The following is a 144,179-nucleotide window of genomic DNA, read 5'->3' on the forward strand; positions in this document are numbered from 1 at the left end:
TTTTGGCCTAAATGTGTACATTTACACGCCACACCGGAAGACACTTTCATTGCTTCGCAAGGACTTTTCTCCCCTATCATCGTCGTAAGGACGCATGGCGCAGCGGTCCTCCCGTAGCGAGGATTTTTCTCCCCGAAAGACAGCCGTCTGAAGTACGCGTGGAGTGGTGGTCCTCCCATTTCTGAACCTGGCGCGTTCTCACATCGAAATGGGGAGTGTTTCCCAGTAGGGCATTGGTTCCCAGGGAGGATTGTTTCCTCAGTGTGGACATTTTTCACATTCACAAGTCTTAGAAATTTCAGATTTACAATCCCCTTTGAGGATCATTGGGAGACCAGTCTCCCCACTGGTCATTTCACATGATCAATTTGTAATCCTCAATGCCCTTCTAACTCGAGAGAGACACGCTCTTCAACTTTCGAAGGGAAATGAGAACCGTGAGGGAGGAAATCGGCCAGAAAAGAAAGCCAAACCAATGTTTTGCTGGGCGCGACGCGAGAAAGCCAAATTAGCGACAGTCCCTTTTTGGCCTAAATGTGTACATTTACACTCCACACCGGAAGACGCTTTCATTGCTTCGCAAGGAGTTTTCTCCCCTATCATCGTCGTAAGGACGCGTGGCGCAGCGGTCCTCCCGTAGCGAGGATTTTTCTCCCCGAAAGACAGCCGTCTGAAGTACGCGTGGAGTGGAGGTCCTCCCATTTCTGATCCTGGCGCGTTCTCACATCGAAATGGGGAGTGTTTCCCAGTAGGGCATTGGTTCCCAGGGAGGATTGATTCCTCAGTGTGGACATTTTTCACATTCACAAGTCTGAGAAATTTCAGATTTACAATCCCCCTTGAGGATCATTGGGAGACCAGTCTCCCCACTGGTCATTTCACATGATCAATTTGTAATCCTCAATGCCCTTCTAACTCGAGAGAGACACGCTCTTCAACTTTCGAAGGGGAATGAGAACCGTGAGGGAGGAAATCGGCCAGAAAAGAAAGCCAAAGCAATGTTTTGCTCGGCGCGTCGCGAGAAAGCCAAATTAGCGACAGTTCCTTTTTGGCCTAAATGTGTACATTTACACTCCACACCGGAAGACGCTTACATTGCTTCGCAAGGAGTTTTCTCCCCTATCATCGTCGTAAGGATGCGTGGCGCAGCGGTCCTCCCGTAGCGAGGATTTTTCTCCCCGAAAGCCAGCCGTCTGAAGTACGCGTGGAGTGGAGGTCCTCCCATTTCTGATCCTGGCGCGTTCTCACATCGAAATGGGGAGTGTTTCCCAGTAGGGCATTGGTTCCCAGGGAGGATTGATTCCTCTGTGTGGACATTTTTCACATTCACAAGTCTGAGAAATTTCAGATTTACCATCCCCCTTGAGGATCATTGGGAGACCAGTCTCCCCACTGGTCATTTCACATGATCAATTTGTAATCCTCAATGCCCTTCTAACTCGAGTGAGACACGCTCTTCAACTTTCGAAGGGGAATGAGAACCGTGAGGGAGGAAATCGGCCAGAAAAGAAAGCCAAACCAATGTTTTGCTGGGCGCGTCGCGAGAAAGCCAAATTAGCGACAGTCCCTTTTTGGCCTAAATGTGTACATTTACACTCCACACCGGAAGACGCTTTCATTGCTTCGCAAGGAGCTTTCTCCCCTATCATGGTCGTAAGGACGCGTGGCGCAGAGGTCCTCCCGTAGCGAGGATTTTTCTCCCCGAAAGACAGCCGTCTGAAGTACGCGTGGAGTGGAGGTCCTCCCATTTCTGAACCTGGCGCGTTCTCACATCGAAATGGGGAGTGTTTCCCAGTAGGGCATTGGTTCCCAGGGAGGATTGATTCCTCTGTGTGGACATTTTTCACATTCACAAGTCTGAGAAATTTCAGATTTACAATCCCCCTTGCGGATCATTGGGAGACCAGTCTCCCCACTGGTCATTTCACATGATCAATTTGTAATCCTCACTGCCCTTCTAACTCGAGAGAGACACGCTCTTCAACTTTCGAAGGGGAATGAGAACCGAGAGGGAGGAAATCGGCCATAAAAGAAAGCCAAACCAATGTTTTGCTGGGCGCGTCGCGAGAAAGCCAAATTAGCGACAGTCGCTTTTTGGCCTAAATGTGTACATTTACACTCCACACCGGAAGACGCTTTCATTGCTTCGCAAGGAGTTTTCTCCCCTATAATCGTCGTAAGGACGCGTGGCCCAGCGGTCCTCCCGTAGCGAGGATTTTTCTCCCCGAAAGACAGCCGTCTGAAGTACGCTTGGAGTGGAGGTCCTCCCATTTCTGATCCTGGCGCGTTCTCACATCGAAATGGGGAGTGTTTCCCAGTAGGGCATTGGTTCCCAGGGAGGATTGATTCCTCTGTGTGGACATTTTTCACATTCACAAGTCTGAGAAATTTCAGATTTACAATCCCCCTTGAGGATCATTGGGAGAGCAGTCTCCCCACTGGTCATTTCACATGATCAATTTGTAATCCTCAATGCCCTTCTAACTCGAGAGAGACACGCTCTTCAACTTTCGAAGGGGAATGAGAACCGTGAGGGAGGAAATTGGCCAGAAAAGAAAGCCAAACCAATGTTTTGCTGGGCGCGTCGCGAGAAAGCCAAATTAGCGACAGTCCCTTTTTGGCCTAAATGTGTACATTTACACTCCACACCGGAAGACGCTTTCATTGCTTCGCAAGGAGTTTTCTCCCCTATCATCGTCGTAAGGACGCGTGGCGTAGCGGTCCTCCCGTAGCGAGGATTTTTCTCCCCGAAAGACGGCCGTCTGAAGTACGCGTGGAGTGGAGGTCCTCCCATTTCTGATCCTGGCGTGTTCTCACATCGAAATGGGGAGTGTTTCCCATTAGGGCATTGGTTCCCAGGGAGGATTGATTCCTCGGTGTGGACATTTTTCACATTCACAAGTCTGAGAAATTTCAGATTTACAATCCCCCTTGAGGATCATTGGGAGACCAGTCTCCCCACTGGTCATTTCACATGATCAATTTGTAATCCTCAATGCCCTTCTAACTCGAGAGAGACACGCTCTTCAACTTTCGAAGGGGAATGAGAACCGTGAGGGAGGAAATCGGCGAGAAAAGAAGGCCAAACCAATGTTTTGCTGGGCGCGTCGCGAGAAAGCCAAATTAGCGACAGTCCCTTTTTGGCCTAAATGTGTACATTTACACTCCACACCGGAAGACGCTTTCATTGCTTCGCAAGGAGTTTTCTCCCCTAACATCGTCGTAAGGACGCGTGGCGCAGCGGTCCTCCCGTAGCGAGGATTTTTCTCCCCGAAAGACAGCCGTCTGAAGTACGTGTGGAGTGGAGGTCCTCCCATTTCTGATACTGGCGCGTTCTCACATCGAAATGGGGAGTGTTTCCCAGTAGGGCATTGGTTCCCAGGGAGGATTGATTCCTCTGTGTGGACATTTTTCACATTCACAAGTCTGAGAAATTTCAGATTTACAATCCCCCTTGAGGATCATTGGGAGACCAGTCTCCCCACTGGTCATTTCACATGATCAATTTGTAATCCTCAATGCCCTTCTAACTCGAGAGAGACACGCTCTTCAACTTTCGAAGGGGAATGAGAACCGTGAGGGAGGAAATCGGCCAGAAAAGAAAGCCAAACCAATGTTTTGCTGGGCGCGTCGCGAGAAAGCCAAATTAGCGACAGTCCCTTTTTGGCCTAAATGTGTACATTTACACTCCACACCGGAAGACGCTTTCATTGCTTCGCAAGGAGTTTTCTCCCCTATCATCGTCGTAAGGACGCGTGGCGCAGCGGTCCTCCCGTAGCGAGGATTTTTCTCCCCGAAAGACAGCCGTCTGAAGTACGCGTGGAGTGGAGGTCCTCCCATTTCTGATCCTGGCGCGTTCTCACATCGAAATGGGGAGTGTTTCCCATTAGGGCATTGGTTCCCAGGGAGGATTGATTCCTCGGTATGGACATTTTTCACATTCACAAGTCTGAGAAATTTCAGATTTACAATCCCCCTTGAGGATCATTGGGAGACCAGTCTCCCCACTGGTCATTTCACATGATCAATTTGTAATCCTCAATGCCCTTCTAACTCGAGAGAGACACGCTCTTCAAATTTCGAAGGGGAATGAGAACCGTGAGGGAGGAAATCGGCCAGAAAAGGAAGCCAAACCAATGTTTCGCTGGGCGCGTCGCGAGAAAGCCAAATTAGCGACAGTCCCTTTTTGGCCTAAATGTGTACATTTACACTCCACACCGGAAGACGCTTTCATTGCTTCGCAAGGAGTTTTCTCCCCTATCATCATCGTAAGGACGCGTGGCGTAGCGGTCCTCCCGTAGCGAGGATTTTTCTCCCCGAAAGACAGCCGTCTGAAGTACGCGTGGAGTGGAGGTCCTCCCATTTCTGATCCTGGCGCGTTCTCACATCGAAATGGGGAGTGTTTCCCAGTAGGGCATTGGTTCCCAGGGAGGATTGATTCCTCAGTGTGGACATTTTTCACATTCACAAGTCTGAGAGATTTCAGATTTACAATCCCCCTTGAGGATCATTGGGAGACCAGTCTCCCCACTGGTCATTTCACATGATCAATTTGTAATCCTCAATGCCCTTCTAACTCGAGAGAGACACGCTCTTCAACTTTCGAAGGGGAATGAGAACCGTGAGGGAGGAAATCGGCCAGAAAAGAAAGCCAAACCAATGTTTTGCTGGGCGCGTCGCGAGAAAGCCAAATTAGCAACAGTCCCTTTTTGGCCTAAATGTGTACATTTACACTCCACACCGGAAGACGCTTTCATTGCTTCGCAAGGACTTTTCTCCCCTATCATCGTCGTAAGGACGCGTGGCGCAGCGGTCCTCCCGTAGCGAGGATTTTTCTCCCCGAAAGCCAGCCGTCTGAAGTACGCGTGGAGTGGAGGTCCTCCCATTTCTGATCCTGGCGCGTTCTCACATCGAAATGGGGAGTGTTTCCCAGTAGGGCATTGGTTCCCAGGGAGGATTGATTCCTCTGTGTGGACATTTTTCACATTCACAAGTCTGAGAAATTTCAGATTTACAATCCCCCTTGAGGATCATTGGGAGACCAGTCTCCCCTCTGGTCATTTCACATGATCAATTTGTAATCCTCAATGCCCTTCTAACTCGAGAGAGACACGCTCTTCAACTTTCGAAGGGGAATGAGAACCGTGAGGGAGGAAATCGGCCAGAAAAGAAAACCAAACCAATGTTTTGTTGGGCGCGTCGCGAGAAAGCCAAATTAGCGACAGTCCCTTTTTGGCCTAAATGTGTACATTTACACTCCACACCGGAAGACGCTTTCATTGCTTCGCAAGGAGTTTTCTCCCCTATCATCATGGTAAGGACGCGTGGCGTAACGGTCCTCCCGTAGCGAGGATTTTTCTCCCCGAAAGACAGCCGTCTGAAGTACGCGTGGAGTGGAGGTCCTCCCATTTCTGATCCTGGCGCGTTCTCACATCGAAATGGGGAGTGTTTCCCAGTAGGGCATTGGTTCCCAGGGAGGATTGATTCCTCTGTGTGGACATTTTTCACATTCACAAGTCTGAGAAATTTCAGATTTACAATCCCCCTTGAGGATCATTGGGAGACCAGTCTCCCCACTGGTCATTTCACATGATCAATTTGTAATCCTCTATGCCCTTCTAACTCGAGAGAGACACGCTCTTCAAATTTCGAAGGGGAATGAGAACCGTGAGGGAGGAAATCGGCCAGAAAAGGAAGCCAAACCAATGTTTCGCTGGGCGCGTCGCGAGAAAGCCAAATTAGCGACAGTCCCTTTTTGGCCTAAATGTGTACATTTACACTCCACACCGGAAGACGCTTTCATTGCTTCGCAAGGAGTTTTCTCCCCTATCATCGTCGTAAGGACGCGTGGCGCAGCGGTCCTCCCGTAGCGAGGATTTTTCTCCCCGAAAGACAGCCGTCTGAAGTACGCTTGGAGTGGAGGTCCTCCCATTTCTGATCCTGGCGCGTTCTCACATCGAAATGGGGAGTGTTTCCCAGTAGGGCATTGGTTCCCAGGGAGGATTGATTCCTCTGTGTGGACATTTTTCACATTCACAAGTCTGAGAAATTTCAGATTTACAATCCCCCTTGAGGATCATTGGGAGACCAGTCTCCCCACTGGTCATTTCACATGATCAATTTGTAATCCTCAATGCCCTTCTAACTCGAGATAGACACGCTCTTCAACTTTCGAAGGGGAATGAGAACCGTGAGGGAGGAAATCGGCCAGAAAAGAAAGCCAAACCAATGTTTTGCTGGGCGCGTCGCGAGAAAGCCAAATTAGCGACAGTCCCTTTTTGGCCTAAATGTGTACATTTACACTCCTCACCGGAAGACGCTTTCATTGCTTCGCAAGGAGTTTTCTCCCCTATCATCGTCGTAAGGACGCGTGGCGCAGCGGTCCTCCCGTAGCGAGGATTTTTCTCCCCGAAAGACAGCCGTCTGAAGTACGCGTGGAGTGGAGGTCCTCCCATTTCTGATCCTGGCGCGTTCTCACATCGAAAAGGGGAGTGTTTCCCAGTAGGGCATTGGTTCCCAGGGAGGATTGATTCCTCTGTGTGGACATTTTTCACATTCACAAGTCTGAGAAATTTCAGATTTACAATCCCCCTTGAGGATCATTGGGAGACCAGTCTCCCCACTGGTCATTTCACATGATCAATTTGTAATCCTCAATGCCCTTCTAACTCGAGAGAGACACGCTCTTCAACTTTCGAAGGGGAATGAAAACCGTGAGGGAGGAAATCGGCCAGAAAAGAAAGCCAAACCAATGTTTTGCTGGGCGCGTCGCGAGAAAGCCTAATTAGCGACAGTCCCTTTTTGGCCTAAATGTGTACATTTACACTCCACACCGGAAGACGCTTTCATTGCTTCGCAAGGAGTTTTCTCCCCTATCATCGTCGTAAGGACGCGTGGCGTAGCGGTCCTCCCGTAGCGAGGATTTTTCTCCCCGAAAGACAGCCGTCTGAAATACGCGTGGAGTGGAGGTCCTCCCATTTCTGATCCTGGCGCGTTCTCACATCGAAATGGGGAGTGTTTCCCATTAGGGCATTGGTTCCCAGGGAGGATTGATTCCTCGGTATGGACATTTTTCACATTCACAAGTCTGAGAAATTTCAGATTTACAATCCCCCTTGAGGATCATTGGGAGACCAGTCTCCCCACTGGTCATTTCACATGATCAATTTGTAATCCTCAATGCCCTTCTAACTCGAGAGAGACACGCTCTTCGACTTTCGAAGGGGAATGAGAACCGTGAGGGAGGAAATCGGCCAGAAAAGAAAGCCAAACCAATGTTTTGCTGGGCGCGTCGTGAGAAAGCCAAATTAGCGACAGTCCCTTTTTGGCCTCAATTTGTACATTTACACTCCACACCGGAAGACGCTTTCATTGCTTCGCAAGGTGTTTTCTCCCCTATCATCATGGTAAGGACGCGTGGCGTAGCGGTCCTCCCGTAGCGAGGATTTTTCTCCCCGAAAGACAGCCGTCTGAAGTACGCGTGGAGTGGAGGTCCTCCCATTTCTGATCCTGGCGCGTTCTCACATCGAAAAGGGGAGTGTTTCCCAGTAGGGCATTGGTTCCCAGGGAGGATTGATTCCTCTGTGTGGACATTTTTCACATTCACAAGTCTGAGAAATTTCAGATTTACAATCCCCCTTGAGGATCATTGGGAGACCAGTCTCCCCACTGGTCATTTCACATGATCAATTTGTAATCCTCAATGCCCTTCTAACTCGAGAGAGACACGCTCTTCAACTTTCGAAGGGGAATGAAAACCGTGAGGGAGGAAATCGGCCAGAAAAGAAAGCCAAACCAATGTTTTGCTGGGCGCGTCGCGAGAAAGCCAAATTAGCGACAGTCCCTTTTTGGCCTAAATGTGTACATTTACACTCCACACCGGAAGACGCTTTCATTGCTTCGCAAGGAGTTTTCTCCCCTATCATCGTCGTAAGAACGCGTGGCGTAGCGGTCCTCCCGTAGCGAGGATTTTTCTCCCCGAAAGACAGCCGTCTGAAGTACGCGTGGAGTGGAGGTCCTCCCATTTCTGATCCTGGCGCGTTCTCACATCGAAATGGGGAGTGTTTCCCATTAGGGCATTGGTTCCCAGGGAGGATTGATTCCTCGGTATGGACATTTTTCACATTCACAAGTCTGAGAAATTTCAGACTTACAATCCCCCTTGAGGATCATTGGGAGACCAGTCTCCCCACTGGTCATTTCACATGATCAATTTGTAATCCTCAATGCCCTTCTAACTCGAGAGAGACACGCTTTTCAACTTTCGAAGGGGAATGAGAACCGTGAGGGAGGAAATCGGCCAGAAAAGAAAGCCAAACCAATGTTTTGCTGGGCGCGTCGCGAGAAAGCCAAATTAGCGACAGTCCCTTTTTGGCCTAAATGTGTACATTTACAATCCACACCGGAAGACGCTTTCATTGCTTCGCAAGGGGTTTTCTCCCCTATCATCGTCGTAAGGACGCGTGGCGCAGCGGTCCTCCCGTAGCGAGGATTTTTCTCCCCGAAAGCCAGCCGTCTGAAGTACGCGTGGAGTGGAGGTCCTCCCATTTCTGAAACTGGCGCGTTCTCACATCGAAATGGGGAGTGTTTCCCAGTAGGGCATTGGTTCCCAGGGAGGATTGATTCCTCTGTGTGGACATTTTTCACATTCACAAGTCTGAGAAATTTCAGATTTACAATCCCCCTTGAGGATCATTGGGAGAGCAGTCTCCCCACTGGTCATTTCACATGATCAATTTGTAATCCTTAATGCCCTTATAACTCGAGAGAGACACGCTCTTCAACTTTCAAAGGGGAATGAGAACCGTGAGGGAGGAAATTTTCCAGAAAAGAAAGCCAAACCAATGTTTTGCTGGGCGCGTCGCGAGAAAGCCAAATTAGCGACAGTCCCTTTTTGGCCTAAATGTGTACATTTACACTCCACACCGGAAGACGCTTTCATTGCTTCGCAAGGAGTTTTCTCCCCTATCATCCTCGTAAGGACGCGTGGCGCAGGGGTCCTCCCGTAGCGAGGATTTTTCTCCCCGAAAGACAGCCGTCTGAAGTATGCGTGGAGTGGAGGTCCTCCCATTTCTGATCCTGGCGCGTTCTCACATCGAAATGGGGAGTGTTTCCCAGTAGGGCATTGGTTCCCAGGGAGGATTGATTCCTCAGTGTGGACATTTTTCACATTCACAAGTCTGAGAAATTTCAGATTTACAATCCCCCTTGAGGATCATTGGGAGACCAGTCTCCCCACTGGTCATTTCACATGATCAATTTGTAATCCTCAATGCCCTTCTAACTCGAGAGAGACACGCTCTTCAACTTTCGAAGGGGAATGAGAACCGTGAGGGAGGAAATCGGCCAGAAAAGAAAGCCAAACCAATGTTTTGCTGGGCGCGTCGCGAGAAAGCCAAATTAGCGACAGTCCCTTTTTGGCCTAAATGTGTACATTTACACTCCACACCGGAAGACGCTTTCATTGCTTCGCAAGGAGTTTTCTCCCCTATCATGGTCGTAAGGACGCGTGGCGCAGCGGTCCTCCCGTAGCGAGGATTTTTCTCCCCAAAAGACAGCCATCTGAAGTACGCTTGGAGTGGAGGTCCTCCCATTTCTGAACCTGGCGCGTTCTCACATCGAAATGTGGAGTGTTTCCCAGTAGGGCATTGGTTCCCAGGGAGGATTGATTCCTCGGTGTGGACATTTTTCACATTCACAAGTCTGAGAAATTTCAGATTTACAATCCCCCTTGAGGATCATTGGGAGACCAATCTCCCCACTGGTCATTTCACATGATCAATTTGTAATCCTCAATGCCCTTCTAACTCGAGAGAGACACGCTCTTCAACTTTCGAAGGGGAATGAGAACCGTGAGGGAGGAAATCGGCCAGAAAAGAAAGCCAAACCAATGTTTTGCTGGGCGCGTCGCGAGAAAGCCAAATTAGCGACAGTCCCTTTTTGGCCTAAATGTGTACATTTACACTCCACACCGGAAGACGCTTTCATTGCTTCGCAAGGAGTTTTCTCCCCTATCATCGTCGTAAGGACGCGTGGCGCAGCGGTCCTCCCGTAGCGAGGATTTTTCTCCCCGAAAGACAGCCGTCTGAAGTACGCGTGGAGTGGAGGTCCTCCCATTTCTGATCCTGGCGCGTTCTCACATCGAAATGGGGAGTGTTTCCCAGTAGGGCATTGGTTCCCAGGGAGGATTGATTCTTCTGTGTGGACATTTTTCACATTCACAAGCCTGAGAAATTTCAGATTTACAATCCCCCTTGAGGATCATTGGGAGACCAGTCTCCCCACTGGTCATTTCACATGATCAATTTGTAATCCTCAATGCCCTTCTAACTCGAGAGAGACACGCTCTTCAACTTTCGAAGGGGAATGAGAACCGTGAGGGAGGAAATCGGCCAGAAAAGAAAGCCAAACCAATGTTTTGCTGGGCGTGTCGCGAGAAAGCCAAATTAGCGACAGTCCCTTTTTGGCCTAAATGTGTACATTTACACGCCACACCGGAAGACACTTTCATTGCTTCGCAAGGACTTTTCTCCCCTATCATCGTCGTAAGGACGCATGGCGCAGCGGTCCTCCCGTAGCGAGGATTTTTCTCCCCGAAAGACAGCCGTCTGAAGTACGCGTGGAGTGGTGGTCCTCCCATTTCTGAACCTGGCGCGTTCTCACATCGAAATGGGGAGTGTTTCCCAGTAGGGCATTGGTTCCCAGGGAGGATTGTTTCCTCAGTGTGGACATTTTTCACATTCACAAGTCTTAGAAATTTCAGATTTACAATCCCCTTTGAGGATCATTGGGAGACCAGTCTCCCCACTGGTCATTTCACATGATCAATTTGTAATCCTCAATGCCCTTCTAACTCGAGAGAGACACGCTCTTCAACTTTCGAAGGGAAATGAGAACCGTGAGGGAGGAAATCGGCCAGAAAAGAAAGCCAAACCAATGTTTTGCTGGGCGCGACGCGAGAAAGCCAAATTAGCGACAGTCCCTTTTTGGCCTAAATGTGTACATTTACACTCCACACCGGAAGACGCTTTCATTGCTTCGCAAGGAGTTTTCTCCCCTATCATCGTCGTAAGGACGCGTGGCGCAGCGGTCCTCCCGTAGCGAGGATTTTTCTCCCCGAAAGACAGCCGTCTGAAGTACGCGTGGAGTGGAGGTCCTCCCATTTCTGATCCTGGCGCGTTCTCACATCGAAATGGGGAGTGTTTCCCAGTAGGGCATTGGTTCCCAGGGAGGATTGATTCCTCAGTGTGGACATTTTTCACATTCACAAGTCTGAGAAATTTCAGATTTACAATCCCCCTTGAGGATCATTGGGAGACCAGTCTCCCCACTGGTCATTTCACATGATCAATTTGTAATCCTCAATGCCCTTCTAACTCGAGAGAGACACGCTCTTCAACTTTCGAAGGGGAATGAGAACCGTGAGGGAGGAAATCGGCCAGAAAAGAAAGCCAAAGCAATGTTTTGCTCGGCGCGTCGCGAGAAAGCCAAATTAGCGACAGTTCCTTTTTGGCCTAAATGTGTACATTTACACTCCACACCGGAAGACGCTTACATTGCTTCGCAAGGAGTTTTCTCCCCTATCATCGTCGTAAGGATGCGTGGCGCAGCGGTCCTCCCGTAGCGAGGATTTTTCTCCCCGAAAGCCAGCCGTCTGAAGTACGCGTGGAGTGGAGGTCCTCCCATTTCTGATCCTGGCGCGTTCTCACATCGAAATGGGGAGTGTTTCCCAGTAGGGCATTGGTTCCCAGGGAGGATTGATTCCTCTGTGTGGACATTTTTCACATTCACAAGTCTGAGAAATTTCAGATTTACCATCCCCCTTGAGGATCATTGGGAGACCAGTCTCCCCACTGGTCATTTCACATGATCAATTTGTAATCCTCAATGCCCTTCTAACTCGAGTGAGACACGCTCTTCAACTTTCGAAGGGGAATGAGAACCGTGAGGGAGGAAATCGGCCAGAAAAGAAAGCCAAACCAATGTTTTGCTGGGCGCGTCGCGAGAAAGCCAAATTAGCGACAGTCCCTTTTTGGCCTAAATGTGTACATTTACACTCCACACCGGAAGACGCTTTCATTGCTTCGCAAGGAGCTTTCTCCCCTATCATGGTCGTAAGGACGCGTGGCGCAGAGGTCCTCCCGTAGCGAGGATTTTTCTCCCCGAAAGACAGCCGTCTGAAGTACGCGTGGAGTGGAGGTCCTCCCATTTCTGAACCTGGCGCGTTCTCACATCGAAATGGGGAGTGTTTCCCAGTAGGGCATTGGTTCCCAGGGAGGATTGATTCCTCTGTGTGGACATTTTTCACATTCACAAGTCTGAGAAATTTCAGATTTACAATCCCCCTTGCGGATCATTGGGAGACCAGTCTCCCCACTGGTCATTTCACATGATCAATTTGTAATCCTCACTGCCCTTCTAACTCGAGAGAGACACGCTCTTCAACTTTCGAAGGGGAATGAGAACCGAGAGGGAGGAAATCGGCCATAAAAGAAAGCCAAACCAATGTTTTGCTGGGCGCGTCGCGAGAAAGCCAAATTAGCGACAGTCGCTTTTTGGCCTAAATGTGTACATTTACACTCCACACCGGAAGACGCTTTCATTGCTTCGCAAGGAGTTTTCTCCCCTATAATCGTCGTAAGGACGCGTGGCCCAGCGGTCCTCCCGTAGCGAGGATTTTTCTCCCCGAAAGACAGCCGTCTGAAGTACGCTTGGAGTGGAGGTCCTCCCATTTCTGATCCTGGCGCGTTCTCACATCGAAATGGGGAGTGTTTCCCAGTAGGGCATTGGTTCCCAGGGAGGATTGATTCCTCTGTGTGGACATTTTTCACATTCACAAGTCTGAGAAATTTCAGATTTACAATCCCCCTTGAGGATCATTGGGAGAGCAGTCTCCCCACTGGTCATTTCACATGATCAATTTGTAATCCTCAATGCCCTTCTAACTCGAGAGAGACACGCTCTTCAACTTTCGAAGGGGAATGAGAACCGTGAGGGAGGAAATTGGCCAGAAAAGAAAGCCAAACCAATGTTTTGCTGGGCGCGTCGCGAGAAAGCCAAATTAGCGACAGTCCCTTTTTGGCCTAAATGTGTACATTTACACTCCACACCGGAAGACGCTTTCATTGCTTCGCAAGGAGTTTTCTCCCCTATCATCGTCGTAAGGACGCGTGGCGTAGCGGTCCTCCCGTAGCGAGGATTTTTCTCCCCGAAAGACGGCCGTCTGAAGTACGCGTGGAGTGGAGGTCCTCCCATTTCTGATCCTGGCGTGTTCTCACATCGAAATGGGGAGTGTTTCCCATTAGGGCATTGGTTCCCAGGGAGGATTGATTCCTCGGTGTGGACATTTTTCACATTCACAAGTCTGAGAAATTTCAGATTTACAATCCCCCTTGAGGATCATTGGGAGACCAGTCTCCCCACTGGTCATTTCACATGATCAATTTGTAATCCTCAATGCCCTTCTAACTCGAGAGAGACACGCTCTTCAACTTTCGAAGGGGAATGAGAACCGTGAGGGAGGAAATCGGCGAGAAAAGAAGGCCAAACCAATGTTTTGCTGGGCGCGTCGCGAGAAAGCCAAATTAGCGACAGTCCCTTTTTGGCCTAAATGTGTACATTTACACTCCACACCGGAAGACGCTTTCATTGCTTCGCAAGGAGTTTTCTCCCCTAACATCGTCGTAAGGACGCGTGGCGCAGCGGTCCTCCCGTAGCGAGGATTTTTCTCCCCGAAAGACAGCCGTCTGAAGTACGTGTGGAGTGGAGGTCCTCCCATTTCTGATACTGGCGCGTTCTCACATCGAAATGGGGAGTGTTTCCCAGTAGGGCATTGGTTCCCAGGGAGGATTGATTCCTCTGTGTGGACATTTTTCACATTCACAAGTCTGAGAAATTTCAGATTTACAATCCCCCTTGAGGATCATTGGGAGACCAGTCTCCCCACTGGTCATTTCACATGATCAATTTGTAATCCTCAATGCCCTTCTAACTCGAGAGAGACACGCTCTTCAACTTTCGAAGGGGAATGAGAACCGTGAGGGAGGAAATCGGCCAGAAAAGAAAGCCAAACCAATGTTTTGCTGGGCGCGTCGCGAGAAAGCCAAATTAGCGACAGTCCCTTTTTGGCCTAAATGTGTACATTTACACTCCACACCGGAAGACGCTTTCATTGCTTCGCAAGGAGTTTTCTCCCCTATCATCGTCGTAAGGACGCGTGGCGCAGCGGTCCTCCCGTAGCGAGGATTTTTCTCCCCGAAAGACAGCCGTCTGAAGTACGCGTGGAGTGGAGGTCCTCCCATTTCTGATCCTGGCGCGTTCTCACATCGAAATGGGGAGTGTTTCCCATTAGGGCATTGGTTCCCAGGGAGGATTGATTCCTCGGTATGGACATTTTTCACATTCACAAGTCTGAGAAATTTCAGATTTACAATCCCCCTTGAGGATCATTGGGAGACCAGTCTCCCCACTGGTCATTTCACATGATCAATTTGTAATCCTCAATGCCCTTCTAACTCGAGAGAGACACGCTCTTCAAATTTCGAAGGGGAATGAGAACCGTGAGGGAGGAAATCGGCCAGAAAAGGAAGCCAAACCAATGTTTCGCTGGGCGCGTCGCGAGAAAGCCAAATTAGCGACAGTCCCTTTTTGGCCTAAATGTGTACATTTACACTCCACACCGGAAGACGCTTTCATTGCTTCGCAAGGAGTTTTCTCCCCTATCATCATCGTAAGGACGCGTGGCGTAGCGGTCCTCCCGTAGCGAGGATTTTTCTCCCCGAAAGACAGCCGTCTGAAGTACGCGTGGAGTGGAGGTCCTCCCATTTCTGATCCTGGCACGTTCTCACATCGAAATGGGGAGTGTTTCCCAGTAGGGCATTGGTTCCCAGGGAGGATTGATTCCTCAGTGTGGACATTTTTCACATTCACAAGTCTGAGAGATTTCAGATTTACAATCCCCCTTGAGGATCATTGGGAGACCAGTCTCCCCACTGGTCATTTCACATGATCAATTTGTAATCCTCAATGCCCTTCTAACTCGAGAGAGACACGCTCTTCAACTTTCGAAGGGGAATGAGAACCGTGAGGGAGGAAATCGGCCAGAAAAGAAAGCCAAACCAATGTTTTGCTGGGCGCGTCGCGAGAAAGCCAAATTAGCAACAGTCCCTTTTTGGCCTAAATGTGTACATTTACACTCCACACCGGAAGACGCTTTCATTGCTTCGCAAGGACTTTTCTCCCCTATCATCGTCGTAAGGACGCGTGGCGCAGCGGTCCTCCCGTAGCGAGGATTTTTCTCCCCGAAAGCCAGCCGTCTGAAGTACGCGTGGAGTGGAGGTCCTCCCATTTCTGATCCTGGCGCGTTCTCACATCGAAATGGGGAGTGTTTCCCAGTAGGGCATTGGTTCCCAGGGAGGATTGATTCCTCTGTGTGGACATTTTTCACATTCACAAGTCTGAGAAATTTCAGATTTACAATCCCCCTTGAGGATCATTGGGAGACCAGTCTCCCCTCTGGTCATTTCACATGATCAATTTGTAATCCTCAATGCCCTTCTAACTCGAGAGAGACACGCTCTTCAACTTTCGAAGGGGAATGAGAACCGTGAGGGAGGAAATCGGCCAGAAAAGAAAACCAAACCAATGTTTTGTTGGGCGCGTCGCGAGAAAGCCAAATTAGCGACAGTCCCTTTTTGGCCTAAATGTGTACATTTACACTCCACACCGGAAGACGCTTTCATTGCTTCGCAAGGAGTTTTCTCCCCTATCATCATGGTAAGGACGCGTGGCGTAACGGTCCTCCCGTAGCGAGGATTTTTCTCCCCGAAAGACAGCCGTCTGAAGTACGCGTGGAGTGGAGGTCCTCCCATTTCTGATCCTGGCGCGTTCTCACATCGAAATGGGGAGTGTTTCCCAGTAGGGCATTGGTTCCCAGGGAGGATTGATTCCTCTGTGTGGACATTTTTCACATTCACAAGTCTGAGAAATTTCAGATTTACAATCCCCCTTGAGGATCATTGGGAGACCAGTCTCCCCACTGGTCATTTCACATGATCAATTTGTAATCCTCTATGCCCTTCTAACTCGAGAGAGACACGCTCTTCAAATTTCGAAGGGGAATGAGAACCGTGAGGGAGGAAATCGGCCAGAAAAGGAAGCCAAACCAATGTTTCGCTGGGCGCGTCGCGAGAAAGCCAAATTAGCGACAGTCCCTTTTTGGCCTAAATGTGTACATTTACACTCCACACCGGAAGACGCTTTCATTGCTTCGCAAGGAGTTTTCTCCCCTATCATCGTCGTAAGGACGCGTGGCGCAGCGGTCCTCCCGTAGCGAGGATTTTTCTCCCCGAAAGACAGCCGTCTGAAGTACGCTTGGAGTGGAGGTCCTCCCATTTCTGATCCTGGCGCGTTCTCACATCGAAATGGGGAGTGTTTCCCAGTAGGGCATTGGTTCCCAGGGAGGATTGATTCCTCTGTGTGGACATTTTTCACATTCACAAGTCTGAGAAATTTCAGATTTACAATCCCCCTTGAGGATCATTGGGAGACCAGTCTCCCCACTGGTCATTTCACATGATCAATTTGTAATCCTCAATGCCCTTCTAACTCGAGATAGACACGCTCTTCAACTTTCGAAGGGGAATGAGAACCGTGAGGGAGGAAATCGGCCAGAAAAGAAAGCCAAACCAATGTTTTGCTGGGCGCGTCGCGAGAAAGCCAAATTAGCGACAGTCCCTTTTTGGCCTAAATGTGTACATTTACACTCCTCACCGGAAGACGCTTTCATTGCTTCGCAAGGAGTTTTCTCCCCTATCATCGTCGTAAGGACGCGTGGCGCAGCGGTCCTCCCGTAGCGAGGATTTTTCTCCCCGAAAGACAGCCGTCTGAAGTACGCGTGGAGTGGAGGTCCTCCCATTTCTGATCCTGGCGCGTTCTCACATCGAAAAGGGGAGTGTTTCCCAGTAGGGCATTGGTTCCCAGGGAGGATTGATTCCTCTGTGTGGACATTTTTCACATTCACAAGTCTGAGAAATTTCAGATTTACAATCCCCCTTGAGGATCATTGGGAGACCAGTCTCCCCACTGGTCATTTCACATGATCAATTTGTAATCCTCAATGCCCTTCTAACTCGAGAGAGACACGCTCTTCAACTTTCGAAGGGGAATGAAAACCGTGAGGGAGGAAATCGGCCAGAAAAGAAAGCCAAACCAATGTTTTGCTGGGCGCGTCGCGAGAAAGCCTAATTAGCGACAGTCCCTTTTTGGCCTAAATGTGTACATTTACACTCCACACCGGAAGACGCTTTCATTGCTTCGCAAGGAGTTTTCTCCCCTATCATCGTCGTAAGGACGCGTGGCGTAGCGGTCCTCCCGTAGCGAGGATTTTTCTCCCCGAAAGACAGCCGTCTGAAATACGCGTGGAGTGGAGGTCCTCCCATTTCTGATCCTGGCGCGTTCTCACATCGAAATGGGGAGTGTTTCCCATTAGGGCATTGGTTCCCAGGGAGGATTGATTCCTCGGTATGGACATTTTTCACATTCACAAGTCTGAGAAATTTCAGATTTACAATCCCCCTTGAGGATCATTGGGAGACCAGTCTCCCCACTGGTCATTTCACATGATCAATTTGTAATCCTCAATGCCCTTCTAACTCGAGAGAGACACGCTCTTCGACTTTCGAAGGGGAATGAGAACCGTGAGGGAGGAAATCGGCCAGAAAAGAAAGCCAAACCAATGTTTTGCTGGGCGCGTCGTGAGAAAGCCAAATTAGCGACAGTCCCTTTTTGGCCTCAATTTGTACATTTACACTCCACACCGGAAGACGCTTTCATTGCTTCGCAAGGTGTTTTCTCCCCTATCATCATGGTAAGGACGCGTGGCGTAGCGGTCCTCCCGTAGCGAGGATTTTTCTCCCCGAAAGACAGCCGTCTGAAGTACGCGTGGAGTGGAGGTCCTCCCATTTCTGATCCTGGCGCGTTCTCACATCGAAATGGGGAGTGTTTCCCAGTAGGGCATTGGTTCCCAGGGAGGATTGATTCCTCTGTGTGGACATTTTTCACATTCACAAGTCTGAGAAATTTCAGATTTACAATCCCCCTTGAGGATCATTGGGAGACCAGTCTCCCCACTGGTCATTTCACATGATCAATTTGTAATCCTCAATGCCCTTCTAACTCGAGAGAGACACGCTCTTCAAATTTCGAAGGGGAATGAGAACCGTGAGGGAGGAAATCGGCCAGAAAAGGAAGCCAAACCAATGTTTCGCTGGGCGCGTCGCGAGAAAGCCAAATTAGCGACAGTCCCTTTTTGGCCTAAATGTGTACATTTACACTACACACCGGAAGACGCTTTCATTGCTTCGCAAGGAGTTTTCTCCCCTATCATCATCGTAAGGACGCGTGGCGTAGCGGTCCTCCCGTAGCGAGGATTTTTCTCCCCGAAAGACAGCCGTCTGAAGTACGCGTGGAGTGGAGGTCCTCCCATTTCTGATCCTGGCGCGTTCTCACATCGAAATGGGGAGTGTTTCCCAGTAGGGCATTGGTTCCCAGGGAGGATTGATTCCTCAGTGTGGACATTTTTCACATTCACAAGTCTGAGAGATTTCAGATTTACAATCCCCCTTGAGGATCATTGGGAGACCAGTCTCCCCACTGGTCATTTCACATGATCAATTTGTAATCCTCAATGCCCTTCTAACTCGAGAGAGACACGCTCTTCAACTTTCGAAGGGGAATGAGAACCGTGAGGGAGGAAATCGGCCAGAAAAGAAAGCCAAACCAATGTTTTGCTGGGCGCGTCGCGAGAAAGCCAAATTAGCAACAGTCCCTTTTTGGCCTAAATGTGTACATTTACACTCCACACCGGAAGACGCTTTCATTGCTTCGCAAGGACTTTTCTCCCCTATCATCGTCGTAAGGACGTGTGGCGCAGCGGTCCTCCCGTAGCGAGGATTTTTCTCCCCGAAAGCCAGCCGTCTGAAGTACGCGTGGAGTGGAGGTCCTCCCATTTCTGATCCTGGCGCGTTCTCACATCGAAATGGGGAGTGTTTCCCAGTAGGGCATTGGTTCCCAGGGAGGATTGATTCCTCTGTGTGGACATTTTTCACATTCACAAGTCTGAGAAATTTCAGATTTACAATCCCCCTTGAGGATCATTGGGAGACCAGTCTCCCCTCTGGTCATTTCACATGATCAATTTGTAATCCTCAATGCCCTTCTAACTCGAGAGAGACACGCTCTTCAACTTTCGAAGGGGAATGAGAACCGTGAGGGAGGAAATCGGCCAGAAAAGAAAACCAAACCAATGTTTTGTTGGGCGCGTCGCGAGAAAGCCAAATTAGCGACAGTCCCTTTTTGGCCTAAATGTGTACATTTACACTCCACACCGGAAGACGCTTTCATTGCTTCGCAAGGAGTTTTCTCCCCTATCATCATGGTAAGGACGCGTGGCGTAACGGTCCTCCCGTAGCGAGGATTTTTCTCCCCGAAAGACAGCCGTCTGAAGTACGCGTGGAGTGGAGGTCCTCCCATTTCTGATCCTGGCGCGTTCTCACATCGAAATGGGGAGTGTTTCCCAGTAGGGCATTGGTTCCCAGGGAGGATTGATTCCTCTGTGTGGACATTTTTCACATTCACAAGTCTGAGAAATTTCAGATTTACAATCCCCCTTGAGGATCATTGGGAGAGCAGTCTCCCCACTGGTCATTTCACATGATCAATTTGTAATCCTTAATGCCCTTATAACTCGAGAGAGACACGCTCTTCAACTTTCAAAGGGGAATGAGAACCGTGAGGGAGGAAATTTTCCAGAAAAGAAAGCCAAACCAATGTTTTGCTGGGCGCGTCGCGAGAAAGCCAAATTAGCGACAGTCCCTTTTTGGCCTAAATGTGTACATTTACACTCCACACCGGAAGACGCTTTCATTGCTTCGCAAGGAGTTTTCTCCCCTATCATCCTCGTAAGGACGCGTGGCGCAGGGGTCCTCCCGTAGCGAGGATTTTTCTCCCCGAAAGACAGCCGTCTGAAGTATGCGTGGAGTGGAGGTCCTCCCATTTCTGATCCTGGCGCGTTCTCACATCGAAATGGGGAGTGTTTCCCAGTAGGGCATTGGTTCCCAGGGAGGATTGATTCCTCAGTGTGGACATTTTTCACATTCACAAGTCTGAGAAATTTCAGATTTACAATCCCCCTTGAGGATCATTGGGAGACCAGTCTCCCCACTGGTCATTTCACATGATCAATTTGTAATCCTCAATGCCCTTCTAACTCGAGAGAGACACGCTCTTCAACTTTCGAAGGGGAATGAGAACCGTGAGGGAGGAAATCGGCCAGAAAAGAAAGCCAAACCAATGTTTTGCTGGGCGCGTCGCGAGAAAGCCAAATTAGCGACAGTCCCTTTTTGGCCTAAATGTGTACATTTACACTCCACACCGGAAGACGCTTTCATTGCTTCGCAAGGAGTTTTCTCCCCTATCATCGTCGTAAGGACGCGTGGCGCAGCGGTCCTCCCGTAGCGAGGATTTTTCTCCCCAAAAGACAGCCATCTGAAGTACGCTTGGAGTGGAGGTCCTCCCATTTCTGAACCTGGCGCGTTCTCACATCGAAATGTGGAGTGTTTCCCAGTAGGGCATTGGTTCCCAGGGAGGATTGATTCCTCGGTGTGGACATTTTTCACATTCACAAGTCTGAGAAATTTCAGATTTACAATCCCCCTTGAGGATCATTGGGAGACCAATCTCCCCACTGGTCATTTCACATGATCAATTTGTAATCCTCAATGCCCTTCTAACTCGAGAGAGACACGCTCTTCAACTTTCGAAGGGGAATGAGAACCGTGAGGGAGGAAATCGGCCAGAAAAGAAAGCCAAACCAATGTTTTGCTGGGCGCGTCGCGAGAAAGCCAAATTAGCGACAGTCCCTTTTTGGCCTAAATGTGTACATTTACACTCCACACCGGAAGACGCTTTCATTGCTTCGCAAGGAGTTTTCTCCCCTATCATCGTCGTAAGGACGCGTGGCGCAGCGGTCCTCCCGTAGCGAGGATTTTTCTCCCCGAAAGACAGCCGTCTGAAGTACGCGTGGAGTGGAGGTCCTCCCATTTCTGATCCTGGCGCGTTCTCACATCGAAATGGGGAGTGTTTCCCAGTAGGGCATTGGTTCCCAGGGAGGATTGATTCTTCTGTGTGGACATTTTTCACATTCACAAGCCTGAGAAATTTCAGATTTACAATCCCCCTTGAGGATCATTGGGAGACCAGTCTCCCCACTGGTCATTTCACATGATCAATTTGTAATCCTCAATGCCCTTCTAACTCGAGAGAGACACGCTCTTCAACTTTCGAAGGGGAATGAGAACCGTGAGGGAGGAAATCGGCCAGAAAAGAAAGCCAAACCAATGTTTTGCTGGGCGTGTCGCGAGAAAGCCAAATTAGCGACAGTCCCTTTTTGGCCTAAATGTGTACATTTACACGCCACACCGGAAGACACTTTCATTGCTTCGCAAGGACTTTTCTCCCCTATCATCGTCGTAAGGACGCATGGCGCAGCGGTCCTCCCGTAGCGAGGATTTTTCTCCCCGAAAGACAGCCGTCTGAAGTACGCGTGGAGTGGTGGTCCTCCCATTTCTGAACCTGGCGCGTTCTCACATCGAAATGGGGAGTGTTTCCCAAGAGGGCATTGGTTCCCAGGGAGGATTGTTTCCTCAGTGTGGACATTTTTCACATTCACAAGTCTTAGAAATTTCAGATTTACAATCCCCTTTGAGGATCATTGGGAGACCAGTCTCCCCACTGGTCATTTCACATGATCAATTTGTAATCCTCAATGCCCTTCTAACTCGAGAGAGACACGCTCTTCAACTTTCGAAGGGAAATGAGAACCGTGAGGGAGGAAATCGGCCAGAAAAGAAAGCCAAACCAATGTTTTGCTGGGCGCGACGCGAGAAAGCCAAATTAGCGACAGTCCCTTTTTGGCCTAAATGTGTACATTTACACTCCACACCGGAAGACGCTTTCATTGCTTCGCAAGGAGTTTTCTCCCCTATCATCGTCGTAAGGACGCGTGGCGCAGCGGTCCTCCCGTAGCGAGGATTTTTCTCCCCGAAAGACAGCCGTCTGAAGTACGCGTGGAGTGGAGGTCCTCCCATTTCTGATCCTGGCGCGTTCTCACATCGAAAAGGGGAGTGTTTCCTAGTAGGGCATTGGTTCCCAGGGAGGATTGATTCCTCTGTGTGGACATTTTTCACATTCACAAGTCTGAGAAATTTCAGATTTACAATCCCCCTTGAGGATCATTGGGAGACCAGTCTCCCCACTGGTCATTTCACATGATCAATTTGTAATCCTCACTGCCCTTCTAACTCGAGAGAGACACGCTCTTCAACTTTCGAAGGGGAATGAGAACAGTGAGGGAGGAAATCGGCCAGAAAAGAAAGCCAAACCAATGTTTTGCTGGGCGCGTCGCGAGAAAGCCAAATTAGCGACAGTCCCTTTTTGGCCTAAATGTGTACATTTACACTCCACACCGGAAGACGCTTTCATTGCTTCGCAAGGAGTTTTCTCCCCTATCATCGTTGTAAGGACGCGTGGCGCAGCGGTCCTCCCGTAGCGAGGATTTTTCTCCCTGAAAGACAGCCGTCTGAAGTACGCTTGGAGTGGAGGTCCTCCCATTTCTGATCCTGGCGCGTTCTCACATCGAAATGGGGAGTGTTTCCCAGTCGGGCATTGGTTCCCAGGGAGGATTGATTCCTCTGTGTGGACATTTTTCACATTCACAAGTCTGAGAAATTTCAGATTTACAATCCCCCTTGAGGATCATTGGGAGACCAGTCTCCCCACTGGTCATTTCACATGATCAATTTGTAATCCTCAATGCCCTTCTAACTCGAGAGAGACACGCTCTTCAACTTTCGAAGGGGAATGAGAACCGTGAGGGAGGAAATCGGCCAGAAAAGAAAGCCAAACCAATGTTTTGCTGGGCGCGTCGCGAGAAAGCCAAATTAGCGACAGTCGCTTTTTGGCCTAAATGTGTACATTTACACTCCACACCGGAAGACGCTTTCATTGCTTCGCAAGGAGTTTTCTCCCCTATCATCGTCGTAAGGACGCGTGGCGCAGCGGTCCTCCCGTAGCGAGGATTTTTCTCCCCGAAAGACAGCCGTCTGAAGTACGCTTGGAGTGGAGGTCCTCCCATTTCTGATCCTGGCGCGTTCTCACATCGAAATGGGGAGTGTTTCCCAGTAGGGCATTGGTTCCCAGGGAGGATTGATTCCTCTGTGTGGACATTTTTCACATTCACAAGTCTGAGAAATTTCAGATTTACAATCCCCCTTGAGGATCATTGGGAGACCAGTCTCCCCACTGGTCATTTCACATGATCAATTTGTAATCCTCAATGCCCTTCTAACTCGAGAGAGACACGCTCTTCAACTTTCGCAGGGGAATGAGAACCGTGAGGGAGGAAATCGGCCAGAAAAGAAAGCCAAACCAATGTTTTGCTGGGCGCGTCGCGAGAAAGCCAAATTAGCGACAGTCCCTTTTTGGCCTAAATGTGTACATTTACACTCCACACCGGAAGACGCTTTCATTGCTTCGCAAGGAGTTTTCTCCCCTATCATCGTCGTAAGGACGCGTGGCGCAGCGGTCCTCCCGTAGCGAGGATTTTTCTCCCCGAAAGACAGCCGTCTGAAGTACGCGTGGAGTGGAGGTCCTCCCATTTCTGATCCTGGCGCGTTCTCACATCGAAAAGGGGAGTGTTTCCCAGTAGGGCATTGGTTCCCAGGGAGGATTGATTCCTCTGTGTGGACATTTTTCACATTCACAAGTCTGAGAAATTTCAGATTTACAATCCCCCTTGAGGATCATTGGGAGACCAGTCTCCCCACTGGTCATTTCACATGATCAATTTGTAATCCTCAATGCCCTTCTAACTCGAGAGAGACACGCTCTTCAACTTTCGAAGGGGAATGAAAACCGTGATGGAGGAAATCGGCCAGAAAAGAAAGCCAAACCAATGTTTTGCTGGGCGCGTCGCGAGAAAGCCAAATTAGCGACAGTCCCTTTTTGGCCTAAATGTGTACATTTACACTCCACACCGGAAGACGCTTTCATTGCTTCGCAAGGAGTTTTCTCCCCTATCATCGTCGTAAGAACGCGTGGCGTAGCGGTCCTCCCGTAGCGAGGATTTTTCTCCCCGAAAGACAGCCGTCTGAAGTACGCGTGGAGTGGAGGTCCTCCCATTTCTGATCCTGGCGCGTTCTCACATCGAAATGGGGAGTGTTTCCCATTAGGGCATTGGTTCCCAGGGAGGATTGATTCCTCGGTATGGACATTTTTCACATTCACAAGTCTGAGAAATTTCAGACTTACAATCCCCCTTGAGGATCATTGGGAGACCAGTCTCCCCACTGGTCATTTCACATGATCAATTTGTAATCCTCAATGCCCTTCTAACTCGAGAGAGACACGCTTTTCAACTTTCGAAGGGGAATGAGAACCGTGAGGGAGGAAATCGGCCAGAAAAGAAAGCCAAACCAATGTTTTGCTGGGCGCGTCGCGAGAAAGCCAAATTAGCGACAGTCCCTTTTTGGCCTAAATGTGTACATTTACAATCCACACCGGAAGACGCTTTCATTGCTTCGCAAGGGGTTTTCTCCCCTATCATCGTCGTAAGGACGCGTGGCGCAGCGGTCCTCCCGTAGCGAGGATTTTTCTCCCCGAAAGCCAGCCGTCTGAAGTACGCGTGGAGTGGAGGTCCTCCCATTTCTGAAACTGGCGCGTTCTCACATCGAAATGGGGAGTGTTTCCCAGTAGGGCATTGGTTCCCAGGGAGGATTGATTCCTCTGTGTGGACATTTTTCACATTCACAAGTCTGAGAAATTTCAGATTTACAATCCCCCTTGAGGATCATTGGGAGAGCAGTCTCCCCACTGGTCATTTCACATGATCAATTTGTAATCCTTAATGCCCTTATAACTCGAGAGAGACACGCTCTTCAACTTTCAAAGGGGAATGAGAACCGTGAGGGAGGAAATTTTCCAGAAAAGAAAGCCAAACCAATGTTTTGCTGGGCGCGTCGCGAGAAAGCCAAATTAGCGACAGTCCCTTTTTGGCCTAAATGTGTACATTTACACTCCACACCGGAAGACGCTTTCATTGCTTCGCAAGGAGTTTTCTCCCCTATCATCCTCGTAAGGACGCGTGGCGCAGGGGTCCTCCCGTAGCGAGGATTTTTCTCCCCGAAAGACAGCCGTCTGAAGTATGCGTGGAGTGGAGGTCCTCCCATTTCTGATCCTGGCGCGTTCTCACATCGAAATGGGGAGTGTTTCCCAGTAGGGCATTGGTTCCCAGGGAGGATTGATTCCTCAGTGTGGACATTTTTCACATTCACAAGTCTGAGAAATTTTAGATTTACAATCCCCCTTGAGGATCATTGGGAGACCAGTCTCCCCACTGGTCATTTCACATGATCAATTTGTAATCCTCAATGCCCTTCTAACTCGAGAGAGACACGCTCTTCAACTTTCGAAGGGGAATGAGAACCGTGAGGGAGGAAATCGGCCAGAAAAGAAAGCCAAACCAATGTTTTGCTGGGCGCGTCGCGAGAAAGCCAAATTAGCGACAGTCCCTTTTTGGCCTAAATGTGTACATTTACACTCCACACCGGAAGACGCTTTCATTGCTTCGCAAGGAGTTTTCTCCCCTATCATGGTCGTAAGGACGCGTGGCGCAGCGGTCCTCCCGTAGCGAGGATTTTTCTCCCCAAAAGACAGCCATCTGAAGTACGCTTGGAGTGGAGGTCCTCCCATTTCTGAACCTGGCGCGTTCTCACATCGAAATGTGGAGTGTTTCCCAGTAGGGCATTGGTTCCCAGGGAGGATTGATTCCTCGGTGTGGACATTTTTCACATTCACAAGTCTGAGAAATTTCAGATTTACAATCCCCCTTGAGGATCATTGGGAGACCAATCTCCCCACTGGTCATTTCACATGATCAATTTGTAATCCTCAATGCCCTTCTAACTCGAGAGAGACACGCTCTTCAACTTTCGAAGGGGAATGAGAACCGTGAGGGAGGAAATCGGCCAGAAAAGAAAGCCAAACCAATGTTTTGCTGGGCGCGTCGCGAGAAAGCCAAATTAGCGACAGTCCCTTTTTGGCCTAAATGTGTACATTTACACTCCACACCGGAAGACGCTTTCATTGCTTCGCAAGGAGTTTTCTCCCCTATCATCGTCGTAAGGACGCGTGGCGCAGCGGTCCAACCGTAGCGAGGATTTTTCTCCCCGAAAGACAGCCGTCTGAAGTACGCGTGGAGTGGAGGTCCTCCCATTTCTGATCCTGGCGCGTTCTCACATCGAAATGGGGAGTGTTTCCCAGTAGGGCATTGGTTCCCAGGGAGGATTGATTCTTCTGTGTGGACATTTTTCACATTCACAAGCCTGAGAAATTTCAGATTTACAATCCCCCTTGAGGATCATTGGGAGACCAGTCTCCCCACTGGTCATTTCACATGATCAATTTGTAATCCTCAATGCCCTTCTAACTCGAGAGAGACACGCTCTTCAACTTTCGAAGGGGAATGAGAACCGTGAGGGAGGAAATCGGCCAGAAAAGAAAGCCAAACCAATGTTTTGCTGGGCGTGTCGCGAGAAAGCCAAATTAGCGACAGTCCCTTTTTGGCCTAAATGTGTACATTTACACGCCACACCGGAAGACACTTTCATTGCTTCGCAAGGACTTTTCTCCCCTATCATCGTCGTAAGGACGCATGGCGCAGCGGTCCTCCCGTAGCGAGGATTTTTCTCCCCGAAAGACAGCCGTCTGAAGTACGCGTGGAGTGGTGGTCCTCCCATTTCTGAACCTGGCGCGTTCTCACATCGAAATGGGGAGTGTTTCCCAGTAGGGCATTGGTTCCCAGGGAGGATTGTTTCCTCAGTGTGGACATTTTTCACATTCACAAGTCTTAGAAATTTCAGATTTACAATCCCCTTTGAGGATCATTGGGAGACCAGTCTCCCCACTGGTCATTTCACATGATCAATTTGTAATCCTCAATGCCCTTCTAACTCGAGAGAGACACGCTCTTCAACTTTCGAAGGGAAATGAGAACCGTGAGGGAGGAAATCGGCCAGAAAAGAAAGCCAAACCAATGTTTTGCTGGGCGCGACGCGAGAAAGCCAAATTAGCGACAGTCCCTTTTTGGCCTAAATGTGTACATTTACACTCCACACCGGAAGACGCTTTCATTGCTTCGCAAGGAGTTTTCTCCCCTATCATCGTCGTAAGGACGCGTGGCGCAGCGGTCCTCCCGTAGCGAGGATTTTTCTCCCCGAAAGACAGCCGTCTGAAGTACGCGTGGAGTGGAGGTCCTCCCATTTCTGATCCTGGCGCGTTCTCACATCGAAATGGGGAGTGTTTCCCGGTAGGGCATTGGTTCCCAGGGAGGATTGATTCCTCAGTGTGGACATTTTTCACATTCACAAGTCTGAGAAATTTCAGATTTACAATCCCCCTTGAGGATCATTGGGAGACCAGTCTCCCCACTGGTCATTTCACATGATCAATTTGTAATCCTCAATGCCCTTCTAACTCGAGAGAGACACGCTCTTCAACTTTCGAAGGGGAATGAGAACCGTGAGGGAGGAAATCGGCCAGAAAAGAAAGCCAAAGCAATGTTTTGCTCGGCGCGTCGCGAGAAAGCCAAATTAGCGACAGTTCCTTTTTGGCCTAAATGTGTACATTTACACTCCACACCGGAAGACGCTTACATTGCTTCGCAAGGAGTTTTCTCCCCTATCATCGTCGTAAGGATGCGTGGCGCAGCGGTCCTCCCGTAGCGAGGATTTTTCTCCCCGAAAGCCAGCCGTCTGAAGTACGCGTGGAGTGGAGGTCCTCCCATTTCTGATCCTGGCGCGTTCTCACATCGAAATGGGGAGTGTTTCCCAGTAGGGCATTGGTTCCCAGGGAGGATTGATTCCTCTGTGTGGACATTTTTCACATTCACAAGTCTGAGAAATTTCAGATTTACCATCCCCCTTGAGGATCATTGGGAGACCAGTCTCCCCACTGGTCATTTCACATGATCAATTTGTAATCCTCAATGCCCTTCTAACTCGAGTGAGACACGCTCTTCAACTTTCGAAGGGGAATGAGAACCGTGAGGGAGGAAATCGGCCAGAAAAGAAAGCCAAACCAATGTTTTGCTGGGCGCGTCGCGAGAAAGCCAAATTAGCGACAGTCCCTTTTTGGCCTAAATGTGTACATTTACACTCCACACCGGAAGACGCTTTCATTGCTTCGCAAGGAGCTTTCTCCCCTATCATGGTCGTAAGGACGCGTGGCGCAGAGGTCCTCCCGTAGCGAGGATTTTTCTCCCCGAAAGACAGCCGTCTGAAGTACGCGTGGAGTGGAGGTCCTCCCATTTCTGAACCTGGCGCGTTCTCACATCGAAATGGGGAGTGTTTCCCAGTAGGGCATTGGTTCCCAGGGAGGATTGATTCCTCTGTGTGGACATTTTTCACATTCACAAGTCTGAGAAATTTCAGATTTACAATCCCCCTTGCGGATCATTGGGAGACCAGTCTCCCCACTGGTCATTTCACATGATCAATTTGTAATCCTCACTGCCCTTCTAACTCGAGAGAGACACGCTCTTCAACTTTCGAAGGGGAATGAGAACCGAGAGGGAGGAAATCGGCCATAAAAGAAAGCCAAACCAATGTTTTGCTGGGCGCGTCGCGAGAAAGCCAAATTAGCGACAGTCGCTTTTTGGCCTAAATGTGTACATTTACACTCCACACCGGAAGACGCTTTCATTGCTTCGCAAGGAGTTTTCTCCCCTATAATCGTCGTAAGGACGCGTGGCCCAGCGGTCCTCCCGTAGCGAGGATTTTTCTCCCCGAAAGACAGCCGTCTGAAGTACGCTTGGAGTGGAGGTCCTCCCATTTCTGATCCTGGCGCGTTCTCACATCGAAATGGGGAGTGTTTCCCAGTAGGGCATTGGTTCCCAGGGAGGATTGATTCCTCTGTGTGGACATTTTTCACATTCACAAGTCTGAGAAATTTCAGATTTACAATCCCCCTTGAGGATCATTGGGAGAGCAGTCTCCCCACTGGTCATTTCACATGATCAATTTGTAATCCTCAATGCCCTTCTAACTCGAGAGAGACACGCTCTTCAACTTTCGAAGGGGAATGAGAACCGTGAGGGAGGAAATTGGCCAGAAAAGAAAGCCAAACCAATGTTTTGCTGGGCGCGTCGCGAGAAAGCCAAATTAGCGACAGTCGCTTTTTGGCCTAAATGTGTACATTTACACTCCACACCGGAAGACGCTTTCATTGCTTCGCAAGGAGTTTTCTCCCCTATCATCGTCGTAAGGACGCGTGGCGTAGCGGTCCTCCCGTAGCGAGGATTTTTCTCCCCGAAAGACGGCCGTCTGAAGTACGCGTGGAGTGGAGGTCCTCCCATTTCTGATCCTGGCGTGTTCTCACATCGAAATGGGGAGTGTTTCCCATTAGGGCATTGGTTCCCAGGGAGGATTGATTCCTCGGTGTGGACATTTTTCACATTCACAAGTCTGAGAAATTTCAGATTTACAATCCCCCTTGAGGATCATTGGGAGACCAGTCTCCCCACTGGTCATTTCACATGATCAATTTGTAATCCTCAATGCCCTTCTAACTCGAGAGAGACACGCTCTTCAACTTTCGAAGGGGAATGAGAACCGTGAGGGAGGAAATCGGCGAGAAAAGAAGGCCAAACCAATGTTTTGCTGGGCGCGTCGCGAGAAAGCCAAATTAGCGACAGTCCCTTTTTGGCCTAAATGTGTATATTTACACTCCACACCGGAAGACGCTTTCATTGCTTCGCAAGGAGTTTTCTCCCGTATCATGGTCGTAAGGACGCGTGGCGCAGCGGTCCTCCCGTAGCGAGGATTTTTCTCCCCGAAAGACAGCCGTCTGAAGTACGCGTGGAGTGGAGGTCCTCCCATTTCTGAACCTGGCGCGTTCTCACATCGAAATGGGGAGTGTTTCCCAGTAGGGCATTGGTTCCCAGGGAGGATTCATTCCTCTGTGTGGACATTTTTCACATTCACAAGTCTGAGAAATTTCAGATTTACAATCCCCCTTGCGGATCATTGGGAGACCAGTCTCCCCACTGGTCATTTCACATGATCAATTTGTAATCCTCACTGCCCTTCTAACTCGAGAGAGACACGCTCTTCAACTTTCGAAGGGGAATGAGAACCGTGAGGGAGGAAATCGGCCAGAAAAGAAAGCCAAACCAATGTTTTGCTGGGCGCGTCGCGAGAAAGCCAAATTAGCGACAGTCGCTTTTTGGCCTAAATGTGTACATTTACACTCCACACCGGAAGACGCTTTCATTGCTTCGCAAGGAGTTTTCTCCCCTATCATCGTCGTAAGGACGCGTGGCCCAGCGGTCCTCCCGTAGCGAGGATTTTTCTCCCCGAAAGACAGCCGTCTGAAGTACGCTTGGAGTGGAGGTCCTCCCATTTCTGATCCTGGCGCGTTCTCACATCGAAATGGGGAGTGTTTCCCAGTAGGGCATTGGTTCCCAGGGAGGATTGATTCCTCTGTGTGGACATTTTTCACATTCACAAGTCTGAGAAATTTCAGATTTACAATCCCCCTTGAGGATCATTGGGAGACCAGTCTCCCCACTGGTCATTTCACATGATCAATTTGGAATCCTCAATGCCCTTCTAACTCGAGAGAGACACGCTCTTCAACTTTCGAAGGGGAATGAGAACCGTGAGGGAGGAAATTGTCCAGAAAAGAAAGCCAAACCAATGTTTTGCTGGGCGCATCGCGAGAAAGCCAAATTAGCGACAGTCCCTTTTTGGCCTAAATGTGTACATTTACACTCCACACCGGAAGACGCTTTCATTGCGTCGCAAGGAGTTTTCTCCCCTATCATCGTCGTAAGGACGCGTGGCGTAGCGGTCCTCCCGTAGCGAGGATTTTTCTCCCCGAAAGACGGCCGTCTGAAGTACGCGTGGAGTGGAGGTCCTCCCATTTCTGATCCTGGCGTGTTCTCACATCGAAATGGGGAGTGTTTCCCATTAGGGCATTGGTTCCCAGGGAGGATTGATTCCTCGGTGTGGACATTTTTCACATTCACAAGTCTGAGAAATTTCAGATTTACAATCCCCCTTGAGGATCATTGGGAGACCAGTCTCCCCACTGGTCATTTCACATGATCAATTTGTAATCCTCAATGCCCTTCTAACTCGAGAGAGACACGCTCTTCAACTTTCGAAGGGGAATGAGAACCGTGAGGGAGGAAATCGGCCAGAAAAGAAAGCCAAACCAATGTTTTGCTGGGCGCGTCGCGAGAAAGCCAAATTAGCGACAGTCCCTTTTTGGCCTAAATGTGTACATTTACACTCCACACCGGAAGACGCTTTCATTGCTTCGCAAGGAGTTTTCTCCCCTAACATCGTCGTAAGGACGCGTGGCGCAGCGGTCCTCCCGTAGCGAGGATTTTTCTCCCCGAAAGACAGCCGTCTGAAGTACGTGTGGAGTGGAGGTCCTCCCATTTCTGATACTGGCGTGTTCTCACATCGAAATGGGGAGTGTTTCCCATTAGGGCATTGGTTCCCAGGGAGGATTGATTCCTCGGTGTGGACATTTTTCACATTCACAAGTCTGAGAAATTTCAGATTTACAATCCCCCTTGAGGATCATTGGGAGACCAGTCTCCCCACTGGTCATTTCACATGATCAATTTGTAATCCTCAATGCCCTTCTAACTCGAGAGAGACACGCTCTTCAACTTTCGAAGGGGAATGAGAACCGTGAGGGAGGAAATCGGCGAGAAAAGAAGGCCAAACCAATGTTTTGCTGGGCGCGTCGCGAGAAAGCCAAATTAGCGACAGTCCCTTTTTGGCCTAAATGTGTATATTTACACTCCACACCGGAAGACGCTTTCATTGCTTCGCAAGGAGTTTTCTCCCGTATCATGGTCGTAAGGACGCGTGGCGCAGCGGTCCTCCCGTAGCGAGGATTTTTCTCCCCGAAAGACAGCCGTCTGAAGTACGCGTGGAGTGGAGGTCCTCCCATTTCTGAACCTGGCGCGTTCTCACATCGAAATGGGGAGTGTTTCCCAGTAGGGCATTGGTTCCCAGGGAGGATTCATTCCTCTGTGTGGACATTTTTCACATTCACAAGTCTGAGAAATTTCAGATTTACAATCCCCCTTGCGGATCATTGGGAGACCAGTCTCCCCACTGGTCATTTCACATGATCAATTTGTAATCCTCACTGCCCTTCTAACTCGAGAGAGACACGCTCTTCAACTTTCGAAGGGGAATGAGAACCGTGAGGGAGGAAATCGGCCAGAAAAGAAAGCCAAACCAATGTTTTGCTGGGCGCGTCGCGAGAAAGCCAAATTAGCGACAGTCGCTTTTTGGCCTAAATGTGTACATTTACACTCCACACCGGAAGACGCTTTCATTGCTTCGCAAGGAGTTTTCTCCCCTATCATCGTCGTAAGGACGCGTGGCCCAGCGGTCCTCCCGTAGCGAGGATTTTTCTCCCCGAAAGACAGCCGTCTGAAGTACGCTTGGAGTGGAGGTCCTCCCATTTCTGATCCTGGCGCGTTCTCACATCGAAATGGGGAGTGTTTCCCAGTAGGGCATTGGTTCCCAGGGAGGATTGATTCCTCTGTGTGGACATTTTTCACATTCACAAGTCTGAGAAATTTCAGATTTACAATCCCCCTTGAGGATCATTGGGAGACCAGTCTCCCCACTGGTCATTTCACATGATCAATTTGGAATCCTCAATGCCCTTCTAACTCGAGAGAGACACGCTCTTCAACTTTCGAAGGGGAATGAGAACCGTGAGGGAGGAAATTGTCCAGAAAAGAAAGCCAAACCAATGTTTTGCTGGGCGCATCGCGAGAAAGCCAAATTAGCGACAGTCCCTTTTTGGCCTAAATGTGTACATTTACACTCCACACCGGAAGACGCTTTCATTGCGTCGCAAGGAGTTTTCTCCCCTATCATCGTCGTAAGGACGCGTGGCGTAGCGGTCCTCCCGTAGCGAGGATTTTTCTCCCCGAAAGACGGCCGTCTGAAGTACGCGTGGAGTGGAGGTCCTCCCATTTCTGATCCTGGCGTGTTCTCACATCGAAATGGGGAGTGTTTCCCATTAGGGCATTGGTTCCCAGGGAGGATTGATTCCTCGGTGTGGACATTTTTCACATTCACAAGTCTGAGAAATTTCAGATTTACAATCCCCCTTGAGGATCATTGGGAGACCAGTCTCCCCACTGGTCATTTCACATGATCAATTTGTAATCCTCAATGCCCTTCTAACTCGAGAGAGACACGCTCTTCAACTTTCGAAGGGGAATGAGAACCGTGAGGGAGGAAATCGGCCAGAAAAGAAAGCCAAACCAATGTTTTGCTGGGCGCGTCGCGAGAAAGCCAAATTAGCGACAGTCCCTTTTTGGCCTAAATGTGTACATTTACACTCCACACCGGAAGACGCTTTCATTGCTTCGCAAGGAGTTTTCTCCCCTAACATCGTCGTAAGGACGCGTGGCGCAGCGGTCCTCCCGTAGCGAGGATTTTTCTCCCCGAAAGACAGCCGTCTGAAGTACGTGTGGAGTGGAGGTCCTCCCATTTCTGATACTGGCGCGTTCTCACATCGAAATGGGGAGTGTTTCCCAGTAGGGCATTGGTTCCCAGGGAGGATTGATTCCTCTGTGTGGACATTTTTCACATTCACAAGTCTGAGAAATTTCAGATTTACAATCCCCCTTGAGGATCATTGGGAGACCAGTCTCCCCACTGGTCATTTCACATGATCAATTTGTAATCCTCAATGCCCTTCTAACTCGAGAGAGACACGCTCTTCAACTTTCGAAGGGGAATGAGAACCGTGAGGGAGGAAATCGGCCAGAAAAGGAAGCCAAACCAATGTTTTGCTGGGCGCGTCGCGAGAAAGCCAAATTAGTCAAGTCCCTTTTTGGCCTAAATGTGTACATTTACACTCCACACCGGAAGACGCTTTCATTGCTTCGCAAGGAGTTTTCTCCCCTATCATCGTCGTAAGGACGCGTGGCGCAGCGGTCCTCCCGTAGCGAGGATTTTTCTCCCCGAAAGACAGCCGTCTGAAGTACGCGTGGAGTGGAGGTCCTCCCATTTCTGATCCTGGCGCGTTCTCACATCGAAAAGGGGAGTGTTTCCTAGTAGGGCATTGGTTCCCAGGGAGGATTGATTCCTCTGTGTGGACATTTTTCACATTCACAAGTCTGAGAAATTTCAGATTTACAATCCCCCTTGAGGATCATTGGGAGACCAGTCTCCCCACTGGTCATTTCACATGATCAATTTGTAATCCTCAATGCCCTTCTAACTCGAGAGAGACACGCTCTTCAACTTTCGAAGGGGAATGAAAACCGTGAGGGAGGAAATCGGCCAGAAAAGAAAGCCAAACCAATGTTTTGCTGGGCGCGTCGCGAGAAAGCCAAATTAGCGACAGTCCCTTTTTGGCCTAAATGTGTACATTTACACTCCACACCGGAAGACGCTTTCATTGCTTCGCAAGGAGTTTTCTCCCCTATCATCGTCGTAAGGACGCGTGGCGCAGCGGTCCTCCCGTAGCGAGGATTTTTCTCCCCGAAAGACAGCCGTCTGAAGTACGCTTGGAGTGGAGGTCCTCCCATTTCTGATCCTGGCGCGTCCTCACATCGAAATGGGGAGTGTTTCCCAGTAGGGCATTGGTTCCCAGGGAGGATTGATTCCTCTGTGTGGACATTTTTCATATTCACAAGTCTGCGAAATTTCAGATTTACAATCCCCCTTGAGGATCATTGGGAGACCAGTCTCCCCACTGGTCATTTCACATGATCAATTTGTAATCCTCACTGCCCTTCTAACTCGAGAGAGACACGCTCTTCAACTTTCGAAGGGGAATGAGAACCGTGAGGGAGGAAATCGGCCAGAAAAGAAAGCCAAACCAATGTTTTGCTGGGCGCGTCGCGAGAAAGCCAAATTAGCGACAGTCCCTTTTTGGCCTAAATGTGTACATTTACACTCCACACCGGAAGACGCTTTCATTGCTTCGCAAGGAGTTTTCTCCCCTATCATCGTCGTAAGGACGCGTGGCGCAGCGGTCCTCCCGTAGCGAGGATTTTTCTCCCTGAAAGACAGCCGTCTGAAGTACGCTTGGAGTGGAGGTCCTCCCATTTCTGATCCTGGCGCGTTCTCACATCGAAATGGGGAGTGTTTCCCAGTAGGGCATTGGTTCCCAGGGAGGATTGATTCCTCTGTGTGGACATTTTTCACATTCACAAGTCTGAGAAATTTCAGATTTACAATCCCCCTTGAGGATCATTGGGAGACCAGTTTCCCCACTGGTCATTTCACATGATCAATTTGTAATCCTCAATGCCCTTCTAACTCGAGAGAGACACGCTCTTCAACTTTCGAAGGGGAATGAGAACCGTGAGGGAGGAAATCGGCCAGAAAAGAAAGCCAAACCAATGTTTTGCTGGGCGCGTCGAGAGAAAGCCAAATTAGCGACAGTCGCTTTTTGGCCTAAATGTGTACATTTACACTCCACACCGGAAGACGCTTTCATTGCTTCGCAAGGAGTTTTCTCCCCTATCATCGTCGTAAGGACGCGTGGCGCAGCGGTCCTCCCGTAGCGAGGATTTTTCTCCCCGAAAGACAGCCGTCTGAAGTACGCTTGGAGTGGAGGTCCTCCCTTTTCTGATCCTGGCGCGTTCTCACATCGAAATGGGGAGTGTTTCCCAGTAGGGCATTGGTTCCCAGGGAGGATTGATTCCTCTGTGTGGACATTTTTCACATTCACAAGTCTGAGAAATTTCAGATTTACAATCCCCCTTGAGGATCATTGGGAGACCAGTCTCCCCACTGGTCATTTCACATGATCAATTTGTAATCCTCAATGCCCTTCTAACTCGAGAGAGACACGCTCTTCAACTTTCGCAGGGGAATGAGAACCGTGAGGGAGGAAATCGGCCAGAAAAGAAAGCCAAACCAATGTTTTGCTGGGCGCGTCGCGAGAAAGCCAAATTAGCGACAGTCCCTTTTTGGCCTAAATGTGTACATTTACACTCCACACCGGAAGACGCTTTCATTGCTTCGCAAGGAGTTTTCTCCCCTATCATCGTCGTAAGGACGCGTGGCGCAGCGGTCCTCCCGTAGCGAGGATTTTTCTCCCCGAAAGACAGCCGTCTGAAGTACGCGTGGAGTGGAGGTCCTCCCATTTCTGATCCTGGCGCGTTCTCACATCGAAAAGGGGAGTGTTTCCCAGTAGGGCATTGGTTCCCAGGGAGGATTGATTCCTCTGTGTGGACATTTTTCACATTCACAAGTCTGAGAAATTTCAGATTTACAATCCCCCTTGAGGATCATTGGGAGACCAGTCTCCCCACTGGTCATTTCACATGATCAATTTGTAATCCTCAATGCCCTTCTAACTCGAGAGAGACACGCTCTTCAACTTTCGAAGGGGAATGAAAACCGTGAGGGAGGAAATCGGCCAGAAAAGAAAGCCAAACCAATGTTTTGCTGGGCGCGTTGCGAGAAAGCCAAATTAGCGACAGTCCCTTTTTGGCCTAAATGTGTACATTTACACTCCACACCGGAAGACGCTTTCATTGCTTCGCAAGGAGTTTTCTCCCCTATCATCGTCGTAAGGACGCGTGGCGTAGCGGTCCTCCCGTAGCGAGGATTTTTCTCCCCGAAAGACAGCCGTCTGAAGTACGCGTGGAGTGGAGGTCCTCCCATTTCTGATCCTGGCGCGTTCTCACATCGAAATGGGGAGTGTTTCCCATTAGGGCATTGGTTCCCAGGGAGGATTGATTCCTCGGTATGGACATTTTTCACATTCACAAGTCTGAGAAATTTCAGACTTACAATCCCCCTTGAGGATCATTGGGAGACCAGTCTCCCCACTGGTCATTTCACATGATCAATTTGTAATCCTCAATGCCCTTCTAACTCGAGAGAGACACGCTTTTCAACTTTCGAAGGGGAATGAGAACCGTGAGGGAGGAAATCGGCCAGAAAAGAAAGCCAAACCAATGTTTTGCTGGGCGCGTCGCGAGAAAGCCAAATTAGCGACAGTCCCTTTTTGGCCTAAATGTGTACATTTACAATCCACACCGGAAGACGCTTTCATTGCTTCGCAAGGGGTTTTCTCCCCTATCATCGTCGTAAGGACGCGTGGCGCAGCGGTCCTCCCGTAGCGAGGATTTTTCTCCCCGAAAGCCAGCCGTCTGAAGTACGCGTGGAGTGGAGGTCCTCCCATTTCTGAAACTGGCGCGTTCTCACATCGAAATGGGGAGTGTTTCCCAGTAGGGCATTGGTTCCCAGGGAGGATTGATTCCTCTGTGTGGACATTTTTCACATTCACAAGTCTGAGAAATTTCAGATTTACAATCCCCCTTGAGGATCATTGGGAGAGCAGTCTCCCCACTGGTCATTTCACATGATCAATTTGTAATCCTTAATGCCCTTATAACTCGAGAGAGACACGCTCTTCAACTTTCAAAGGGGAATGAGAACCGTGAGGGAGGAAATTTTCCAGAAAAGAAAGCCAAACCAATGTTTTGCTGGGCGCGTCGCGAGAAAGCCAAATTAGCGACAGTCCCTTTTTGGCCTAAATGTGTACATTTACACTCCACACCGGAAGACGCTTTCATTGCTTCGCAAGGAGTTTTCTCCCCTATCATCCTCGTAAGGACGCGTGGCGCAGGGGTCCTCCCGTAGCGAGGATTTTTCTCCCCGAAAGACAGCCGTCTGAAGTATGCGTGGAGTGGAGGTCCTCCCATTTCTGATCCTGGCGCGTTCTCACATCGAAATGGGGAGTGTTTCCCAGTAGGGCATTGGTTCCCAGGGAGGATTGATTCCTCAGTGTGGACATTTTTCACATTCACAAGTCTGAGAAATTTCAGATTTACAATCCCCCTTGAGGATCATTGGGAGACCAGTCTCCCCACTGGTCATTTCACATGATCAATTTGTAATCCTCAATGCCCTTCTAACTCGAGAGAGACACGCTCTTCAACTTTCGAAGGGGAATGAGAACCGTGAGGGAGGAAATCGGCCAGAAAAGAAAGCCAAACCAATGTTTTGCTGGGCGCGTCGCGAGAAAGCCAAATTAGCGACAGTCCCTTTTTGGCCTAAATGTGTACATTTACACTCCACACCGGAAGACGCTTTCATTGCTTCGCAAGGAGTTTTCTCCCCTATCATCGTCGTAAGGACGCGTGGCGCAGCGGTCCTCCCGTAGCGAGGATTTTTCTCCCCAAAAGACAGCCATCTGAAGTACGCTTGGAGTGGAGGTCCTCCCATTTCTGAACCTGGCGCGTTCTCACATCGAAATGTGGAGTGTTTCCCAGTAGGGCATTGGTTCCCAGGGAGGATTGATTCCTCGGTGTGGACATTTTTCACATTCACAAGTCTGAGAAATTTCAGATTTACAATCCCCCTTGAGGATCATTGGGAGACCAATCTCCCCACTGGTCATTTCACATGATCAATTTGTAATCCTCAATGCCCTTCTAACTCGAGAGAGACACGCTCTTCAACTTTCGAAGGGGAATGAGAACCGTGAGGGAGGAAATCGGCCAGAAAAGAAAGCCAAACCAATGTTTTGCTGGGCGCGTCGCGAGAAAGCCAAATTAGCGACAGTCCCTTTTTGGCCTAAATGTGTACATTTACACTCCACACCGGAAGACGCTTTCATTGCTTCGCAAGGAGTTTTCTCCCCTATCATCGTCGTAAGGACGCGTGGCGCAGCGGTCCTCCCGTAGCGAGGATTTTTCTCCCCGAAAGACAGCCGTCTGAAGTACGCGTGGAGTGGAGGTCCTCCCATTTCTGATCCTGGCGCGTTCTCACATCGAAATGGGGAGTGTTTCCCAGTAGGGCATTGGTTCCCAGGGAGGATTGATTCTTCTGTGTGGACATTTTTCACATTCACAAGCCTGAGAAATTTCAGATTTACAATCCCCCTTGAGGATCATTGGGAGACCAGTCTCCCCACTGGTCATTTCACATGATCAATTTGTAATCCTTAATGCCCTTCTAACTCGAGAGAGACACGCTCTTCAACTTTCGAAGGGGAATGAGAACCGTGAGGGAGGAAATCGGCCAGAAAAGAAAGCCAAACCAATGTTTTGCTGGGCGTGTCGCGAGAAAGCCAAATTAGCGACAGTCCCTTTTTGGCCTAAATGTGTACATTTACACGCCACACCGGAAGACACTATCATTGCTTCGCAAGGACTTTTCTCCCCTATCATCGTCGTAAGGACGCATGGCGCAGCGGTCCTCCCGTAGCGAGGATTTTTCTCCCCGAAAGACAGCCGTCTGAAGTACGCGTGGAGTGGTGGTCCTCCCATTTCTGAACCTGGCGCGTTCTCACATCGAAATGGGGAGTGTTTCCCAGTAGGGCATTGGTTCCCAGGGAGGATTGTTTCCTCAGTGTGGACATTTTTCACATTCACAAGTCTTAGAAATTTCAGATTTACAATCCCCTTTGAGGATCATTGGGAGACCAGTCTCCCCACTGGTCATTTCACATGATCAATTTGTAATCCTCAATGCCCTTCTAACTCGAGAGAGACACGCTCTTCAACTTTCGAAGGGAAATGAGAACCGTGAGGGAGGAAATCGGCCAGAAAAGAAAGCCAAACCAATGTTTTGCTGGGCGCGACGCGAGAAAGCCAAATTAGCGACAGTCCCTTTTTGGCCTAAATGTGTACATTTACACTCCACACCGGAAGACGCTTTCATTGCTTCGCAAGGAGTTTTCTCCCCTATCATCGTCGTAAGGACGCGTGGCGCAGCGGTCCTCCCGTAGCGAGGATTTTTCTCCCCGAAAGACAGCCGTCTGAAGTACGCGTGGAGTGGAGGTCCTCCCATTTCTGATCCTGGCGCGTTCTCACATCGAAAAGGGGAGTGTTTCCTAGTAGGGCATTGGTTCCCAGGGAGGATTGATTCCTCTGTGTGGACATTTTTCACATTCACAAGTCTGAGAAATTTCAGATTTACAATCCCCCTTGAGGATCATTGGGAGACCAGTCTCCCCACTGGTCATTTCACATGATCAATTTGTAATCCTCAATGCCCTTCTAACTCGAGAGAGACACGCTCTTCAACTTTCGAAGGGGAATGAAAACCGTGAGGGAGGAAATCGGCCAGAAAAGAAAGCCAAACCAATGTTTTGCTGGGGGCGTCGCGAGAAAGCCAAATTAGCGACAGTCCCTTTTTGGCCTAAATGTGTACATTTACACTCCACACCGGAAGACGCTTTCATTGCTTCGCAAGGAGTTTTCTCCCCTATCATCGTCGTAAGGACGCGTGGCGCAGCGGTCCTCCCGTAGCGAGGATTTTTCTCCCCGAAAGACAGCCGTCTGAAGTACGCTTGGAGTGGAGGTCCTCCCATTTCTGATCCTGGCGCGTCCTCACATCGAAATGGGGAGTGTTTCCCAGTAGGGCATTGGTTCCCAGGGAGGATTGATTCCTCTGTGTGGACATTTTTCATATTCACAAGTCTGCGAAATTTCAGATTTACAATCCCCCTTGAGGATCATTGGGAGACCAGTCTCCCCACTGGTCATTTCACATGATCAATTTGTAATCCTCACTGCCCTTCTAACTCGAGAGAGACACGCTCTTCAACTTTCGAAGGGGAATGAGAACCGTGAGGGAGGAAATCGGCCAGAAAAGAAAGCCAAACCAATGTTTTGCTGGGCGCGTCGCGAGAAAGCCAAATTAGCGACAGTCCCTTTTTGGCCTAAATGTGTACATTTACACTCCACACCGGAAGACGCTTTCATTGCTTCGCAAGGAGTTTTCTCCCCTATCATCGTTGTAAGGACGCGTGGCGCAGCGGTCCTCCCGTAGCGAGGATTTTTCTCCCTGAAAGACAGCCGTCTGAAGTACGCTTGGAGTGGAGGTCCTCCCATTTCTGATCCTGGCGCGTTCTCACATCGAAATGGGGAGTGTTTCCCAGTAGGGCATTGGTTCCCAGGGAGGATTGATTCCTCTGTGTGGACATTTTTCACATTCACAAGTCTGAGAAATTTCAGATTTACAATCCCCCTTGAGGATCATTGGGAGACCAGTCTCCCCACTGGTCATTTCACATGATCAATTTGTAATCCTCAATGCCCTTCTAACTCGAGAGAGACACGCTCTTCAACTTTCGAAGGGGAATGAGAACCGTGAGGGAGGAAATCGGCCAGAAAAGAAAGCCAAACCAATGTTTTGCTGGGCGCGTCGCGAGAAAGCCAAATTAGCGACAGTCGCTTTTTGGCCTAAATGTGTACATTTACACTCCACACCGGAAGACGCTTTCATTGCTTCGCAAGGAGTTTTCTCCCCTATCATCGTCTTAAGGACGCGTGGCGCAGCGGTCCTCCCGTAGCGAGGATTTTTCTCCCCGAAAGACAGCCGTCTGAAGTACGCTTGGAGTGGAGGTCCTCCCATTTCTGATCCTGGCGCGTTCTCACATCGAAATGGGGAGTGTTTCCCAGTAGGGCATTGGTTCCCAGGGAGGATTGATTCCTCTCTGTGGACATTTTTCACATTCACAAGTCTGAGAAATTTCAGATTTACAATCCCCCTTGAGGATCATTGGGAGACCAGTCTCCCCACTGGTCATTTCACATGATCAATTTGTAATCCTCAATGCCCTTCTAACTCGAGAGAGACACGCTCTTCAACTTTCGCAGGGGAATGAGAACCGTGAGGGAGGAAATCGGCCAGAAAAGAAAGCCAAACCAATGTTTTGCTGGGCGCGTCGCGAGAAAGCCAAATTAGCGACAGTCCCTTTTTGGCCTAAATGTGTACATTTACACTCCACACCGGAAGACGCTTTCATTGCTTCGCAAGGAGTTTTCTCCCCTATCATCGTCGTAAGGACGCGTGGCGCAGCGGTCCTCCCGTAGCGAGGATTTTTCTCCCCGAAAGACAGCCGTCTGAAGTACGCGTGGAGTGGAGGTCCTCCCATTTCTGATCCTGGCGCGTTCTCACATCGAAATGGGGAGTGTTTCCCATTAGGGCATTGGTTCCCAGGGAGGATTGATTCCTCGGTATGGACATTTTTCACATTCACAAGTCTGAGAAATTTCAGACTTACAATCCCCCTTGAGGATCATTGGGAGACCAGTCTCCCCACTGGTCATTTCACATGATCAATTTGTAATCCTCAATGCCCTTCTAACTCGAGAGAGACACGCTTTTCAACTTTCGAAGGGGAATGAGAACCGTGAGGGAGGAAATCGGCCAGAAAAGAAAGCCAAACCAATGTTTTGCTGGGCGCGTCGCGAGAAAGCCAAATTAGCGACAGTCCCTTTTTGGCCTAAATGTGTACATTTACAATCCACACCGGAAGACGCTTTCATTGCTTCGCAAGGGGTTTTCTCCCCTATCATCGTCGTAAGGACACGTGGCGCAGCGGTCCTCCCGTAGCGAGGATTTTTCTCCCCGAAAGCCAGCCGTCTGAAGTACGCGTGGAGTGGAGGTCCTCCCATTTCTGAAACTGGCGCGTTCTCACATCGAAATGGGGAGTGTTTCCCAGTAGGGCATTGGTTCCCAGGGAGGATTGATTCCTCTGTGTGGACATTTTTCACATTCACAAGTCTGAGAAATTTCAGATTTACAATCCCCCTTGAGGATCATTGGGAGAGCAGTCTCCCCACTGGTCATTTCACATGATCAATTTGTAATCCTTAATGCCCTTATAACTCGAGAGAGACACGCTCTTCAACTTTCAAAGGGGAATGAGAACCGTGAGGGAGGAAATTTTCCAGAAAAGAAAGCCAAACCAATGTTTTGCTGGGCGCGTCGCGAGAAAGCCAAATTAGCGACAGTCCCTTTTTGGCCTAAATGTGTACATTTACACTCCACACCGGAAGACGCTTTCATTGCTTCGCAAGGAGTTTTCTCCCCTATCATCCTCGTAAGGACGCGTGGCGCAGGGGTCCTCCCGTAGCGAGGATTTTTCTCCCCGAAAGACAGCCGTCTGAAGTATGCGTGGAGTGGAGGTCCTCCCATTTCTGATCCTGGCGCGTTCTCACATCGAAATGGGGAGTGTTTCCCAGTAGGGCATTGGTTCCCAGGGAGGATTGATTCCTCAGTGTGGACATTTTTCACATTCACAAGTCTGAGAAATTTCAGATCTACAATCCCCCTTGAGGATCATTGGGAGACCAGTCTCCCCACTGGTCATTTCACATGATCAATTTGTAATCCTCAATGCCCTTCTAACTCGAGAGAGACACGCTCTTCAACTTTCGAAGGGGAATGAGAACCGTGAGGGAGGAAATCGGCCAGAAAAGAAAGCCAAACCAATGTTTTGCTGGGCGCGTCGCGAGAAAGCCAAATTAGCGACAGTCCCTTTTTGGCCTAAATGTGTACATTTACACTCCACACCGGAAGACGCTTTCATTGCTTCGCAAGGAGTTTTCTCCCCTATCATCGTCGTAAGGACGCGTGGCGCAGCGGTCCTCCCGTAGCGAGGATTTTTCTCCCCAAAAGACAGCCATCTGAAGTACGCTTGGAGTGGAGGTCCTCCCATTTCTGAACCTGGCGCGTTCTCACATCGAAATGTGGAGTGTTTCCCAGTAGGGCATTGGTTCCCAGGGAGGATTGATTCCTCGGTGTGGACATTTTTCACATTCACAAGTCTGAGAAATTTCAGATTTACAATCCCCCTTGAGGATCATTGGGAGACCAATCTCCCCACTGGTCATTTCACATGATCAATTTGTAATCCTCAATGCCCTTCTAACTCGAGAGAGACACGCTCTTCAACTTTCGAAGGGGAATGAGAACCGTGAGGGAGGAAATCGGCCAGAAAAGAAAGCCAAACCAATGTTTTGCTGGGCGCGTCGCGAGAAAGCCAAATTAGCGACAGTCCCTTTTTGGCCTAAATGTGTACATTTACACTCCACACCGGAAGACGCTTTCATTGCTTCGCAAGGAGTTTTCTCCCCTATCATCGTCGTAAGGACGCGTGGCGCAGCGGTCCTCCCGTAGCGAGGATTTTTCTCCCCGAAAGACAGCCGTCTGAAGTACGCGTGGAGTGGAGGTCCTCCCATTTCTGATCCTGGCGCGTTCTCACATCGAAATGGGGAGTGTTTCCCAGTAGGGCATTGGTTCCCAGGGAGGATTGATTCTTCTGTGTGGACATTTTTCACATTCACAAGCCTGAGAAATTTCAGATTTACAATCCCCCTTGAGGATCATTGGGAGACCAGTCTCCCCACTGGTCATTTCACATGATCAATTTGTAATCCTCAATGCCCTTCTAACTCGAGAGAGACACGCTCTTCAACTTTCGAAGGGGAATGAGAACCGTGAGGGAGGAAATCGGCCAGAAAAGAAAGCCAAACCAATGTTTTGCTGGGCGTGTCGCGAGAAAGCCAAATTAGCGACAGTCCCTTTTTGGCCTAAATGTGTACATTTACACGCCACACCGGAAGACACTTTCATTGCTTCGCAAGGACTTTTCTCCCCTATCATCGTCGTAAGGACGCATGGCGCAGCGGTCCTCCGGTAGCGAGGATTTTTCTCCCCGAAAGACAGCCGTCTGAAGTACGCGTGGAGTGGTGGTCCTCCCATTTCTGAACCTGGCGCGTTCTCACATCGAAATGGGGAGTGTTTCCCAGTAGGGCATTGGTTCCCAGGGAGGATTGTTTCCTCAGTGTGGACATTTTTCACATTCACAAGTCTTAGAAATTTCAGATTTACAATCCCCTTTGAGGATCATTGGGAGACCAGTCTCCCCACTGGTCATTTCACATGATCAATTTGTAATCCTCAATGCCCTTCTAACTCGAGAGAGACACGCTCTTCAAGTTTCGAAGGGAAATGAGAACCGTGAGGGAGGAAATCGGCCAGAAAAGAAAGCCAAACCAATGTTTTGCTGGGCGCGACGCGAGAAAGCCAAATTAGCGACAGTCCCTTTTTGGCCTAAATGTGTACATTTACACTCCACACCGGAAGACGCTTTCATTGCTTCGCAAGGAGTTTTCTCCCCTATCATCGTCGTAAGGACGCGTGGCGCAGCGGTCCTCCCGTAGCGAGGATTTTTCTCCCCGAAAGACAGCCGTCTGAAGTACGCGTGGAGTGGAGGTCCTCCCATTTCTGATCCTGGCGCGTTCTCACATCGAAAAGGGGAGTGTTTCCTAGTAGGGCATTGGTTCCCAGGGAGGATTGATTCCTTTGTGTGGACATTTTTCACATTCACAAGTCTGAGAAATTTCAGATTTACAATCCCCCTTGAGGATCATTGGGAGACCAGTCTCCCCACTGGTCATTTCACATGATCAATTTGTAATCCTCAATGCCCTTCTAACTCGAGAGAGACACGCTCTTCAACTTTCGAAGGGGAATGAAAACCGTGAGGGAGGAAATCGGCCAGAAAAGAAAGCCAAACCAATGTTTTGCTGGGGGCGTCGCGAGAAAGCCAAATTAGCGACAGTCCCTTTTTGGCCTAAATGTGTACATTTACACTCCACACCGGAAGACGCTTTCATTGCTTCGCAAGGAGTTTTCTCCCCTATCATCGTCGTAAGGACGCGTGGCGCAGCGGTCCTCCCGTAGCGAGGATTTTTCTCCCCGAAAGACAGCCGTCTGAAGTACGCTTGGAGTGGAGGTCCTCCCATTTCTGATCCTGGCGCGTCCTCACATCGAAATGGGGAGTGTTTCCCAGTAGGGCATTGGTTCCCAGGGAGGATTGATTCCTCTGTGTGGACATTTTTCATATTCACAAGTCTGCGAAATTTCAGATTTACAATCCCCCTTGAGGATCATTGGGAGACCAGTCTCCCCACTGGTCATTTCACATGATCAATTTGTAATCCTCACTGCCCTTCTAACTCGAGAGAGACACGCTCTTCAACTTTCGAAGGGGAATGAGAACCGTGAGGGAGGAAATCGGCCAGAAAAGAAAGCCAAAACAATGTTTTGCTGGGCGCGTCGCGAGAAAGCCAAATTAGCGACAGTCCCTTTTTGGCCTAAATGTGTACATTTACACTCCACACCGGAAGACGCTTTCATTGCTTCGCAAGGAGTTTTCTCCCCTATCATCGTTGTAAGGACGCGTGGCGCAGCGGTCCTCCCGTAGCGAGGATTTTTCTCCCTGAAAGACAGCCGTCTGAAGTACGCTTGGAGTGGAGGTCCTCCCATTTCTGATCCTGGCGCGTTCTCACATCGAAATGGGGAGTGTTTCCCAGTAGGGCATTGGTTCCCAGGGAGGATTGATTCCTCTGTGTGGACATTTTTCACATTCACAAGTCTGAGAAATTTCAGATTTACAATCCCCCTTGAGGATCATTGGGAGACCAGTCTCCCCACTGGTCATTTCACATGATCAATTTGTAATCCTCAATGCCCTTCTAACTCGAGAGAGACACGCTCTTCAACTTTCGAAGGGGAATGAGAACCGTGAGGGAGGAAATCGGCCAGAAAAGAAAGCCAAACCAATGTTTTGCTGGGCGCGTCGCGAGAAAGCCAAATTAGCGACAGTCGCTTTTTGGCCTAAATGTGTACATTTACACTCCACACCGGAAGACGCTTTCATTGCTTCGCAAGGAGTTTTCTCCCCTATCATCGTCGTAAGGACGCGTGGCGCAGCGGTCCTCCCGTAGCGAGGATTTTTCTCCCCGAAAGACAGCCGTCTGAAGTACGCTTGGAGTGGAGGTCCTCCCATTTCTGATCCTGGCGCGTTCTCACATCGAAATGGGGAGTGTTTCCCAGTAGGGCATTGGTTCCCAGGGAGGATTGATTCCTCTGTGTGGACATTTTTCACATTCACAAGTCTGAGAAATTTCAGATTTACAATCCCCCTTGAGGATCATTGGGAGACCAGTCTCCCCACTGGTCATTTCACATGATCAATTTGTAATCCTCAATGCCCTTCTAACTCGAGAGAGACACGCTCTTCAACTTTCGCAGGGGAATGAGAACCGTGAGGGAGGAAATCGGCCAGAAAAGAAAGCCAAACCAATGTTTTGCTGGGCGCGTCGCGAGAAAGCCAAATTAGCGACAGTCCCTTTTTGGCCTAAATGTGTACATTTACACTCCACACCGGAAGACGCTTTCATTGCTTCGCAAGGAGTTTTCTCCCCTATCATCGTCGTAAGGACGCGTGGCGCAGCGGTCCTCCCGTAGCGAGGATTTTTCTCCCCGAAAGACAGCCGTCTGAAGTACGCGTGGAGTGGAGGTCCTCCCATTTCTGATCCTGGCGCGTTCTCACATCGAAAAGGGGAGTGTTTCCCAGTAGGGCATTGGTTCCCAGGGAGGATTGATTCCTCTGTGTGGACATTTTTCACATTCACAAGTCTGAGAAATTTCAGATTTACAATCCCCCTTGAGGATCATTGGGAGACCAGTCTCCCCACTGGTCATTTCACATGATCAATTTGTAATCCTCAATGCCCTTCTAACTCGAGAGAGACACGCTCTTCAACTTTCGAAGGGGAATGAAAACCGTGAGGGAGGAAATCGGCCAGAAAAGAAAGCCAAACCAATGTTTTGCTGGGCGCGTCGCGAGAAAGCCAAATTAGCGACAGTCCCTTTTTGGCCTAAATGTGTACATTTACACTCCACACCGGAAGACGCTTTCATTGCTTCGCAAGGAGTTTTCTCCCCTATCATCGTCGTAAGAACGCGTGGCGTAGCGGTCCTCCCGTAGCGAGGATTTTTCTCCCCGAAAGACAGCCGTCTGAAGTACGCGTGGAGTGGAGGTCCTCCCATTTCTGATCCTGGCGCGTTCTCACATCGAAATGGGGAGTGTTTCCCATTAGGGCATTGGTTCCCAGGGAGGATTGATTCCTCGGTATGGACATTTTTCACATTCACAAGTCTGAGAAATTTCAGACTTACAATCCCCCTTGAGGATCATTGGGAGACCAGTCTCCCCACTGGTCATTTCACATGATCAATTTGTAATCCTCAATGCCCTTCTAACTCGAGAGAGACACGCTTTTCAACTTTCGAAGGGGAATGAGAACCGTGAGGGAGGAAATCGGCCAGAAAAGAAAGCCAAACCAATGTTTTGCTGGGCGCGTCGCGAGAAAGCCAAATTAGCGACAGTCCCTTTTTGGCCTAAATGTGTACATTTACAATCCACACCGGAAGACGCTTTCATTGCTTCGCAAGGGGTTTTCTCCCCTATCATCGTCGTAAGGACGCGTGGCGCAGCGGTCCTCCCGTAGCGAGGATTTTTCTCCCCGAAAGCCAGCCGTCTGAAGTACGCGTGGAGTGGAGGTCCTCCCATTTCTGAAACTGGCGCGTTCTCACATCGAAATGGGGAGTGTTTCCCAGTAGGGCATTGGTTCCCAGGGAGGATTGATTCCTCTGTGTGGACATTTTTCACATTCACAAGTCTGAGAAATTTCAGATTTACAATCCCCCTTGAGGATCATTGGGAGAGCAGTCTCCCCACTGGTCATTTCACATGATCAATTTGTAATCCTTAATGCCCTTATAACTCGAGAGAGACACGCTCTTCAACTTTCAAAGGGGAATGAGAACCGTGAGGGAGGAAATTTTCCAGAAAAGAAAGCCAAACCAATGTTTTGCTGGGCGCGTCGCGAGAAAGCCAAATTAGCGACAGTCCCTTTTTGGCCTAAATGTGTACATTTACACTCCACACCGGAAGACGCTTTCATTGCTTCGCAAGGAGTTTTCTCCCCTATCATCCTCGTAAGGACGCGTGGCGCAGGGGTCCTCCCGTAGCGAGGATTTTTCTCCCCGAAAGACAGCCGTCTGAAGTATGCGTGGAGTGGAGGTCCTCCCATTTCTGATCCTGGCGCGTTCTCACATCGAAATGGGGAGTGTTTCCCAGTAGGGCATTGGTTCCCAGGGAGGATTGATTCCTCAGTGTGGACATTTTTCACATTCACAAGTCTGAGAAATTTCAGATTTACAATCCCCCTTGAGGATCATTGGGAGACCAGTCTCCCCACTGGTCATTTCACATGATCAATTTGTAATCCTCAATGCCCTTCTAACTCGAGAGAGACACGCTCTTCAACTTTCGAAGGGGAATGAGAACCGTGAGGGAGGAAATCGGCCAGAAAAGAAAGCCAAACCAATGTTTTGCTGGGCGCGTCGCGAGAAAGCCAAATTAGCGACAGTCCCTTTTTGGCCTAAATGTGTACATTTACACTCCACACCGGAAGACGCTTTCATTGCTTCGCAAGGAGTTTTCTCCCCTATCATGGTCGTAAGGACGCGTGGCGCAGCGGTCCTCCCGTAGCGAGGATTTTTCTCCCCAAAAGACAGCCATCTGAAGTACGCTTGGAGTGGAGGTCCTCCCATTTCTGAACCTGGCGCGTTCTCACATCGAAATGTGGAGTGTTTCCCAGTAGGGCATTGGTTCCCAGGGAGGATTGATTCCTCGGTGTGGACATTTTTCACATTCACAAGTCTGAGAAATTTCAGATTTACAATCCCCCTTGAGGATCATTGGGAGACCAATCTCCCCACTGGTCATTTCACATGATCAATTTGTAATCCTCAATGCCCTTCTAACTCGAGAGAGACACGCTCTTCAACTTTCGAAGGGGAATGAGAACCGTGAGGGAGGAAATCGGCCAGAAAAGAAAGCCAAACCAATGTTTTGCTGGGCGCGTCGCGAGAAAGCCAAATTAGCGACAGTCCCTTTTTGGCCTAAATGTGTACATTTACACTCCACACCGGAAGACGCTTTCATTGCTTCGCAAGGAGTTTTCTCCCCTATCATCGTCGTAAGGACGCGTGGCGCAGCGGTCCTCCCGTAGCGAGGATTTTTCTCCCCGAAAGACAGCCGTCTGAAGTACGCGTGGAGTGGAGGTCCTCCCATTTCTGATCCTGGCGCGTTCTCACATCGAAATGGGGAGTGTTTCCCAGTAGGGCATTGGTTCCCAGGGAGGATTGATTCTTCTGTGTGGACATTTTTCACATTCACAAGCCTGAGAAATTTCAGATTTACAATCCCCCTTGAGGATCATTGGGAGACCAGTCTCCCCACTGGTCATTTCACATGATCAATTTGTAATCCTCAATGCCCTTCTAACTCGAGAGAGACACGCTCTTCAACTTTCGAAGGGGAATGAGAACCGTGAGGGAGGAAATCGGCCAGAAAAGAAAGCCAAACCAATGTTTTGCTGGGCGTGTCGCGAGAAAGCCAAATTAGCGACAGTCCCTTTTTGGCCTAAATGTGTACATTTACACGCCACACCGGAAGACACTTTCATTGCTTCGCAAGGACTTTTCTCCCCTATCATCGTCGTAAGGACGCATGGCGCAGCGGTCCTCCCGTAGCGAGGATTTTTCTCCCCGAAAGACAGCCGTCTGAAGTACGCGTGGAGTGGTGGTCCTCCCATTTCTGAACCTGGCGCGTTCTCACATCGAAATGGGGAGTGTTTCCCAGTAGGGCATTGGTTCCCAGGGAGGATTGTTTCCTCAGTGTGGACATTTTTCACATTCACAAGTCTTAGAAATTTCAGATTTACAATCCCCTTTGAGGATCATTGGGAGACCAGTCTCCCCACTGGTCATTTCACATGATCAATTTGTAATCCTCAATGCCCTTCTAACTCGAGAGAGACACGCTCTTCAACTTTCGAAGGGAAATGAGAACCGTGAGGGAGGAAATCGGCCAGAAAAGAAAGCCAAACCAATGTTTTGCTGGGCGCGACGCGAGAAAGCCAAATTAGCGACAGTCCCTTTTTGGCCTAAATGTGTACATTTACACTCCACACCGGAAGACGCTTTCATTGCTTCGCAAGGAGTTTTCTCCCCTATCATCGTCGTAAGGACGCGTGGCGCAGCGGTCCTCCCGTAGCGAGGATTTTTCTCCCCGAAAGACAGCCGTCTGAAGTACGCGTGGAGTGGAGGTCCTCCCATTTCTGATCCTGGCGCGTTCTCACATCGAAATGGGGAGTGTTTCCCAGTAGGGCATTGGTTCCCAGGGAGGATTGATTCCTCAGTGTGGACATTTTTCACATTCACAAGTCTGAGAAATTTCAGATTTACAATCCCCCTTGAGGATCATTGGGAGACCAGTCTCCCCACTGGTCATTTCACATGATCAATTTGTAATCCTCAATGCCCTTCTAACTCGAGAGAGACACGCTCTTCAACTTTCGAAGGGGAATGAGAACCGTGAGGGAGGAAATCGGCCAGAAAAGAAAGCCAAAGCAATGTTTTGCTCGGCGCGTCGCGAGAAAGCCAAATTAGCGACAGTTCCTTTTTGGCCTAAATGTGTACATTTACACTCCACACCGGAAGACGCTTACATTGCTTCGCAAGGAGTTTTCTCCCCTATCATCGTCGTAAGGATGCGTGGCGCAGCGGTCCTCCCGTAGCGAGGATTTTTCTCCCCGAAAGCCAGCCGTCTGAAGTACGCGTGGAGTGGAGGTCCTCCCATTTCTGATCCTGGCGCGTTCTCACATCGAAATGGGGAGTGTTTCCCAGTAGGGCATTGGTTCCCAGGGAGGATTGATTCCTCTGTGTGGACATTTTTCACATTCACAAGTCTGAGAAATTTCAGATTTACCATCCCCCTTGAGGATCATTGGGAGACCAGTCTCCCCACTGGTCATTTCACATGATCAATTTGTAATCCTCAATGCCCTTCTAACTCGAGTGAGACACGCTCTTCAACTTTCGAAGGGGAATGAGAACCGTGAGGGAGGAAATCGGCCAGAAAAGAAAGCCAAACCAATGTTTTGCTGGGCGCGTCGCGAGAAAGCCAAATTAGCGACAGTCCCTTTTTGGCCTAAATGTGTACATTTACACTCCACACCGGAAGACGCTTTCATTGCTTCGCAAGGAGCTTTCTCCCCTATCATGGTCGTAAGGACGCGTGGCGCAGAGGTCCTCCCGTAGCGAGGATTTTTCTCCCCGAAAGACAGCCGTCTGAAGTACGCGTGGAGTGGAGGTCCTCCCATTTCTGAACCTGGCGCGTTCTCACATCGAAATGGGGAGTGTTTCCCAGTAGGGCATTGGTTCCCAGGGAGGATTGATTCCTCTGTGTGGACATTTTTCACATTCACAAGTCTGAGAAATTTCAGATTTACAATCCCCCTTGCGGATCATTGGGAGACCAGTCTCCCCACTGGTCATTTCACATGATCAATTTGTAATCCTCACTGCCCTTCTAACTCGAGAGAGACACGCTCTTCAACTTTCGAAGGGGAATGAGAACCGAGAGGGAGGAAATCGGCCATAAAAGAAAGCCAAACCAATGTTTTGCTGGGCGCGTCGCGAGAAAGCCAAATTAGCGACAGTCGCTTTTTGGCCTAAATGTGTACATTTACACTCCACACCGGAAGACGCTTTCATTGCTTCGCAAGGAGTTTTCTCCCCTATAATCGTCGTAAGGACGCGTGGCCCAGCGGTCCTCCCGTAGCGAGGATTTTTCTCCCCGAAAGACAGCCGTCTGAAGTACGCTTGGAGTGGAGGTCCTCCCATTTCTGATCCTGGCGCGTTCTCACATCGAAATGGGGAGTGTTTCCCAGTAGGGCATTGGTTCCCAGGGAGGATTGATTCCTCTGTGTGGACATTTTTCACATTCACAAGTCTGAGAAATTTCAGATTTACAATCCCCCTTGAGGATCATTGGGAGAGCAGTCTCCCCACTGGTCATTTCACATGATCAATTTGTAATCCTCAATGCCCTTCTAACTCGAGAGAGACACGCTCTTCAACTTTCGAAGGGGAATGAGAACCGTGAGGGAGGAAATTGGCCAGAAAAGAAAGCCAAACCAATGTTTTGCTGGGCGCGTCGCGAGAAAGCCAAATTAGCGACAGTCCCTTTTTGGCCTAAATGTGTACATTTACACTCCACACCGGAAGACGCTTTCATTGCTTCGCAAGGAGTTTTCTCCCCTATCATCGTCGTAAGGACGCGTGGCGTAGCGGTCCTCCCGTAGCGAGGATTTTTCTCCCCGAAAGACGGCCGTCTGAAGTACGCGTGGAGTGGAGGTCCTCCCATTTCTGATCCTGGCGTGTTCTCACATCGAAATGGGGAGTGTTTCCCATTAGGGCATTGGTTCCCAGGGAGGATTGATTCCTCGGTGTGGACATTTTTCACATTCACAAGTCTGAGAAATTTCAGATTTACAATCCCCCTTGAGGATCATTGGGAGACCAGTCTCCCCACTGGTCATTTCACATGATCAATTTGTAATCCTCAATGCCCTTCTAACTCGAGAGAGACACGCTCTTCAACTTTCGAAGGGGAATGAGAACCGTGAGGGAGGAAATCGGCGAGAAAAGAAGGCCAAACCAATGTTTTGCTGGGCGCGTCGCGAGAAAGCCAAATTAGCGACAGTCCCTTTTTGGCCTAAATGTGTACATTTACACTCCACACCGGAAGACGCTTTCATTGCTTCGCAAGGAGTTTTCTCCCCTAACATCGTCGTAAGGACGCGTGGCGCAGCGGTCCTCCCGTAGCGAGGATTTTTCTCCCCGAAAGACAGCCGTCTGAAGTACGTGTGGAGTGGAGGTCCTCCCATTTCTGATACTGGCGCGTTCTCACATCGAAATGGGGAGTGTTTCCCAGTAGGGCATTGGTTCCCAGGGAGGATTGATTCCTCTGTGTGGACATTTTTCACATTCACAAGTCTGAGAAATTTCAGATTTACAATCCCCCTTGAGGATCATTGGGAGACCAGTCTCCCCACTGGTCATTTCACATGATCAATTTGTAATCCTCAATGCCCTTCTAACTCGAGAGAGACACGCTCTTCAACTTTCGAAGGGGAATGAGAACCGTGAGGGAGGAAATCGGCCAGAAAAGAAAGCCAAACCAATGTTTTGCTGGGCGCGTCGCGAGAAAGCCAAATTAGCGACAGTCCCTTTTTGGCCTAAATGTGTACATTTACACTCCACACCGGAAGACGCTTTCATTGCTTCGCAAGGAGTTTTCTCCCCTATCATCGTCGTAAGGACGCGTGGCGCAGCGGTCCTCCCGTAGCGAGGATTTTTCTCCCCGAAAGACAGCCGTCTGAAGTACGCGTGGAGTGGAGGTCCTCCCATTTCTGATCCTGGCGCGTTCTCACATCGAAATGGGGAGTGTTTCCCATTAGGGCATTGGTTCCCAGGGAGGATTGATTCCTCGGTATGGACATTTTTCACATTCACAAGTCTGAGAAATTTCAGATTTACAATCCCCCTTGAGGATCATTGGGAGACCAGTCTCCCCACTGGTCATTTCACATGATCAATTTGTAATCCTCAATGCCCTTCTAACTCGAGAGAGACACGCTCTTCAAATTTCGAAGGGGAATGAGAACCGTGAGGGAGGAAATCGGCCAGAAAAGGAAGCCAAACCAATGTTTCGCTGGGCGCGTCGCGAGAAAGCCAAATTAGCGACAGTCCCTTTTTGGCCTAAATGTGTACATTTACACTCCACACCGGAAGACGCTTTCATTGCTTCGCAAGGAGTTTTCTCCCCTATCATCATCGTAAGGACGCGTGGCGTAGCGGTCCTCCCGTAGCGAGGATTTTTCTCCCCGAAAGACAGCCGTCTGAAGTACGCGTGGAGTGGAGGTCCTCCCATTTCTGATCCTGGCGCGTTCTCACATCGAAATGGGGAGTGTTTCCCAGTAGGGCATTGGTTCCCAGGGAGGATTGATTCCTCAGTGTGGACATTTTTCACATTCACAAGTCTGAGAGATTTCAGATTTACAATCCCCCTTGAGGATCATTGGGAGACCAGTCTCCCCACTGGTCATTTCACATGATCAATTTGTAATCCTCAATGCCCTTCTAACTCGAGAGAGACACGCTCTTCAACTTTCGAAGGGGAATGAGAACCGTGAGGGAGGAAATCGGCCAGAAAAGAAAGCCAAACCAATGTTTTGCTGGGCGCGTCGCGAGAAAGCCAAATTAGCAACAGTCCCTTTTTGGCCTAAATGTGTACATTTACACTCCACACCGGAAGACGCTTTCATTGCTTCGCAAGGACTTTTCTCCCCTATCATCGTCGTAAGGACGCGTGGCGCAGCGGTCCTCCCGTAGCGAGGATTTTTCTCCCCGAAAGCCAGCCGTCTGAAGTACGCGTGGAGTGGAGGTCCTCCCATTTCTGATCCTGGCGCGTTCTCACATCGAAATGGGGAGTGTTTCCCAGTAGGGCATTGGTTCCCAGGGAGGATTGATTCCTCTGTGTGGACATTTTTCACATTCACAAGTCTGAGAAATTTCAGATTTACAATCCCCCTTGAGGATCATTGGGAGACCAGTCTCCCCTCTGGTCATTTCACATGATCAATTTGTAATCCTCAATGCCCTTCTAACTCGAGAGAGACACGCTCTTCAACTTTCGAAGGGGAATGAGAACCGTGAGGGAGGAAATCGGCCAGAAAAGAAAACCAAACCAATGTTTTGTTGGGCGCGTCGCGAGAAAGCCAAATTAGCGACAGTCCCTTTTTGGCCTAAATGTGTACATTTACACTCCACACCGGAAGACGCTTTCATTGCTTCGCAAGGAGTTTTCTCCCCTATCATCATGGTAAGGACGCGTGGCGTAACGGTCCTCCCGTAGCGAGGATTTTTCTCCCCGAAAGACAGCCGTCTGAAGTACGCGTGGAGTGGAGGTCCTCCCATTTCTGATCCTGGCGCGTTCTCACATCGAAATGGGGAGTGTTTCCCAGTAGGGCATTGGTTCCCAGGGAGGATTGATTCCTCTGTGTGGACATTTTTCACATTCACAAGTCTGAGAAATTTCAGATTTACAATCCCCCTTGAGGATCATTGGGAGACCAGTCTCCCCACTGGTCATTTCACATGATCAATTTGTAATCCTCTATGCCCTTCTAACTCGAGAGAGACACGCTCTTCAAATTTCGAAGGGGAATGAGAACCGTGAGGGAGGAAATCGGCCAGAAAAGGAAGCCAAACCAATGTTTCGCTGGGCGCGTCGCGAGAAAGCCAAATTAGCGACAGTCCCTTTTTGGCCTAAATGTGTACATTTACACTCCACACCGGAAGACGCTTTCATTGCTTCGCAAGGAGTTTTCTCCCCTATCATCGTCGTAAGGACGCGTGGCGCAGCGGTCCTCCCGTAGCGAGGATTTTTCTCCCCGAAAGACAGCCGTCTGAAGTACGCTTGGAGTGGAGGTCCTCCCATTTCTGATCCTGGCGCGTTCTCACATCGAAATGGGGAGTGTTTCCCAGTAGGGCATTGGTTCCCAGGGAGGATTGATTCCTCTGTGTGGACATTTTTCACATTCACAAGTCTGAGAAATTTCAGATTTACAATCCCCCTTGAGGATCATTGGGAGACCAGTCTCCCCACTGGTCATTTCACATGATCAATTTGTAATCCTCAATGCCCTTCTAACTCGAGATAGACACGCTCTTCAACTTTCGAAGGGGAATGAGAACCGTGAGGGAGGAAATCGGCCAGAAAAGAAAGCCAAACCAATGTTTTGCTGGGCGCGTCGCGAGAAAGCCAAATTAGCGACAGTCCCTTTTTGGCCTAAATGTGTACATTTACACTCCTCACCGGAAGACGCTTTCATTGCTTCGCAAGGAGTTTTCTCCCCTATCATCGTCGTAAGGACGCGTGGCGCAGCGGTCCTCCCGTAGCGAGGATTTTTCTCCCCGAAAGACAGCCGTCTGAAGTACGCGTGGAGTGGAGGTCCTCCCATTTCTGATCCTGGCGCGTTCTCACATCGAAAAGGGGAGTGTTTCCCAGTAGGGCATTGGTTCCCAGGGAGGATTGATTCCTCTGTGTGGACATTTTTCACATTCACAAGTCTGAGAAATTTCAGATTTACAATCCCCCTTGAGGATCATTGGGAGACCAGTCTCCCCACTGGTCATTTCACATGATCAATTTGTAATCCTCAATGCCCTTCTAACTCGAGAGAGACACGCTCTTCAACTTTCGAAGGGGAATGAAAACCGTGAGGGAGGAAATCGGCCAGAAAAGAAAGCCAAACCAATGTTTTGCTGGGCGCGTCGCGAGAAAGCCTAATTAGCGACAGTCCCTTTTTGGCCTAAATGTGTACATTTACACTCCACACCGGAAGACGCTTTCATTGCTTCGCAAGGAGTTTTCTCCCCTATCATCGTCGTAAGGACGCGTGGCGTAGCGGTCCTCCCGTAGCGAGGATTTTTCTCCCCGAAAGACAGCCGTCTGAAATACGCGTGGAGTGGAGGTCCTCCCATTTCTGATCCTGGCGCGTTCTCACATCGAAATGGGGAGTGTTTCCCATTAGGGCATTGGTTCCCAGGGAGGATTGATTCCTCGGTATGGACATTTTTCACATTCACAAGTCTGAGAAATTTCAGATTTACAATCCCCCTTGAGGATCATTGGGAGACCAGTCTCCCCACTGGTCATTTCACATGATCAATTTGTAATCCTCAATGCCCTTCTAACTCGAGAGAGACACGCTCTTCGACTTTCGAAGGGGAATGAGAACCGTGAGGGAGGAAATCGGCCAGAAAAGAAAGCCAAACCAATGTTTTGCTGGGCGCGTCGTGAGAAAGCCAAATTAGCGACAGTCCCTTTTTGGCCTCAATTTGTACATTTACACTCCACACCGGAAGACGCTTTCATTGCTTCGCAAGGTGTTTTCTCCCCTATCATCATGGTAAGGACGCGTGGCGTAGCGGTCCTCCCGTAGCGAGGATTTTTCTCCCCGAAAGACAGCCGTCTGAAGTACGCGTGGAGTGGAGGTCCTCCCATTTCTGATCCTGGCGCGTTCTCACATCGAAAAGGGGAGTGTTTCCCAGTAGGGCATTGGTTCCCAGGGAGGATTGATTCCTCTGTGTGGACATTTTTCACATTCACAAGTCTGAGAAATTTCAGATTTACAATCCCCCTTGAGGATCATTGGGAGACCAGTCTCCCCACTGGTCATTTCACATGATCAATTTGTAATCCTCAATGCCCTTCTAACTCGAGAGAGACACGCTCTTCAACTTTCGAAGGGGAATGAAAACCGTGAGGGAGGAAATCGGCCAGAAAAGAAAGCCAAACCAATGTTTTGCTGGGCGCGTCGCGAGAAAGCCAAATTAGCGACAGTCCCTTTTTGGCCTAAATGTGTACATTTACACTCCACACCGGAAGACGCTTTCATTGCTTCGCAAGGAGTTTTCTCCCCTATCATCGTCGTAAGAACGCGTGGCGTAGCGGTCCTCCCGTAGCGAGGATTTTTCTCCCCGAAAGACAGCCGTCTGAAGTACGCGTGGAGTGGAGGTCCTCCCATTTCTGATCCTGGCGCGTTCTCACATCGAAATGGGGAGTGTTTCCCATTAGGGCATTGGTTCCCAGGGAGGATTGATTCCTCGGTATGGACATTTTTCACATTCACAAGTCTGAGAAATTTCAGACTTACAATCCCCCTTGAGGATCATTGGGAGACCAGTCTCCCCACTGGTCATTTCACATGATCAATTTGTAATCCTCAATGCCCTTCTAACTCGAGAGAGACACGCTTTTCAACTTTCGAAGGGGAATGAGAACCGTGAGGGAGGAAATCGGCCAGAAAAGAAAGCCAAACCAATGTTTTGCTGGGCGCGTCGCGAGAAAGCCAAATTAGCGACAGTCCCTTTTTGGCCTAAATGTGTACATTTACAATCCACACCGGAAGACGCTTTCATTGCTTCGCAAGGGGTTTTCTCCCCTATCATCGTCGTAAGGACGCGTGGCGCAGCGGTCCTCCCGTAGCGAGGATTTTTCTCCCCGAAAGCCAGCCGTCTGAAGTACGCGTGGAGTGGAGGTCCTCCCATTTCTGAAACTGGCGCGTTCTCACATCGAAATGGGGAGTGTTTCCCAGTAGGGCATTGGTTCCCAGGGAGGATTGATTCCTCTGTGTGGACATTTTTCACATTCACAAGTCTGAGAAATTTCAGATTTACAATCCCCCTTGAGGATCATTGGGAGAGCAGTCTCCCCACTGGTCATTTCACATGATCAATTTGTAATCCTTAATGCCCTTATAACTCGAGAGAGACACGCTCTTCAACTTTCAAAGGGGAATGAGAACCGTGAGGGAGGAAATTTTCCAGAAAAGAAAGCCAAACCAATGTTTTGCTGGGCGCGTCGCGAGAAAGCCAAATTAGCGACAGTCCCTTTTTGGCCTAAATGTGTACATTTACACTCCACACCGGAAGACGCTTTCATTGCTTCGCAAGGAGTTTTCTCCCCTATCATCCTCGTAAGGACGCGTGGCGCAGGGGTCCTCCCGTAGCGAGGATTTTTCTCCCCGAAAGACAGCCGTCTGAAGTATGCGTGGAGTGGAGGTCCTCCCATTTCTGATCCTGGCGCGTTCTCACATCGAAATGGGGAGTGTTTCCCAGTAGGGCATTGGTTCCCAGGGAGGATTGATTCCTCAGTGTGGACATTTTTCACATTCACAAGTCTGAGAAATTTCAGATTTACAATCCCCCTTGAGGATCATTGGGAGACCAGTCTCCCCACTGGTCATTTCACATGATCAATTTGTAATCCTCAATGCCCTTCTAACTCGAGAGAGACACGCTCTTCAACTTTCGAAGGGGAATGAGAACCGTGAGGGAGGAAATCGGCCAGAAAAGAAAGCCAAACCAATGTTTTGCTGGGCGCGTCGCGAGAAAGCCAAATTAGCGACAGTCCCTTTTTGGCCTAAATGTGTACATTTACACTCCACACCGGAAGACGCTTTCATTGCTTCGCAAGGAGTTTTCTCCCCTATCATGGTCGTAAGGACGCGTGGCGCAGCGGTCCTCCCGTAGCGAGGATTTTTCTCCCCAAAAGACAGCCATCTGAAGTACGCTTGGAGTGGAGGTCCTCCCATTTCTGAACCTGGCGCGTTCTCACATCGAAATGTGGAGTGTTTCCCAGTAGGGCATTGGTTCCCAGGGAGGATTGATTCCTCGGTGTGGACATTTTTCACATTCACAAGTCTGAGAAATTTCAGATTTACAATCCCCCTTGAGGATCATTGGGAGACCAATCTCCCCACTGGTCATTTCACATGATCAATTTGTAATCCTCAATGCCCTTCTAACTCGAGAGAGACACGCTCTTCAACTTTCGAAGGGGAATGAGAACCGTGAGGGAGGAAATCGGCCAGAAAAGAAAGCCAAACCAATGTTTTGCTGGGCGCGTCGCGAGAAAGCCAAATTAGCGACAGTCCCTTTTTGGCCTAAATGTGTACATTTACACTCCACACCGGAAGACGCTTTCATTGCTTCGCAAGGAGTTTTCTCCCCTATCATCGTCGTAAGGACGCGTGGCGCAGCGGTCCTCCCGTAGCGAGGATTTTTCTCCCCGAAAGACAGCCGTCTGAAGTACGCGTGGAGTGGAGGTCCTCCCATTTCTGATCCTGGCGCGTTCTCACATCGAAATGGGGAGTGTTTCCCAGTAGGGCATTGGTTCCCAGGGAGGATTGATTCTTCTGTGTGGACATTTTTCACATTCACAAGCCTGAGAAATTTCAGATTTACAATCCCCCTTGAGGATCATTGGGAGACCAGTCTCCCCACTGGTCATTTCACATGATCAATTTGTAATCCTCAATGCCCTTCTAACTCGAGAGAGACACGCTCTTCAACTTTCGAAGGGGAATGAGAACCGTGAGGGAGGAAATCGGCCAGAAAAGAAAGCCAAACCAATGTTTTGCTGGGCGTGTCGCGAGAAAGCCAAATTAGCGACAGTCCCTTTTTGGCCTAAATGTGTACATTTACACGCCACACCGGAAGACACTTTCATTGCTTCGCAAGGACTTTTCTCCCCTATCATCGTCGTAAGGACGCATGGCGCAGCGGTCCTCCCGTAGCGAGGATTTTTCTCCCCGAAAGACAGCCGTCTGAAGTACGCGTGGAGTGGTGGTCCTCCCATTTCTGAACCTGGCGCGTTCTCACATCGAAATGGGGAGTGTTTCCCAGTAGGGCATTGGTTCCCAGGGAGGATTGTTTCCTCAGTGTGGACATTTTTCACATTCACAAGTCTTAGAAATTTCAGATTTACAATCCCCTTTGAGGATCATTGGGAGACCAGTCTCCCCACTGGTCATTTCACATGATCAATTTGTAATCCTCAATGCCCTTCTAACTCGAGAGAGACACGCTCTTCAACTTTCGAAGGGAAATGAGAACCGTGAGGGAGGAAATCGGCCAGAAAAGAAAGCCAAACCAATGTTTTGCTGGGCGCGACGCGAGAAAGCCAAATTAGCGACAGTCCCTTTTTGGCCTAAATGTGTACATTTACACTCCACACCGGAAGACGCTTTCATTGCTTCGCAAGGAGTTTTCTCCCCTATCATCGTCGTAAGGACGCGTGGCGCAGCGGTCCTCCCGTAGCGAGGATTTTTCTCCCCGAAAGACAGCCGTCTGAAGTACGCGTGGAGTGGAGGTCCTCCCATTTCTGATCCTGGCGCGTTCTCACATCGAAATGGGGAGTGTTTCCCAGTAGGGCATTGGTTCCCAGGGAGGATTGATTCCTCAGTGTGGACATTTTTCACATTCACAAGTCTGAGAAATTTCAGATTTACAATCCCCCTTGAGGATCATTGGGAGACCAGTCTCCCCACTGGTCATTTCACATGATCAATTTGTAATCCTCAATGCCCTTCTAACTCGAGAGAGACACGCTCTTCAACTTTCGAAGGGGAATGAGAACCGTGAGGGAGGAAATCGGCCAGAAAAGAAAGCCAAAGCAATGTTTTGCTCGGCGCGTCGCGAGAAAGCCAAATTAGCGACAGTTCCTTTTTGGCCTAAATGTGTACATTTACACTCCACACCGGAAGACGCTTACATTGCTTCGCAAGGAGTTTTCTCCCCTATCATCGTCGTAAGGATGCGTGGCGCAGCGGTCCTCCCGTAGCGAGGATTTTTCTCCCCGAAAGCCAGCCGTCTGAAGTACGCGTGGAGTGGAGGTCCTCCCATTTCTGATCCTGGCGCGTTCTCACATCGAAATGGGGAGTGTTTCCCAGTAGGGCATTGGTTCCCAGGGAGGATTGATTCCTCTGTGTGGACATTTTTCACATTCACAAGTCTGAGAAATTTCAGATTTACCATCCCCCTTGAGGATCATTGGGAGACCAGTCTCCCCACTGGTCATTTCACATGATCAATTTGTAATCCTCAATGCCCTTCTAACTCGAGTGAGACACGCTCTTCAACTTTCGAAGGGGAATGAGAACCGTGAGGGAGGAAATCGGCCAGAAAAGAAAGCCAAACCAATGTTTTGCTGGGCGCGTCGCGAGAAAGCCAAATTAGCGACAGTCCCTTTTTGGCCTAAATGTGTACATTTACACTCCACACCGGAAGACGCTTTCATTGCTTCGCAAGGAGCTTTCTCCCCTATCATGGTCGTAAGGACGCGTGGCGCAGAGGTCCTCCCGTAGCGAGGATTTTTCTCCCCGAAAGACAGCCGTCTGAAGTACGCGTGGAGTGGAGGTCCTCCCATTTCTGAACCTGGCGCGTTCTCACATCGAAATGGGGAGTGTTTCCCAGTAGGGCATTGGTTCCCAGGGAGGATTGATTCCTCTGTGTGGACATTTTTCACATTCACAAGTCTGAGAAATTTCAGATTTACAATCCCCCTTGCGGATCATTGGGAGACCAGTCTCCCCACTGGTCATTTCACATGATCAATTTGTAATCCTCACTGCCCTTCTAACTCGAGAGAGACACGCTCTTCAACTTTCGAAGGGGAATGAGAACCGAGAGGGAGGAAATCGGCCATAAAAGAAAGCCAAACCAATGTTTTGCTGGGCGCGTCGCGAGAAAGCCAAATTAGCGACAGTCGCTTTTTGGCCTAAATGTGTACATTTACACTCCACACCGGAAGACGCTTTCATTGCTTCGCAAGGAGTTTTCTCCCCTATAATCGTCGTAAGGACGCGTGGCCCAGCGGTCCTCCCGTAGCGAGGATTTTTCTCCCCGAAAGACAGCCGTCTGAAGTACGCTTGGAGTGGAGGTCCTCCCATTTCTGATCCTGGCGCGTTCTCACATCGAAATGGGGAGTGTTTCCCAGTAGGGCATTGGTTCCCAGGGAGGATTGATTCCTCTGTGTGGACATTTTTCACATTCACAAGTCTGAGAAATTTCAGATTTACAATCCCCCTTGAGGATCATTGGGAGAGCAGTCTCCCCACTGGTCATTTCACATGATCAATTTGTAATCCTCAATGCCCTTCTAACTCGAGAGAGACACGCTCTTCAACTTTCGAAGGGGAATGAGAACCGTGAGGGAGGAAATTGGCCAGAAAAGAAAGCCAAACCAATGTTTTGCTGGGCGCGTCGCGAGAAAGCCAAATTAGCGACAGTCCCTTTTTGGCCTAAATGTGTACATTTACACTCCACACCGGAAGACGCTTTCATTGCTTCGCAAGGAGTTTTCTCCCCTATCATCGTCGTAAGGACGCGTGGCGTAGCGGTCCTCCCGTAGCGAGGATTTTTCTCCCCGAAAGACGGCCGTCTGAAGTACGCGTGGAGTGGAGGTCCTCCCATTTCTGATCCTGGCGTGTTCTCACATCGAAATGGGGAGTGTTTCCCATTAGGGCATTGGTTCCCAGGGAGGATTGATTCCTCGGTGTGGACATTTTTCACATTCACAAGTCTGAGAAATTTCAGATTTACAATCCCCCTTGAGGATCATTGGGAGACCAGTCTCCCCACTGGTCATTTCACATGATCAATTTGTAATCCTCAATGCCCTTCTAACTCGAGAGAGACACGCTCTTCAACTTTCGAAGGGGAATGAGAACCGTGAGGGAGGAAATCGGCGAGAAAAGAAGGCCAAACCAATGTTTTGCTGGGCGCGTCGCGAGAAAGCCAAATTAGCGACAGTCCCTTTTTGGCCTAAATGTGTACATTTACACTCCACACCGGAAGACGCTTTCATTGCTTCGCAAGGAGTTTTCTCCCCTAACATCGTCGTAAGGACGCGTGGCGCAGCGGTCCTCCCGTAGCGAGGATTTTTCTCCCCGAAAGACAGCCGTCTGAAGTACGTGTGGAGTGGAGGTCCTCCCATTTCTGATACTGGCGCGTTCTCACATCGAAATGGGGAGTGTTTCCCAGTAGGGCATTGGTTCCCAGGGAGGATTGATTCCTCTGTGTGGACATTTTTCACATTCACAAGTCTGAGAAATTTCAGATTTACAATCCCCCTTGAGGATCATTGGGAGACCAGTCTCCCCACTGGTCATTTCACATGATCAATTTGTAATCCTCAATGCCCTTCTAACTCGAGAGAGACACGCTCTTCAACTTTCGAAGGGGAATGAGAACCGTGAGGGAGGAAATCGGCCAGAAAAGAAAGCCAAACCAATGTTTTGCTGGGCGCGTCGCGAGAAAGCCAAATTAGCGACAGTCCCTTTTTGGCCTAAATGTGTACATTTACACTCCACACCGGAAGACGCTTTCATTGCTTCGCAAGGAGTTTTCTCCCCTATCATCGTCGTAAGGACGCGTGGCGCAGCGGTCCTCCCGTAGCGAGGATTTTTCTCCCCGAAAGACAGCCGTCTGAAGTACGCGTGGAGTGGAGGTCCTCCCATTTCTGATCCTGGCGCGTTCTCACATCGAAATGGGGAGTGTTTCCCATTAGGGCATTGGTTCCCAGGGAGGATTGATTCCTCGGTATGGACATTTTTCACATTCACAAGTCTGAGAAATTTCAGATTTACAATCCCCCTTGAGGATCATTGGGAGACCAGTCTCCCCACTGGTCATTTCACATGATCAATTTGTAATCCTCAATGCCCTTCTAACTCGAGAGAGACACGCTCTTCAAATTTCGAAGGGGAATGAGAACCGTGAGGGAGGAAATCGGCCAGAAAAGGAAGCCAAACCAATGTTTCGCTGGGCGCGTCGCGAGAAAGCCAAATTAGCGACAGTCCCTTTTTGGCCTAAATGTGTACATTTACACTCCACACCGGAAGACGCTTTCATTGCTTCGCAAGGAGTTTTCTCCCCTATCATCATCGTAAGGACGCGTGGCGTAGCGGTCCTCCCGTAGCGAGGATTTTTCTCCCCGAAAGACAGCCGTCTGAAGTACGCGTGGAGTGGAGGTCCTCCCATTTCTGATCCTGGCACGTTCTCACATCGAAATGGGGAGTGTTTCCCAGTAGGGCATTGGTTCCCAGGGAGGATTGATTCCTCAGTGTGGACATTTTTCACATTCACAAGTCTGAGAGATTTCAGATTTACAATCCCCCTTGAGGATCATTGGGAGACCAGTCTCCCCACTGGTCATTTCACATGATCAATTTGTAATCCTCAATGCCCTTCTAACTCGAGAGAGACACGCTCTTCAACTTTCGAAGGGGAATGAGAACCGTGAGGGAGGAAATCGGCCAGAAAAGAAAGCCAAACCAATGTTTTGCTGGGCGCGTCGCGAGAAAGCCAAATTAGCAACAGTCCCTTTTTGGCCTAAATGTGTACATTTACACTCCACACCGGAAGACGCTTTCATTGCTTCGCAAGGACTTTTCTCCCCTATCATCGTCGTAAGGACGCGTGGCGCAGCGGTCCTCCCGTAGCGAGGATTTTTCTCCCCGAAAGCCAGCCGTCTGAAGTACGCGTGGAGTGGAGGTCCTCCCATTTCTGATCCTGGCGCGTTCTCACATCGAAATGGGGAGTGTTTCCCAGTAGGGCATTGGTTCCCAGGGAGGATTGATTCCTCTGTGTGGACATTTTTCACATTCACAAGTCTGAGAAATTTCAGATTTACAATCCCCCTTGAGGATCATTGGGAGACCAGTCTCCCCTCTGGTCATTTCACATGATCAATTTGTAATCCTCAATGCCCTTCTAACTCGAGAGAGACACGCTCTTCAACTTTCGAAGGGGAATGAGAACCGTGAGGGAGGAAATCGGCCAGAAAAGAAAACCAAACCAATGTTTTGTTGGGCGCGTCGCGAGAAAGCCAAATTAGCGACAGTCCCTTTTTGGCCTAAATGTGTACATTTACACTCCACACCGGAAGACGCTTTCATTGCTTCGCAAGGAGTTTTCTCCCCTATCATCATGGTAAGGACGCGTGGCGTAACGGTCCTCCCGTAGCGAGGATTTTTCTCCCCGAAAGACAGCCGTCTGAAGTACGCGTGGAGTGGAGGTCCTCCCATTTCTGATCCTGGCGCGTTCTCACATCGAAATGGGGAGTGTTTCCCAGTAGGGCATTGGTTCCCAGGGAGGATTGATTCCTCTGTGTGGACATTTTTCACATTCACAAGTCTGAGAAATTTCAGATTTACAATCCCCCTTGAGGATCATTGGGAGACCAGTCTCCCCACTGGTCATTTCACATGATCAATTTGTAATCCTCTATGCCCTTCTAACTCGAGAGAGACACGCTCTTCAAATTTCGAAGGGGAATGAGAACCGTGAGGGAGGAAATCGGCCAGAAAAGGAAGCCAAACCAATGTTTCGCTGGGCGCGTCGCGAGAAAGCCAAATTAGCGACAGTCCCTTTTTGGCCTAAATGTGTACATTTACACTCCACACCGGAAGACGCTTTCATTGCTTCGCAAGGAGTTTTCTCCCCTATCATCGTCGTAAGGACGCGTGGCGCAGCGGTCCTCCCGTAGCGAGGATTTTTCTCCCCGAAAGACAGCCGTCTGAAGTACGCTTGGAGTGGAGGTCCTCCCATTTCTGATCCTGGCGCGTTCTCACATCGAAATGGGGAGTGTTTCCCAGTAGGGCATTGGTTCCCAGGGAGGATTGATTCCTCTGTGTGGACATTTTTCACATTCACAAGTCTGAGAAATTTCAGATTTACAATCCCCCTTGAGGATCATTGGGAGACCAGTCTCCCCACTGGTCATTTCACATGATCAATTTGTAATCCTCAATGCCCTTCTAACTCGAGATAGACACGCTCTTCAACTTTCGAAGGGGAATGAGAACCGTGAGGGAGGAAATCGGCCAGAAAAGAAAGCCAAACCAATGTTTTGCTGGGCGCGTCGCGAGAAAGCCAAATTAGCGACAGTCCCTTTTTGGCCTAAATGTGTACATTTACACTCCTCACCGGAAGACGCTTTCATTGCTTCGCAAGGAGTTTTCTCCCCTATCATCGTCGTAAGGACGCGTGGCGCAGCGGTCCTCCCGTAGCGAGGATTTTTCTCCCCGAAAGACAGCCGTCTGAAGTACGCGTGGAGTGGAGGTCCTCCCATTTCTGATCCTGGCGCGTTCTCACATCGAAAAGGGGAGTGTTTCCCAGTAGGGCATTGGTTCCCAGGGAGGATTGATTCCTCTGTGTGGACATTTTTCACATTCACAAGTCTGAGAAATTTCAGATTTACAATCCCCCTTGAGGATCATTGGGAGACCAGTCTCCCCACTGGTCATTTCACATGATCAATTTGTAATCCTCAATGCCCTTCTAACTCGAGAGAGACACGCTCTTCAACTTTCGAAGGGGAATGAAAACCGTGAGGGAGGAAATCGGCCAGAAAAGAAAGCCAAACCAATGTTTTGCTGGGCGCGTCGCGAGAAAGCCTAATTAGCGACAGTCCCTTTTTGGCCTAAATGTGTACATTTACACTCCACACCGGAAGACGCTTTCATTGCTTCGCAAGGAGTTTTCTCCCCTATCATCGTCGTAAGGACGCGTGGCGTAGCGGTCCTCCCGTAGCGAGGATTTTTCTCCCCGAAAGACAGCCGTCTGAAATACGCGTGGAGTGGAGGTCCTCCCATTTCTGATCCTGGCGCGTTCTCACATCGAAATGGGGAGTGTTTCCCATTAGGGCATTGGTTCCCAGGGAGGATTGATTCCTCGGTATGGACATTTTTCACATTCACAAGTCTGAGAAATTTCAGATTTACAATCCCCCTTGAGGATCATTGGGAGACCAGTCTCCCCACTGGTCATTTCACATGATCAATTTGTAATCCTCAATGCCCTTCTAACTCGAGAGAGACACGCTCTTCGACTTTCGAAGGGGAATGAGAACCGTGAGGGAGGAAATCGGCCAGAAAAGAAAGCCAAACCAATGTTTTGCTGGGCGCGTCGTGAGAAAGCCAAATTAGCGACAGTCCCTTTTTGGCCTCAATTTGTACATTTACACTCCACACCGGAAGACGCTTTCATTGCTTCGCAAGGTGTTTTCTCCCCTATCATCATGGTAAGGACGCGTGGCGTAGCGGTCCTCCCGTAGCGAGGATTTTTCTCCCCGAAAGACAGCCGTCTGAAGTACGCGTGGAGTGGAGGTCCTCCCATTTCTGATCCTGGCGCGTTCTCACATCGAAATGGGGAGTGTTTCCCAGTAGGGCATTGGTTCCCAGGGAGGATTGATTCCTCTGTGTGGACATTTTTCACATTCACAAGTCTGAGAAATTTCAGATTTACAATCCCCCTTGAGGATCATTGGGAGACCAGTCTCCCCACTGGTCATTTCACATGATCAATTTGTAATCCTCAATGCCCTTCTAACTCGAGAGAGACACGCTCTTCAAATTTCGAAGGGGAATGAGAACCGTGAGGGAGGAAATCGGCCAGAAAAGGAAGCCAAACCAATGTTTCGCTGGGCGCGTCGCGAGAAAGCCAAATTAGCGACAGTCCCTTTTTGGCCTAAATGTGTACATTTACACTACACACCGGAAGACGCTTTCATTGCTTCGCAAGGAGTTTTCTCCCCTATCATCATCGTAAGGACGCGTGGCGTAGCGGTCCTCCCGTAGCGAGGATTTTTCTCCCCGAAAGACAGCCGTCTGAAGTACGCGTGGAGTGGAGGTCCTCCCATTTCTGATCCTGGCGCGTTCTCACATCGAAATGGGGAGTGTTTCCCAGTAGGGCATTGGTTCCCAGGGAGGATTGATTCCTCAGTGTGGACATTTTTCACATTCACAAGTCTGAGAGATTTCAGATTTACAATCCCCCTTGAGGATCATTGGGAGACCAGTCTCCCCACTGGTCATTTCACATGATCAATTTGTAATCCTCAATGCCCTTCTAACTCGAGAGAGACACGCTCTTCAACTTTCGAAGGGGAATGAGAACCGTGAGGGAGGAAATCGGCCAGAAAAGAAAGCCAAACCAATGTTTTGCTGGGCGCGTCGCGAGAAAGCCAAATTAGCAACAGTCCCTTTTTGGCCTAAATGTGTACATTTACACTCCACACCGGAAGACGCTTTCATTGCTTCGCAAGGACTTTTCTCCCCTATCATCGTCGTAAGGACGTGTGGCGCAGCGGTCCTCCCGTAGCGAGGATTTTTCTCCCCGAAAGCCAGCCGTCTGAAGTACGCGTGGAGTGGAGGTCCTCCCATTTCTGATCCTGGCGCGTTCTCACATCGAAATGGGGAGTGTTTCCCAGTAGGGCATTGGTTCCCAGGGAGGATTGATTCCTCTGTGTGGACATTTTTCACATTCACAAGTCTGAGAAATTTCAGATTTACAATCCCCCTTGAGGATCATTGGGAGACCAGTCTCCCCTCTGGTCATTTCACATGATCAATTTGTAATCCTCAATGCCCTTCTAACTCGAGAGAGACACGCTCTTCAACTTTCGAAGGGGAATGAGAACCGTGAGGGAGGAAATCGGCCAGAAAAGAAAACCAAACCAATGTTTTGTTGGGCGCGTCGCGAGAAAGCCAAATTAGCGACAGTCCCTTTTTGGCCTAAATGTGTACATTTACACTCCACACCGGAAGACGCTTTCATTGCTTCGCAAGGAGTTTTCTCCCCTATCATCATGGTAAGGACGCGTGGCGTAACGGTCCTCCCGTAGCGAGGATTTTTCTCCCCGAAAGACAGCCGTCTGAAGTACGCGTGGAGTGGAGGTCCTCCCATTTCTGATCCTGGCGCGTTCTCACATCGAAATGGGGAGTGTTTCCCAGTAGGGCATTGGTTCCCAGGGAGGATTGATTCCTCTGTGTGGACATTTTTCACATTCACAAGTCTGAGAAATTTCAGATTTACAATCCCCCTTGAGGATCATTGGGAGAGCAGTCTCCCCACTGGTCATTTCACATGATCAATTTGTAATCCTTAATGCCCTTATAACTCGAGAGAGACACGCTCTTCAACTTTCAAAGGGGAATGAGAACCGTGAGGGAGGAAATTTTCCAGAAAAGAAAGCCAAACCAATGTTTTGCTGGGCGCGTCGCGAGAAAGCCAAATTAGCGACAGTCCCTTTTTGGCCTAAATGTGTACATTTACACTCCACACCGGAAGACGCTTTCATTGCTTCGCAAGGAGTTTTCTCCCCTATCATCCTCGTAAGGACGCGTGGCGCAGGGGTCCTCCCGTAGCGAGGATTTTTCTCCCCGAAAGACAGCCGTCTGAAGTATGCGTGGAGTGGAGGTCCTCCCATTTCTGATCCTGGCGCGTTCTCACATCGAAATGGGGAGTGTTTCCCAGTAGGGCATTGGTTCCCAGGGAGGATTGATTCCTCAGTGTGGACATTTTTCACATTCACAAGTCTGAGAAATTTCAGATTTACAATCCCCCTTGAGGATCATTGGGAGACCAGTCTCCCCACTGGTCATTTCACATGATCAATTTGTAATCCTCAATGCCCTTCTAACTCGAGAGAGACACGCTCTTCAACTTTCGAAGGGGAATGAGAACCGTGAGGGAGGAAATCGGCCAGAAAAGAAAGCCAAACCAATGTTTTGCTGGGCGCGTCGCGAGAAAGCCAAATTAGCGACAGTCCCTTTTTGGCCTAAATGTGTACATTTACACTCCACACCGGAAGACGCTTTCATTGCTTCGCAAGGAGTTTTCTCCCCTATCATCGTCGTAAGGACGCGTGGCGCAGCGGTCCTCCCGTAGCGAGGATTTTTCTCCCCAAAAGACAGCCATCTGAAGTACGCTTGGAGTGGAGGTCCTCCCATTTCTGAACCTGGCGCGTTCTCACATCGAAATGTGGAGTGTTTCCCAGTAGGGCATTGGTTCCCAGGGAGGATTGATTCCTCGGTGTGGACATTTTTCACATTCACAAGTCTGAGAAATTTCAGATTTACAATCCCCCTTGAGGATCATTGGGAGACCAATCTCCCCACTGGTCATTTCACATGATCAATTTGTAATCCTCAATGCCCTTCTAACTCGAGAGAGACACGCTCTTCAACTTTCGAAGGGGAATGAGAACCGTGAGGGAGGAAATCGGCCAGAAAAGAAAGCCAAACCAATGTTTTGCTGGGCGCGTCGCGAGAAAGCCAAATTAGCGACAGTCCCTTTTTGGCCTAAATGTGTACATTTACACTCCACACCGGAAGACGCTTTCATTGCTTCGCAAGGAGTTTTCTCCCCTATCATCGTCGTAAGGACGCGTGGCGCAGCGGTCCTCCCGTAGCGAGGATTTTTCTCCCCGAAAGACAGCCGTCTGAAGTACGCGTGGAGTGGAGGTCCTCCCATTTCTGATCCTGGCGCGTTCTCACATCGAAATGGGGAGTGTTTCCCAGTAGGGCATTGGTTCCCAGGGAGGATTGATTCTTCTGTGTGGACATTTTTCACATTCACAAGCCTGAGAAATTTCAGATTTACAATCCCCCTTGAGGATCATTGGGAGACCAGTCTCCCCACTGGTCATTTCACATGATCAATTTGTAATCCTCAATGCCCTTCTAACTCGAGAGAGACACGCTCTTCAACTTTCGAAGGGGAATGAGAACCGTGAGGGAGGAAATCGGCCAGAAAAGAAAGCCAAACCAATGTTTTGCTGGGCGTGTCGCGAGAAAGCCAAATTAGCGACAGTCCCTTTTTGGCCTAAATGTGTACATTTACACGCCACACCGGAAGACACTTTCATTGCTTCGCAAGGACTTTTCTCCCCTATCATCGTCGTAAGGACGCATGGCGCAGCGGTCCTCCCGTAGCGAGGATTTTTCTCCCCGAAAGACAGCCGTCTGAAGTACGCGTGGAGTGGTGGTCCTCCCATTTCTGAACCTGGCGCGTTCTCACATCGAAATGGGGAGTGTTTCCCAAGAGGGCATTGGTTCCCAGGGAGGATTGTTTCCTCAGTGTGGACATTTTTCACATTCACAAGTCTTAGAAATTTCAGATTTACAATCCCCTTTGAGGATCATTGGGAGACCAGTCTCCCCACTGGTCATTTCACATGATCAATTTGTAATCCTCAATGCCCTTCTAACTCGAGAGAGACACGCTCTTCAACTTTCGAAGGGAAATGAGAACCGTGAGGGAGGAAATCGGCCAGAAAAGAAAGCCAAACCAATGTTTTGCTGGGCGCGACGCGAGAAAGCCAAATTAGCGACAGTCCCTTTTTGGCCTAAATGTGTACATTTACACTCCACACCGGAAGACGCTTTCATTGCTTCGCAAGGAGTTTTCTCCCCTATCATCGTCGTAAGGACGCGTGGCGCAGCGGTCCTCCCGTAGCGAGGATTTTTCTCCCCGAAAGACAGCCGTCTGAAGTACGCGTGGAGTGGAGGTCCTCCCATTTCTGATCCTGGCGCGTTCTCACATCGAAAAGGGGAGTGTTTCCTAGTAGGGCATTGGTTCCCAGGGAGGATTGATTCCTCTGTGTGGACATTTTTCACATTCACAAGTCTGAGAAATTTCAGATTTACAATCCCCCTTGAGGATCATTGGGAGACCAGTCTCCCCACTGGTCATTTCACATGATCAATTTGTAATCCTCACTGCCCTTCTAACTCGAGAGAGACACGCTCTTCAACTTTCGAAGGGGAATGAGAACAGTGAGGGAGGAAATCGGCCAGAAAAGAAAGCCAAACCAATGTTTTGCTGGGCGCGTCGCGAGAAAGCCAAATTAGCGACAGTCCCTTTTTGGCCTAAATGTGTACATTTACACTCCACACCGGAAGACGCTTTCATTGCTTCGCAAGGAGTTTTCTCCCCTATCATCGTTGTAAGGACGCGTGGCGCAGCGGTCCTCCCGTAGCGAGGATTTTTCTCCCTGAAAGACAGCCGTCTGAAGTACGCTTGGAGTGGAGGTCCTCCCATTTCTGATCCTGGCGCGTTCTCACATCGAAATGGGGAGTGTTTCCCAGTCGGGCATTGGTTCCCAGGGAGGATTGATTCCTCTGTGTGGACATTTTTCACATTCACAAGTCTGAGAAATTTCAGATTTACAATCCCCCTTGAGGATCATTGGGAGACCAGTCTCCCCACTGGTCATTTCACATGATCAATTTGTAATCCTCAATGCCCTTCTAACTCGAGAGAGACACGCTCTTCAACTTTCGAAGGGGAATGAGAACCGTGAGGGAGGAAATCGGCCAGAAAAGAAAGCCAAACCAATGTTTTGCTGGGCGCGTCGCGAGAAAGCCAAATTAGCGACAGTCGCTTTTTGGCCTAAATGTGTACATTTACACTCCACACCGGAAGACGCTTTCATTGCTTCGCAAGGAGTTTTCTCCCCTATCATCGTCGTAAGGACGCGTGGCGCAGCGGTCCTCCCGTAGCGAGGATTTTTCTCCCCGAAAGACAGCCGTCTGAAGTACGCTTGGAGTGGAGGTCCTCCCATTTCTGATCCTGGCGCGTTCTCACATCGAAATGGGGAGTGTTTCCCAGTAGGGCATTGGTTCCCAGGGAGGATTGATTCCTCTGTGTGGACATTTTTCACATTCACAAGTCTGAGAAATTTCAGATTTACAATCCCCCTTGAGGATCATTGGGAGACCAGTCTCCCCACTGGTCATTTCACATGATCAATTTGTAATCCTCAATGCCCTTCTAACTCGAGAGAGACACGCTCTTCAACTTTCGCAGGGGAATGAGAACCGTGAGGGAGGAAATCGGCCAGAAAAGAAAGCCAAACCAATGTTTTGCTGGGCGCGTCGCGAGAAAGCCAAATTAGCGACAGTCCCTTTTTGGCCTAAATGTGTACATTTACACTCCACACCGGAAGACGCTTTCATTGCTTCGCAAGGAGTTTTCTCCCCTATCATCGTCGTAAGGACGCGTGGCGCAGCGGTCCTCCCGTAGCGAGGATTTTTCTCCCCGAAAGACAGCCGTCTGAAGTACGCGTGGAGTGGAGGTCCTCCCATTTCTGATCCTGGCGCGTTCTCACATCGAAAAGGGGAGTGTTTCCCAGTAGGGCATTGGTTCCCAGGGAGGATTGATTCCTCTGTGTGGACATTTTTCACATTCACAAGTCTGTGAAATTTCAGATTTACAATCCCCCTTGAGGATCATTGGGAGACCAGTCTCCCCACTGGTCATTTCACATGATCAATTTGTAATCCTCAATGCCCTTCTAACTCGAGAGAGACACGCTCTTCAACTTTCGAACGGGAATGAAAACCGTGAGGGAGGAAATCGGCCAGAAAAGAAAGCCAAACCAATGTTTTGCTGGGCGCGTCGCGAGAAAGCTAAATTAGCGACAGTCCCTTTTTGGCCTAAATGTGTACATTTACACTCCACACCGGAAGACGCTTTCATTGCTTCGCAAGGAGTTTTCTCCCCTATCATCGTCGTAAGAACGCGTGGCGTAGCGGTCCTCCCGTAGCGAGGATTTTTCTCCCTGAAAGACAGCCGTCTGAAGTACGCGTGGAGTGGAGGTCCTCCCATTTCTGATCCTGGCGCGTTCTCACATCGAAATGGGGAGTGTTTCCCATTAGGGCATTGGTTCCCAGGGAGGATTGATTCCTCGGTATGGACATTTTTCACATTCACAAGTCTGAGAAATTTCAGACTTACAATCCCCCTTGAGGATCATTGGGAGACCAGTCTCCCCACTGGTCATTTCACATGATCAATTTGTAATCCTCAATGCCCTTCTAACTCGAGAGAGACACGCTTTTCAACTTTCGAAGGGGAATGAGAACCGTGAGGGAGGAAATCGGCCAGAAAAGAAAGCCAAACCAATGTTTTGCTGGGCGCGTCGCGAGAAAGCCAAATTAGCGACAGTCCCTTTTTGGCCTAAATGTGTACATTTACAATCCACACCGGAAGACGCTTTCATTGCTTCGCAAGGGGTTTTCTCCCCTATCATCGTCGTAAGGACGCGTGGCGCAGCGGTCCTCCCGTAGCGAGGATTTTTCTCCCCGAAAGCCAGCCGTCTGAAGTACGCGTGGAGTGGAGGTCCTCCCATTTCTGAAACTGGCGCGTTCTCACATCGAAATGGGGAGTGTTTCCCAGTAGGGCATTGGTTCCCAGGGAGGATTGATTCCTCAGTGTGGACATTTTTCACATTCACAAGTCTGAGAAATTTCAGATTTACAATCCCCCTTGAGGATCATTGGGAGACCAGTCTCCCCACTGGTCATTTCACATGATCAATTTGTAATCCTCAATGCCCTTCTAACTCGAGAGAGACACGCTCTTCAACTTTCGAAGGGGAATGAGAACCGTGAGGGAGGAAATCGGCCAGAAAAGAAAGCCAAACCAATGTTTTGCTGGGCGCGTCGCGAGAAAGCCAAATTAGCGACAGTCCCTTTTTGGCCTAAATGTGTACATTTACACTCCACACCGGAAGACGCTTTCATTGCTTCGCAAGGAGTTTTCTCCCCTATCATCGTCGTAAGGACGCGTGGCGCAGCGGTCCTCCCGTAGCGAGGATTTTTCTCCCCGAAAGACAGCCGTCTGAAGTACGCGTGGAGTGGTGGTCCTCCCATTTCTGAACCTGGCGCGTTCTCACATCGAAATGGGGAGTGTTTCCCAGTAGGGCATTGGTTCCCAGGGAGGATTGTTTCCTCAGTGTGGACATTTTTCACATTCACAAGTCTGAGAAATTTCAGATTTACAATCCCCCTTGAGGATCATTGGGAGACCAGTCTCCCCACTGGTCATTTCACATGATCAATTTGTAATCCTCAATGCCCTTCTAACTCGAGAGAGACACACGCTTCAACTTTCGAAGGGGAATGAGAACCGTGAGGGAGGAAATCGGCCAGAAAAGAAAGCCAAACCAATGTTTTGCTGGGCGCGTCGCGAGAAAGCCAAATTAGCGACAGTCCCTTTTTGGCCTAAATGTGTACATTTCCACTCCACACCAGAAGACGCTTTCATTGCTTCGCAAGGAGTTTTCTCCCCTATCATCGTCGTAAGGACGCGTGGCGCAGCGGTCCTCCCGTAGCGAGGATTTTTCTCCCCGAAAGACAGCCGTCTGAAGTACGCGTGGAGTGGAGGTCCTCCCATTTCTGATCCTGGCGCGTTCTCACATCGAAATGGGGAGTGTTTCCCAGTAGGGCATTGGTTCCCAGGGAGGATTGATTCCTCAGTGTGGACATTTTTCACATTCACAAGTCTGAGCAATTTCAGATTTACAATCCCCCTTGAGGATCATTGGGAGACCAGTCTCCCCACTGGTCATTTCACATGATCAATTTGTAATCCTCAATGCCCTTCTAACTCGAGAGAGACACGCTCTTCAACTTTCGAAGGGGAATGAGAACCGTGAGGGAGGAAATCGGCCAGAAAAGAAAGCCAAACCAATGTTTTGCTGGGCGCGTCGCGAGAAAGCCAAATTAGCGACAGTCCCTTTTTGGCATAAATGTGTACATTTACACTCCACACCGGAAGACGCTTACATTGCTTCGCAAGGAGTTTTCTCCCCTATCATCGTCGTAAGGACGCGTGGCGCAGCGGTCCTCCCGTAGCGAGGATTTTTCTCCCCGAAAGCCAGCCGTCTGAAGTACGAGTGGAGTGGAGGTCCTCCCATTTCTGAACCTGGTGCGTTCTCACATCGAAATGGGGAGTGTTTCCCAGTAGGGCATTGGTTCCCAGGGAGGATTGATTCCTCTGTGTGGACATTTTTCACATTCACAAGTCTGAGAAATTTCAGATTTACAATCCCCCTTGAGGATCATTGGGAGACCAGTCTCCCCACTGGTCATTTCACATGATCAATTTGTAATCCTCACTGCCCTTCTAACTCGAGAGAGACACGCTCTTCAACTTTCGAAGGGGAATGAAAACCGTGAGGGAGGAAATCGGCCAGAAAAGAAAGCCAAACCAATGTTTTGCTGGGCGCGTCGCGAGAAAGCCAAATTAGCGACAGTCCCTTTTTGGCCTAAATGTGTACATTTACACTCCACACCGGAAGACGCTTTCATTGCTTCGCAAGGAGTTTTCTCCCCTATCATCGTCGTAAGGACGCGTGGCGCAGCGGTCCTCCCGTAGCGAGGATTTTTCTCCCCGACGGACAGCCGTCTGAAGTACGCGTGGAGTGGAGGTCCTCCCATTTCTGAACCTGGCGCGTTCTCACATCGAAATGGGGAGTGTTTCCCAGTAGGGCATTGGTTCCCAGGGAGGATTGATTCCTCAGTGTGGACATTTTTCACATTCACAAGTCTGAGAAATTTCAGATTTACAATCCCCCTTGAGGATCATTGGGAGACCAGTCTCCCCACTGGTCATTTCACATGATCAATTTGTAATCCTCAATGCCCTTCTAACTCGAGAGAGACACGCTCTTCAACTTTCGAAGGGGAATGAGAACCGTGAGGGAGGAAATCGGCCAGAAAAGAAAGCCAAAGCAATGTTTTGCTGGGCGCGTCGCGAGAAAGCCAAATTAGCGACAGTCCCTTTTTGGCCTAAATGTGTACATTTACACTCCACACCGGAAGACGCTTACATTGCTTCGCAAGGAGTTTTCTCCCCTATCATCGTCGTAAGGACGCGTGGCGCAGCGGTCCTCCCGTAGCGAGGAGTTTTCTCCCCGAAAGCCAGCCGTCTGAAGTACGCGTGGAGTGGAGGTCCTCCCATTTCTGAACCTGGTGCGTTCTCACATCGAAATGGGGAGTGTTTCCCAGTAGGGCATTGGTTCCCAGGGAGGATTGATTCCTCTGTGTGGACATTTTTCACATTCACAAGTCTGAGAAATTTCAGATTTACAATCCCCCTTGAGGATCATTGGGAGACCAGTCTCCCCACTGGTCATTTCACATGATCAATTTGTAATCCTCACTGCCCTTCTAACTCGAGAGAGACACACTCTTCAACTTTCGAAGGGGAATGAAAACCGTGAGGGAGGAAATCGGCCAGAAAAGAAAGCCAAACCAGTGTTTTGCTAGGCGCGTCGCGAGAAAGCCAAATTAGCGACAGTCCCTTTTTGGCCTAAATGTGTACATTTACACTCCACACCGGAAGACGCTTTCATTGCTTCGCAAGGAGTTTTCTCCCCTATCATCGTCGTAAGGACGCGTGGCGCAGCGGTCCTCCAGTAGCGAGGATTTTTCTCCCCGAAGGACAGCCGTCTGAAGTACGCGTGGAGTGGAGGTCCTCCCATTTCTGAACCTGGCGCGTTCTCACATCGAAATGGGGAGTGTTTCCCAGTAGGGCATTGGTTCCCAGGGAGGATTGATTCCTCAGTGTGGACATTTTTCACATTCACAAGTCTGAGAAATTTCAGATTTACAATCCCCCTTGAGGATCATTGGGAGACCAGTCTCCCCACTGGTCATTTCACATGATCAATTTGTAATCCTCAATGCCCTTCTAACTCGAGAGAGACACGCTCTTCAACTTTCGAAGGGGAATGAGAACCGTGAGGGAGGAAATCGGCCAGAAAAGAAAGCCAAAGCAATGTTTTGCTGGGCGCGTCGCGAGAAAGCCAAATTAGCGACAGTCCCTTTTTGGCCTAAATGTGTACATTTACACTCCACACCGGAAGACGCTTTCATTGCTTCGCAAGGAGTTTTCTCCCCTATCATCGTCGTAAGGACGCGTGGCGCAGCGGTCCTCCCGTAGCGAGGATTTTTCTCCCCAAAAGACAGCCATCTGAAGTACGCTTGGAGTGGAGGTCCTCCCATTTCTGAACCTGGCGCGTTCTCACATCGAAATGTGGAGTGTTTCCCAGTAGGGCATTGGTTCCCAGGGAGGATTGATTCCTCGGTGTGGACATTTTTCACATTCACAAGTCTGAGAAATTTCAGATTTACAATCCCCCTTGAGGATCATTGGGAGACCAATCTCCCCACTGGTCATTTCACATGATCAATTTGTAATCCTCAATGCCCTTCTAACTCGAGAGAGACACGCTCTTCAACTTTCGAAGGGGAATGAGAACCGTGAGGGAGGAAATCGGCCAGAAAAGAAAGCCAAACCAATGTTTTGCTGGGCGCGTCGCGAGAAAGCCAAATTAGCGACAGTCCCTTTTTGGCCTAAATGTGTACATTTACACTCCACACCGGAAGACGCTTTCATTGCTTCGCAAGGAGTTTTCTCCCCTATCATCGTCGTAAGGACGCGTGGCGCAGCGGTCCTCCCGTAGCGAGGATTTTTCTCCCCGAAAGACAGCCGTCTGAAGTACGCGTGGAGTGGAGGTCCTCCCATTTCTGATCCTGGCGCGTTCTCACATCGAAATGTGGAGTGTTTCCCAGTAGGGCATTGGTTCCCAGGGAGGATTGATTCCTCGGTGTGGACATTTTTCACATTCACAAGTCTGAGAAATTTCAGATTTACAATCCCCCTTGAGGATCATTGGGAGAGCAGTCTCCCCACTGGTCATTTCACATGATCAATTTGTAATCCTTAATGCCCTTATAACTCGAGAGAGACACGCTCTTCAACTTTCAAAGGGGAATGAGAACCGTGAGGGAGGAAATTTTCCAGAAAAGAAAGCCAAACCAATGTTTTGCTGGGCGCGTCGCGAGAAAGCCAAATTAGCGACAGTCCCTTTTTGGCCTAAATGTGTACATTTACACTCCACACCGGAAGACGCTTTCATTGCTTCGCAAGGAGTTTTCTCCCCTATCATCCTCGTAAGGACGCGTGGCGCAGGGGTCCTCCCGTAGCGAGGATTTTTCTCCCCGAAAGACAGCCGTCTGAAGTATGCGTGGAGTGGATGTCCTCCCATTTCTGATCCTGGCGCGTTCTCACATCGAAATGGGGAGTGTTTCCCAGTAGGGCATTGGTTCCCAGGGAGGATTGATTCCTCAGTGTGGACATTTTTCACATTCACAAGTCTGAGAAATTTCAGATTTACAATCCCCCTTGAGGATCATTGGGAGACCAGTCTCCCCACTGGTCATTTCACATGATCAATTTGTAATCCTCAATGCCCTTCTAACTCGAGAGAGACACGCTCTTCAACTTTCGAAGGGGAATGAGAACCGTGAGGGAGGAAATCGGCCAGAAAAGAAAGCCAAACCAATGTTTTGCTGGGCGCGTCGCGAGAAAGCCAAATTAGCGACAGTCCCTTTTTGGCCTAAATGTGTACATTTACACTCCACACCGGAAGACGCTTTCATTGCTTCGCAAGGAGTTTTCTCCCCTATCATCGTCGTAAGGACGCGTGGCGCAGCGGTCCTCCCGTAGCGAGGATTTTTCTCCCCGAAAGCCAGCCGTCTGAAGTACGCGTGGAGTGGAGGTCCTCCCATTTCTGATCCTGGCGCGTTCTCACATCGAAATGGGGAGTGTTTCCCAGTAGGGCATTGGTTCCCAGGGAGGATTGATTCCTCGGTGTGGACATTTTTCACATTCACAAGTCTGAGAAATTTCAGATTTACAATCCCCCTTGAGGATCATTGGGAGACCAGTCTCCCCTCTGGTCATTTCACATGATCAATTTGTAATCCTCAATGCCCTTCTAACTCGAGAGAGACACGCTCTTCAACTTTCGAAGGGGAATGAGAACCGTGAGGGAGGAAATCGGCCAGAAAAGAAAACCAAACCAATGTTTTGTTGGGCGCGTCGCGAGAAAGCCAAATTAGCGACAGTCCCTTTTTGGCCTAAATGTGTACATTTACACTCCACACCGGAAGACGCTTTCATTGCTTCGCAAGGAGTTTTCTCCCCTATCATCATGGTAAGGACGCGTGGCGTAACGGTCCTCCCGTAGCGAGGATTTTTCTCCCCGAAAGACAGCCGTCTGAAGTACGCGTGGAGTGGAGGTCCTCCCATTTCTGATCCTGGCGCGTTCTCACATCGAAATGGGGAGTGTTTCCCAGTAGGGCATTGGTTCCCAGGGAGGATTGATTCCTCTGTGTGGACATTTTTCACATTCACAATTCTGAGAAATTTCAGATTTACAATCCCCCTTGAGGATCATTGGGAGACCAGTCTCCCCACTGGTCATTTCACATGATCAATTTGTAATCCTCTATGCCCTTCTAACTCGAGAGAGACACGCTCTTCAAATTTCGAAGGGGAATGAGAACCGTGAGGGAGGAAATCGGCCAGAAAAGGAAGCCAAACCAATGTTTCGCTGGGCGCGTCGCGAGAAAGCCAAATTAGCGACAGTCCCTTTTTGGCCTAAATGTGTACATTTACACTCCACACCGGAAGACGCTTTCATTGCTTCGCAAGGAGTTTTCTCCCCTATCATCGTCGTAAGGACGCGTGGCGCAGCGGTCCTCCCGTAGCGAGGATTTTTCTCCCCGAAAGACAGCCGTCTGAAGTACGCTTGGAGTGGAGGTCCTCCCATTTCTGATCCTGGCGCGTTCTCACATCGAAATGGGGAGTGTTTCCCAGTAGGGCATTGGTTCCCAGGGAGGATTGATTCCTCTGTGTGGACATTTTTCACATTCACAAGTCTGAGAAATTTCAGATTTACAATCCCCCTTGAGGATCATTGGGAGACCAGTCTCCCCACTGGTCATTTCACATGATCAATTTGTAATCCTCAATGCCCTTCTAACTCGAGATAGACACGCTCTTCAACTTTCGAAGGGGAATGAGAACCGTGAGGGAGGAAATCGGCCAGAAAAGAAAGCCAAACCAATGTTTTGCTGGGCGCGTCGCGAGAAAGCCAAATTAGCGACAGTCCCTTTTTGGCCTAAATGTGTACATTTACACTCCTCACCGGAAGACGCTTTCATTGCTTCGCAAGGAGTTTTCTCCCCTATCATCGTCGTAAGGACGCGTGGCGCAGCGGTCCTCCCGTAGCGAGGATTTTTCTCCCCGAAAGACAGCCGTCTGAAGTACGCGTGGAGTGGAGGTCCTCCCATTTCTGATCCTGGCGCGTTCTCACATCGAAAAGGGGAGTGTTTCCCAGTAGGGCATTGGTTCCCAGGGAGGATTGATTCCTCTGTGTGGACATTTTTCACATTCACAAGTCTGAGAAATTTCAGATTTACAATCCCCCTTGAGGATCATTGGGAGACCAGTCTCCCCACTGGTCATTTCACATGATCAATTTGTAATCCTCAATGCCCTTCTAACTCGAGAGAGACACGCTCTTCAACTTTCGAAGGGGAATGAAAACCGTGAGGGAGGAAATCGGCCAGAAAAGAAAGCCAAACCAATGTTTTGCTGGGCGCGTCGCGAGAAAGCCTAATTAGCGACAGTCCCTTTTTGGCCTAAATGTGTACATTTACACTCCACACCGGAAGACGCTTTCATTGCTTCGCAAGGAGTTTTCTCCCCTATCATCGTCGTAAGGACGCGTGGCGTAGCGGTCCTCCCGTAGCGAGGATTTTTCTCCCCGAAAGACAGCCGTCTGAAATACGCGTGGAGTGGAGGTCCTCCCATTTCTGATCCTGGCGCGTTCTCACATCGAAATGGGGAGTGTTTCCCATTAGGGCATTGGTTCCCAGGGAGGATTGATTCCTCGGTATGGACATTTTTCACATTCACAAGTCTGAGAAATTTCAGATTTACAATCCCCCTTGAGGATCATTGGGAGACCAGTCTCCCCACTGGTCATTTCACATGATCAATTTGTAATCCTCAATGCCCTTCTAACTCGAGAGAGACACGCTCTTCGACTTTCGAAGGGGAATGAGAACCGTGAGGGAGGAAATCGGCCAGAAAAGAAAGCCAAACCAATGTTTTGCTGGGCGCGTCGTGAGAAAGCCAAATTAGCGACAGTCCCTTTTTGGCCTCAATTTGTACATTTACACTCCACACCGGAAGACGCTTTCATTGCTTCGCAAGGAGTTTTCTCCCCTATCATCATGGTAAGGACGCGTGGCGTAGTGGTCCTCCCGTAGCGAGGATTTTTCTCCCCGAAAGACAGCCGTCTGAAGTACGCGTGGAGTGGAGGTCCTCCCATTTCTGATCCTGGCGCGTTCTCACATCGAAATGGGGAGTGTTTCCCAGTAGGGCATTGGTTCCCAGGGAGGATTGATTCCTCTGTGTGGACATTTTTCACATTCACAAGTCTGAGAAATTTCAGATTTACAATCCCCCTTGAGGATCATTGGGAGAGCAGTCTCCCCACTGGTCATTTCACATGATCAATTTGTAATCCTTAATGCCCTTATAACTCGAGAGAGACACGCTCTTCAACTTTCAAAGGGGAATGAGAACCGTGAGGGAGGAAATTTTCCAGAAAAGAAAGCCAAACCAATGTTTTGCTGGGCGCGTCGCGAGAAAGCCAAATTAGCGACAGTCCCTTTTTGGCCTAAATGTGTACATTTACACTCCACACCGGAAGACGCTTTCATTGCTTCGCAAGGAGTTTTCTCCCCTATCATCCTCGTAAGGACGCGTGGCGCAGGGGTCCTCCCGTAGCGAGGATTTTTCTCCCCGAAAGACAGCCGTCTGAAGTATGCGTGGAGTGGAGGTCCTCCCATTTCTGATCCTGGCGCGTTCTCACATCGAAATGGGGAGTGTTTCCCAGTAGGGCATTGGTTCCCAGGGAGGATTGATTCCTCAGTGTGGACATTTTTCACATTCACAAGTCTGAGAAATTTCAGATTTACAATCCCCCTTGAGGATCATTGGGAGACCAGTCTCCCCACTGGTCATTTCACATGATCAATTTGTAATCCTCAATGCCCTTCTAACTCGAGAGAGACACGCTCTTCAACTTTCGAAGGGGAATGAAAACCGTGAGGGAGGAAATCGGCCAGAAAAGAAAGCCAAACCAATGTTTTGCTGGGGGCGTCGCGAGAAAGCCAAATTAGCGACAGTCCCTTTTTGGCCTAAATGTGTACATTTACACTCCACACCGGAAGACGCTTTCATTGCTTCGCAAGGAGTTTTCTCCCCTATCATCGTCGTAAGGACGCGTGGCGCAGCGGTCCTCCCGTAGCGAGGATTTTTCTCCCCGAAAGACAGCCGTCTGAAGTACGCTTGGAGTGGAGGTCCTCCCATTTCTGATCCTGGCGCGTCCTCACATCGAAATGGGGAGTGTTTCCCAGTAGGGCATTGGTTCCCAGGGAGGATTGATTCCTCTGTGTGGACATTTTTCATATTCACAAGTCTGCGAAATTTCAGATTTACAATCCCCCTTGAGGATCATTGGGAGACCAGTCTCCCCACTGGTCATTTCACATGATCAATTTGTAATCCTCACTGCCCTTCTAACTCGAGAGAGACACGCTCTTCAACTTTCGAAGGGGAATGAGAACCGTGAGGGAGGAAATCGGCCAGAAAAGAAAGCCAAACCAATGTTTTGCTGGGCGCGTCGCGAGAAAGCCAAATTAGCGACAGTCCCTTTTTGGCCTAAATGTGTACATTTACACTCCACACCGGAAGACGCTTTCATTGCTTCGCAAGGAGTTTTCTCCCCTATCATCGTTGTAAGGACGCGTGGCGCAGCGGTCCTCCCGTAGCGAGGATTTTTCTCCCTGAAAGACAGCCGTCTGAAGTACGCTTGGAGTGGAGGTCCTCCCATTTCTGATCCTGGCGCGTTCTCACATCGAAATGGGGAGTGTTTCCCAGTAGGGCATTGGTTCCCAGGGAGGATTGATTCCTCTGTGTGGACATTTTTCACATTCACAAGTCTGAGAAATTTCAGATTTACAATCCCCCTTGAGGATCATTGGGAGACCAGTCTCCCCACTGGTCATTTCACATGATCAATTTGTAATCCTCAATGCCCTTCTAACTCGAGAGAGACACGCTCTTCAACTTTCGAAGGGGAATGAGAACCGTGAGGGAGGAAATCGGCCAGAAAAGAAAGCCAAACCAATGTTTTGCTGGGCGCGTCGCGAGAAAGCCAAATTAGCGACAGTCGCTTTTTGGCCTAAATGTGTACATTTACACTCCACACCGGAAGACGCTTTCATTGCTTCGCAAGGAGTTTTCTCCCCTATCATCGTCGTAAGGACGCGTGGCGCAGCGGTCCTCCCGTAGCGAGGATTTTTCTCCCCGAAAGACAGCCGTCTGAAGTACGCTTGGAGTGGAGGTCCTCCCATTTCTGATCCTGGCGCGTTCTCACATCGAAATGGGGAGTGTTTCCCAGTAGGGCATTGGTTCCCAGGGAGGATTGATTCCTCTGTGTGGACATTTTTCACATTCACAAGTCTGAGAAATTTCAGATTTACAATCCCCCTTGAGGATCATTGGGAGACCAGTCTCCCCACTGGTCATTTCACATGATCAATTTGTAATCCTCAATGCCCTTCTAACTCGAGAGAGACACGCTCTTCAACTTTCGCAGGGGAATGAGAACCGTGAGGGAGGAAATCGGCCAGAAAAGAAAGCCAAACCAATGTTTTGCTGGGCGCGTCGCGAGAAAGCCAAATTAGCGACAGTCCCTTTTTGGCCTAAATGTGTACATTTACACTCCACACCGGAAGACGCTTTCATTGCTTCGCAAGGAGTTTTCTCCCCTATCATCGTCGTAAGGACGCGTGGCGCAGCGGTCCTCCCGTAGCGAGGATTTTTCTCCCCGAAAGACAGCCGTCTGAAGTACGCGTGGAGTGGAGGTCCTCCCATTTCTGATCCTGGCGCGTTCTCACATCGAAAAGGGGAGTGTTTCCCAGTAGGGCATTGGTTCCCAGGGAGGATTGATTCCTCTGTGTGGACATTTTTCACATTCACAAGTCTGAGAAATTTCAGATTTACAATCCCCCTTGAGGATCATTGGGAGACCAGTCTCCCCACTGGTCATTTCACATGATCAATTTGTAATCCTCAATGCCCTTCTAACTCGAGAGAGACACGCTCTTCAACTTTCGAAGGGGAATGAAAACCGTGAGGGAGGAAATCGGCCAGAAAAGAAAGCCAAACCAATGTTTTGCTGGGCGCGTCGCGAGAAAGCCAAATTAGCGACAGTCCCTTTTTGGCCTAAATGTGTACATTTACACTCCACACCGGAAGACGCTTTCATTGCTTCGCAAGGAGTTTTCTCCCCTATCATCGTCGTAAGAACGCGTGGCGTAGCGGTCCTCCCGTAGCGAGGATTTTTCTCCCCGAAAGACAGCCGTCTGAAGTACGCGTGGAGTGGAGGTCCTCCCATTTCTGATCCTGGCGCGTTCTCACATCGAAATGGGGAGTGTTTCCCATTAGGGCATTGGTTCCCAGGGAGGATTGATTCCTCGGTATGGACATTTTTCACATTCACAAGTCTGAGAAATTTCAGACTTACAATCCCCCTTGAGGATCATTGGGAGACCAGTCTCCCCACTGGTCATTTCACATGATCAATTTGTAATCCTCAATGCCCTTCTAACTCGAGAGAGACACGCTTTTCAACTTTCGAAGGGGAATGAGAACCGTGAGGGAGGAAATCGGCCAGAAAAGAAAGCCAAACCAATGTTTTGCTGGGCGCGTCGCGAGAAAGCCAAATTAGCGACAGTCCCTTTTTGGCCTAAATGTGTACATTTACAATCCACACCGGAAGACGCTTTCATTGCTTCGCAAGGGGTTTTCTCCCCTATCATCGTCGTAAGGACGCGTGGCGCAGCGGTCCTCCCGTAGCGAGGATTTTTCTCCCCGAAAGCCAGCCGTCTGAAGTACGCGTGGAGTGGAGGTCCTCCCATTTCTGAAACTGGCGCGTTCTCACATCGAAATGGGGAGTGTTTCCCAGTAGGGCATTGGTTCCCAGGGAGGATTGATTCCTCTGTGTGGACATTTTTCACATTCACAAGTCTGAGAAATTTCAGATTTACAATCCCCCTTGAGGATCATTGGGAGAGCAGTCTCCCCACTGGTCATTTCACATGATCAATTTGTAATCCTTAATGCCCTTATAACTCGAGAGAGACACGCTCTTCAACTTTCAAAGGGGAATGAGAACCGTGAGGGAGGAAATTTTCCAGAAAAGAAAGCCAAACCAATGTTTTGCTGGGCGCGTCGCGAGAAAGCCAAATTAGCGACAGTCCCTTTTTGGCCTAAATGTGTACATTTACACTCCACACCGGAAGACGCTTTCATTGCTTCGCAAGGAGTTTTCTCCCCTATCATCCTCGTAAGGACGCGTGGCGCAGGGGTCCTCCCGTAGCGAGGATTTTTCTCCCCGAAAGACAGCCGTCTGAAGTATGCGTGGAGTGGAGGTCCTCCCATTTCTGATCCTGGCGCGTTCTCACATCGAAATGGGGAGTGTTTCCCAGTAGGGCATTGGTTCCCAGGGAGGATTGATTCCTCAGTGTGGACATTTTTCACATTCACAAGTCTGAGAAATTTCAGATTTACAATCCCCCTTGAGGATCATTGGGAGACCAGTCTCCCCACTGGTCATTTCACATGATCAATTTGTAATCCTCAATGCCCTTCTAACTCGAGAGAGACACGCTCTTCAACTTTCGAAGGGGAATGAGAACCGTGAGGGAGGAAATCGGCCAGAAAAGAAAGCCAAACCAATGTTTTGCTGGGCGCGTCGCGAGAAAGCCAAATTAGCGACAGTCCCTTTTTGGCCTAAATGTGTACATTTACACTCCACACCGGAAGACGCTTTCATTGCTTCGCAAGGAGTTTTCTCCCCTATCATGGTCGTAAGGACGCGTGGCGCAGCGGTCCTCCCATAGCGAGGATTTTTCTCCCCAAAAGACAGCCATCTGAAGTACGCTTGGAGTGGAGGTCCTCCCATTTCTGAACCTGGCGCGTTCTCACATCGAAATGTGGAGTGTTTCCCAGTAGGGCATTGGTTCCCAGGGAGGATTGATTCCTCGGTGTGGACATTTTTCACATTCACAAGTCTGAGAAATTTCAGATTTACAATCCCCCTTGAGGATCATTGGGAGACCAATCTCCCCACTGGTCATTTCACATGATCAATTTGTAATCCTCAATGCCCTTCTAACTCGAGAGAGACACGCTCTTCAACTTTCGAAGGGGAATGAGAACCGTGAGGGAGGAAATCGGCCAGAAAAGAAAGCCAAACCAATGTTTTGCTGGGCGCGTCGCGAGAAAGCCAAATTAGCGACAGTCCCTTTTTGGCCTAAATGTGTACATTTACACTCCACACCGGAAGACGCTTTCATTGCTTCGCAAGGAGTTTTCTCCCCTATCATCGTCGTAAGGACGCGTGGCGCAGCGGTCCTCCCGTAGCGAGGATTTTTCTCCCCGAAAGACAGCCGTCTGAAGTACGCGTGGAGTGGAGGTCCTCCCATTTCTGATCCTGGCGCGTTCTCACATCGAAATGGGGAGTGTTTCCCAGTAGGGCATTGGTTCCCAGGGAGGATTGATTCTTCTGTGTGGACATTTTTCACATTCACAAGCCTGAGAAATTTCAGATTTACAATCCCCCTTGAGGATCATTGGGAGACCAGTCTCCCCACTGGTCATTTCACATGATCAATTTGTAATCCTCAATGCCCTTCTAACTCGAGAGAGACACGCTCTTCAACTTTCGAAGGGGAATGAGAACCGTGAGGGAGGAAATCGGCCAGAAAAGAAAGCCAAACCAATGTTTTGCTGGGCGTGTCGCGAGAAAGCCAAATTAGCGACAGTCCCTTTTTGGCCTAAATGTGTACATTTACACGCCACACCGGAAGACACTTTCATTGCTTCGCAAGGACTTTTCTCCCCTATCATCGTCGTAAGGACGCATGGCGCAGCGGTCCTCCCGTAGCGAGGATTTTTCTCCCCGAAAGCCAGCCGTCTGAAGTACGCGTGGAGTGGTGGTCCTCCCATTTCTGAACCTGGCGCGTTCTCACATCGAAATGGGGAGTGTTTCCCAGTAGGGCATTGGTTCCCAGGGAGGATTGTTTCCTCAGTGTGGACATTTTTCACATTCACAAGTCTTAGAAATTTCAGATTTACAATCCCCTTTGAGGATCATTGGGAGACCAGTCTCCCCACTGGTCATTTCACATGATCAATTTGTAATCCTCAATGCCCTTCTAACTCGAGAGAGACACGCTCTTCAACTTTCGAAGGGAAATGAGAACCGTGAGGGAGGAAATCGGCCAGAAAAGAAAGCCAAACCAATGTTTTGCTGGGCGCGACGCGAGAAAGCCAAATTAGCGACAGTCCCTTTTTGGCCTAAATGTGTACATTTACACTCCACACCGGAAGACGCTTTCATTGCTTCGCAAGGAGTTTTCTCCCCTATCATCGTCGTAAGGACGCGTGGCGCAGCGGTCCTCCCGTAGCGAGGATTTTTCTCCCCGAAAGACAGCCGTCTGAAGTACGCGTGGAGTGGAGGTCCTCCCATTTCTGATCCTGGCGCGTTCTCACATCGAAATGGGGAGTGTTTCCCAGTAGGGCATTGGTTCCCAGGGAGGATTGATTCCTCAGTGTGGACATTTTTCACATTCACAAGTCTGAGAAATTTCAGATTTACAATCCCCCTTGAGGATCATTGGGAGACCAGTCTCCCCACTGGTCATTTCACATGATCAATTTGTAATCCTCAATGCCCTTCTAACTCGAGAGAGACACGCTCTTCAACTTTCGAAGGGGAATGAGAACCGTGAGGGAGGAAATCGGCCAGAAAAGAAAGCCAAAGCAATGTTTTGCTCGGCGCGTCGCGAGAAAGCCAAATTAGCGACAGTTCCTTTTTGGCCTAAATGTGTACATTTACACTCCACACCGGAAGACGCTTACATTGCTTCGCAAGGAGTTTTCTCCCCTATCATCGTCGTAAGGATGCGTGGCGCAGCGGTCCTCCCGTAGCGAGGATTTTTCTCCCCGAAAGCCAGCCGTCTGAAGTACGCGTGGAGTGGAGGTCCTCCCATTTCTGATCCTGGCGCGTTCTCACATCGAAATGGGGAGTGTTTCCCAGTAGGGCATTGGTTCCCAGGGAGGATTGATTCCTCTGTGTGGACATTTTTCACATTCACAAGTCTGAGAAATTTCAGATTTACCATCCCCCTTGAGGATCATTGGGAGACCAGTCTCCCCACTGGTCATTTCACATGATCAATTTGTAATCCTCAATGCCCTTCTAACTCGAGTGAGACACGCTCTTCAACTTTCGAAGGGGAATGAGAACCGTGAGGGAGGAAATCGGCCAGAAAAGAAAGCCAAACCAATGTTTTGCTGGGCGCGTCGCGAGAAAGCCAAATTAGCGACAGTCCCTTTTTGGCCTAAATGTGTACATTTACACTCCACACCGGAAGACGCTTTCATTGCTTCGCAAGGAGCTTTCTCCCCTATCATGGTCGTAAGGACGCGTGGCGCAGCGGTCCTCCCGTAGCGAGGATTTTTCTCCCCGAAAGACAGCCGTCTGAAGTACGCGTGGAGTGGAGGTCCTCCCATTTCTGAACCTGGCGCGTTCTCACATCGAAATGGGGAGTGTTTCCCAGTAGGGCATTGGTTCCCAGGGAGGATTGATTCCTCTGTGTGGACATTTTTCACATTCACAAGTCTGAGAAATTTCAGATTTACAATCCCCCTTGCGGATCATTGGGAGACCAGTCTCCCCACTGGTCATTTCACATGATCAATTTGTAATCCTCACTGCCCTTCTAACTCGAGAGAGACACGCTCTTCAACTTTCGAAGGGGAATGAGAACCGAGAGGGAGGAAATCGGCCATAAAAGAAAGCCAAACCAATGTTTTGCTGGGCGCGTCGCGAGAAAGCCAAATTAGCGACAGTCGCTTTTTGGCCTAAATGTGTACATTTACACTCCACACCGGAAGACGCTTTCATTGCTTCGCAAGGAGTTTTCTCCCCTATAATCGTCGTAAGGACGCGTGGCCCAGCGGTCCTCCCGTAGCGAGGATTTTTCTCCCCGAAAGACAGCCGTCTGAAGTACGCTTGGAGTGGAGGTCCTCCCATTTCTGATCCTGGCGCGTTCTCACATCGAAATGGGGAGTGTTTCCCAGTAGGGCATTGGTTCCCAGGGAGGATTGATTCCTCTGTGTGGACATTTTTCACATTCACAAGTCTGAGAAATTTCAGATTTACAATCCCCCTTGAGGATCATTGGGAGAGCAGTCTCCCCACTGGTCATTTCACATGATCAATTTGTAATCCTCAATGCCCTTCTAACTCGAGAGAGACACGCTCTTCAACTTTCGAAGGGGAATGAGAACCGTGAGGGAGGAAATTGGCCAGAAAAGAAAGCCAAACCAATGTTTTGCTGGGCGCGTCGCGAGAAAGCCAAATTAGCGACAGTCCCTTTTTGGCCTAAATGTGTACATTTACACTCCACACCGGAAGACGCTTTCATTGCTTCGCAAGGAGTTTTCTCCCCTATCATCGTCGTAAGGACGCGTGGCGTAGCGGTCCTCCCGTAGCGAGGATTTTTCTCCCCGAAAGACGGCCGTCTGAAGTACGCGTGGAGTGGAGGTCCTCCCATTTCTGATCCTGGCGTGTTCTCACATCGAAATGGGGAGTGTTTCCCATTAGGGCATTGGTTCCCAGGGAGGATTGATTCCTCGGTGTGGACATTTTTCACATTCACAAGTCTGAGAAATTTCAGATTTACAATCCCCCTTGAGGATCATTGGGAGACCAGTCTCCCCACTGGTCATTTCACATGATCAATTTGTAATCCTCAATGCCCTTCTAACTCGAGAGAGACACGCTCTTCAACTTTCGAAGGGGAATGAGAACCGTGAGGGAGGAAATCGGCCAGAAAAGAAGGCCAAACCAATGTTTTGCTGGGCGCGTCGCGAGAAAGCCAAATTAGCGACAGTCCCTTTTTGGCCTAAATGTGTACATTTACACTCCACACCGGAAGACGCTTTCATTGCTTCGCAAGGAGTTTTCTCCCCTAACATCGTCGTAAGGACGCGTGGCGCAGCGGTCCTCCCGTAGCGAGGATTTTTCTCCCCGAAAGACAGCCGTCTGAAGTACGTGTGGAGTGGAGGTCGTCCCATTTCTGATACTGGCGCGTTCTCACATCGAAATGGGGAGTGTTTCCCAGTAGGGCATTGGTTCCCAGGGAGGATTGATTCCTCTGTGTGGACATTTTTCACATTTCCAAGTCTGAGAAATTTCAGATTTACAATCCCCCTTGAGGATCATTGGGAGACCAGTCTCCCCACTGGTCATTTCACATGATCAATTTGTAATCCTCAATGCCCTTCTAACTCGAGAGAGACACGCTCTTAAACTTTCGAAGGGGAATGAGAACCGTGAGGGAGGAAATCGGCCAGAAAAGAAAGCCAAACCAATGTTTCGCTGGGCGCGTCGCGAGAAAGCCAAATTAGCGACAGTCCCTTTTTGGCCTAAATGTGTACATTTACACTACACACCGGAAGACGCTTTCATTGCTTCGCAAGGAGTTTTCTCCATATCATCATCGTAAGGACGCGTGGCGTAGCGGTCCTCCCGTAGCGAGGATTTTTCTCCCCGAAAGACAGCCGTCTGAAGTACGCGTGGAGTGGAGGTCCTCCCATTTCTGATCCTGGCGCGTTCTCACATCGAAATGGGGAGTGTTTCCCAGTAGGGCATTGGTTCCCAGGGAGGATTGATTCCTCAGTGTGGACATTTTTCACATTCACAAGTCTGAGAGATTTCAGATTTACAATCCCCCTTGAGGATCATTGGGAGACCAGTCTCCCCACTGGTCATTTCACATGATCAATTTGTAATCCTCAATGCCCTTCTAACTCGAGAGAGACACGCTCTTCAACTTTCGAAGGGGAATGAGAACCGTGAGGGAGGAAATCGGCCAGAAAAGAAAGCCAAACCAATGTTTTGCTGGGCGCGTCGCGAGAAAGCCAAATTAGCAACAGTCCCTTTTTGGCCTAAATGTGTACATTTACACTCCACACCGGAAGACGCTTTCATTGCTTCGCAAGGACTTTTCTCCCCTATCATCGTCGTAAGGACGCGTGGCGTAGCGGTCCTCCCGTAGCGAGGATTTTTCTCCCCGAAAGCCAGCCGTCTGAAGTACGCGTGGAGTGGAGGTCCTCCCATTTCTGATCCTGGCGCGTTCTCACATCGAAATGGGGAGTGTTTCCCAGTAGGGCATTGGTTCCCAGGGAGGATTGATTCCTCTGTGTGGACATTTTTCACATTCACAAGTCTGAGAAATTTCAGATTTACAATCCCCCTTGAGGATCATTGGGAGACCAGTCTCCCCTCTGGTCATTTCACATGATCAATTTGTAATCCTCAATGCCCTTCTAACTCGAGAGAGACACGCTCTTCAACTTTCGAAGGGGAATGAGAACCGTGAGGGAGGAAATCGGCCAGAAAAGAAAACCAAACCAATGTTTTGTTGGGCGCGTCGCGAGAAAGCCAAATTAGCGACAGTCCCTTTTTGGCCTAAATGTGTACATTTACACTCCACACCGGAAGACGCTTTCATTGCTTCGCAAGGAGTTTTCTCCCCTATCATCATGGTAAGGACGCGTGGCGTAACGGTCCTCCCGTAGCGAGGATTTTTCTCCCCGAAAGACAGCCGTCTGAAGTACGCGTGGAGTGGAGGTCCTCCCATTTCTGATCCTGGCGCGTTCTCACATCGAAATGGGGAGTGTTTCCCAGTAGGGCATTGGTTCCCAGGGAGGATTGATTCCTCTGTGTGGACATTTTTCACATTCACAAGTCTGAGAAATTTCAGATTTACAATCCCCCTTGAGGATCATTGGGAGACCAGTCTCCCCACTGGTCATTTCACATGATCAATTTGTAATCCTCTATGCCCTTCTAACTCGAGAGAGACACGCTCTTCAAATTTCGAAGGGGAATGAGAACCGTGAGGGAGGAAATCGGCCAGAAAAGGAAGCCAAACCAATGTTTCGCTGGGCGCGTCGCGAGAAAGCCAAATTAGCGACAGTCCCTTTTTGGCCTAAATGTGTACATTTACACTCCACACCGGAAGACGCTTTCATTGCTTCGCAAGGAGTTTTCTCCCCTATCATCGTCGTAAGGACGCGTGGCGCAGCGGTCCTCCCGTAGCGAGGATTTTTCTCCCCGAAAGACAGCCGTCTGAAGTACGCTTGGAGTGGAGGTCCTCCCATTTCTGATCCTGGCGCGTTCTCACATCGAAATGGGGAGTGTTTCCCAGTAGGGCATTGGTTCCCAGGGAGGATTGATTCCTCTGTGTGGACATTTTTCACATTCACAAGTCTGAGAAATTTCAGATTTACAATCCCCCTTGAGGATCATTGGGAGACCAGTCTCCCCACTGGTCATTTCACATGATCAATTTGTAATCCTCAATGCCCTTCTAACTCGAGATAGACACGCTCTTCAACTTTCGAAGGGGAATGAGAACCGTGAGGGAGGAAATCGGCCAGAAAAGAAAGCCAAACCAATGTTTTGCTGGGCGCGTCGCGAGAAAGCCAAATTAGCGACAGTCCCTTTTTGGCCTAAATGTGTACATTTACACTCCTCACCGGAAGACGCTTTCATTGCTTCGCAAGGAGTTTTCTCCCCTATCATCGTCGTAAGGACGCGTGGCGCAGCGGTCCTCCCGTAGCGAGGATTTTTCTCCCCGAAAGACAGCCGTCTGAAGTACGCGTGGAGTGGAGGTCCTCCCATTTCTGATCCTGGCGCGTTCTCACATCGAAAAGGGGAGTGTTTCCCAGTAGGGCATTGGTTCCCAGGGAGGATTGATTCCTCTGTGTGGACATTTTTCACATTCACAAGTCTGAGAAATTTCAGATTTACAATCCCCCTTGAGGATCATTGGGAGACCAGTCTCCCCACTGGTCATTTCACATGATCAATTTGTAATCCTCAATGCCCTTCTAACTCGAGAGAGACACGCTCTTCGACTTTCGAAGGGGAATGAGAACCGTGAGGGAGGAAATCGGCCAGAAAAGAAAGCCAAACCAATGTTTTGCTGGGCGCGTCGTGAGAAAGCCAAATTAGCGACAGTCCCTTTTTGGCCTCAATGTGTACATTTACACTCCACACCGGAAGACGCTTTCATTGCTTCGCAAGGAGTTTTCTCCCCTATCATCATGGTAAGGACGCGTGGCGTAGCGGTCCTCCCGTAGCGAGGATTTTTCTCCCCGAAAGACAGCCGTCTGAAGTACGCGTGGAGTGGAGGTCCTCCCATTTCTGATCCTGGCGCGTTCTCACATCGAAATGGGGAGTGTTTCCCAGTAGGGCATTGGTTCCCAGGGAGGATTGATTCCTCTGTGTGGACATTTTTCACATTCACAAGTCTGAGAAATTTCAGATTTACAATCCCCCTTGAGGATCATTGGGAGACCAGTCTCCCCACTGGTCATTTCACATGATCAATTTGTAATCCTCAATGCCCTTCTAACTCGAGAGAGACACGCTCTTCAAATTTCGAAGGGGAATGAGAACCGTGAGGGAGGAAATCGGCCAGAAAAGGAAGCCAAACCAATGTTTTGCTGGGCGCGTCGCGAGAAAGCCAAATTAGCAACAGTCCCTTTTTGGCCTAAATGTGTACATTTACACTCCACACCGGAAGACGCTTTCATTGCTTCGCAAGGACTTTTCTCCCCTATCATCGTCGTAAGGACGCGTGGCGTAGCGGTCCTCCCGTAGCGAGGATTTTTCTCCCCGAAAGCCAGCCGTCTGAAGTACGCGTGGAGTGGAGGTCCTCCCATTTCTGATCCTGGCGCGTTCTCACATCGAAATGGGGAGTGTTTCCCAGTAGGGCATTGGTTCCCAGGGAGGATTGATTCCTCTGTGTGGACATTTTTCACATTCACAAGTCTGAGAAATTTCAGATTTACAATCCCCCTTGAGGATCATTGGGAGACCAGTCTCCCCTCTGGTCATTTCACATGATCAATTTGTAATCCTCAATGCCCTTCTAACTCGAGAGAGACACGCTCTTCAACTTTCGAAGGGGAATGAGAACCGTGAGGGAGGAAATCGGCCAGAAAAGAAAACCAAACAAATGTTTTGTTGGGCGCGTCGCGAGAAAGCCAAATTAGCGACAGTCCCTTTTTGGCCTAAATGTGTACATTTACACTCCACACCGGAAGACGCTTTCATTGCTTCGCAAGGAGTTTTCTCCCCTATCATCATGGTAAGGACGCGTGGCGTAACGGTCCTCCCGTAGCGAGGATTTTTCTCCCCGAAAGACAGCCGTCTGAAGTACGCGTGGAGTGGAGGTCCTCCCATTTCTGATCCTGGCGCGTTCTCACATCGAAATGGGGAGTGTTTCCCAGTAGGGCATTGGTTCCCAGGGAGGATTGATTCCTCTGTGTGGACATTTTTCACATTCACAAGTCTGAGAAATTTCAGATTTACAATCCCCCTTGAGGATCATTGGGAGACCAGTCTCCCCACTGGTCATTTCACATGATCAATTTGTAATCCTCTATGCCCTTCTAACTCGAGAGAGACACGCTCTTCAAATTTCGAAGGGGAATGAGAACCGTGAGGGAGGAAATCGGCCAGAAAAGGAAGCCAAACCAATGTTTCGCTGGGCGCGTCGCGAGAAAGCCAAATTAGCGACAGTCCCTTTTTGGCCTAAATGTGTACATTTACACTCCACACCGGAAGACGCTTTCATTGCTTCGCAAGGAGTTTTCTCCCCTATCATCGTCGTAAGGACGCGTGGCGCAGCGGTCCTCCCGTAGCGAGGATTTTTCTCCCCGAAAGACAGCCGTCTGAAGTACGCTTGGAGTGGAGGTCCTCCCATTTCTGATCCTGGCGCGTTCTCACATCGAAATGGGGAGTGTTTCCCAGTAGGGCATTGGTTCCCAGGGAGGATTGATTCCTCTGTGTGGACATTTTTCACATTCACAAGTCTGAGAAATTTCAGATTTACAATCCCCCTTGAGGATCATTGGGAGACCAGTCTCCCCACTGGTCATTTCACATGATCAATTTGTAATCCTCAATGCCCTTCTAACTCGAGATAGACACGCTCTTCAACTTTCGAAGGGGAATGAGAACCGTGAGGGAGGAAATCGGCCAGAAAAGAAAGCCAAACCAATGTTTTGCTGGGCGCGTCGCGAGAAAGCCAAATTAGCGACAGTCCCTTTTTGGCCTAAATGTGTACATTTACACTCCTCACCGGAAGACGCTTTCATTGCTTCGCAAGGAGTTTTCTCCCCTATCATCGTCGTAAGGACGCGTGGCGCAGCGGTCCTCCCGTAGCGAGGATTTTTCTCCCCGAAAGACAGCCGTCTGAAGTACGCGTGGAGTGGAGGTCCTCCCATTTCTGATCCTGGCGCGTTCTCACATCGAAAAGGGGAGTGTTTCCCAGTAGGGCATTGGTTCCCAGGGAGGATTGATTCCTCTGTGTGGACATTTTTCACATTCACAAGTCTGAGAAATTTCAGATTTACAATCCCCCTTGAGGATCATTGGGAGACCAGTCTCCCCACTGGTCATTTCACATGATCAATTTGTAATCCTCAATGCCCTTCTAACTCGAGAGAGACACGCTCTTCAACTTTCGAAGGGGAATGAAAACCGTGAGGGAGGAAATCGGCCAGAAAAGAAAGCCAAACCAATGTTTTGCTGGGCGCGTCGCGAGAAAGCCTAATTAGCGACAGTCCCTTTTTGGCCTAAATGTGTACATTTACACTCCACACCGGAAGACGCTTTCATTGCTTCGCAAGGAGTTTTCTCCCCTATCATCGTCGTAAGGACGCGTGGCGTAGCGGTCCTCCCGTAGCGAGGATTTTTCTCCCCGAAAGACAGCCGTCTGAAATACGCGTGGAGTGGAGGTCCTCCCATTTCTGATCCTGGCGCGTTCTCACATCGAAATGGGGAGTGTTTCCCATTAGGGCATTGGTTCCCAGGGAGGATTGATTCCTCGGTATGGACATTTTTCACATTCACAAGTCTGAGAAATTTCAGATTTACAATCCCCCTTGAGGATCATTGGGAGACCAGTCTCCCCACTGGTCATTTCACATGATCAATTTGTAATCCTCAATGCCCTTCTAACTCGAGAGAGACACGCTCTTCGACTTTCGAAGGGGAATGAGAACCGTGAGGGAGGAAATCGGCCAGAAAAGAAAGCCAAACCAATGTTTTGCTGGGCGCGTCGTGAGAAAGCCAAATTAGCGACAGTCCCTTTTTGGCCTCAATGTGTACATTTACACTCCACACCGGAAGACGCTTTCATTGCTTCGCAAGGAGTTTTCTCCCCTATCATCATGGTAAGGACGCGTGGCGTAGCGGTCCTCCCGTAGCGAGGATTTTTCTCCCCGAAAGACAGCCGTCTGAAGTACGCGTGGAGTGGAGGTCCTCCCATTTCTGATCCTGGCGCGTTCTCACATCGAAATGGGGAGTGTTTCCCAGTAGGGCATTGGTTCCCAGGGAGGATTGATTCCTCTGTGTGGACATTTTTCACATTCACATGTCTGAGAAATTTCAGATTTACAATCCCCCTTGAGGATCATTGGGAGACCAGTCTCCCCACTGGTCATTTCACATGATCAATTTGTAATCCTCAATGCCCTTCTAACTCGAGAGAGACACGCTCTTCAAATTTCGAAGGGGAATGAGAACCGTGAGGGAGGAAATCGGCCAGAAAAGGAAGCCAAACCAATGTTTCGCTGGGCGCGTCGCGAGAAAGCCAAATTAGCGACAGTCCCTTTTTGGCCTAAATGTGTACATTTACACTACACACCGGAAGACGCTTTCATTGCTTCGCAAGGAGTTTTCTCCCCTATCATCATCGTAAGGACGCGTGGCGTAGCGGTCCTCCCGTAGCGAGGATTTTTCTCCCCGAAAGACAGCCGTCTGAAGTACGCGTGGAGTGGAGGTCCTCCCATTTCTGATCCTGGCGCGTTCTCACATCGAAATGGGGAGTGTTTCCCAGTAGGGCATTGGTTCCCAGGGAGGATTGATTCCTCAGTGTGGACATTTTTCACATTCACAAGTCTGAGAGATTTCAGATTTACAATCCCCCTTGAGGATCATTGGGAGACCAGTCTCCCCACTGGTCATTTCACATGATCAATTTGTAATCCTCAATGCCCTTCTAACTCGAGAGAGACACGCTCTTCAACTTTCGAAGGGGAATGAGAACCGTGAGGGAGGAAATCGGCCAGAAAAGAAAGCCAAACCAATGTTTTGCTGGGCGCGTCGCGAGAAAGCCAAATTAGCAACAGTCCCTTTTTGGCCTAAATGTGTACATTTACACTCCACACCGGAAGACGCTTTCATTGCTTCGCAAGGACTTTTCTCCCCTATCATCGTCGTAAGGACGTGTGGCGCAGCGGTCCTCCCGTAGCGAGGATTTTTCTCCCCGAAAGCCAGCCGTCTGAAGTACGCGTGGAGTGGAGGTCCTCCCATTTCTGATCCTGGCGCGTTCTCACATCGAAATGGGGAGTGTTTCCCAGTAGGGCATTGGTTCCCAGGGAGGATTGATTCCTCTGTGTGGACATTTTTCACATTCACAAGTCTGAGAAATTTCAGATTTACAATCCCCCTTGAGGATCATTGGGAGACCAGTCTCCCCTCTGGTCATTTCACATGATCAATTTGTAATCCTCAATGCCCTTCTAACTCGAGAGAGACACGCTCTTCAACTTTCGAAGGGGAATGAGAACCGTGAGGGAGGAAATCGGCCAGAAAAGAAAACCAAACCAATGTTTTGTTGGGCGCGTCGCGAGAAAGCCAAATTAGCGACAGTCCCTTTTTGGCCTAAATGTGTACATTTACACTCCACACCGGAAGACGCTTTCATTGCTTCGCAAGGAGTTTTCTCCCCTATCATCATGGTAAGGACGCGTGGCGTAACGGTCCTCCCGTAGCGAGGATTTTTCTCCCCGAAAGACAGCCGTCTGAAGTACGCGTGGAGTGGAGGTCCTCCCATTTCTGATCCTGGCGCGTTCTCACATCGAAATGGGGAGTGTTTCCCAGTAGGGCATTGGTTCCCAGGGAGGATTGATTCCTCTGTGTGGACATTTTTCACATTCACAAGTCTGAGAAATTTCAGATTTACAATCCCCCTTGAGGATCATTGGGAGACCAGTCTCCCCACTGGTCATTTCACATGATCAATTTGTAATCCTCTATGCCCTTCTAACTCGAGAGAGACACGCTCTTCAAATTTCGAAGGGGAATGAGAACCGTGAGGGAGGAAATCGGCCAGAAAAGGAAGCCAAACCAATGTTTCGCTGGGCGCGTCGCGAGAAAGCCAAATTAGCGACAGTCCCTTTTTGGCCTAAATGTGTACATTTACACTCCACACCGGAAGACGCTTTCATTGCTTCGCAAGGAGTTTTCTCCCCTATCATCGTCGTAAGGACCCGTGGCGCAGCGGTCCTCCCGTAGCGAGGATTTTTCTCCCCGAAAGACAGCCGTCTGAAGTACGCTTGGAGTGGAGGTCCTCCCATTTCTGATCCTGGCGCGTTCTCACATCGAAATGGGGAGTGTTTCCCAGTAGGGCATTGGTTCCCAGGGAGGATTGATTCCTCTGTGTGGACATTTTTCACATTCACAAGTCTGAGAAATTTCAGATTTACAATCCCCCTTGAGGATCATTGGGAGACCAGTCTCCCCACTGGTCATTTCACATGATCAATTTGTAATCCTCAATGCCCTTCTAACTCGAGATAGACACGCTCTTCAACTTTCGAAGGGGAATGAGAACCGTGAGGGAGGAAATCGGCCAGAAAAGAAAGCCAAACCAATGTTTTGCTGGGCGCGTCGCGAGAAAGCCAAATTAGCGACAGTCCCTTTTTGGCCTAAATGTGTACATTTACACTCCTCACCGGAAGACGCTTTCATTGCTTCGCAAGGAGTTTTCTCCCCTATCATCGTCGTAAGGACGCGTGGCGCAGCGGTCCTCCCGTAGCGAGGATTTTTCTCCCCGAAAGACAGCCGTCTGAAGTACGCGTGGAGTGGAGGTCCTCCCATTTCTGATCCTGGCGCGTTCTCACATCGAAAAGGGGAGTGTTTCCCAGTAGGGCATTGGTTCCCAGGGAGGATTGATTCCTCTGTGTGGACATTTTTCACATTCACAAGTCTGAGAAATTTCAGATTTACAATCCCCCTTGAGGATCATTGGGAGACCAGTCTCCCCACTGGTCATTTCACATGATCAATTTGTAATCCTCAATGCCCTTCTAACTCGAGAGAGACACGCTCTTCAACTTTCGAAGGGGAATGAAAACCGTGAGGGAGGAAATCGGCCAGAAAAGAAAGCCAAACCAATGTTTTGCTGGGCGCGTCGCGAGAAAGCCTAATTAGCGACAGTCCCTTTTTGGCCTAAATGTGTACATTTACACTCCACACCGGAAGACGCTTTCATTGCTTCGCAAGGAGTTTTCTCCCCTATCATCGTCGTAAGGACGCGTGGCGTAGCGGTCCTCCCGTAGCGAGGATTTTTCTCCCCGAAAGACAGCCGTCTGAAATACGCGTGGAGTGGAGGTCCTCCCATTTCTGATCCTGGCGCGTTCTCACATCGAAATGGGGAGTGTTTCCCATTAGGGCATTGGTTCCCAGGGAGGATTGATTCCTCGGTATGGACATTTTTCACATTCACAAGTCTGAGAAATTTCAGATTTACAATCCCCCTTGAGGATCATTGGGAGACCAGTCTCCCCACTGGTCATTTCACATGATCAATTTGTAATCCTCAATGCCCTTCTAACTCGAGAGAGACACGCTCTTCGACTTTCGAAGGGGAATGAGAACCGTGAGGGAGGAAATCGGCCAGAAAAGAAAGCCAAACCAATGTTTTGCTGGGCGCGTCGTGAGAAAGCCAAATTAGCGACAGTCCCTTTTTGGCCTCAATGTGTACATTTACACTCCACACCGGAAGACGCTTTCATTGCTTCGCAAGGAGTTTTCTCCCCTATCATCATGGTAAGGACGCGTGGCGTAGCGGTCCTCCCGTAGCGAGGATTTTTCTCCCCGAAAGACAGCCGTCTGAAGTACGCGTGGAGTGGAGGTCCTCCCATTTCTGATCCTGGCGCGTTCTCACATCGAAATGGGGAGTGTTTCCCAGTAGGGCATTGGTTCCCAGGGAGGATTGATTCCTCTGTGTGGACATTTTTCACATTCACAAGTCTGAGAAATTTCAGATTTACAATCCCCCTTGAGGATCATTGGGAGACCAGTCTCCCCACTGGTCATTTCACATGATCAATTTGTAATCCTCAATGCCCTTCTAACTCGAGAGAGACACGCTCTTCAAATTTCGAAGGGGAATGAGAACCGTGAGGGAGGAAATCGGCCAGAAAAGGAAGCCAAACCAATGTTTCGCTGGGCGCGTCGCGAGAAAGCCAAATTAGCGACAGTCCCTTTTTGGCCTAAATGTGTACATTTACACTACACACCGGAAGACGCTTTCATTGCTTCGCAAGGAGTTTTCTCCCCTATCATCATCGTAAGGACGCGTGGCGTAGCGGTCCTCCCGTAGCGAGGATTTTTCTCCCCGAAAGACAGCCGTCTGAAGTACGCGTGGAGTGGAGGTCCTCCCATTTCTGATCCTGGCGCGTTCTCACATCGAAATGGGGAGTGTTTCCCAGTAGGGCATTGGTTCCCAGGGAGGATTGATTCCTCAGTGTGGACATTTTTCACATTCACAAGTCTGAGAGATTTCAGATTTACAATCCCCCTTGAGGATCATTGGGAGACCAGTCTCCCCACTGGTCATTTCACATGATCAATTTGTAATCCTCAATGCCCTTCTAACTCGAGAGAGACACGCTCTTCAACTTTCGAAGGGGAATGAGAACCGTGAGGGAGGAAATCGGCCAGAAAAGAAAGCCAAACCAATGTTTTGCTGGGCGCGTCGCGAGAAAGCCAAATTAGCAACAGTCCCTTTTTGGCCTAAATGTGTACATTTACACTCCACACCGGAAGACGCTTTCATTGCTTCGCAAGGACTTTTCTCCCCTATCATCGTCGTAAGGACGCGTGGCGCAGCGGTCCTCCCGTAGCGAGGATTTTTCTCCCCGAAAGCCAGCCGTCTGAAGTACGCGTGGAGTGGAGGTCCTCCCATTTCTGATCCTGGCGCGTTCTCACATCGAAATGGGGAGTGTTTCCCAGTAGGGCATTGGTTCCCAGGGAGGATTGATTCCTCTGTGTGGACATTTTTCACATTCACAAGTCTGAGAAATTTCAGACTTACAATCCCCCTTGAGGATCATTGGGAGACCAGTCTCCCCACTGGTCATTTCACATGATCAATTTGTAATCCTCAATGCCCTTCTAACTCGAGAGAGACACGCTTTTCAACTTTCGAAGGGGAATGAGAACCGTGAGGGAGGAAATCGGCCAGAAAAGAAAGCCAAACCAATGTTTTGCTGGGCGCGTCGCGAGAAAGCCAAATTAGCGACAGTCCCTTTTTGGCCTAAATGTGTACATTTACAATCCACACCGGAAGACGCTTTCATTGCTTCGCAAGGGGTTTTCTCCCCTATCATCGTCGTAAGGACGCGTGGCGCAGCGGTCCTCCCGTAGCGAGGATTTTTCTCCCCGAAAGCCAGCCGTCTGAAGTACGCGTGGAGTGGAGGTCCTCCCATTTCTGAAACTGGCGCGTTCTCACATCGAAATGGGGAGTGTTTCCCAGTAGGGCATTGGTTCCCAGGGAGGATTGATTCCTCTGTGTGGACATTTTTCACATTCACAAGTCTGAGAAATTTCAGATTTACAATCCCCCTTGAGGATCATTGGGAGAGCAGTCTCCCCACTGGTCATTTCACATGATCAATTTGTAATCCTTAATGCCCTTATAACTCGAGAGAGACACGCTCTTCAACTTTCAAAGGGGAATGAGAACCGTGAGGGAGGAAATTTTCCAGAAAAGAAAGCCAAACCAATGTTTTGCTGGGCGCGTCGCGAGAAAGCCAAATTAGCGACAGTCCCTTTTTGGCCTAAATGTGTACATTTACACTCCACACCGGAAGACGCTTTCATTGCTTCGCAAGGAGTTTTCTCCCCTATCATCCTCGTAAGGACGCGTGGCGCAGGGGTCCTCCCGTAGCGAGGATTTTTCTCCCCGAAAGACAGCCGTCTGAAGTATGCGTGGAGTGGAGGTCCTCCCATTTCTGATCCTGGCGCGTTCTCACATCGAAATGGGGAGTGTTTCCCAGTAGGGCATTGGTTCCCAGGGAGGATTGATTCCTCAGTGTGGACATTTTTCACATTCACAAGTCTGAGAAATTTCAGATTTACAATCCCCCTTGAGGATCATTGGGAGACCAGTCTCCCCACTGGTCATTTCACATGATCAATTTGTAATCCTCAATGCCCTTCTAACTCGAGAGAGACACGCTCTTCAACTTTCGAAGGGGAATGAGAACCGTGAGGGAGGAAATCGGCCAGAAAAGAAAGCCAAACCAATGTTTTGCTGGGCGCGTCGCGAGAAAGCCAAATTAGCGACAGTCCCTTTTTGGCCTAAATGTGTACATTTACACTCCACACCGGAAGACGCTTTCATTGCTTCGCAAGGAGTTTTCTCCCCTATCATCGTCGTAAGGACGCGTGGCGCAGCGGTCCTCCCGTAGCGAGGATTTTTCTCCCCAAAGACAGCCATCTGAAGTACGCTTGGAGTGGAGGTCCTCCCATTTCTGAACCTGGCGCGTTCTCACATCGAAATGGGGAGTGTTTCCCAGTAGGGCATTGGTTCCCAGGGAGGATTGATTCCTCGGTGTGGACATTTTTCACATTCACAAGTCTGAGAAATTTCAGATTTACAATCCCCCTTGAGGATCATTGGGAGACCAATCTCCCCACTGGTCATTTCACATGATCAATTTGTAATCCTCAATGCCCTTCTAACTCGAGAGAGACACGCTCTTCAACTTTCGAAGGGGAATGAGAACCGTGAGGGAGGAAATCGGCCATAAAAGAAAGCCAAACCAATGTTTTGCTGGGCGCGTCGCGAGAAAGCCAAATTAGCGACAGTCGCTTTTTGGCCTAAATGTGTACATTTACACTCCACACCGGAAGACGCTTTCATTGCTTCGCAAGGAGTTTTCTCCCCTATCATCGTCGTAAGGACGCGTGGCGCAGCGGTCCTCCCGTAGCGAGGATTTTTCTCCCCGAAAGACAGCCGTCTGAAGTACGCTTGGAGTGGAGGTCCTCCCATTTCTGATCCTGGCGCGTTCTCACATCGAAATGGGGAGTGTTTCCCAGTAGGGCATTGGTTCCCAGGGAGGATTGATTCCTCTGTGTGGACATTTTTCACATTCACAAGTCTGAGAAATTTCAGATTTACAATCCCCCTTGAGGATCATTGGGAGAGCAGTCTCCCCACTGGTCATTTCACATGATCAATTTGTAATCCTCAATGCCCTTCTAACTCGAGAGAGACACGCTCTTCAACTTTCGAAGGGGAATGAGAACCGTGAGGGAGGAAATTGGCCAGAAAAGAAAGCCAAACCAATGTTTTGCTGGGCGCGTCGCGAGAAAGCCAAATTAGCGACAGTCCCTTTTTGGCCTAAATGTGTACATTTACACTCCACACCGGAAGACGCTTTCATTGCTTCGCAAGGAGTTTTCTCCCCTATCATCGTCGTAAGGACGCGTGGCGTAGCGGTCCTCCCGTAGCGAGGATTTTTCTCCCCGAAAGACGGCCGTCTGAAGTACGCGTGGAGTGGAGGTCCTCCCATTTCTGATCCTGGCGTGTTCTCACATTGAAATGGGGAGTGTTTCCCATTAGGGCATTGGTTCCCAGGGAGGATTGATTCCTCGGTGTGGACATTTTTCACATTCACAAGTCTGAGAAATTTCAGATTTACAATCCCCCTTGAGGATCATTGGGAGACCAGTCTCCCCACTGGTCATTTCACATGATCAATTTGTAATCCTCAATGCCCTTCTAACTCGAGAGAGACACGCTCTTCAACTTTTGAAGGGGAATGAGAACCGTGAGGGAGGAAATCGGCCAGAAAAGAAGGCCAAACCAATGTTTTGCTGGGCGCGTCGCGAGAAAGCCAAATTAGCGACAGTCCCTTTTTGGCCTAAATGTGTACATTTACACTCCACACCGGAAGACGCTTTCATTGCTTCGCAAGGAGTTTTCTCCCCTAACATCGTCGTAAGGACGCGTGGCGCAGCGGTCCTCCCGTAGCGAGGATTTTTCTCCCCGAAAGACAGCCGTCTGAAGTACGTGTGGAGTGGAGGTCCTCCCATTTCTGATACTGGCGCGTTATCACATCGAAATGGGGAGTGTTTCCCAGTAGGGCATTGGTTCCCAGGGAGGATTGATTCCTCTGTGTGGACATTTTTCACATTCACAAGTCTGAGAAATTTCAGATTTACAATCCCCCTTGAGGATCATTGGGAGACCAGTCTCCCCACTGGTCATTTCACATGATCAATTTGTAATCCTCAATGCCCTTCTAACTCGAGAGAGACACGCTCTTCAACTTTCGAAGGGGAATGAGAACCGTGAGGGAGGAAATCGGCCAGAAAAGAAAGCCAAACCAATGTTTTGCTGGGCGCGTCGCGAGAAAGCCAAATTAGCGACAGTCCCTTTTTGGCCTAAATGTGTACATTTACACTCCACACCGGAAGACGCTTTCATTGCTTCGCAAGGAGTTTTCTCCCCTATCATCGTCGTAAGGACGCGTGGCGCAGCGGTCCTCCCGTAGCGAGGATTTTTCTCCCCGAAAGACAGCCGTCTGAAGTACGCGTGGAGTGGAGGTCCTCCCATTTCTGATCCTGGCGCGTTCTCACATCGAAATGGGGAGTGTTTCCCATTAGGGCATTGGTTCCCAGGGAGGATTGATTCCTCGGTATGGACATTTTTCACATTCACAAGTCTTAGAAATTTCAGATTTACAATCCCCCTTGAGGATCATTGGGAGACCAGTCTCCCCACTGGTCATTTCACATGATCAATTTGTAATCCTCAATGCCCTTCTAACTCGAGAGAGACACGCTCTTCAACTTTCAAAGGGGAATGAGAACCGTGAGGGAGGAAATCGGCCAGAAAAGGAAGCCAAACCAATGTTTCGCTGGGCGCGTCGCGAGAAAGCCAAATTAGCGACAGTCCCTTTTTGGCCTAAATGTGTACATTTACACTACACACCGGAAGACGCTTTCATTGCTTCGCAAGGAGTTTTCTCCCCTATCATCATCGTAAGGACGCGTGGCGTAGCGGTCCTCCCGTAGCGAGGATTTTTCTCCCCGAAAGACAGCCGTCTGAAGTACGCGTGGAGTGGAGGTCCTCCCATTTCTGATCCTGGCGCGTTCTCACATCGAAATGGGGAGTGTTTCCCAGTAGGGCATTGGTTCCCAGGGAGGATTGATTCCTCAGTGTGGACATTTTTCACATTCACAAGTCTGAGAGATTTCAGATTTACAATCCCCCTTGAGGATCATTGGGAGACCAGTCTCCCCACTGGTCATTTCACATGATCAATTTGTAATCCTCAATGCCCTTCTAACTCGAGAGAGACACGCTCTTCAACTTTCGAAGGGGAATGAGAACCGTGAGGGAGGAAATCGGCCAGAAAAGAAAGCCAAACCAATGTTTTGCTGGGCGCGTCGCGAGAAAGCCAAATTAGCAACAGTCCCTTTTTGGCCTAAATGTGTACATTTACACTCCACACCGGAAGACGCTTTCATTGCTTCGCAAGGACTTTTCTCCCCTATCATCGTCGTAAGGACGCGTGGCGCAGCGGTCCTCCCGTAGCGAGGATTTTTCTCCCCGAAAGCCAGCCGTCTGAAGTACGCGTGGAGTGGAGGTCCTCCCATTTCTGATCCTGGCGCGTTCTCACATCGAAATGGGGAGTGTTTCCCAGTAGGGCATTGGTTCCCAGGGAGGATTGATTCCTCTGTGTGGACATTTTTCACATTCACAAGTCTGAGAAATTTCAGATTTACAATCCCCCTTGAGGATCATTGGGAGACCAGTCTCCCCTCTGGTCATTTCACATGATCAATTTGTAATCCTCAATGCCCTTCTAACTCGAGAGAGACACGCTCTTCAACTTTCGAAGGGGAATGAGAACCGTGAGGGAGGAAATCGGCCAGAAAAGAAAACCAAACCAATGTTTTGTTGGGCGCGTCGCGAGAAAGCCAAATTAGCGACAGTCCCTTTTTGGCCTAAATGTGTACATTTACACTCCACACCGGAAGACGCTTTCATTGCTTCGCAAGGAGTTTTCTCCCCTATCATCATGGTAAGGACGCGTGGCGTAACGGTCCTCCCGTAGCGAGGATTTTTCTCCCCGAAAGACAGCCGTCTGAAGTACGCGTGGAGTGGAGGTCCTCCCATTTCTGATCCTGGCGCGTTCTCACATCGAAATGGGGAGTGTTTCCCAGTAGGGCATTGGTTCCCAGGGAGGATTGATTCCTCTGTGTGGACATTTTTCACATTCACAAGTCTGAGAAATTTCAGATTTACAATCCCCCTTGAGGATCATTGGGAGACCAGTCTCCCCACTGGTCATTTCACATGATCAATTTGTAATCCTCTATGCCCTTCTAACTCGAGAGAGACACGCTCTTCAAATTTCGAAGGGGAATGAGAACCGTGAGGGAGGAAATCGGCCAGAAAAGGAAGCCAAACCAATGTTTCGCTGGGCGCGTCGCGAGAAAGCCAAATTAGCGACAGTCCCTTTTTGGCCTAAATGTGTACATTTACACTCCACACCGGAAGACGCTTTCATTGCTTCGCAAGGAGTTTTCTCCCCTATCATCGTCGTAAGGACGCGTGGCGCAGCGGTCCTCCCGTAGCGAGGATTTTTCTCCCCGAAAGACAGCCGTCTGAAGTACGCTTGGAGTGGAGGTCCTCCCATTTCTGATCCTGGCGCGTTCTCACATCGAAATGGGGAGTGTTTCCCAGTAGGGCATTGGTTCCCAGGGAGGATTGATTCCTCTGTGTGGACATTTTTCACATTCACAAGTCTGAGAAATTTCAGATTTACAATCCCCCTTGAGGATCATTGGGAGACCAGTCTCCCCACTGGTCATTTCACATGATCAATTTGTAATCCTCAATGCCCTTCTAACTCGAGATAGACACGCTCTTCAACTTTCGAAGGGGAATGAGAACCGTGAGGGAGGAAATCGGCCAGAAAAGAAAGCCAAACCAATGTTTTGCTGGGCGCGTCGCGAGAAAGCCAAATTAGCGACAGTCCCTTTTTGGCCTAAATGTGTACATTTACACTCCTCACCGGAAGACGCTTTCATTGCTTCGCAAGGAGTTTTCTCCCCTATCATCGTCGTAAGGACGCGTGGCGCAGCGGTCCTCCCGTAGCGAGGATTTTTCTCCCCGAAAGACAGCCGTCTGAAGTACGCGTGGAGTGGAGGTCCTCCCATTTCTGATCCTGGCGCGTTCTCACATCGAAAAGGGGAGTGTTTCCCAGTAGGGCATTGGTTCCCAGGGAGGATTGATTCCTCTGTGTGGACATTTTTCACATTCACAAGTCTGAGAAATTTCAGATTTACAATCCCCCTTGAGGATCATTGGGAGACCAGTCTCCCCACTGGTCATTTCACATGATCAATTTGTAATCCTCAATGCCCTTCTAACTCGAGAGAGACACGCTCTTCAACTTTCGAAGGGGAATGAAAACCGTGAGGGAGGAAATCGGCCAGAAAAGAAAGCCAAACCAATGTTTTGCTGGGCGCGTCGCGAGAAAGCCAAATTAGCGACAGTCCCTTTTTGGCCTAAATGTGTACATTTACACTACACACCGGAAGACGCTTTCATTGCTTCGCAAGGAGTTTTCTCCCCTATCATCATCGTAAGGACGCGTGGCGTAGCGGTCCTCCCGTAGCGAGGATTTTTCTCCCCGAAAGACAGCCGTCTGAAGTACGCGTGGAGTGGAGGTCCTCCCATTTCTGATCCTGGCGCGTTCTCACATCGAAATGGGGAGTGTTTCCCAGTAGGGCATTGGTTCCCAGGGAGGATTGATTCCTCAGTGTGGACATTTTTCACATTCACAAGTCTGAGAGATTTCAGATTTACAATCCCCCTTGAGGATCATTGGGAGACCAGTCTCCCCACTGGTCATTTCACATGATCAATTTGTAATCCTCAATGCCCTTCTAACTCGAGAGAGACACGCTCTTCAACTTTCGAAGGGGAATGAGAACCGTGAGGGAGGAAATCGGCCAGAAAAGAAAGCCAAACCAATGTTTTGCTGGGCGCGTCGCGAGAAAGCCAAATTAGCAACAGTCCCTTTTTGGCCTAAATGTGTACATTTACACTCCACACCGGAAGACGCTTTCATTGCTTCGCAAGGACTTTTCTCCCCTATCATCGTCGTAAGGACGCGTGGCGCAGCGGTCCTCCCGTAGCGAGGATTTTTCTCCCGGAAAGCCAGCCGTCTGAAGTACGCGTGGAGTGGAGGTCCTCCCATTTCTGATCCTGGCGCGTTCTCACATCGAAATGGGGAGTGTTTCCCAGTAGGGCATTGGTTCCCAGGGAGGATTGATTCCTCTGTGTGGACATTTTTCACATTCACAAGTCTGAGAAATTTCAGATTTACAATCCCCCTTGAGGATCATTGGGAGACCAGTCTCCCCTCTGGTCATTTCACATGATCAATTTGTAATCCTCAATGCCCTTCTAACTCGAGAGAGACACGCTCTTCAACTTTCGAAGGGGAATGAGAACCGGGAGGGAGGAAATCGGCCAGAAAAGAAAACCAAACCAATGTTTTGTTGGGCGCGTCGCGAGAAAGCCAAATTAGCGACAGTCCCTTTTTGGCCTAAATGTGTACATTTACACTCCACACCGGAAGACGCTTTCATTGCTTCGCAAGGAGTTTTCTCCCCTATCATCATGGTAAGGACGCGTGGCGTAACGGTCCTCCCGTAGCGAGGATTTTTCTCCCCGAAAGACAGCCGTCTGAAGTACGCGTGGAGTGGAGGTCCTCCCATTTCTGATCCTGGCGCGTTCTCACATCGAAATGGGGAGTGTTTCCCAGTAGGGCATTGGTTCCCAGGGAGGATTGATTCCTCTGTGTGGACATTTTTCACATTCACAAGTCTGAGAAATTTCAGATTTACAATCCCCCTTGAGGATCATTGGGAGACCAGTCTCCCCACTGGTCATTTCACATGATCAATTTGTAATCCTCTATGCCCTTCTAACTCGAGAGAGACACGCTCTTCAAATTTCGAAGGGGAATGAGAACCGTGAGGGAGGAAATCGGCCAGAAAAGGAAGCCAAACCAATGTTTCGCTGGGCGCGTCGCGAGAAAGCCAAATTAGCGACAGTCCCTTTTTGGCCTAAATGTGTACATTTACACTCCACACCGGAAGACGCTTTCATTGCTTCGCAAGGAGTTTTCTCCCCTATCATCGTCGTAAGGACGCGTGGCGCAGCGGTCCTCCCGTAGCGAGGATTTTTCTCCCCGAAAGACAGCCGTCTGAAGTACGCTTGGAGTGGAGGTCCTCCCATTTCTGATCCTGGCGCGTTCTCACATCGAAATGGGGAGTGTTTCCCAGTAGGGCATTGGTTCCCAGGGAGGATTGATTCCTCTGTGTGGACATTTTTCACATTCACAAGTCTGAGAAATTTCAGATTTACAATCCCCCTTGAGGATCATTGGGAGACCAGTCTCCCCACTGGTCATTTCACATGATCAATTTGTAATCCTCAATGCCCTTCTAACTCGAGATAGACACGCTCTTCAACTTTCGAAGGGGAATGAGAACCGTGAGGGAGGAAATCGGCCAGAAAAGAAAGCCAAACCAATGTTTTGCTGGGCGCGTCGCGAGAAAGCCAAATTAGCGACAGTCCCTTTTTGGCCTAAATGTGTACATTTACACTCCTCACCGGAAGACGCTTTCATTGCTTCGCAAGGAGTTTTCTCCCCTATCATCGTCGTAAGGACGCGTGGCGCAGCGGTCCTCCCGTAGCGAGGATTTTTCTCCCCGAAAGACAGCCGTCTGAAGTACGCGTGGAGTGGAGGTCCTCCCATTTCTGATCCTGGCGCGTTCTCACATCGAAAAGGGGAGTGTTTCCCAGTAGGGCATTGGTTCCCAGGGAGGATTGATTCCTCTGTGTGGACATTTTTCACATTCACAAGTCTGAGAAATTTCAGATTTACAATCCCCCTTGAGGATCATTGGGAGACCAGTCTCCCCACTGGTCATTTCACATGATCAATTTGTAATCCTCAATGCCCTTCTAACTCGAGAGAGACACGCTCTTCAACTTTCGAAGGGGAATGAAAACCGTGAGGGAGGAAATCGGCCAGAAAAGAAAGCCAAACCAATGTTTTGCTGGGCGCGTCGCGAGAAAGCCTAATTAGCGACAGTCCCTTTTTGGCCTAAATGTGTACATTTACACTCCACACCGGAAGACGCTTTCATTGCTTCGCAAGGAGTTTTCTCCCCTATCATCGTCGTAAGGACACGTGGCGTAGCGGTCCTCCCGTAGCGAGGATTTTTCTCCCCAAAAGACAGCCGTCTGAAATACGCGTGGAGTGGAGGTCCTCCCATTTCTGATCCTGGCGCGTTCTCACATCGAAATGGGGAGTGTTTCCCATTAGGGCATTGGTTCCCAGGGAGGATTGATTCCTCGGTATGGACATTTTTCACATTCACAAGTCTGAGAAATTTCAGATTTACAATCCCCCTTGAGGATCATTGGGAGACCAGTCTCCCCACTGGTCATTTCACATGATCAATTTGTAATCCTCAATGCCCTTCTAACTCGAGAGAGACACGCTCTTCGACTTTCGAAGGGGAATGAGAACCGTGAGGGAGGAAATCGGCCAGAAAAGAAAGCCAAACCAATGTTTTGCTGGGCGCGTCGTGAGAAAGCCAAATTAGCGACAGTCCCTTTTTGGCCTCAATGTGTACATTTACACTCCACACCGGAAGACGCTTTCATTGCTTCGCAAGGAGTTTTCTCCCCTATCATCATGGTAAGGACGCGTGGCGTAGCGGTCCTCCCGTAGCGAGGATTTTTCTCCCCGAAAGACAGCCGTCTGAAGTACGCATGGAGTGGAGGTCCTCCCATTTCTGATCCTGGCGCGTTCTCACATCGAAATGGGGAGTGTTTCCCAGTAGGGCATTGGTTCCCAGGGAGGATTGATTCCTCTGTGTGGACATTTTTCACATTCACAAGTCTGAGAAATTTCAGATTTACAATCCCCCTTGAGGATCATTGGGAGACCAGTCTCCCCACTGGTCATTTCACATGATCAATTTGTAATCCTCAATGCCCTTCTAACTCGAGAGAGACACGCTCTTCAAATTTCGAAGGGGAATGAGAACCGTGAGGGAGGAAATCGGCCAGAAAAGGAAGCCAAACCAATGTTTCGCTGGGCGCGTCGCGAGAAAGCCAAATTAGCGACAGTCCCTTTTTGGCCTAAATGTGTACATTTACACTACACACCGGAAGACGCTTTCATTGCTTCGCAAGGAGTTTTCTCCCCTATCATCATCGTAAGGACGCGTGGCGTAGCGGTCCTCCCGTAGCGAGGATTTTTCTCCCCGAAAGACAGCCGTCTGAAGTACGCGTGGAGTGGAGGTCCTCCCATTTCTGATCCTGGCGCGTTCTCACATCGAAATGGGGAGTGTTTCCCAGTAGGGCATTGGTTCCCAGGGAGGATTGATTCCTCAGTGTGGACATTTTTCACATTCACAAGTCTGAGAGATTTCAGATTTACAATCCCCCTTGAGGATCATTGGGAGACCAGTCTCCCCACTGGTCATTTCACATGATCAATTTGTAATCCTCAATGCCCTTCTAACTCGAGAGAGACACGCTCTTCAACTTTCGAAGGGGAATGAGAACCGTGAGGGAGGAAATCGGCCAGAAAAGAAAGCCAAACCAATGTTTTGCTGGGCGCGTCGCGAGAAAGCCAAATTAGCAACAGTCCCTTTTTGGCCTAAATGTGTACATTTACACTCCACACCGGAAGACGCTTTCATTGCTTCGCAAGGACTTTTCTCCCCTATCATCGTCGTAAGGACGCGTGGCGCAGCGGTCCTCCCGTAGCGAGGATTTTTCTCCCCGAAAGCCAGCCGTCTGAAGTACGCGTGGAGTGGAGGTCCTCCCATTTCTGATCCTGGCGCGTTCTCACATCGAAATGGGGAGTGTTTCCCAGTAGGGCATTGGTTCCCAGGGAGGATTGATTCCTCTGTGTGGACATTTTTCACATTCACAAGTCTGAGAAATTTCAGATTTACAATCCCCCTTGAGGATCATTGGGAGACCAGTCTCCCCTCTGGTCATTTCACATGATCAATTTGTAATCCTCAATGCCCTTCTAACTCGAGAGAGACACGCTCTTCAACTTTCGAAGGGGAATGAGAACCGTGAGGGAGGAAATCGGCCAGAAAAGAAAACCAAACCAATGTTTTGTTGGGCGCGTCGCGAGAAAGCCAAATTAGCGACAGTCCCTTTTTGGCCTAAATGTGTACATTTACACTCCACACCGGAAGACGCTTTCATTGCTTCGCAAGGAGTTTTCTCCCCTATCATCATGGTAAGGACGCGTGGCGTAGCGGTCCTCCCGTAGCGAGGATTTTTCTCCCCGAAAGACAGCCGTCTGAAGTACGCGTGGAGTGGAGGTCCTCCCATTTCTGATCCTGGCGCGTTCTCACATCGAAATGGGGAGTGTTTCCCAGTAGGGCATTGGTTCCCAGGGAGGATTGATTCCTCAGTGTGGACATTTTTCACATTCACAAGTCTGAGAGATTTCAGATTTACAATCCCCCTTGAGGATCATTGGGAGACCAGTCTCCCCACTGGTCATTTCACATGATCAATTTGTAATCCTCAATGCCCTTCTAACTCGAGAGAGACACGCTCTTCAACTTTCGAAGGGGAATGAGAACCGTGAGGGAGGAAATCGGCCAGAAAAGAAAGCCAAACCAATGTTTTGCTGGGCGCGTCGCAAGAAAGCCAAATTAGCGACAGTCCCTTTTTGGCCTAAATGTGTACATTTACACTCCACACCGGAAGACGCTTTCATTGCTTCGCAAGGAGTTTTCTCCCCTATCATACTTGTAAGGACGCGTGGCGCTGGGGTCCTCCCATAGCGAGGATTTTTCTCCCCGAAAGACAGCCCTCTGAAGTACGCGTGGAGTGGAGGTCCTCTCATTTCTGATCCTGGCGCGTTCTCACATCGAAATGGGGAGTGTTTCCCAGTAGGGCATTGGTTACCAGGGAGGATTGATTTCTCAGTGTGGACATTTTTCACATTCACAAGTCTGAGAAATTTCAGATTTACAATCCCCCTTGAGGATCATTGGGAGACCAGTCTCCCTACTGGTCATTTCACATGATCAATTTGTAATCCTCAATGCCCTTCTAACTCGAGAGAGACACGCTCTTCAACTTTCGATGGGGAATGAGAACCGTGAGGGAGGAAATCGGCCAGAAAAGAAAGCCAAACCAATGTTTTGCTGGGCGCGTCGCGAGAAAGCCAAATTAGCGACAGTCCCTTTTGGCCTAAATGTGTACATTTACACTCCACACCGGAAGACGCTTTCATTGCTTCGCAAGGAGTTTTCTCCCCTATCATCATGGTAAGGACGCGTGGCGTAGCGGTCCTCCCGTAGCGAGGATTTTTCTCCCCGAAAGACAGCCGTCTGAAGTACGCGTGGAGTGGAGGTCCTCCCATTTTTGATCCTGGCGCGTTCTCACATCGAAATGGGGAGTGTTTCCCAGTAGGGCATTGGTACCCAGGGAGGATTGATTCCTCAGTGTGGACATTTTTCACATTCACAAGTCTGAGAGATTTCAGATTTACAATCCCCCTTGAGGATCATTGGGAGACCAGTCTCCCCACTGGTCATTTCACATGATCAATTTGTAATCCTCAATGCCCTTCTAACTCGAGAGAGACACGCTCTTCAACTTTCGAAGGGGAATGAGAACCGTGAGGGAGGAAATCGGCCAGAAAAGAAAGCCAAACCAATGTTTTGCTGGGCGCGTCGCGAGAAAGCCAAATTAGCAACAGTCCCTTTTTGGCCTAAATGTGTACATTTACACTCCACACCGGAAGACGCTTTCATTGCTTCGCAAGGACTTTTCTCCCCTATCATCGTCGTAAGGACGCGTGGCGCAGCGGTCCTCCCGTAGCGAGGATTTTTCTCCCCGAAAGCCAGCCGTCTGAAGTACGCGTGGAGTGGAGGTCCTCCCATTTCTGATCCTGGCGCGTTCTCACATCGAAATGGGGAGTGTTTCCCAGTAGGGCATTGGTTCCCAGGGAGGATTGATTCCTCTGTGTGGACATTTTTCACATTCACAAGTCTGAGAAATTTCAGATTTACAATCCCCCTTGAGGATCATTGGGAGACCAGTCTCCCCTCTGGTCATTTCACATGATCAATTTGTAATCCTCAATGCCCTTCTAACTCGAGAGAGACACGCTCTTCAACTTTCGAAGGGGAATGAGAACCGTGAGGGAGGAAATCGGCCAGAAAAGAAAACCAAACCAATGTTTTGTTGGGCGCGTCGCGAGAAAGCCAAATTAGCGACAGTCCCTTTTTGGCCTAAATGTGTACATTTACACTCCACACCGGAAGACGCTTTCATTGCTTCGCAAGGAGTTTTCTCCCCTATCATCATGGTAAGGACGCGTGGCGTAGCGGTCCTCCCGTAACGAGGATTTTTCTCCCCGAAAGACAGCCGTCTGAAGTACGCGTGGAGTGGAGGTCCTCCCATTTCTGATCCTGGCGCGTTCTCACATCGAAATGGGGAGTGTTTCCCAGTAGGGCATTGGTTCCCAGGGAGGATTGATTCCTCTGTGTGGACATTTTTCACATTCACAAGTCTGAGAAATTTCAGATTTACAATCCCCCTTGAGGATCATTGGGAGACCAGTCTCCCCACTGGTCATTTCACATGATCAATTTGTAATCCTCAATGCCCTTCTAACTCGAGAGAGACACGCTCTTCAAATTTCGAAGGGGAATGAGAACCGTGAGGGAGGAAATCGGCCAGAAAAGGAAGCCAAACCAATGTTTCGCTGGGCGCGTCGCGAGAAAGCCAAATTAGCGACAGTCCCTTTTTGGCCTAAATGTGTACATTTACACTCCACACCGGAAGACGCTTTCATTGCTTCGCAAGGAGTTTTCTCCCCTATCATCATGGTAAGGACGCGTGGCGTAGCGGTCCTCCCGTAGCGAGGATTTTTCTCCCCGAAAGACAGCCGTCTGAAGTACGCGTGGAGTGGAGGTCCTCCCATTTCTGATCCTGGCGCGTTCTCACATCGAAATGGGGAGTGTTTCCCAGTAGGGCATTGGTTCCCAGGGAGGATTGATTCCTCTGTGTGGACATTTTTCACATTCACAAGTCTGAGAAATTTCAGATTTACAATCCCCCTTGAGGATCATTGGGAGACCAGTCTCCCCACTGGTCATTTCACATGATCAATTTGTAATCCTCAATGCCCTTCTAACTCGAGAGAGACACGCTCTTCAACTTTCGAAGGGGAATGAGAACCGTGAGGGAGGAAATCGGCCAGAAAAGAAAGCCAAACCAATGTTTTGCTGGGCGCGTCGCGAGAAAGCCAAATTAGCGACAGTCCCTTTTTGGCCTAAATGTGTACATTTACACTCCACACCGGAAGACGCTTTCACTGCTTCGCAAGGAGTTTTCTCCCCTATCATCATGGTAAGGACGCGTGGCGTAGCGGTCCTCCCGTAGCGAGGATTTTTCTCCCCGAAAGACAGCCGTCTGAAGTACGCGTGGAGTGGAGGTCCTCCCATTTCTGATCCTGGCGCGTTCTCACATCGAAATGGGGAGTGTTTCCCAGTAGGGCATTGGTTCCCAGGGAGGATTGATTCCTCGGTATGGACATTTTTCACATTAACAAGTCTGAGAAATTTCAGATTTACAATCCCCCTTGAGGATCATTGGGAGACCAGTCTCCCCACTGGTCATTTCACATGATCAATTTGTAATCCTCAATGCCCTTCTAACTCGAGAGAGACACGCTCTTCGACTTTCGAAGGGGAATGAGAACAGTGAGGGAGGAAATCGGCCAGAAAAGAAAGCCAAACCAATGTTTTGCTGGGCGCGTCGTGAGAAAGCCAAATTAGCGACAGTCCCTTTTTGGCCTCAATGTGTATATTTACACTCCACACCGGAAGACGCTTTCATTGCTTCGCAAGGAGTTTTCTCCCCTATCATCATGGTAAGGACGCGTGGCGTAGCGGTCCTCCCGTAGCGAGGATTTTTCTCCCCGAAAGACAGCCGTCTGAAGTACGCGTGGAGTGGAGGTCCTCCCATTTTTGATCCTGGCGCGTTCTCACATCGAAATGGGGAGTGTTTCCCAGTAGGGCATTGGTACCCAGGGAGGATTGATTCCTCAGTGTGGACATTTTTCACATTCACAAGTCTGAGAGATTTCAGATTTACAATCCCCCTTGAGGATCATTGGGAGACCAGTCTCCCCACTGGTCATTTCACATGATCAATTTGTAATCCTCAATGCCCTTCTAACTCGAGAGAGACACGCTCTTCAACTTTCGAAGGGGAATGAGAACCGTGAGGGAGGAAATCGGCCAGAAAAGAAAGCCAAACCAATGTTTTGCTGGGCGCGTCGCGAGAAAGCCAAATTAGCGACAGTCCCTTTTTGGCCTAAATGTGTACATTTACACTCCACACCGGAAGACGCTTTCATTGCTTCGCAAGGAGTTTTCTCCCCTATCATCGTCGTAAGGACGCGTGGCGTAGCGGTCCTCCCGTAGCGAGGATTTTTCTCCCCGAAAGACAGCCGTCTGAAGTACGCGTGGAGTGGAGGTCCTCCCATTTCTGATCCTGGCGCGTTCTCACATCGAAATGGGGAGTGTTTCCCAGTAGGGCATTGGTTCCCAGGGAGGATTGATTCCTCTGTGTGGACATTTTTCACATTCACAAGTCTGAGAAATTTCAGATTTACAATCCCCCTTGAGGATCATTGGGAGACCAGTCTCCCCACTGGTCATTTCACATGATCAATTTGTAATCCTCAATGCCCTTCTAACTCGAGAGAGACACGCTCTTCAAATTTCGAAGGGGAATGAGAACCGTGAGGGAGGAAATCGGCCAGAAAAGGAAGCCAAACCAATGTTTCGCTGGGCGCGTCGCGAGAAAGCCAAATTAGCGACAGTCCCTTTTTGGCCTAAATGTGTACATTTACACTCCACACCGGAAGACGCTTTCATTGCTTCGCAAGGAGTTTTCTCCCCTATCATCATGGTAAGGACGCGTGGCGTAGCGGTCCTCCCGTAGCGAGGATTTTTCTCCCCGAAAGACAGCCGTCTGAAGTACGCGTGGAGTGGAGGTCCTCCCATTTCTGATCCTGGCGCGTTCTCACATCGAAATGGGGAGTGTTTCCCAGTAGGGCATTGGTTCCCAGGGAGGATTGATTCCTCTGTGTGGACATTTTTCACATTCACAAGTCTGAGAAATTTCAGATTTACAATCCCCCTTGAGGATCATTGGGAGACCAGTCTCCCCACTGGTCATTTCACATGATCAATTTGTAATCCTCAATGCCCTTCTAACTCGAGAGAGACACGCTCTTCAACTTTCGAAGGGGAATGAGAACCGTGAGGGAGGAAATCGGCCAGAAAAGAAAGCCAAACCAATGTTTTGCTGGGCGCGTCGCGAGAAAGCCAAATTAGCGACAGTCCCTTTTTGGCCTAAATGTGTACATTTACACTCCACACCGGAAGACGCTTTCATTGCTTCGCAAGGAGTTTTCTCCCCTATCATCATGGTAAGGACGCGTGGCGTAGCGGTCCTCCCGTAGCGAGGATTTTTCTCCCCGAAAGACAGCCGTCTGAAGTACGCGTGGAGTGGAGGTCCTCCCATTTCTGATCCTGGCGCGTTCTCACATCGAAATGGGGAGTGTTTCCCAGTAGGGCATTGGTTCCCAGGGAGGATTGATTCCTCTGTGTGGACATTTTTCACATTCACAAGTCTGAGAAATTTCAGATTTACAATCCCCCTTGAGGATCATTGGGAGACCAGTCTCCCCACTGGTCATTTCACATGATCAATTTGTAATCCTCAATGCCCTTCTAACTCGAGAGAGACACGCTCTTCAACTTTCGAAGGGGAATGAGAACCGTGAGGGAGGAAATCGGCCAGAAAAGAAAGCCAAACCAATGTTTTGCTGGGCGCGTCGCGAGAAAGCCAAATTAGCGACAGTCCCTTTTTGGCCTAAATGTGTACATTTACACTCCACACCGGAAGACGCTTTCATTGCTTCGCAAGGAGTTTTCTCCCCTATCATCGTCGTAAGGACGCGTGGCGCAGCGGTCCTCCCGTAGCGAGGATTTTTCTCCCCGAAAGACAGCCGTCTGAAGTACGCGTGGAGTGGAGGTCCTCCCATTTCTGATCCTGGCGTGTTCTCACATCGAAATGGGGAGTGTTTCCCATTAGGGCATTGGTTCCCAGGGAGGATTGATTCCTCGGTATGGACATTTTTCACATTCACAAGTCTGAGAAATTTCAGATTTACAATCCCCCTTGAGGATCATTGGGAGACCAGTCTCCCCACTGGTCATTTCACATGATCAATTTGTAATCCTCAATGCCCTTCTAACTCGAGAGAGACACGCTCTTCAAATTTCGAAGGGGAATGAGAACCGTGAGGGAGGAAATCGGCCAGAAAAGGAAGCCAAACCAATGTTTCGCTGGGCGCGTCGCGAGAAAGCCAAATTAGCGACAGTCCCTTTTTGGCCTAAATGTGTACATTTACACTCCACACCGGAAGACGCTTTCATTGCTTCGCAAGGAGTTTTCTCCCCTATCACCCCCTAAGGACGCGTGGCGTAGCGGTCCTCCCGTAGCGAGGATTTTTCTCCCCGAAAGACAGCCGTCTGAAGTACGCGTGGAGTGGAGGTCCTCCCATTTCTGATCCTGGCGCGTTCTCACATCGAAATGGGGAGTGTTTCCCAGTAGGGCATTGGTTCCCAGGGAGGATTGATTCCTCAGTGTGGACATTTTTCACATTCACAAGTCTGAGAGATTTCAGATTTACAATCCCCCTTGAGGATCATTGGGAGACCAGTCTCCCCACTGGTCATTTCACATGATCAATTTGTAATCCTCAATGCCCTTCTAACTCGAGAGAGACACGCTCTTCAACTTTCGAAGGGGAATGAGAACCGTGAGGGAGGAAATCGGCCAGAAAAGAAAGCCAAACCAATGTTTTGCTGGGCGCGTCGCGAGAAAGCCAAATTAGCGACAGTCCCTTTTTGGCCTAAATGTGTACATTTACACTCCACACCGGAAGACGCTTTCATTGCTTCGCAAGGAGTTTTCTCCCCTATCATCGTCGTAAGGACGCGTGGCGTAGCGGTCCTCCCGTAGCGAGGATTTTTCTCCCCGAAAGACAGCCGTCTGAAGTACGCGTGGAGTGGAGGTCCTCCCATTTCTGATCCTGGCGCGTTCTCACATCGAAATGGGGAGTGTTTCCCATTAGGGCATTGGTTCCCAGGGAGGATTGATTCCTCGGTATGGACATTTTTCACATTCACAAGTCTGAGAAATTTCAGATTTACAATCCCCCTTGAGGATCATTGGGAGACCAGTCTCCCCACTGGTCATTTCACATGATCAATTTGTAATCCTCAATGCCCTTCTAACTCGAGAGAGACACGCTCTTCGACTTTCGAAGGGGAATGAGAACCGTGAGGGAGGAAATCGGCCAGAAAAGAAAGCCAAACCAATGTTTTGCTGGGCGCGTCGTGAAAAAGCCAAATTAGCGACAGTCCCTTTTTGGCCTAAATGTGTACATTTACACTCCACACCTGAAGACGCTTTCATTGCTTCGCAAGGAGTTTTCTCCCCTATCATCGTCGTAAGGACGCGTGGCGCAGCGGTCCTCCCGTAGCGAGGATTTTTCTCCACGAAAAACAGCCGTCTGAAGTACGCGTGGAGTGGAGGTCCTCCCATTTCTGAAACTGGCGCGTTCTCACATCGAAATGGGGAGTGTTTCCCAGTAGGGCATTGGTTCCCAGGGAGGATTGATTCCTCTGTGTGGACATTTTTCACATTCACAAGTCTGAGAAATTTCAGATTTACAATCCCCCTTGAGGATCATTGGGAGAGCAGTCTCCCCACTGGTCATTTCACATGATCAATTTGTAATCCTTAATGCCCTGATAACTCGAGAGAGACACGCTCTTCAACTTTCGAAGGGGAATGAGAACCGTGAGGGAGGAAATCGGCCAGAAAAGAAAGCCAAACCAATGTTTTGCTGGGCGCGTCGTGAGAAAGCCAAATTAGCGACAGTCCCTTTTTGGCCTAAATGTGTACATTTACACTCCACACCGGAAGACGCTTTCATTGCTTCGCAAGGAGTTTTCTCCCCTATCATCGTCGTAAGGACGCGTGGCGCAGCGGTCCTCCCGTAGCGAGGATTTTTCTCCACGAAAGACAGCCGTCTGAAGTACGCGAGGACTGGAGGTCCTCCCATTTCTGAAACTGGCGCGTTCTCACATCGAAATGGGGAGTGTTTCCCAGTAGGGCATTGGTTCCCAGGGAGGATTGATTCCTCTGTGTGGACATTTTTCACATTCACAAGTCTGAGAAATTTCAGATTTACAATCCCCCTTGAGGATCATTGGGAGACCAGTCTCCCCTCTGGTCATTTCACATGATCAATTTGTAATCCTCAATGCCCTTCTAACTCGAGAGAGACACGCTCTTCAACTTTCGAAGGGGAATGAGAACCGTGAGGGAGGAAATCGGCCAGAAAAGAAAACCAAACCAATGTTTTGTTGGGCGCGTCGCGAGAAAGCCAAATTAGCGACAGTCCCTTTTTGGCCTAAATGTGTACATTTACACTCCACACCGGAAGACGCTTTCATTGCTTCGCAAGGAGTTTTCTCCCCTATCATCATGGTAAGGACGCGTGGCGTAGCGGTCCTCCCGTAGCGAGGATTTTTCTCCCCGAAAGACAGCCGTCTGAAGTACGCGTGGAGTGGAGGTCCTCCCATTTCTGATCCTGGCGCGTTCTCACATGGAAATGGGGAGTGTTTCCCAGTAGGGCATTGGTTCCCAGGGAGGATTGATTCCTCTGTGTGGACATTTTTCACATTCACAAGTCTGAGAAATTTCAGATTTACAATCCCCCTTGAGGATCATTGGGAGACCAGTCTCCCCACTGGTCATTTCACATGATCAATTTGTAATCCTCAATGCCCTTCTAACTCGAGAGAGACACGCTCTTCAACTTTCGAAGGGGAATGAGAACCGTGAGGGAGGAAATCGGCCAGAAAAGGAAGCCAAACCAATGTTTCGCTGGGCGCGTCGCGAGAAAGCCAAATTAGCGACAGTCCCTTTTTGGCCTAAATGTGTACATTTACACTCCACACCGGAAGACGCTTTCATTGCTTCGCAAGGAGTTTTCTCCCCTATCATCATGGTAAGGACGCGTGGCGTAGCGGTCCTCCCGTAGCGAGGATTTTTCTCCCCGAAAGACAGCCGTCTGAAGTACGCGTGGAGTGGAGGTCCTCCCATTTCTGATCCTGGCGCGTTCTCACATCGAAATGGGGAGTGTTTCCCAGTAGGGCATTGGTTCCCAGGGAGGATTGATTCCTCTGTGTGGACATTTTTCACATTCACAAGTCTGAGAAATTTCAGATTTACAATCCCCCTTGAGGATCATTGGGAGACCAGTCTCCCCACTGGTCATTTCACATGATCAATTTGTAATCCTCAATGCCCTTCTAACTCGAGAGAGACACGCTCTTCAAATTTCGAAGGGGAATGAGAACCGTGAGGGAGGAAATCGGCCAGAAAAGGAAGCCAAACCAATGTTTCGCTGGGCGCGTCGCGAGAAAGCCAAATTAGCGACAGTCCCTTTTTGGCCTAAATGTGTACATTTACACTCCACACCGGAAGACGCTTTCATTGCTTCGCAAGGAGTTTTCTCCCCTATCATCATGGTAAGGACGCGTGGCGTAGCGGTCCTCCCGTAGCGAGGATTTTTCTCCCCGAAAGACAGCCGTCTGAAGTACGCTTGGAGTGGAGGTCCTCCCATTTCTGATCCTGGCGCGTTCTCACATCGAAATGGGGAGTGTTTCCCAGTAGGGCATTGGTTCCCAGGGAGGATTGATTCCTCAGTGTGGACATTTTTCACATTCACAAGTCTGAGAGATTTCAGATTTACAATCCCCCTTGAGGATCATTGGGAGACCAGTCTCCCCACTGGTCATTTCACATGATCAATTTGTAATCCTCAATGCCCTTCTAACTCGAGAGAGACACGCTCTTCAACTTTCGAAGGGGAATGAGAACCGTGAGGGAGGAAATCGGCCAGAAAAGGAAGCCAAAGCAATGTTTTGCTGGGCGCGTCGCAAGAAAGCCAAATTAGCGACAGTCCCTTTTTGGCCTAAATGTGTACATTTACACTCCACACCGGAAGACGCTTTCATTGCTTCGCAAGGAGTTTTCTCCCCTATCATCCTCGTAAGGACGCGTGGCGCTGGGGTCCTCCCATAGCGAGGATTTTTCTCCCCGAAAGACAGCCGTCTGAAGTACGCGTGGAGTGGAGGTCCTCTCATTTCTGATCCTGGCGCGTTCTCACATCGAAATGGGGAGTGTTTCCCAGTAGGGCATTGGTTCCCAGGGAGGATTGATTCCTCAGTGTGGACATTTTTCACATTCACAAGTCTGAGAGATTTCAGATTTACAATCCCCCTTGAGGATCATTGGGAGACCAGTCTCCCCACTGGTCATTTCACATGATCAATTTGTAATCCTCAATGCCCTTCTAACTCGAGAGAGACACGCTCTTCAACTTTCGAAGGGGAATGAGAACCGTGAGGGAGGAAATCGGCCAGAAAAGAAAGCCAAACCAATGTTTTGCTGGGCGCGTCGCGAGAAAGCCAAATTAGCGACAGTCCCTTTTTGTCCTAAATGTGTACATTTACACTCCACACCGGAAGACGCTTTCATTGCTTCGCAAGGAGTTTTCTCCCCTATCATCGTCGTAAGGACGCGTGGCGCAGCGGTCCTCCCGTAGCGAGGATTTTTCTCCCCGAAAGACAGCCGTCTGAAGTACGCGTGGAGTGGAGGTCCTCCCATTTCTGATCCTGGCGCGTTCTCACATCGAAATGGGGAGTGTTTCCCATTAGGGCATTGGTTCCCAGGGAGGATTGATTCCTCGGTATGGACATTTTTCACATTCACAAGTCTGAGAAATTTCAGATTTACAATCCCCCTTGAGGATCATTGGGAGACCAGTCTCCCCACTGGTCATTTCACATGATCAATTTGTAATCCTCAATGCCCTTCTAACTCGAGAGAGACACGCTCTTCGACTTTCGAAGGGGAATGAGAACCGTGAGGGAGGAAATCGGCCAGAAAAGAAAGCCAAACCAATGTTTTGCTGGGCGCGTCGTGAGAAAGCCAAATTAGCGACAGTCCCTTTTTGGCCTAAATGTGTACATTTACACTCCACACCGGAAGACGCTTTCATTGCTTCGCAAGGAGTTTTCTCCCCTATCATCGTCGTAAGGACGCGTGGCGCAGCGGTCCTCCCGTAGCGAGGATTTTTCTCCACGAAAGACAGCCGTCTGAAGTACGCGAGGAGTGGAGGTCCTCCCATTTCTGAAACTGGCGCGTTCTCACATCGAAATGGGGAGTGTTTCCCAGTAGGGCATTGGTTCCCAGGGAGGATTGATTCCTCTGTGTGGACATTTTTCACATTCACAAGTCTGAGAAATTTCAGATTTACAATCCCCCTTGAGGATCATTGGGAGAGCAGTCTCCCCACTGGTCATTTCACATGATCAATTTGTAATCCTTAATGCCCTTATAACTCGAGAGAGACACGCTGTTCAACTTTCAAAGGGGAATGAGAACCGTGAGGGAGGAAATTTTCCAGAAAAGAAAGCCAAACCAATGTTTTGCTGGGCGCGTCTCGAGAAAGCCAAATTAGCGACAGTCCCTTTTTGGCCTAAATGTGTACATTTACACTCCACACCGGAAGACGCTTTCATTGCTTCGCAAGGAGTTTTCTCCCCTATCACCCCCTAAGGACGCGTGGCGCAGCGGTCCTCCCGTAGCGAGGATTTTTCTCCACGAAAGACAGTCGTCTGAAGTATGCGTGGAGTGGAGGTCCTCCCATTTCTGATCCTGGCGCGTTCTCACATCCAAATGGGGAGTGTTTCCCAGTAGGGCATTGGTTCCCAGGGAGGATTGATTCCTCAGTGTGGACATTTTTCACATTCACAAGTCTGAGAAATTTCAGATTTACAATCCCCCTTGAGGATCATTGGGAGACCAGTCTCCTCACTGGTCATTTCACATGATCAATTTGTAATCCTCAATGCCCTTCTAACTCGAGAGAGACACGCTCTTCAACTTTCGAAGGGGAATGAGAACCGTGAGGGAGGAAATCGGCCAGAAAAGAAAGCCAAACCAATGTTTTGCTGGGCGCGTCGCGAGAAAGCCAAATTAGCGACAGTCCCTTTTTGGCCTAAATGTGTACATTTACACTCCACACCGGAAGACGCTTTCATTGCTTCGCAAGGAGTTTTCTCCCCTATCATGGTCGTAAGGACGCGTGGCGCAGCGGTCCTCCCGTAGCGAGGATTTTTCTCCCCAAAAGACAGCCGTCTGAAGTACGCTTGGAGTGGAGGTCCTCCCATTTCTGAACCTGGCGCGTTCTAACATCGAAATGTGGAGTGTTTCCCAGTAGGGCATTGGTTCCCAGGGAGGATTGATTCCTCGGTGTGGACATTTTTCACATTCACAAGTCTGAGAAATTTCAGATTTACAATCCCCCTTGAGGATCATTGGGAGACCAATCTCCCCACTGGTCATTTCACATGATCAATTTGTAATCCTCAATGCCCTTCTAACTCGAGAGAGACACGCTCTTCAACTTTCGAAGGGGAATGAGAACCGTGAGGGAGGAAATCGGCCAGAAAAGAAAGCCAAACCAATGTTTTGCTGGGCGCGTCGCGAGAAAGCCAAATTAGCGACAGTCCCTTTTTGGCCTAAATGTGTACATTTACACTCCACACCGGAAGACGCTTTCATTGCTTTGCAAGGAGTTTTCTCCCCTATCATCGTCATAAGGACGTGTGGCGCAGCGGTCCTCCCGTAGCGAGGATTTTTCTCCCCGAAAGACAGCCGTCTTAAGTACGCTTGGAGTGGAGGTCCTCTCATTTCTGATCCTGGCGCGTTCTCACATCAAAATGGGGAGTGTTTCCCAGTAGGGCATTGGTTCCCAGGGAGGATTGATTCCTCTGTGTGGACATTTTTCGCATTCACAAGTCTGAGAAATTTCAGATTTACAATCCCCCTTGAGGATCATTGGGAGACCAGTCTCCCCACTGGTCATTTCACATGATCAATTTGTAATCCTCAATGCCCTTCTAACTCGAGAGAGACACGCTCTTCGACTTTCGAAGGGGAATGAGAACCGTGAGGGAGGAAATCGGCCAGAAAAGAAAGCCAAACCAATGTTTTGCTGGGCGCGTCGTGAGAAAGCCAAATTAGCGACAGTCCTTTTTGGCCTAAATGTGTACATTTACACTCCTCACCGGAAGACGCTTTCATTGCTTCGCAAGGAGTTTTCTCCCCTATCATCGTCGTAAGGACGCGTGGCGCAGCGGTCCTCCCGTAGCGAGGATTTTTCTCCACGAAAAACAGCCGTCTGAAGTACGCGTGGAGTGGAGGTCCTCCCATTTCTGAAACTGGCGCGTTCTCACATCGAAATGGGGAGTGTTTCCCAGTAGGGCATTGGTTCCCAGGGAGGATTGATTCCTCTGTGTGGACATTTTTCACATTCACAAGTCTGAGAAATTTCAGATTTACAATCCCCCTTGAGGATCATTGGGAGAGCAGTCTCCCCACTGGTCATTTCACATGATCAATTTGTAATCCTCAATGCCCTTATAACTCGAGAGAGACACGCTCTTCAAATTTCAAAGGGGAATGAGAACCGTGAGGGAGGAAATTTTCCCGAAAAGAAAGCCAATCCAATGTTTTGCTGGGCGCGTCGCGAGAAAGCCAAATTAGCGACAGTCCCTTTTTGGCCTAAATGTGTACATTTACACTCCACACCGGAAGACGCTTTCATTGCTTCGCAAGGAGTTTTCTCCCCTATCATCCTCGTAAGGACGCGTGGCGCAGGGGTCCTCCCGTAGCGAGGATTTTTCTCCCCGAACGACAGCCGTCTGAAGTATGCGTGGAGTGGAGGTCCTCCCATTTCTGATCCTGGCGCGTTCTCACATCGAAATGGGGAGTGTTTCCCAGTAGGGCATTGGTTCCCAGGGAGGATTGATTCCTCAGTGTGGACATTTTTCACATTCACAAGTCTGAGAGATTTCAGATTTACAATCCCCCTTGAGGATCATTGGGAGACCAGTCTCCCCACTGGTCATTTCACATGATCAATTTGTAATCCTCAATGCCCTTCTAACTCGAGAGAGACACGCTCTTCAACTTTCGAAGGGGAATGAGAACCGTGAGGGAGGAAATCGGCCAGAAAAGAAAGCCAAACCAATGTTTTGCTGGGCGCGTCGCGAGAAAGCCAAATTAGCGACAGTCCCTTTTTGGCCTAAATGTGTACATTTACACTCCACACCGGAAGACGCTTTCATTGCTTCGCAAGGAGTTTTCTCCCCTATCATGGTCGTAAGGACGCGTGGCGCAGCGGTCCTCCCGTAGCGAGGATTTTTCTCCCCAAAAGACAGCCGTCTGAAGTACGCTTGGAGTGGAGGTCCTCCCATTTCTGAACCTGGCGCGTTCTCACATCGAAATGTGGAGTGTTTCCCAGTAGGGCATTGGTTCCCAGGGAGGATTGATTTCTCGGTGTGGACATTTTTCACATTCACAAGTCTGAGAAATTTCAGATTTACAATCCCCCTTGAGGATCATTGGGAGACCAATCTCCCCACTGGTCATTTCACATGATCAATTTGTAATCCTCAATGCCCTTCTAACTCGAGAGAGACACGCTCTTCAACTTTCGAAGGGGAATGAGAACCGTGAGGGAGGAAATCGGCCAGAAAAGAAAGCCAAACCAATGTTTTGCTGGGCGCGTCGCGAGAAAGCCAAATTAGCGACAGTCCCTTTTTGGCCTAAATGTGTACATTTACACTCCACACCGGAAGACGCTTTCATTGCTTCGCAAGGAGTTTTCTCCCCTATCATCGTCATAAGGACGCGTGGCGCAGCGGTCCTCCCGTAGCGAGGATTTTTCTCCCCGAAAGACAGCCGTCTGAAGTACGCTTGGAGTGGAGGTCCTCCCATTTCTGATCCTGGCGCGTTCTCACATCGAAATGGGGAGTGTTTCCCAGTAGGGCATTGGTTCCCAGGGAGGATTGATTCCTCTGTGTGGACATTTTTCGCATTCACAAGTCTGAGAAATTTCAGATTTACAATCCCCCTTGAGGATCATTGGGAGACCAGTCTCCCCACTGGTCATTTCACATGATCAATTTGTAATCCTCAATGCCCTTCTAACTCGAGAGAGACACGCTCTTCAACTTTCGAAGGGGAATGAGAACCGTGAGGGAGGAAATCGGCCAGAAAAGAAAGCCAAACCAATGTTTTGCTGGGCGCGTCGCGAGAAAGCCAAATTAGCAACAGTCCCTTTTTGGCCTAAATGTGTACATTTACACTCCACACCGGAAGACGCTTTCATTGCTTCGCAAGGAGTTTTCTCCCCTATCATCGTCGTAAGGACGCGTGGCGCAGCGGTCCTCCCGTAGCGAGGATTTTTCTCCCCGAAAGCCAGCCGTCTGAAGTACGCGTGGAGTGGAGGTCCTCCCATTTCTGATCCTGGCGCGTTCTCACATCGAAATGGGGAGTGTTTCCCAGTAGGGCATTGGTTCCCAGGGAGGATTGATTCCTCAGTGTGGACATTTTTCACATTCACAAGTCTGAGAGATTTCAGATTTACAATCCCCCTTGAGGATCATTGGGAGACCAGTCTCCCCACTGGTCATTTCACATGATCAATTTGTAATCCTTAATGCCCTTCTAACTCGAGAGAGACACGCTCTTCAACTTTCGAAGGGGAATGAGAACCGTGAGGGAGGAAATCGGCCAGAAAAGAAAGCCAAACCAATGTTTTGCTGGGCGCGTCGCGAGAAAACCAAATTAGCGACAGTCCCTTTTTGGCCTAAATGTGTACATTTACACTCCACACCGGAAGACGCTTTCATTGCTTCGCAAGGAGTTTTCTCCCCTATCATCCTCGTAAGGACGCGTGGCGCAGGGGTCCTCCCGTAGCGAGGATTTTTCTCCCCGAAAGACAGCCGTCTGAAGTACGCGTGGAGTGGAGGTCCACCCATTTCTGATCCTGGCGCGTTCTCACATCGAAATGGGGAGTGTTTCCCAGTAGGGCATTGGTTCCCAGGGAGGATTGATTCCTCAGTGTGGACATTTTTCACATTCACAAGTCTGAGAAATTTCAGATTTACAATCCCCCTTGAGGATCATTGGGAGACCAGTCTCCCCACTGGTCATTTCACATGATCAATTTGTAATCCTCAATGCCCTTCTAACTCGAGAGAGACACGCTCTTCGACTTTCGAAGGGGAATGAGAACCGTGAGGGAGGAAATCGGCCAGAAAAGAAAGCCAAACCAATGTTTTGCTGGGCGCGTCGTGAGAAAGCCAAATTAGCGACAGTCCTTTTTGGCCTAAATGTGTACATTTACACTCCTCACCGGAAGACGCTTTCATTGCTTCGCAAGGAGTTTTCTCCCCTATCATCGTAGTAAGGACGCGTGGCGCAGCGGTCCTCCCGTAGCGAGGATTTTTCTCCACGAAAAACAGCCGTCTGAAGTACGCGTGGAGTGGAGGTCCTCCCATTTCTGAAACTGGCGCGTTCTCACATCGAAATGGGGAGTGTTTCCCAGTAGGGCATTGGTTCCCAGGGAGGATTGATTCCTCTGTGTGGACATTTTTCACATTCACAAGTCTGAGAAATTTCAGATTTACAATCCCCCTTGAGGATCATTGGGAGAGCAGTCTCCCCACTGGTCATTTCACATGATCAATTTGTAATCCTCAATGCCCTTATAACTCGAGAGAGACACGCTCTTCAAATTTCAAAGGGGAATGAGAACCGTGAGGGAGGAAATTTTCCCGAAAAGAAAGCCAATCCAATGTTTTGCTGGGCGCGTCGCGAGAAAGCCAAATTAGCGACAGTCCCTTTTTGGCCTAAATGTGTACATTTACACTCCACACCGGAAGACGCTTTCATTGCTTCGCAAGGAGTTTTCTCCCCTATCATCCTCGTAAGGACGCGTGGCGCAGGGGTCCTCCCGTAGCGAGGATTTTTCTCCCCGAACGACAGCCGTCTGAAGTATGCGTGGAGTGGAGGTCCTCCCATTTCTGATCCTGGCGCGTTCTCACATCGAAATGGGGAGTGTTTCCCAGTAGGGCATTGGTTCCCAGGGAGGATTGATTCCTCAGTGTGGACATTTTTCACATTCACAAGTCTGAGAGATTTCAGATTTACAATCCCCCTTGAGGATCATTGGGAGACCAGTCTCCCCACTGGTCATTTCACATGATCAATTTGTAATCCTCAATGCCCTTCTAACTCGAGAGAGACACGCTCTTCAACTTTCGAAGGGGAATGAGAACCGTGAGGGAGGAAATCGGCCAGAAAAGAAAGCCAAACCAATGTTTTGCTGGGCGCGTCGCGAGAAAGCCAAATTAGCGACAGTCCCTTTTTGGCCTAAATGTGTACATTTACACTCCACACCGGAAGACGCTTTCATTGCTTCGCAAGGAGTTTTCTCCCCTATCATGGTCGTAAGGACGCGTGGCGCAGCGGTCCTCCCGTAGCGAGGATTTTTCTCCCCAAAAGACAGCCGTCTGAAGTACGCTTGGAGTGGAGGTCCTCCCATTTCTGAACCTGGCGCGTTCTCACATCGAAATGTGGAGTGTTTCCCAGTAGGGCATTGGTTCCCAGGGAGGATTGATTTCTCGGTGTGGACATTTTTCACATTCACAAGTCTGAGAAATTTCAGATTTACAATCCCCCTTGAGGATCATTGGGAGACCAATCTCCCCACTGGTCATTTCACATGATCAATTTGTAATCCTCAATGCCCTTCTAACTCGAGAGAGACACGCTCTTCAACTTTCGAAGGGGAATGAGAACCGTGAGGGAGGAAATCGGCCAGAAAAGAAAGCCAAACCAATGTTTTGCTGGGCGCGTCGCGAGAAAGCCAAATTAGCGACAGTCCCTTTTTGGCCTAAATGTGTACATTTACACTCCACACCGGAAGACGCTTTCATTGCTTCGCAAGGAGTTTTCTCCCCTATCATCGTCATAAGGACGCGTGGCGCAGCGGTCCTCCCGTAGCGAGGATTTTTCTCCCCGAAAGACAGCCGTCTGAAGTACGCTTGGAGTGGAGGTCCTCCCATTTCTGATCCTGGCGCGTTCTCACATCGAAATGGGGAGTGTTTCCCAGTAGGGCATTGGTTCCCAGGGAGGATTGATTCCTCTGTGTGGACATTTTTCGCATTCACAAGTCTGAGAAATTTCAGATTTACAATCCCCCTTGAGGATCATTGGGAGACCAGTCTCCCCACTGGTCATTTCACATGATCAATTTGTAATCCTCAATGCCCTTCTAACTCGAGAGAGACACGCTCTTCAACTTTCGAAGGGGAATGAGAACCGTGAGGGAGGAAATCGGCCAGAAAAGAAAGCCAAACCAATGTTTTGCTGGGCGCGTCGCGAGAAAGCCAAATTAGCAACAGTCCCTTTTTGGCCTAAATGTGTACATTTACACTCCACACCGGAAGACGCTTTCATTGCTTCGCAAGGAGTTTTCTCCCCTATCATCGTCGTAAGGACGCGTGGCGCAGCGGTCCTCCCGTAGCGAGGATTTTTCTCCCCGAAAGCCAGCCGTCTGAAGTACGCGTGGAGTGGAGGTCCTCCCATTTCTGATCCTGGCGCGTTCTCACATCGAAATGGGGAGTGTTTCCCAGTAGGGCATTGGTTCCCAGGGAGGATTGATTCCTCAGTGTGGACATTTTTCACATTCACAAGTCTGAGAGATTTCAGATTTACAATCCCCCTTGAGGATCATTGGGAGACCAGTCTCCCCACTGGTCATTTCACATGATCAATTTGTAATCCTCAATGCCCTTCTAACTCGAGAGAGACACGCTCTTCAACTTTCGAAGGGGAATGAGAACCGTGAGGGAGGAAATCGGCCAGAAAAGAAAGCCAAACCAATGTTTTGCTTGGCGCGTCGCGAGAAAGCCAAATTAGCGACAGTCCCTTTTTGGCCTAAATGTGTACATTTACACTCCACACCGGAAGACGCTTTCATTGCTTCGCAAGGAGTTTTCTCCCCTATCATCGTCGTAAGGACGCGTGGCGCAGCGGTCCTCCCGTAGCGAGGATTTTTCTCCCCAAAAGCCAGCCGTCTGAAGTACGCGTAGAGTGGAGGTCCTCCCATTTCTGAACCTGGCGCATTCTCACATCGAAATGGGGAGTGTTTCCCAGTAGGGCATTGGTTCCCAGGGAGGATTGATTCCTCTGTGTGGACATTTTTCGCATTCACAAGTCTGAGAAATTTCAGATTTACAATCCCCCTTGAGGATCATTGGGAGACCAGTCTCCCCACTGGTCATTTCACCTGATCAATTTGTTATCCTCAATGCCCTTCTAACTCGAGAGAGACACGCTCTTCGACTTTCGAAGGGGAATGAGAACCGTGAGGGAGGAAATCGGCCAGAAAAGAAAGCCAAACCAATGTTTTGCTGGGCGCGTCGTGAGAAAGCCAAATTAGCGACAGTCCCTTTTTGGCCTAAATGTGTACATTTACACTCCACACCGGAAGACGCTTTCATTGCTTCGCAAGGAGTTTTCTCCCCTATCATCGTCGTAAGGACGCGTGGCGCAGCGGTCCTCCCGTAGCGAGGATTTTTCTCCACGAAAGACAGCCGTCTGAAGTACGCGAGGACTGGAGGTCCTCCCATTTCTGAAACTGGCGCGTTCTCACATCGAAATGGGGAGTGTTTCCCAGTAGGGCATTGGTTCCCAGGGAGGATTGATTCCTCTGTGTGGACATTTTTCACATTCACAAGTCTGAGAAATTTCAGATTTACAATCCCCCTTGAGGATCATTGGGAGAGCAGTCTCCCCACTGGTCATTTCACATGATCAATTTGTAATCCTTAATGCCCTTATAACTCGAGAGAGACACGCTCTTCAACTTTCAAAGGCGAATGAGAACCGTGAGGGAGGAAATTTTCCAGAAAAGAAAGCCAAACCAATGTTTTGCTGGGCGCGTCTCGAGAAAGCCAAATTAGCGACAGTCCCTTTTTGGCCTAAATGTGTACATTTACACTCCACACCGGAAGACGCTTTCATTGCTTCGCAAGGAGTTTTCTCCCCTATCATGGTCGTAAGGACGCGTGGCGCAGCGGTCCTCCCGTAGCGAGGATTTTTCTCCACGAAAGTCAGCCGTCTGAAGTATGCGTGGAGTGGAGGTCCTCCCATTTCTGATCCTGGCGCGTTCTCACATCGAAAAGGGGAGTGTTTCCCAGTAGGGCATTGGTTCCCAGGGAGGATTGATTCCTCAGTGTGGACATTTTTCACATTCACAAGTCTGAGAAATTTCAGATTTACAACCCCCCTTGAGGATCATTGGGAGACCAGTCTCCTCACTGGTCATTTCACATGATCAATTTGTAATCCTCAATGCCCTTCTAACTCGAGAGAGACACGCTCTTCAACTTTCGAAGGGGAATGAGAACCGTGAGGGAGGAAATCGGCCAGAAAAGAAAGCCAAACCAATGTTTTGCTGGGCGCGTCGCGAGAAAGCCAAATTAGCGACAGTCCCTTTTTGGCCTAAATGTGTACATTTACACTCCACACCGGAAGACGCTTTCATTGCTTCGCAAGGAGTTTTCTCCCCTATCATCGTCATAAGGACGCGTGGCGCAGCGGTCCTCCCGTAGCGAGGATTTTTCTCCCCGAAAGACAGCCGTCTGAAGTACGCTTGGAGTGGAGGTCCTCTCATTTCTGATCCTGGCGCGTTCTCACATCGAAATGGGGAGTGTTTCCCAGTAGGGCATTGGTTCCCAGGGAGGATTGATTCCTCTGTGTGGACATTTTTCGCATTCACAAGTCTGAGAAATTTCAGATTTACAATCCCCCTTGAGGATCATTGGGAGACCAGTCTCCCCACTGGTCATTTCACATGATCAATTTGTAATCCTCAATGCCCTTCTAACTCGAGAGAGACACGCTCTTCGACTTTCGAAGGGGAATGAGAACCGTGAGGGAGGAAATCGGCCAGAAAAGAAAGCCAAACCAATGTTTTGCTGGGCGCGTCGTGAGAAAGCCAAATTAGCGACAGTCCCTTTTTGGCCTAAATGTGTACATTTACACTCCACACCGGAAGACGCTTTCATTGCTTCGCAAGGAGTTTTCTCCCCTATCATCGTCGTAAGGACGCGTGGCGCAGCGGTCCTCCCGTAGCGAGGATTTTTCTCCACGAAAGACAGCCGTCTGAAGTACGCGTGGAGTGGAGGTCCTCCCATTTCTGAAACTGGCGCGTTCTCACATCGAAATGGGGAGTGTTTCCCAGTAGGGCATTGGTTCCCAGGGAGGATTGATTCCTCTGTGTGGACATTTTTCACATTCACATGTCTGAGAAATTTCAGATTTACAATCCCCCTTGAGGATCATTGGGAGAGCAGTCTCCCCACTGGTCATTTCACATGATCAATTTGTAATCCTTAATGCCCTTATAACTCGAGAGAGACACGCTCTTCAACTTTCAAAGGGGAATGAGAACCGTGAGGGAGGAAATTTTCCCGAAAAGAAAGCCAATCCAATGTTTTGCTGGGCGCGTCGCGAGAAAGCCAAATTAGCGACAGTCCCTTTTTGGCCTAAATGTGTACATTTACACTCCACACCGGAAGACGCTTTCATTGCTTCGCAAGGAGTTTTCTCCCCTATCATCCTCGTAAGGACGCGTGGCGCAGGGGTCCTCCCGTAGCGAGGATTTTTCTCCCCGAAAGACAGCCGTCTGAAGTATGCGTGGAGTGGAGTTCCTCCCATTTCTGATCCTGGCGCGTTCTCACATCGAAATGGGGAGTGTTTCCCAGTAGGGCATTGGTTCCCAGGGAGGATTGATTCCTCAGTGTGGACATTTTTCACATTCACAAGTCTGAGAGATTTCAGATTTACAATCCCCCTTGAGGATCATTGGGAGACCAGTCTCCCCACTGGTCATTTCACATGATCAATTTGTAATCCTCAATGCCCTTCTAACTCGAGAGAGACACGCTCTTCAACTTTCGAAGGGGAATGAGAACCGTGAGGGAGGAAATCGGCCAGAAAAGAAAGCCAAACCAATGTTTTGCTGGGCGCGTCGCGAGAAAGCCAAATTAGCGACAGTCCCTTTTTGGCCTAAATGTGTACATTTACACTCCACACCGGAAGACGCTTTCATTGCTTCGCAAGGAGTTTTCTCCCCTTTCATCGTCATAAGGACGCGTGGCGCAGCGGTCCTCCCGTAGCGAGGATTTTTCTCCCCGAAAGACAGCCGTCTGAAGTACGCTTGGAGTGGAGGTCCTCCCATTTCTGATCCTGGCGCGTTCTCACATCGAAATGGGGAGTGTTTCCCAGTAGGGCATTGGTTCCCAGGGAGGATTGATTCCTCTGTGTGGACATTTTTCGCATTCACAAGTCTGAGAAATTTCAGATTTACAATCCCCCTTGAGGATCATTGGGAGACCAGTCTCCCCACTGGTCATTTCACATGATCAATTTGTAATCCTCAATGCCCTTCTAACTCGAGAGAGACACGCTCTTCAACTTTCGAAGGGGAATGAGAACCGTGAGGGAGGAAATCGGCCAGAAAAGAAAGCCAAACCAATGTTTTGCTGGGCGCGTCGCGAGAAAGCCAAATTAGCGACAGTCCCTTTTTGGCCTAAATGTGTACATTTACACTCCACACCGGAAGACGCTTTCATTGCTTCGCAAGGAGTTTTCTCCCCTATCATCCTCGTAAGGACGCGTGGCGCAGGGGTCCTCCCGTAGCGAGGATTTTTCTCCCCGAAAGACAGCCGTCTGAAGTACGCGTGGAGTGGAGGTCCTCCCATTTCTGATCCTGGCGCGTTCTCACATCGAAATGGGGAGTGTTTCCCAGTAGGGCATTGGTTCCCAGGGAGGATTGATTCCTCAGTGTGGACATTTTTCACATTCACAAGTCTGAGAGATTTCAGATTTACAATCCCCCTTGAGGATCATTGGGAGACCAGTCTCCCCACTGGTCATTTCACATGATCAATTTGTAATCCTCAATGCCCTTCTAACTCGAGAGAGACACGCTCTTCAACTTTCGAAGGGGAATGAGAACCGTGAGGGAGGAAATCGGCCAGAAAAGAAAGCCAAACCAATGTTTTGCTGGGCGCGTCGCGAGAAAACCAAATTAGCGACAGTCCCTTTTTGGCCTAAATGTGTACATTTACACTCCACACCGGAAGACGCTTTCATTGCTTCGCAAGGAGTTTTCTCCCCTATCATCCTCGTAAGGACGCGTGGCGCAGGGGTCCTCCCGTAGCGAGGATTTTTCTCCCCGAAAGACAGCCGTCTGAAGTACGCGTGGAGTGGAGGTCCTCCCATTTCTGATCCTGGCGCGTTCTCACATCGAAATGGGGAGTGTTTCCCAGTAGGGCATTGGTTCCCAGGGAGGATTGATTCCTCAGTGTGGACATTTTTCACATTCACAAGTCTGAGAAATTTCAGATTTACAATCCCCCTTGAGGATCATTGGGAGACCAGTCTCCCCACTGGTCATTTCACATGATCAATTTGTAATCCTCAATGCCCTTCTAACTCGAGAGAGACATGCTCTTCAACTTTCGAAGGGGAATGAGAACCGTGAGGGAGGAAATCGGCCAGAAAAGAAAGCCAAACCAATGTTTTGCTTGGCGCGTCGCGAGAAAGCCAAATTAGCGACAGTCCCTTTTTGGCCTAAATGTGTACATTTACACTCCACACCGGAAGACGCTTTCATTGCTTTGCAAGGAGTTTTCTCCCCTATCATCGTCGTAAGGACGCGTGGCGCAGCGGTCCTCCCGTAGCGAGGATTTTTCTCCCCAAAAGCCAGCCGTCTGAAGTACGCGTAGAGTGGAGGTCCTCCCATTTCTGAACCTGGCGCGTTCTCACATCGAAATGGGGAGTGTTTCCCAGTAGGGCATTGGTTCCCAGGGAGGATTGATTCCTCAGTGTGGACATTTTTCACATTCACAAGTCTGAGAGATTTCAGATTTACCATCCCCCTTGAGGATCATTGGGAGACCAGTCTCCCCACTGGTCATTTCACATGATCAATTTGTAATCCTCAATGCCCTTCTAACTCGAGAGAGACACGCTCTTCAACTTTCGAAGGGGAATGAGAACCGTGAGGGAGGAAATCGGCCCGAAAAGAAAGCCAAACCAATGTTTTGCTGGGCGCGTCGCGAGAAAGCCAAATTAGCGACAGTCCCTTTTTGGCCTAAATGTGTACATTTACACTCCACACCGGAAGACGCTTTCATTGCTTCGCAAGGAGTTTTCTCCCCTATCATCCTCGTAAGGACGCGTGGCGCAGGGGTCCTCCCGTAGCGAGGATTTTTCTCCCCGAAAGACAGCCGTCTGAAGTACGCGTGGAGTGGAGGTCCTCCCATTTCTGATCCTGGCGCGTTCTCACATCGAAATGGGGAGTGTTTCCCAGTAGGGCATTGGTTCCCAGGGAGGATTGATTCCTCAGTGTGGACATTTTTCACATTCACAAGTCTGAGAGATTTCAGATTTACAATCCCCCTTGAGGATCATTGGGAGACCAGTCTCCCCACTGGTCATTTCACATGATCAATTTGTAATCCTCAATGCCCTTCTAACTCGAGAGAGACACGCTCTTCAACTTTCGAAGGGGAATGAGAACCGTGAGGGAGGAAATCGGCCAGAAAAGAAAGCCAAACCAATGTTTTGCTGGGCGCGTCGCGAGAAAACCAAATTAGCGACAGTCCCTTTTTGGCCTAAATGTGTACATTTACACTCCACACCGGAAGACGCTTTCATTGCTTCGCAAGGAGTTTTCTCCCCTATCATCCTCGTAAGGACGCGTGGCGCAGGGGTCCTCCCGTAGCGAGGATTTTTCTCCCCGAAAGACAGCCGTCTGAAGTACGCTTGGAGTGGAGGTCCTCCCATTTCTGATCCTGGCGCGTTCTCACATCGAAATGGGGAGTGTTTCCCAGTAGGGCATTGGTTCCCAGGGAGGATTGATTCCTCAGTGTGGACATTTTTCACATTCACAAGTCTGAGAAATTTCAGATTTACAATCCCCCTTGAGGATCATTGGGAGACCAGTCTCCCCACTGGTCATTTCACATGATCAATTTGTAATCCTCAATGCCCTTCTAACTCGAGAGAGACACGCTCTTCAACTTTCGAAGGGGAATGAGAACCGTGAGGGAGGAAATCGGCCAGAAAAGAAAGCCAAACCAATGTTTTGCTTGGCGCGTCGCGAGAAAGCCAAATTAGCGACAGTCCCTTTTTGGCCTAAATCTGTACATTTACACTCCACACCGGAAGACGCTTTCATTGCTTCGCAAGGAGTTTTCTCCCCTATCATCGTCGTAAGGACGCGTGGCGCAGCGGTCCTCCCGTAGCGAGGATTTTTCTCCCCAAAAGCCAGCCGTCTGAAGTACGCGTAGAGTGGAGGTCCTCCCATTTCTGAACCTGGCGCGTTCTCACATCGAAATGGGGAGTGTTTCCCAGTAGGGCATTGGTTCCCAGGGAGGATTGATTCCTCAGTGTGGACATTTTTCACATTCACAAGTCTGAGAGATTTCAGATTTACCATCCCCCTTGAGGATCATTGGGAGACCAGTCTCCCCACTGGTCATTTCACATGATCAATTTGTAATCCTCAATGCCCTTCTAACTCGAGAGAGACACGCTCTTCAACTTTCGAAGGGGAATGAGAACCGTGAGGGAGGAAATCGGCCAGAAAAGAAAGCCAAACCAATGTTTTGCTGGGCGCGTCGCGAGAAAGCCAAATTAGCGACAGTCCCTTTTTGGCCTAAATGTGTACATTTACACTCCACACCGGAAGACGCTTTCATTATTTCGCAAGGAGTTTTCTCCCCTATCATCGTCATAAGGACGCGTGGCGCAGCGGTCCTCCCGTAGCGAGGATTTTTCTCCCCGAAAGACAGCCGTCTGAAGTACGCTTGGAGTGGAGGTCCTCCCATTTCTGATCCTGGCGCGTTCTCACATTGAAATGGGGAGTGTTTCCCAGTAGGGCATTGGTTCCCAGGGAGGATTGATTCCTCTGTGTGGACATTTTTCGCATTCACAAGTCTGAGAAATTTCAGATTTACAATCCCCCTTGAGGATCATTGGGAGACCAGTCTCCCCACTGGTCATTTCACCTGATCAATTTGTAATCCTCAATGCCCTTCTAACTCGAGAGAGACACGCTCTTCGACTTTCGAAGGGGAATGAGAACCGTGAGGGAGGAAATCGGCCAGAAAAGAAAGCCAAACCAATGTTTTGCTGGGCGCGTCGTGAGAAAGCCAAATTAGCGACAGTCCCTTTTTGGCCTAAATGTGTACATTTACACTCCACACCGGAAGACGCTTTCATTGCTTCGCAAGGAGTTTTCTCCCCTATCATCGTCGTAAGGACGCGTGGCGCAGCGGTCCTCCCGTAGCGAGGATTTTTCTCCACGAAAGACAGCCGTCTGAAGTACGCGAGGACTGGAGGTCCTCCCATTTCTGAAACTGGCGCGTTCTCACATCGAAATGGGGAGTGTTTCCCAGTAGGGCATTGGTTCCCAGGGAGGATTGATTCCTCTGTGTGGACATTTTTCACATTCACAAGTCTGAGAAATTTCAGATTTACAATCCCCCTTGAAAATCATTGGGAGAGCAGTCTCCCCACTGGTCATTTCACATGATCAATTTGTAATCCTTAATGCCCTTATAACTCGAGAGAGACACGCTCTTCAACTTTCAAAGGCGAATGAGAACCGTGAGGGAGGAAATTTTCCAGAAAAGAAAGCCAAACCAATGTTTTGCTGGGCGCGTCTCGAGAAAGCCAAATTAGCGACAGTCCCTTTTTGGCCTAAATGTGTACATTTACACTCCACACCGGAAGACGCTTTCATTGCTTCGCAAGGAGTTTTCTCCCCTATCACCCCCTAAGGACGCGTGGCGCAGCGGTCCTCCCGTAGCGAGGATTTTTCTCCACGAAAGTCAGCCGTCTGAAGTATGCGTGGAGTGGAGGTCCTCCCATTTCTGATCCTGGCGCGTTCTCACATCGAAAAGGGGAGTGTTTCCCAGTAGGGCATTGGTTCCCAGGGAGGATTGATTCCTCAGTGTGGACATTTTTCACATTCACAAGTCTGAGAAATTTCAGATTTACAATCCCCCTTGAGGATCATTGGGAGACCAGTCTCCTCACTGGTCATTTCACATGATCAATTTGTAATCCTCAATGCCCTTCTAACTCGAGAGAGACACGCTCTTCAACTTTCGAAGGGGAATGAGAACCGTGAGGGAGGAAATCGGCCAGAAAAGAAAGCCAAACCAATGTTTTGCTGGGCGCGTCGCGAGAAAGCCAAATTAGCGACAGTCCCTTTTTGGCCTAAATGTGTACATTTACACTCCACACCGGAAGACGCTTTCATTGCTTCGCAAGGAGTTTTCTCCCCTATCATCGTCATAAGGACGCGTGGCGCAGCGGTCCTCCCGTAGCGAGGATTTTTCTCCCCGAAAGACAGCCGTCTGAAGTACGCTTGGAGTGGAGGTCCTCTCATTTCTGATCCTGGCGCGTTCTCACATCGAAATGGGGAGTGTTTCCCAGTAGGGCATTGGTTCCCAGGGAGGATTGATTCCTCTGTGTGGACATTTTTCGCATTCACAAGTCTGAGAAATTTCAGATTTACAATCCCCCTTGAGGATCATTGGGAGACCAGTCTCCCCACTGGTCATTTCACATGATCAATTTGTAATCCTCAATGCCCTTCTAACTCGAGAGAGACACGCTCTTCGACTTTCGAAGGGGAATGAGAACCGTGAGGGAGGAAATCGGCCAGAAAAGAAAGCCAAACCAATGTTTTGCTGGGCGCGTCGTGAGAAAGCCAAATTAGCGACAGTCCCTTTTTGGCCTAAATGTGTACATTTACACTCCACACCGGAAGACGCTTTCATTGCTTCGCAAGGAGTTTTCTCCCCTATCATCGTCGTAAGGACGCGTGGCGCAGCGGTCCTCCCGTAGCGAGGATTTTTCTCCACGAAAGACAGCCGTCTGAAGTACGCTTGGAGTGGAGGTCCTCCCATTTCTGAAACTGGCGCGTTCTCACATCGAAATGGGGAGTGTTTCCCAGTAGGGCATTGGTTCCCAGGGAGGATTGATTCCTCTGTGTGGACATTTTTCACATTCACAAGTCTGAGAAATTTCAGATTTACAATCCCCCTTGAGGATCATTGGGAGAGCAGTCTCCCCACTGGTCATTTCACATGATCAATTTGTAATCCTTAATGCCCTTATAACTCGAGAGAGACACGCTCTTCAACTTTCAAAGGGGAATGAGAACCGTGAGGGAGGAAATTTTCCCGAAAAGAAAGCCAATCCAATGTTTTGCTGGGCGCGTCGCGAGAAAGCCAAATTAGCGACAGTCCCTTTTTGGCCTAAATGTGTACATTTACACTCCACACCGGAAGACGCTTTCATTGCTTCGCAAGGAGTTTTCTCCCCTATCATCCTCGTAAGGACGCGTGGCGCAGGGGTCCTCCCGTAGCGAGGATTTTTCTCCCCGAAAGACAGCCGTCTGAAGTATGCGTGGAGTGGAGTTCCTCCCATTTCTGATCCTGGCGCGTTCTCACATCGAAATGGGGAGTGTTTCCCAGTAGGGCATTGGTTCCCAGGGAGGATTGATTCCTCAGTGTGGACATTTTTCACATTCACAAGTCTGAGAGATTTCAGATTTACAATCCCCCTTGAGGATCATTGGGAGACCAGTCTCCCCACTGGTCATTTCACATGATCAATTTGTAATCCTCAATGCCCTTCTAACTCGAGAGAGACACGCTCTTCAACTTTCGAAGGGGAATGAGAACCGTGAGGGAGGAAATCGGCCAGAAAAGAAAGCCAAACCAATGTTTTGCTGGGCGCGTCGCGAGAAAGCCAAATTAGCGACAGTCCCTTTTTGGCCTAAATGTGTACATTTACACTCCACACCGGAAGACGCTTTCATTGCTTCGCAAGGAGTTTTCTCCCCTATCATCCTCGTAAGGACGCGTGGCGCAGCGGTCCTCCCGTAGCGAGGATTTTTCTCCCCAAAAGACAGCCGTCTGAAGTACGCTTGGAGTGGAGGTCCTCCCATTTCTGAACCTGGCGCGTTCTCACATCGAAATGTGGAGTGTTTCCCAGTAGGGCATTGGTTCCCAGGGAGGATTGATTTCTCGGTGTGGACATTTTTCACATTCACAAGTCTGAGAAATTTCAGATTTACAATCCCCCTTGAGGATCATTGGGAGACCAATCTCCCCACTGGTCATTTCACATGATCAATTTGTAATCCTCAATGCCCTTCTAACTCGAGAGAGACACGCTCTTCAACTTTCGAAGGGGAATGAGAACCGTGAGGGAGGAAATCGGCCAGAAAAGAAAGCCAAACCAATGTTTTGCTGGGCGCGTCGCGAGAAAGCCAAATTAGCGACAGTCCCTTTTTGGCCTAAATGTGTACATTTACACTCCACACCGGAAGACGCTTTCATTGCTTCGCAAGGAGTTTTCTCCCCTTTCATCGTCATAAGGACGCGTGGCGCAGCGGTCCTCCCGTAGCGAGGATTTTTCTCCCCGAAAGACAGCCGTCTGAAGTACGCTTGGAGTGGAGGTCCTCCCATTTCTGATCCTGGCGCGTTCTCACATCGAAATGGGGAGTGTTTCCCAGTAGGGCATTGGTTCCCAGGGAGGATTGATTCCTCTGTGTGGACATTTTTCGCATTCACAAGTCTGAGAAATTTCAGATTTACAATCCCCCTTGAGGATCATTGGGAGACCAGTCTCCCCACTGGTCATTTCACATGATCAATTTGTAATCCTCAATGCCCTTCTAACTCGAGAGAGACACGCTCTTCAACTTTCGAAGGGGAATGAGAACCGTGAGGGAGGAAATCGGCCAGAAAAGAAAGCCAAACCAATGTTTTGCTGGGCGCGTCGCGAGAAAGCCAAATTAGCGACAGTCCCTTTTTGGCCTAAATGTGTACATTTACACTCCACACCGGAAGACGCTTTCATTGCTTCGCAAGGAGTTTTCTCCCCTATCATCCTCGTAAGGACGCGTGGCGTAGGGGTCCTCCCGTAGCGAGGATTTTTCTCCCCGAAAGACAGCCGTCTGAAGTACGCGTGGAGTGGAGGTCCTCCCATTTCTGATCCTGGCGCGTTCTCACATCGAAATGGGGAGTGTTTCCCAGTAGGGCATTGGTTCCCAGGGAGGATTGATTCCTCAGTGTGGACATTTTTCACATTCACAAGTCTGAGAGATTTCAGATTTACAATCCCCCTTGAGGATCATTGGGAGACCAGTCTCCCCACTGGTCATTTCACATGA

The sequence above is a fragment of the Monodelphis domestica genome, chromosome 3 (assembly GCF_027887165.1).
Source record: "Monodelphis domestica isolate mMonDom1 chromosome 3, mMonDom1.pri, whole genome shotgun sequence".
Lineage (NCBI taxonomy): Eukaryota > Metazoa > Chordata > Mammalia > Didelphimorphia > Didelphidae > Monodelphis > Monodelphis domestica.